The sequence below is a fragment of the Neovison vison genome, chromosome 2, assembly GCF_020171115.1.
Source record: "Neovison vison isolate M4711 chromosome 2, ASM_NN_V1, whole genome shotgun sequence".
Lineage (NCBI taxonomy): Eukaryota > Metazoa > Chordata > Mammalia > Carnivora > Mustelidae > Neogale > Neogale vison.
Genome location: NC_058092.1, coordinates 17,689,683 through 17,830,877, shown reverse-complemented (window position 1 = coordinate 17,830,877; position 141,195 = coordinate 17,689,683). Strand labels below are relative to the sequence as shown.

The following is a 141,195-nucleotide window of genomic DNA, read 5'->3' as shown; positions in this document are numbered from 1 at the left end:
TCACCAGTTCCTCCCTTCCCCCCAACCCCCAGCTGCCCTCCCAGGGGGGACAGTGGGGCCAGATGTGTTCACACCCAAAACACAACAGTTGTTTCTGGAAATAGTCTGGGAGGGTCTTCCAACAGCAGCCATTCTCCACAGGTGTATTCCCTGGGGTCCAGAGACACCTTGGGGGGGTTCACAGGTCAAAATAGTTTTCCTAATAGTAATGAGACATTCTTTGTCTTTTTCATTCTCGTTCTCTGACAAAACTCATGCTCTGGATTTTTCCAGATGGTCCATGACACGTGGTATTGCAACAGGTTGAATGCAGTCGTGGTCACAAGAAGACAGACACTGAAGAGTCAGTAAAAATCTGAAAACAACATCACTCTTCTGGCTATGTTTTTTTTTTTTTTTTCTTATTTGGGAAACATTATTTCTGGTTTTTATTTATTTTTTTCATTTTTGTTTATTTTTTTAAGAGATTTTATTTATTCATTTGAGAGAGAGAGAGAGAGAGAGAGCACAAGTATGGGGAGAGGCAGAGGGAGAGGGAGAAGCAGACTCTCCGCTGAGCTGGGAGCCGATGTGGGGCTCAATTCTAGAACCTGGAGATCATGACCTGAGCTGAAGGCAGAGGCTTAACCCACTGAGCCACCCAGGTGCACCTGACACGGAATATTTTATTGACGTTGACTTTGCCAAAACTTCCTTATATGCTCCCATGCAACCTTTTCTCCATTTCCCCCACACTTGGAGTCAGACTTGCTTTGCCGTCTCCCAGTCTTGCTCGCCTCCCTACCTATTTTCTCTCACTCAGGCAGCATCCCTAGTAAGATGTTTAATTCTGCCCTGCTTCTGCTCCCCAAGGACCCAGACTAACTTGGTGAGAATGTTAGAAATTAAAAAACTACATTTCCCAGACTCCCTTGCACCTAGGGTTCTGGCTTGGAGTTATTCTGCCAATTAGATGCCCTAGTGAGATGTTTGTAGGTGGAGGAGAGGCAGAACCCCCCCCCACCCCCAACCTTTTCCTTTTCAGTTGTTCTGCTGCCCAGCAAAGGCAGGGAAACAGGACATTTTTCTGCAGCAGATTCTGGTGCCCTTTAAACACAGGTGCCAAGAGGAAGTTGCAATGGTGGCTTCTGGATGTGCCTTCCTGAGCTGTGATTAGCAGTTAGGGGTGTGTCTTGAGCCTGACCTCAGAGTTGAAGTACCTCTTCAGTGGCGCCTGGACATGGTTCCCAGAGACCCAGCCTAGAGCTGGTTCTCTTCCAGTGATTCTGTAAGCTTCTAATTCCCCATGTTAAATCTCTCTTGTTTAACGTGCCTTGAACAGCTCATTTCCTGCGCTAACATGGGCATAATTACTATTCCCTTTTTTTTTTTCAAAGATTTTATTTATTTATTTGACAGAGATCACAAGTAGGCAGAGAGGCAGGCAGAGAGAGAGGAAGAGAAGCAGGCTCCCTGCCAAGCAGAGAGCCCGACGCAGGGCTCGATCCCAGGACCCTGGGATCATGACCTGAGCCGAAGGCAGAGGCCTTAACCCACTGAGCCACCCAGGAGCCCCTACTATTCCCTTTTATAGAGGACAACACTGAGCCCAGTGGTTACGAGACCTAGCACAGGGAAAGAGGGGGCAGGGGACAGTCAGCTTCTAGCCGTGCCCTTCATGCTGCCTGCCCCCCCGCCCCCGCTGTCACCAGCACCCCACACCCTGCTCAGTGCTCCTTCCACTGGCAATGTCCGCAATCACTGGAGTGAAAGAAAACATTATTTCCCACTCCATAAATGTATTCTACTTCGTGTTTTCAATGATTTTTTTTCATTCCATTTTTTTTCAGGTGCTTTTTACTTCTAGGAAAAAAATCTTCCAAAAGACAAACCCAATGCAATGTTGTGATGTGCTTAAGAATTGCCTTAAAATATAGGGGGGCGGGGAGGAATGCAAAACTCAGCAAAAAACACGTGTTTTTAAAGCTAGAAAGATATGTGGCCTTTTTCTTATCCTAAAAGCAATATATCTTCATTGTATTAACAAGGAAACACACACACATACAACAAAAAAAGTAAAGACAAATTATTTAAAATTCTACTCTTCAGAGAAAACCACCATTAACATCATGTGGCATGGCCTCTGTACTGAGAGGAAAATTCAGATTTGTTACCATGCCCTGTACATCCTACGTGGCCTGGGCCTGTCACTTCTTGGTACCACTCTCCTCTTTGTCTCCCCTTATCATGCTGCTTCTGCTCCTAGAGATTCCTCATAATAAGCACACAAACCTCAGGGCCTTTGCACTTGCTGTTCACTCAACCTGGAATGCTCTTCCTTGATCACTTGTGCCTGGCAGCCTCATTTCCTTCAACACTGGACTCAGTATTCACCTTCTCATCTCCACTCGCCATCCTATTTAAAATTTTACTTCCCCCTTCCCCTATTCCTTCCCACTTTATTTTTCCTCCTTAGCACTTATCACTGTCTAACATGTCCTCTCCTTTTCTTTCTTGCTCCTTGTTGTCTCTCTCACCAGTGTCACCTACATGAAGGCCAGGATTTCTGTCTGTCCTGATACAGTACCAGTCATACAGATGTGCTCAATAAATATTTATTGAATGAATCAATTCACATCCAGAAAAGTTCATGCTTTCCGCTGTTTTGAAAATTTATCATTTCACAGTTTGGAATAAAAGATCTGACTCTAGGGGCGCCTGGGTGGCTCAGCTGGTTCGTTCTTCCCAGATCCCTCCAACTCAAGACCTGGTCCAGCCCCTAGCCTGGGGGAGCAGTGTTTTATAAGGAATCTGTCATCTGTTTATAAGCAATCTGTCATTATAAGGAAAAATACAAGTGTTTTATAAGGAATCTGTCATCCAAAGCCACAGCCTCCAAAGTGAGCAGCTGAGCGGGGCAGTTCCAAACCTTGTCCTTTGAGATCTGCCTTCTCCTTGGGGGCCTCCCACGGATCCCTGCTGTCCTGGGGAGAGGAGCACAGTGCTCTCTTCGGTAGTCGGCTTCAAGTTTGACCTTGAAGTTTTGACCTTCATTCCCCAGAGCACAGCTGAGACTCTTTAAACAAGACACTACTAAGGCCAGGGAAGATACGAGGGAAAGAAGCACAGATGGTCACACAGCGAAGTTTTCGGTGTCACATGCCACACACCCTCAGCACTCAATCCAGTGAACTCAGCAAAGGCCCAGCTCCCTGTCTACCTCCGTGTGCAAGAGGTGCCCTCTCTACCTGCTTCCCCAAAGAAGGCCCCCCACCTAGAATGCCCAGACTCCTTCACATCCTCATCAAAGGGAACGAGGCCCAGGGGGACACAGTTGCTCCATCCTTTTGTCAGAGGTCTGCCTTCTAGAGCCTGTCTTCCTGATCCAGGACATGCCTGGGAGAATCAGCTCCCTCTAGGCCTAAGACAGGGACAGAAATGGTTCACTGCACCCCTATCCCTTGTGCCCACCATCCAGCACAATGCTCTGCCCTACTAAGCCCAGATATGACCTCAGAATTCTTCTCAACACAGTGCCCCACCAAATTCGCTGGGGTTGTTGGGCTCCATCCAACCTAACTGCCATCCTTGACTTGTGCCCTCGACAAGGCAACCAGCTCAGGTAATAACCCTATCAACCCAGACTGGGGGAAAGTAGGGGCAGTGTTACTTCTTCCTAGGAAATGACTCTTTGAAGAAACCAGGAGCCTATCAAAAATGGAGTCCAAGGTCCCAGATGGGGACCCTTCCTTGCTACCTCCACCTTATAGAGAGGACACTGGGAAGAAACCCTCAAGGAAAGGCAGAAGGGGAAAGAGTCAGGAAGGTCAAGGGTACACTTCAGGGGAATTTATCCCCAACAACAAAGGTCATCCTCAAGGGGCCCTCACTAGAGGCTTCAGAACAGCAAGTTGTGACCTTTATTCCAGAACATAATCCCATTTGAGCCTCACACCAGTCTCTGTGGGGCATCATCTTAGGAGCTCAGAGCTCATGAACTCGGGCACAAATCCCAGCTCAGCACTCCCAAGTTGTGTGACTTTGGACAACTTTCACTGTCTGCCACCCTCAGTTTTTCTAGGCTTCTAACAGAGGTTCTCAGCTGAGAGTGGCTCAGGCCTGGGCATCGGGCATGTCTGGAGACATCTGTGTTCATCACAACTCAGATGTGGGGGTGTTCCCAGCATCCAACCGTTAGGGACCAGGGAGATAGTTCACCTCCTACAGCGCACAAGAGTGATCTGTCCCCAAATGTCAATAGTGGCAAGGCTGAGAAGTGTCCAGAAGGGGATAATAACACCCATCTCATGGGCTGGTTGTGGGGATCAAGAGAGGAAGTGCACAGAAACTCCTGGCTTACACGAAGTCCTCTGAAAGTAACACTGTCAGCTCATAAAACCCGCCATACAGCAGAAGTGGAGCCTGAAGATTCCAATCACACAAAACGCAAGAGTGTGTGTTGCAAAGTTAGAGCAGCCCGCGGGCACCAGGAGCCCATTGCCCATGCTGGTTCACTAGAATTCACATTACCATGGGGTTGTACTGAATTTTATTATCATTCTACTTTATGGATGTGAAGCCCAATTTCCCATTGGAATCATTCCTGCCCGAGCACTTCTCCATCTTTGGGAGCTTCTCCATCTCCAGTCTGGGGTGGCCTTGAAACCACCATGGGATGCCTCTTGGATTTGTTTGTAAACCAAGAGTAACTAGGTTAAAAATGAGGATCAGAGGGTACTTCCGGGAGAAAAGTCATAGGTATTGATGTATGAACTTTATATTGCCTATTCCGTGTGTCCCGAGGCCTTTTTATTTTTACTTACTTCCTGGTTCACAGATAAGACTGCCTGATATGGGGTCTGGAGAGCAGAAGGATTACCGTCACCCGAATAGATTCTGTCTGCCTTGGAATGTATTATATCATTTTTTTTATTGTCCCTAGAAATGACTACCTGAGGTTGGACTTGGAAGAATTTTTTCAGCAAATACATATTAGGCACCTACTGTATGCCAAGCACAGGAAGGATCCCAGCATGGAATCCAGACCTGAGTACACCCCTCCGGGTCACGAAGAGTTATCCAACATTTCATTAATTCATCAAGAAATATTTAATAAGCCCCAGTGCATGCCATGCATTGTTCTAGAAATTTACTAACATTAAATCCTTCTATCTTCAGAATTACCACGCAAGGGAGGTTTAATACTCCTCACTGGACAAATGAGAAAAGTAAGTCCCTTGATCAAGATCACACGTCCAGGAAGGGGTGGAGCAGGACCTGAGTTTGCAGCCTCCACTCCGCCCCCGTGTCCCCACCCAAGGCTTCCGACTCCCCCAAGAAAGTGTGGCCTAGCTTTAAGAAACTTGCATGGAGCGCTTGGCTTTGCTGGGCTCGCGGAGCTCTGAAATGGGTATTTGGTTAAGCCCTTTACAAACGCGCCTTGTTCCACCCTTGAGAGATACCTAAGTGCCAGCCTCCCATGACAGAGGGGAAACCCAGCAGATCTGGGGCCCTGGGGATGCTGGCCTCGTGCCAGCTGTCTCCAGCCCCAGAGCCAAGGGCTGAGGGTTGGCAAAAAAACAGAAGGCAGGGCGAGGAGTCAGCCATCGATCAGGACGGAGGGGAGGTTAGAACACCTCTGCCAGGGGAGAGTTTTGTGTTCTTGCCTTGTTGAGTGGGAAAAGGGTGGACTTTGGAGCCACAGAAGCTACTCTGCCCACCGTGAGCTGAGTAACTTTGGGCAAGCTTTGTAATCACTCTGTTCCTCAGTCTCTTCATCTATAGAATGGGGAGGCTAAGCCCTACCTGTGAGGACAAAATCAGATCACGTCTTACTGTATTTGACCCAATTCGCTGGGACTGTGGCAAGGGCAGCCCCAGGTAAGGCCCCGTCTCCCCTCCAATACTGACAGCAGACCTCGCTCACAGATCCCAGAACCTTTCCACCCATCATAGCTTCAGACTCTTGCCTGGGCAGTTGCCTTCCATAGAGCTGACATGTGTCCTGATAACTGATTACAAAGCTGGTGATTTAAAACAAACATTTCATTGCATCTCATGCTCCTGTGGGCTGGGCATCCGGGCAGGGGTCAGCGGGCCAACGATGTCGCTCTGGATGCCTGTCTCACATTGCTCAGCTTGGCTGGGCTCCTTTGAAGCTTCACCCGCATTCCAGGCAATTCTGTGGGGGTGGCAGTGAGGCTGGGCTCAGCTGGGCGGTGCTCCTCCTCCTCAGGGTCTCAGGGTCTTGGGGCCTCCATGCTGGATTTCTCCAGCCAATGTCGTTAGATCTGCCCCCCACCCCCTGTGGCAGCTCCAGGCTCCCGGTGACAGCACATAGAAGCAACAGGCTCTCAAGGCCCGATCCAGGACCTGAAAGGGCATCGCTTCTGCTAAAGTCTGTTGGTCAGAGCTGTCGTGGGTCCACCCAGGTTCAAGGGGACCTAAGCCCTGCCTCTCCGTAGTGTCACAGAATTTGCTGCCATCTCTAATCAGCTGTAGCAGGGGATGTAACATTTTTCTGCCAAGCTTCTGAAACGATCAGCAAACCACACAGCCCTTCTGAGCCCTCCTTAGGCAACCAAGGTCCCTCTCTGTATTTATGCAGAACCTTCCTTGTGCTAAGCTCTATGCAGAACAGAAATAAGTGGGCTCGGGTCACTGCTCTCTTGAAACTCACTGCGCAGCTGGGAAAATCAGGGCCAAGGGACTCAGCCAGGGAGAGAGATACAGATGCTTTGGACGCCCAGAGGAGGGAAAGAGGGCTTCCATCTGGGGAAAGGAGGGGGGCTGGACGACATTTGAACTGTGTTTTAAAGACGGACGACCCCTTACAGCTGGATTTCCGTATTCACCGAGCATTTACCGGACGCCAGTCTGTGGCCGTGAGGACACGCGGCAGGCAGGACCAGGCCCCTCTCCCAAGAAGCTGACCATTCTGGTTGGGGAAGGCTATGAATAAGGCAAGACTGTAAACAAATAAAGAGCAGAGTTTCGATCATGATAAAGGCCACGGAAGAATAAAGTGGGATAAAGGGGCTGAGAGTAACAGGGGTTGGGGAGGATGTTGTAGGGGGGAGTCGGGCAGGGCCCACCCACCCACGAGGACCCCACGGGAGCAGGAATGTGACTAGAGTGGAGACACCCGCCAGGTGAGCGCTGAGGCTGGAGGCCAGTGGCAAGGTGTTCACAACTTTGAGGAAGAGGCCAGTGCGGATGGGTCCTCTGGGTAAGGTTGGGGAGGGGCAGGGGCAGGGCAGCGACTGTGACCGACTCAAGTTTGACTGAGTCTGTTATAAGGAGGCCCCTCGAGCTGCCGTGTGGACCGCGGATTCTAGACCAGGAGGGGCAGAATGGGGAGACCAGGGAAGGAGGAGGCTGCTATAGTGTCCACAGGGGAATTTGGGGCACAGAGTGGAAGTGGGGAGAAGGACTTCTTTGGGGTGGTTTGGGAGGTACTGAAAGCATTTGCCAACGGGTAGTGTGGGCTGTCAAAATCAAAGATGACTCCAGAGTTTGGGGCCTGCTTGAAGTGGGGGTAAAGACAGGGGTGCTGTCCCCTGAAAAGAGGAGCCTGGGAGGAGGAATGTAGCCCAAGTCAAATGGCATTGCTGTCACCGGAATTTTAGCTTCGATGTTTCAGACACCTATTACTGGGGTAGTTTTATTTTATTTTATTTTTAAGATTTTATTTACTTATTTGACAGACAGAGATCACAAGTAGGCAGAGAGGCAGGCAGAGGGGAGGGGAGAGCAGGCTCCCCACTGAGCAGAGAGCCTGATGCGGGGCTTGATCCCAGGACCCTGAGATCATGACCTGAGCCAAAGGCAGAGGCTTTAACCCACTGAGCCACCCAGGCGCCCCAACTGTGATGGCTTTAAAATGTCGTCTTCAAGACAGGCTTTCTTGTGCCCATCGTGCAGTTGAGCACATCGAGGCCCATGCAGCTCTGGCCCAGCCCCACAGTGAGCAGGAGCAGAGCCAGGCTGGAAAGCCAAGGCCCCAGCCAACCCCAGACTCTTTGCTTATCATATACACCACTGGCTCCCAACTCTGCAACACCCTGGGGGACATTTAGCGACATCTGGAGGCGTTTTTGGCTGTCACAGCTGGGGAGACGCCACTGACTTCTAGTGAGTAGAAGCCAGGGGTGCTGATAAACAGCCTGCAATGTGCAGGACTATCTCTACCACAAATCTCGACGCCCCCTCATTGGGTGTGCTGAGACTCAGAAACTCGGTCAGAGACCATCCGAGAGAGGCGAGGAGCAGTGTGAACGGGGACAGAGGAGAGGGATGTGACTCTGGTATGGGACTAGAGTGAGCAAAGGCCCTGGGGCCAGAAAGCCCAAGAAGGTGGGGAAAGGCCTTGGGGTTGTGCAGGACCTGTGTGGTGAGAGGTGGGTGGTGCCAGGCAGACAGGCCGGGTACAGAAGCCAGAAGCCCTTGCCGCAGGCACCAGCACGGCCTGTGGGTCTGAGCCTGGAAGAGAGGCATGATGGGAAAGCACGCTTTCCCTTCCCATATCCCCTCAGGAAAACAGCTCATAAACATCTTCGTGCCGAGGTCCTCACATGACCGAAGACCACATGGTAAAGCCTTCCCGCACTAGCTGTGTTCCAATGACGGCAGCGTGCTAAGCCACGGCAGTGAGGCTCTCATTCCGTGGGGCCATCCTGGTGGCATTCCCAGAGGCAGCAGGAACCCTGCCAGGCAGAGAATCACAGCCTGGCCCGTGGAGGTGAGGGGCCTGCACTGAATGTGGGGAGCTGGGGGACGGAAGCGCCCTGCCTTCCCCCCATCCGCAGCCACAGAGCATGCAGACCCCTGTGCCAGGTGCCGGTAAGGGCCGCACCGCAGCCCTTCCATGAGCCTGACCAGGTTTCGAGGATGGTTCTGCTACAGAGAAAGCGGAGGCACCCAGGGGTGAAGTGACAAGTCCTGGCGCGGGCACCTGAACGCCTGTGGTGCCCCTCTGGGACCCGTGTTCTTTATCTTGACCAAGCCCAGGAAGACCAACCTACTCAGAATTACTTATTGAGCACTGACTCTGTCCAAACACCCTGCTAACCCTTACACGTATGAGTAACTCATTACTCTTACCATCCTAGGAGACTGAGGCACAGAGAGGGGAAGTAACTTGCCTGAGGTCACACAGCTGCCAAGCTAGGACTTCAATCCTGGTGGTTCCACTCCAGAGCCCACACTCCTTCCCACCATTCCACTGGAAGCCCAGGGCTCGATGGGAGGGAGGAGGATGGCCCAGGCCAGCTGTGCCTGACTGTGCAGCCCTGGGGCCATTTCTGAGGTCTCCCACTCCTGCAATGGGAGATTAACACTCTGGGAACTGCAGACACCAGGGATGGGGTGGGCGGGTGGGGAGGGACCAAGGAAGAAAATACAGGACACATTCTTGGCTTGCGGCCAGGTGAGAAAGTTAAAGGTAAGGCCAAGAAAATCTCCTTTGGGGGCCTGGTGCTCTTTTGCAAGGTGTTGCCTTTCTCCTCGGCTATATTTGCTTTGCCAAACTGGAACGCTTTTCTGAAATACAGCGGCCTGGGAGGCCTGGGGCTGTTTGCTGAGGGAACGAGGGAACGGGGCCAGGGTGGGCGGAGAAAGTGGAGGGCAGGGCTCGGTATCACCCCAGAGGCCCGCCTCTGCAGCCTGCTCCTAGAGGGGAGCCACCGAGGCAGCAAGAAAGAGCGGGACAGAGAGACAGATGGCGGGAAGAGCATGGGAGGCAGGAGGCAGGTGACCTCCTTGGTTGCATTTCTACACTGATGACCCCCATCCCAGCTTTCCTAAATCCACTTGTCCACTCCATTGGGCCATTGGGATGTCTCGTTGACATCTCAAACTTAACATATCCCCATACTTAACTCTGATCATCACCCCTCCCTCATCCCTGCTCACCCCCAGGTTCCCCAGCACATTAAAAGTTGCTCAAATCCAGGGCACCTGAGTGGCTCAGTGGATTAAGTGTCAGACTCTTGATTTTGGCTCAGGTCATGATCTCAGTGTTGTGAGATGGAGCCTGCTTGAGATTCTCTTTCTCCCTCTCCCTCTGCTCCTCCCCCTACCTCGTGTGCACTGGCACTCCCCCTCTCTCCCCAACCAATAAATAAATAACTAAATAAATGTTGCCCAGATCTCAAACCCAGGAGTCATCCTGGCTTCCTCTCTATCCCTCACACCCCATCAGCACCTCCTGTGGGTCTGCTGTCGAGATTTACCCGACCCGATCACTTCTCACCACCCTGCAGCCTGGTCGCCGTGACCAGCCGCTTCCCACCAGCCGCCCTGCCCACCTGCCACAGTCCATCTGCACGTGGTGGACAGAGCGGTATTTTACGAACGTGCATCAGCTTGTAGGACTCTCCCGCTCAGAACTTGCAGCTGGCTTCCCATCACATTAGGACTAAAAGTCATTTTTCTCACCGTGACCTCAAGATCCCCTGTGACTGGTCGCTGCTCCCCTCTCCTTCTGCACTAGTCCCCACCATCCCCCTTGCTCACTGTGCACCAGGCACCTAGGCCTGCTGTCTGGGCCTTCTGTGTTAACTGTCTGCTCTTCCTGGAATGTTCTACCCCTGAGAACGTCCTGTGAGTCCCTCCTTCCCATCATCCAGGTCTCAGTTCAAATGTCATCTCCTCAGAGAGGCCCTCTATGACCACCATGGACAATTACTCTCTCTTCCTTTTCCCTTATTTTTTCTTTGTAATACATACCATATTCAGAAATTGTCAGATTCATTTATCATCTTTCCCCAGTAGAATGTTGGCAACTGGAGATCGGAGACTGAGTCTTCTTCCGCCCGCTGTGTGCCTAGCACTGAGAACAGTGGCCAACACACGGCCGGTGCTCAGGATCCTTTTGTTCCTCAGGGATGAGTCAGCTTTGCAGGGGACTACTCTGGACTCCTGTTCTCTCCTGTGTACCCAAGGACCTAACCCTCCCCTGCAAGGCCCGGTCTACCTTTAAACTTGCCTGTGACACTTATTTCCAGAACCCTAGAAGGTCAGATGGAAGATTTAGCAGTAGATACAAAACAACAAATGATAGAAAAGTAGTTTTCAGCAGATGGTAAAGGAAGGGTTGGGGTCCCAGGAGAAAGAGGTCGGGTGCAAAAAGTGTCAGTGGGAGAGCTGGGTTTGAGTCGTACACCCTGGTTGTTCCCCTCACTCAACAATCTTAGACAAAGCAACTTTCTCCTCAAAGTCTCAGTTTCCTCTACTCTAAAAAGATTACGATACTCCATGCCCTGCTTACTTTGCAAACAAGGGTCAAACAAGGACGTCTTATATGGGTCAATATTTTATGAACAAGTATGTGTTAAATTAAAAAAACTCAACAAAACTCTACTGAGTGACCAGACATTGTGCTGGGGTTTGGGGTGGGAGCATGGGCATGGCCCTTGCCTCCAAGGAGAAGGATAATCACATAAATGTGCACTCACCAGTATCGAGGAGTGTATTGGGAGGGCATCCTCTGAGAGCCTAGTCTGGTGGTGGGTCAGGGTGGGCTTCCCTGAGGAAGTGCCACTTGGGTTGAGAAAGAATAAGCAGGAGTTAAATAGGTGGAGGTGTGGAATGAGGGCTGGAAAGGGCATTCCAGGTAGAGGAAACAGCTCATGCAAAGGTCCTGAGGTGGGAAAGAACGCAGAGAATGCAGGGGACCCAAAGAGAACTGATGTGGCTGCAGAGATTGAGGGGAGCACATGCGCAGAAGGAGCAGGCAAGGTAGGCAGAGGCCAGATCCTGTGGGGCCCTATAGGGCATGGGAAGGATCCTGTCTCTATCCTAAGGGCAGTGTGACCTTAAAGGGATTTTTCAGGGGAGAGGAGGGGATAATGACAGAAGGAGATTTGTATTTTAAAAAAGCACTCTGGCTATTATAAGAAGAAAAATTGGGGTGTAGCAGGGTGAAAGTGGGGAGACAACTGAGAGTCTAGTGCACGCATCCTAGCAAAAGCAGATGGAGCTGAGACAGGAGTAGGAACTCGCATATACTGTGTTCAGAAGTCAGGGCAGACATGGGTCTGGTTGAGGAAGAGACTATTGGTGGAGGGACAGAGAAAGGATCTGGGCAGTGCCAGACAGGGAGGGCAGGGTTGAGAAGCAGGCTGAGGGACCCTGGCAATCACATCCTCCAGCATCTACATCTAACTGAGGTCAAAGAGGGAAAGTGACTTATCCAGGGAGCCTTGCAAGCACAGAGAGGGCTTGGCCACCTGTGTTGCCCCTCATTCACTGCCTAAGCACTCAACCCTCTGCCCCAGCAGCTGGATCACACCTCAAGGCCACCGAGATGGGCAGGTGCAGCTTCTCATCCTAGCCCCACAAAAGAAACCCTGGGGCTCCCCAGGGCTTCCATCCCAGGGTCTGAACGAACCCACCAGAGAACTGAACCAACTCCCTCTTACCATAGTGGTGAATGCGCCTTTTTGTAGGGTGGGCCCAGAAACTGGCCTCCAGGCTGCAAGGGCCCTGGACTGTTGAAAGGCAGGTGTTTACACCCAAGATTCCGTCACCTTCTTTCTCTGGTCAGTAATTAACCAGGCCCCATCTGGGCAAGGACAAGCACGCTGGGCCCATTAGCCAGGGGCATGCTCTGCATACCCCTCCTCTGGGAATCACCCCAACCGACCACTCTGGCCAGTGGGTGGCAACGCTGGGCAGCCCGGCCCCCATTTCCGGGAGACCAGCTCTCAGGCCCTACTGTTCTGGACAGGAGACACAGGCCTCCCTGGACTGACTGGTGGGCAGTGGGCAGCCAGCCCATTCACTGCAGACAAGGCCATTTTTACTGAGAAGGTACTGGTCAAAGCCACCCGTGTGACAGAGGCAGCTCCTGGCTGGTGAGGGCCTCCGCGAAAGTCACCCATGAAGAGCAGTGCCTATTTTTGTCCTCTGGCATTATGTTTCCAATTTACTATTCTGGTCACATCTTTTCCAGAGAACTTCCCACAGCAAGCCCAGCCGTTTACCAACAGTTTTTCTTAACAAAATAATAAAAACAAATAATACTTCTTATAAACAACATAAATAATGTTAGTCTTAATTTAAATTTACTTTAAATTTGATTGTGATTTACTGTTTTACACGGCCTCTGAGTCTTTTAAAGAGCTCTCTTAATTCACCATAATAACTCAGCTCTGGTAGAGATCAAACCAACAGACCAGCAGCTCTTTGAGCGCGCCTGGCCAGCCTGAGACAGATCCAGGTTCTTACCGAGCAATCCGCACGGGATCAGGAAATTGCTGGGTCCTCACTGGGTAACAGCTAAGGAGCTGGATACAGGTAATTACTGAGTTCTGACTGGTTGCTAAGTAGAGCTCTGGGCTTGGCTGACTTTAATTGGATGTCCTGTCCAGGAAGAGGGCGTTGCTAAATTCTGATTGGCTAAATGTACTTCCACCGGGATTTCCCAGTACGAGTCCTGAGCAGGAAGCCAGGTGGCAGAAACGCATCCATCGGCAACGGGAAGCTGCTCCGGGTTATATTTCTCATGATATGTTCCCAGTTTCACTGTTCTAATTAATGTCTGACAATGTCCAGAAAAAAAGCTGGATTTTGTGCACAAAAAGTCCCAAACCTGTATTGTCTTCCTCAAAAGAAGGCTGAAGTAACCCATGGTCTCTTTGATAATAATCAGCAGCACTGCCCTGATTGTTGAGGGCTCCCCTTTGTGGGGGGCTTACCAGAGGCCAGGGCTGCGCCTGACACGTGTTTTCTCATTTGAGCCTCATAACAACCCAGTGAGATGAACTGTATGGTTATCCCCATTTCACAGATAAAGAAACTGAGATTTAGAGAGAGCAAATGGCTTGCCCAAAGACATGCTGCAAGTTAGTGTTTGAGTTGGGATTCACACTCAGAACTTCCTGATTTCAAAGTCGATATTTGGACCTTTACCAGAGGCTGTTCCTCAAGTTTGCAAATAAAACCAAAATGTGATCCTGGGCAGTGGCCAGCACTCTGGTTCCTTCCCGCAGACGGGAAGGGTGTTTACTGTGGTCCAATCAGGGCCTACACTCAGTGTAGGAGAATCCACAAAGTCGTCAAAAATAGCAAGAGGCTCCCAATCTGATAGGTAAGCAGCTGTTGTCCCCAATCCTCCTCCCCGTCCCCCACTCCACAAAGCCTCTAACCACCCCCACTCAACACTGGAGAGATCCTGTCTCCTACCCTCCAGTCTTCCAGGTCGGACTTCCCACAGTTCAGCAAGCAAAGGACTCAAGCCCAGCTCACCAGGGGCTCTCACTACATCTAGATGGACACACGTCCAAGATAGTATGCAGGTCCTGTTCCAAACACCACAATAAAGCCAGTCCAATGAATGTGGGGGTTTCCCAAGTGCACGTAGAAGTTCTGTTTATACTATCCTATAGTCCATTAAGGGTTACAACAGCCTTCTATCTATAACAACAACGTGCATATCTTTAAAAAATATCTTACTGCTAAACACTGTTACCCATCATCTGATCTTCAGCGAGTTATAATGACTAATTGCAGTTCCCCCTAACACACATAATAATAATGAAACCAAGTTTGAAATATTTTTAGAATTACCAAAATGTGACACAGGGGCATGCAGTGAGCAAAAGCTGTCAGGAAAATAGCAATGATAAATAGACTTGCTCGATGAGGGTTGCCCCAAACCTTCAATTTGAAAATAAATAACTAAATGAATAAATAAATAAAATTTTAAAAATGCAAAATCTACAAATTACAATAAAGCAAGGCATGCCTGCATATTGGCCGATGCCTGTGTCATGTGGGTTGATATTTTGAACATCACTCCAGGTAATGTAAGACCCACGGTTTGGGAGATTCTCATGCATTAACATGCCCAATAACCTAGATATCCTTCCTTTCAGAATCATCTCACCGTTTTGAGAATTTGCTGAGATCTAGCATGGAAAGGCTTAGCACATAAAGTTAGCCCTCAGCCTATGGAAGTACGTTGTGTTATAAGTTATTGCTAAGCGGGGTCTGCCCTTTCTAGAATATTCTGTGTCCCAGCATTCCCAAAGGGTACTCAGTAGCAGTCTAGGCCCATGAGATGCTCCACCGTAAAAGAAAGCTGTGAGGTCACGTAAATTTGGGAAACCGTGGGAAACTGGCACCACATAATCCCACAGACCCCAATGTATTTGGCTGCAAGACTCCCTTGTTCCGGTGGGAGGGTCAGGTGGGTGGGCTAACATTAATAGGCATCCACTAGAATTCCCTTTGGGAACATCTACTGTTCCTGGCAAAAAACAAAATAGGAATATCAAGTAATGTGTGTGTGTGTGTGTGTGTGTGTGCGCGCACACACACACACACACAAGCACGCGCGTGTTTCATCTGTAAACTCGTGCTGACACTCATTTCCAAAGAGGCACCTGACATCTGAGCATGAGATGGAAGACAGGCGGGGCCTCCTGCAATGTGGGTACTCGTTTGTTACGTGGAGGCTCACGACTGGACTGTGAGTTTACACCAAGGTGGGTCTCAGTCTCACTGCCTTCCCTCCCAGCAATGCAGGATAGAATCAATCCGGGAAGGCTTCCTGGAGAAAGGGGGTGGTGAGCCAGCTCTTTGGGAGGGGTGGGGCCCAGATGGGCAGGGAGGAGGGTGGAGGTGAAAATGCCACACCCCTGGAACACTTGGCACCCTCTGAACCATGTGGTGCCTTGTCAAAGCCAGCTGTTGGCTCTCTGCCCTGGCATCTAGCCCTTCATCCTTCCCTTCCTCCCCTCCCAGGTCCAGAACCTTCTCCTGAGTCAGCTTTGGGCTTCCTGCTGGGGATCAGATCCTTTCCTGCTCAGGGAAGAGAGGGTTGACATTAAGACTCCAGGGTCCCTACCTCCTTTCTCTGGGGCAAGGACAATGCCCCTTCCAAAATGAACAGAGTGTAAGGCTCTGTGTCTGTCCTTTTCTACCCGGGGAACCATGACCTCAGCCCTGAGGCTTAACTCTCTTACCCCCAACCACTTCCCCAGCAGAGATGCAGGAATCAGCTGCCTGTTGCTAAGGGAGGGAGCCCCCAGGAATGAGCAGCCAACTCAGGCTGGAGGTAGGAGCAGAGATCTGGGGCCCCAATAGGGGCCTGAGCCAGGAGTGGCAAGCGGTGGGAGAGGCCCCGTGAGCACAGGTGCTGGCCAGGCTCCACCCTGGCCCAGGGGAGCGGTCTAGATCCCTCCCTCCCTCTCAGCTGACAGGGCAGGGCCCAGCTAGCGTGCAGGGACCTGGAACCGAAACTCAGCAAAGAGAACCCACCCCAGGGACCCTTGCCCAGGCAGAACCTGAGCAGGCCCCAAACTACCCTGGAGCCTGTCCAGTCCCAGGACCATGCTTCCCAGGGAGGGGGCTAATGAAGAAATCACAGCACAATGGCAGAGGGACAGATGGACGCCGGATGGACAGACATGTTTACTCAGCGCCTGTTACGTTTCAGGCCCCGAGCTTGGTTCTGGGAACACAATGTGGACCCAGACTGGACCTGCCTTCTTACAGGCTGGGTGGGCCTGGCCAAGTCACTCGACCTCTCTGAGCCTTAGCTGCTTTATCTATAACAAGAGAGCTCTTAACACCCCCATGCCCGTGAACTTTTGTGCTGTGACAGCCTGAAGAGTGGCGTTTAGTCAAAGCACGGTGTAGACTGGAGAGTCTTCTGCAGCAGGATGACTGTGCAGGGTCTGTCCTCAGCCCGGCTCTAGAACAGAAATCCCACTTCTCCCTCAGTGACCCCAACAAAACCTGCCCCAGCCCCAGCTCTGGTCCTCAGTTTCCTCCTCTCTGAAATGGGATCACAGCGCCTGGGCTGGCTACTTCCTAGAATCAAAAGGAGAGGCTCTGCAAAAATAATGAATACAGTTATGCTGAAAATAAAAAATAAATTAAAAAAAAAAGGGGGGGGGGGAGAGGCTCCGCATGCGTTACAAAGGACTTCCCTGGGGCAGAGCAGGAAGGGCAGGAGCGATGATTTCCAACCTGCAGGTCATAAGCTAGTATGAGCCTTGAAAGCAATATAGTAGCTACGGCAGGAAATTTTCCAAAATAGACTCGAAGAAATCATATTTGAGAATATGTCATGCTATGTCTTCAGCTCGTGCAACTTTTCTCCCGGGTAAATATTGACATACATGCGTTTCCTGAGTCAGAATGTGAGACAGCACTGGTGAGCTAGAGGACACGGGCTCGGCACTGAGTGAGTCTGGGTTTGCCTGGCGACCCTGCCCCTCACTCATGGAGTGACATCCCGCAAATGACTTGAGCACGCAGTGCCTCAGTTTCCTCACCTGGAAAGAGGGATGCAAACATCCCTGCTTTGTCCAATGAACCGCTTAGAACAGCCTGGCTTGCCGTTCAATGGGCATTAGCGATTCCTGTCCTCTTCAGAAGGGGACCGAGCAAGGTCCTGGAGGCGGTGGCTCTGTCAGTGGGAAAAGGAGTCTGCCGCCCCCAACCCAGTGGAGAAGGTTGTTCTGGCCCAGCCCCCTGACTCCTCAGATGACAAAGCTGATGCCCTGAACCAGGGAGAGGCTGGACCGGAGCCTGGGGACTGCTGCTTCCTGGGCCGGGGCTCCGCTCTTTCTCTCACTGCCCCTTAGGCGAGAGAAGGCCCTTGACCCTTTGGCTTTCCCATCTGTAAAATGGGGACAGCAACCATCTACCTCAGGGGTTGACTGAATGAGAACTTGCACGTGAAGAGCTGAGCGCTGTCCCTGACTTACAGTCTCTATAAACGTTAGCTATTTTTACTCAGAATATATTATTCAATAAGAAACGGGTTTTAGGAATATCTGGGTGGCTCAGTCAGTTAAGCGTCTGCTTTCGGCTCAGGTCATGATCCCAGGGTCCTGGAATCGGGTCCTTATGCAACAAGGTGCCTGCTTCTCCCTCTGCCGGCTCTCCCTGCCGCTCCCCCTGCTTGTGCTCTCTCTCTTGATCTCTCTCCCTCTCTCTCTGACAAAGAAATAAAATCTTTAAAAAAAAAAAAAAAGGTTCTAAATACATTTATACGCACACACATATATTTATATACATTTCTATGTGATGTATACACAGAGTATGAACACAGAGTATGTACACGCAGAGTATGAACTCATCCTATTAAAGAAAAAGAAAAGGTGTGTGTCTGTGGGCACGTTCCCAAGGCATTTCCGGTGGTTGACCATTTCTGAGGGAGGCGGTGTAACAGGGACACATTTGCTTTTTTTGTTATATGTCTAATTTGTTAATGTCTAATTTTTGTTAATTTTTTGTTAATGTCTTTTGTTAATGTCTAATTCCTAATTTCTGTACAGCTCATGTGTTATTTGTGTGTGTGTGTGTGTGTGTGTGTGCAGAAAAAAGAGAGGTTATTTTTATCAACCTGTACAATAACTACCGCCCACCCCAGCGGGCCCATGTGCTGTTCCAGGGCCAGCTGCCGGCTGACCCCACACTGTCTTCCACTGAAAATCACTTCGCGTGTCACTGTGGCTTGGAGCACCCAAGACACAGCCTGATTTTTGTTTTCTTGTTTGTTTACGGCGACAGCTGAAGACCTACTGGTAGTTCTTTCTGGAGCGAATACATGCCGGAGATCGCAGATTTCTCCTGCAGGACGGAGGGAGGGTGGCCAAGGCATGCCACGGTTTGCCAAGTGGGAACTCCCAGCATCTCCCGTGCATAAAACCCGCCCGGGAGTGGAAAGTGGTGAAAGTTGGGGACAGATGGTCTCTCGGCCTCTGATGCAGGACCAAGAAGGGGAGCAAAGTGGCGGGTGGGGGTGGGGGGAGGGTGTCAGTGGAAGGGGGTGCAGCAGGGGTGGGGAAGGAAAGGCGGTCATTCAGAGGCTGTTTTCCAGCAGGCTGGCCCATATCCAGCCTTCACATGGCACCATCTTGTTCTGAGCAGTGTGTTGTGTGTGTGTGTGTGTGTGTGTGTGTGCACGTGCCCACGCTCCTGTGTAGAGCTGTGTGTCCATCTGCGTGTGTGCTCGTGCAGAGAGACATGCCTGGGTGTCCAGGGGGTGCAAGGGAGGCAGGGAAGAGGTGATATTTCACCAAGAAAGGAGGTGGAGGCTGCGGAGGAGTCCGTGTTGGACATTGTGTGTACGGAAAGATGCATCCTTTGTAAAAGACACCTGCTTCAGGCAGGCTGTGGTTTCAAGGGTTACCACAGGCGTCCAGAAAGCCCCTGACCGCACCCCTCCTTCCATTACAGCACCTTAGCTCGGCAATGTTATCACCCATCGGAGCGCTGCCTCACCCTCCAGGGGCCCGGCACAGGGCCTTACTCCATTTTGGGCTGGCCCAGCCCTGGCACGGGGCCTGGCAAGTCACAGGTGCTCAACCCATGCCAAATGAGTGCCTGAGTCTAACAATGAATGCGGTCTGGGTGGCGAGTGACTCACCCACGCCTGAGGCTGGGGACACCCAGGTTCTGGTTTCCCTTTAGTTTGCCCGTGACCTGAGCTGGGGTGTGTTGTGAAGCATGTGCCTTCCTTTGGTTCCGTCTGCACAGCGGGGTTAGCAGACCCCACCTCCACCTCTTTCCTGTTCTGCGGATGAGGAATCGGGACAAGGGCTTTGTAACTTTACAGAGCTGAGGGGAAAGAGTGGCTGCGGGACCCAAATTCCAAACGGGCACAACATGCCAAGTGTCCAAAAGAGACATGCCTGATCACTTTGGGGAAATCCGTAGCAGCTGGTAAGCTGGACAGTGGGAGGCTGGGGGCCTGGAATGCCGGATTCAGTGTTTTCCTTTGAGTTTGTAGGAGGAGGCTAGCTAGCAACAGTGTCTGAGATGGGACCAGGCCCTGTGAAAGAAGCTGAGTTTGGGGTGTCGGCAGCTACCAGAACAATCACTGGAGGTTATTACTCCAGGCAGAATTGCTCCCCACTTCCTGAAGCTCTGTGGGCAACAGAGATGTAAATGTCAACAGTGCCTCCTGCTGGACAGTCCCAGCATCACACTGTCTTAGTCCCAGACCTGAGAAACAGCAAGTTAAGGGAGATACATTCTGGAATGTTCGAGCTGAAATAACACAGTTCAACAGCTATTCGTGCTGCTGCTGCTGCTGCTTTTACTAAGAGCTCACTGTGTCCCAGGAACTGTGCTAAGTCATTTTGCTGGATTATCTCATTTAATGTCCCCAGTGACCCTAAGAGATAGGAACTCTTACTAACCCCAGATGAGGAGATTGAAGCAGGACATACACATTATTTTTTTCTGAGGTCTCAGGTTCGTTTGTAACAAGATTAACTTTCCCGCCCAGGTCCCTCTGACTCAAAAGCCCATGGTTTTAACTGTCTTCTTGGGCTTCCTGTCAAGTCCAAGGATAACAGGGATCTTTCATCTACTGTCACCTCGACTCAGTTGGTGGTGGCTGCTTCGACCTCTGTTGAGGATTCTGAGTGCCCCAATGAATTAATGATGTCTGTCGGGGCGCCACCATGGATGTGGCCGCGGGTTCGTGAGGACTGTCTTTGTCTCTGAACTAGTCCAACCTACTGGCCAGTGTGAGCTTTAGGTTCTCTGAGAAAGAGACCAAAGCCCAATCCTCTGACCTTTGTCTTTACTCGTTCACTCAGTGACTAAAAAACATCTCAGTCTTATCAAGTCCAAATTCAAACCCTTGCTTGGCCCCTTCAGAGCCATCTTGCCACCACCAGCCCCATCCAGGCACATGACATCCCTGGTCTCTGTTTGCTCAGCCAGAAGCCTCGGTATCATCCTTGAGCCTCTTACCCCCCATGCCCCACATCCAATCTTCCAACAAATCTCATTGGTTCTACCCGCAAAATACATCCAGAATCCAAGAACTGTTCATCACCTCCCCAGCGGCCAACACCATTATCTCCCGTGGACTGACATGGCCGCCATCTACCCCGCCATGCTACAGGCATCGTTAACCTGTGAGTTTGATCTCCACACTGCAGGCAGAGTCCTTAGGCCTTCTTGGTTTTCAAAGTACTTTTGCATAAGTTACACACACCTAGGGGCACCTGGGTGGCTCAGTGGGTTAAAGCCTCTGCCTTCGGCTCAGGTCGTGATCCCGGGGTCTTGGGATCGAGCCCCGCATTGGGCTCTCTGCTCAGTGCGGAGCCTGCTTCCCCCCCTCTCTCTGCCTGCTTCTCTGCCTACTTGTGATCTCTGTCTGTCAAATAAATAAAATCTTAAAAAAAAAAAGTTACACACACCTACACGCATAGTAAAAAGGGAGCAAGGAATTGTCACTCCCATTTGACAGATGAGAAACACTGAGGCCCAGAACAGTGATGTACTTGGCCCAAAGATGCACACCAGGGAAGCTGCAATTCAGGGCCCTTATCATGATGTTGGGTGCTCCTTGACCCATCTAACTCCCAGAATCTCCTATGGGCACATATGAGAATTATACACACACACACACACACACACACACACACACGATGAAGAAGGGGAGATGGTCAGGTAAGGAAGAGGTCGAGAAGCCCAGGAGAGATGGTGTTCTCTGCTTTGAAGTAGCTGGGGAAATGTCCATCCAATGCAATGACTCAGTTTTGATCACTTTTCTTTGGTGTGTGGTGCCCCCTGGGGTTCACTCCCTAGGAAATGTAGTTGATTATCTAAGAAAGCTTGTGGGTGGGGGACAGGCTTTGAAGATGATGGAAGTTCCTGGGACTCTCTGACCTCCCTCCCTCCCTCCCTTTGCCTCTTAAAGACAAAAGTGTGCATCCAGATGGGTGAGGGTCATGTTGCTTCTTCCGAAGTTTACCCATCCACACCCCATGGGAACCCCAGTTGGTACAGCTTATCTGAAAGCAGTCGTTAAAAAAAAAAAGTCAAGATTTTAAAACACATGCTCCTTATATACTGCTGAATGAAAAATTAGTAGAAAAGTGCATATAAAATACTATCTAGGTACATATCTATTGAAAAGAGACACACAAATTGTACCAATGAGTCTCTGGAAAGCAGAATTAAGTTTTATTTTTATTTTCTTTATAATCTTTTAAATTTTCTGCACAGCGGGTTTCACTTTTCTAAAGTCAAGTTTTATAAAGAAAAAAATACATATAAACAAAGCCCTTTCCACCTGGTGCCCTGCCCTTGTTAACTGCTGAGAGCTGGTCAGAACGTCCCCTCCTAAACACTACTAGTGGGCCCATGAGTGCATTCCGGCAGGAGGCTTCGAGACCCAGTGCCTTACCCAAGCACGTCTGGGTCCCAGCAGGGGAGAGGGTGGTGGCAGAAGGGACAGAAGAGGTTTCCCGGGAACCAGGAAAACTCAGATCTCAGAGAGAGGGACGCAGAGAAGCCAAGATAACAACCAAGATTCTCAGGCAGAGAGGAAAATGGGCAGCAGAGAGTTCGCATAGATGAGTGCGCCCAGGGCCAGAGAAGTGACTGAACATGCCCAGGATCACACAGCAGATGGTGACAGGGTGTGTCTGGGATTCAGACCACTTTCTCCCAATTCCTGAGCTCTTTCCACATGCCAGCAACCTGGAACTTTCAGGAAACGCCCACAGCAATGCAAATTAGCGCAATAGTAAGAAAACATTGGCAACAAATTTTGAGGAGATGGAAGGTTGATGAGGATGTTGGGAAAAGGATATCCTCATGTAGGCTACCGGTAGGGGTTAGATTGGTTTAGCCTCTGTGCGGAGCAATTCACAGTATCTGTGACATTTTTTTTTTTTTTTAAGATTTTATTTATTTGACAGACAGAGATCACAAGTAGGCAGAGAGGCAGGCGGTGGGGGGTGGGGGGGCAGGGTGCTGGTGGAAACAGGCTCCCTGAGGAGCAGAGAGCCTGATGTGGGGCTCAATCCCAGGATCCTGGGTTAAGCCAGGATCCCAGGCTTAACCCACTGAGCCACTCAGGTGCCCCTACCTGTGACATTTTTAAATGTATCCGTTCATCCAGCAGACCCACACCTCAGTATTGTCTACCCCAGAAAAACACCCACCTAAGTGTACACAGGGGTGATCATTGAGGTGTTTTGTCTTCTTGAAAAATTGAAACCATTCTACATATCGATCAACTGGAGGAGGGGCAAAGAAAATATGACACATCTGACCTGTGGAATAGTTTGAACGGCAGAAAAAAAAAAAATGTCTCCATGTACTATGTATCCAATGTAGGAAGTTCTCCATGGAGTTTTGTGGAGTGAAAAATGCCAGAAGCAAGTTACAGAATGATAGAGTATAAAACTACTTACATAAAACCACACAGACAGATGCATGCACACTATTGTCTGTTTTCCGTGGGTCGGTAGAAAACCACTTGGAAAATCCACCCTCCCCCCCCACCCCCCCACCCCCCAGCCAAACTGATAATGGCAGTGACCTGTGGTTTGGGTGTGATTGACGGTAGATGGGAGACCGTGAATCTGTGCTCTTTAAACGTGTGAAGAGGAAGGCTTATTAATTTATTGCTTGCGTCATCAAAAATTCATTATTAAAAAGAAACAGGTAAGAGAAAGACATAAAGGAGGAAGGCAGAAGCCCCCCAGGAGGCTGTGGCCCCTGAAGGCCCTCAAGAACAGGCGAGAAGAACCCCACCGAGATGGATGAATCGGGCAGGGGCTGAGGCTGGGGCGCTGAGGTGCACAGGCCTGGAGCCGCCCCCGCTTTCCCAGAAGGTGTGGGCTGGCCTGGGGCGCTGGGCCCGGTCCCGGCAGGTGCCCCGCGGTCCCTGCACGCCCGGCGGTCAGCACACCTGGGAACCGCTGTCAAGCGCCCGGGGGCCTTCCCAGGCCTGGAAGGAGCAGACAGAGGCAGGTTTGGAAAGAGAGGGGCTGTTCTTACTGGAAAGGGAGAACGGTTCCCGGCGAGCACCGCCCTGCCCTCCCCAACCCCCCCAGGCGCCCCCGCCCCCGCTCTGGTGGCAGCGCCTCCCCCATGTCCTCCTCCCATCAGGGCCTGAGGGAACTCCAGGGATGGCTGAGGCCGGTGGGGAAGAAGGAGGTGGCTTGCCCCAGGTGAAGGGCTGTGCCAAGGCGGTAATCATAGGCTCTTTCCAGGCTGCCATATGCCCCTGGGTTCAAATCCCAGCCCCACCCTTCTGTCTGTGCCCTTAGCAACCCCCTCTCTTTAATCGAGCTGTCATTCACCTACCACAGAATTCGCCTTTTTGAAGTGCGCAATGTTTAATAGAGTCGGAGTCATGCCGCTATCACCTCCGTCTAATCCCAGAACATTTTCATCACGGGGGAAAAGAAAGGCCATAGAAGCAGTCACTTCCCTAAGTTTCTCCTTTTCCCCCCGCCCCTGGCAACCACGATTCGGCTTTCCTGTCGCTGTAGATTTGCCCATTTTGGACATTTCATATCAATGGAATGATACAATATGTGGCCCCTTGTGTCTGACTTTGGCCACTCAGCATAATGGTTTCAAAGTTTACTCATGAGACAGCCCATGTCAGTCCTTCGTGCCTGCTACGGCTAAATAGTTGTCCGGTGCCGGGACCTACCACACTTCGTTTATCTTCTCATTCGCTGAGGGACAGTGGACAGTGGGCTTACTTCCTCTTTGGGGCTATTATGAATAACGTTGTTATGATCACTCCTGTAGGTTTTCTTTTAAGATTTTATTTATTTATTTGACAGACAGAGACACAGCGAGAGAGGGAACACAAGCAGGGGGAGTGGGAGAGGGAGAAGCAGGCTTCCTGCCGAGCAGGGAGCCGGAGGAAGGTCTCAATCCCAGGACCCTGGGACGTTGATCTGAGCCCAAGGCAGACGGTCAATGACTGAGCCACCCAGGTGACCCTCGTGTCCAGTTTTTAAGCAGACATGTTTTCCATTCTCTTGGGGCTATGCCCAGCAGCAGAATTGCTGAGCCATATGGTAACTCAAGGGTTAACTTTTTGAGACACTGTCAGCCTTTCCTCCTATGACCTTCCCATGGGCCCTATTTCTTATCCTCTCTGAATCTCAGCTTCTCTCCAGCAAAGCTTCACTATTGAGACTTAACCTTGCAGACTGGCTTTAAGAGTTGGATGAGCTAAAGTATCGAAAGCATTTAGCACATAGTAGGTGTTCAGGTAGTGGAATTATTATAACTACAAAAACTATAGGAATCTGAGACTGTTCCTTCTGCTTCCCTTCAAATCTGACCTGGCATCTACTCTTCCTTATCCCATCTATTTTAACTATTTCTTTTTTTATTATTTTTCTTCCCCACCCCCTTTTTTTTTATAAAAGATTTTATTTATTTACCTAGAGAGAGAGAGTAAGCAAGTGGGAGAGAAAAAAAGCACATGAGCCAGGTGAGGGGCAGAGAAGCAGACTCCCCACTGAGCAGGGAGCCCAATGAGGGAGTCAATCCCAGGACTCTGGGATCATGACCTGAGCCAAAGGCAAAGGCTTAAACCCCTGAGCCACCCCAGGCATCCATTTTACCTATTTCTTGAAATTTCCTTGAATTAGCCTTACTGTGAAGCCCGATTTCTGCTCCCTGCTCACTTGGGTGCATATGCACGCACACACACATTCTTTCTCTGTCATACACAGACACACACACACACACACTCACATCCTATTCAATAGTGACCTAAGCTCAAGCTAAGTGGAAAGGTAAAATCTTGCCCTATCCCCACCCCCACCCCACATCCCGGTATGTTAGAGCTGGAATCCATTACTACCGGTAGTTCTCAAAGTGTGGGACCCAGACCAGTAGCCTCTGGGAAGTTGTTAAAATGCAAATCCTCAGATCCCATCCTAGAAACACTGAATCCAGGGACACTGGGGATGAGCCCCAGTGATCTGTGGTGATTCATTCTAATACACACTAAAGTTCCCAAATTGTGAAGGAGGAAATTGGGGCACAGACAAATGAGTTAACTTGCTTGAGGCCATAAAGTGATAAAGAACAGAAACTTTGGAATGATGTGGTCCTGGATGTGAATTCCACCTTCCCCATTTCTCGTTGTGTGACTTTGGACATGCCTCTTAACCTCCTTTACTACAATATCTGTCTCCGTTGGGGCTGCTATAATAGAATGCTATAGACCAGGTGGCTTAAACATTTATTTCTCACAGTTCTGGAAGGTGGGAAGGGTAAGATCAAGGTGTCAGCCAGTTCTGTTCCTGCTGAGAGCACTCTTCCTAGTTTAGAGATGGCAGATGTCTTCTCCTTGTATCCCATGCCAGAGAAAAAAGAATAATCTCTTGTGTCTTTTCTTCCGAAGGCACTAATCCCATTCGTGTGGGCTCCACTTTCACGACCTTATTGCCTCCCAAAGGCTCCATCTCAGAATACTATTGTTTTGGGGGTTAGGGTTTCAACATACGAATCTGGGGGGCTACAGTCTCCTCATCTGTAAAATGGGAACAGTGCACAATTACTCCGAGGGTGGCCGCTACTCTGCGTTAAAGGCAGAGTGAGGGCTGGAGCTCAGGCCTGCTGATTTCCAAGCTGGTCTTTTATCCTCGAGAAACTGGTGATCCCCCCTGCACCACCTGGTAACAAGAATCCAGGAAACGTAACATCTGGAAGGTTGACATGCAGAGGAGGATTTCGTATTATTCTGTGATGCCCCAAAATGAAGAGCTGGGTTATTGGGGGTCGTTATGAAGCTGGCGGGGGTGAGCTCTAAAAGTCTCCTTATATGTAACCCACTGTAGCAGACAGGATTCACACTTCCTCTGCGGCATTTGGCAGGAAGAACTGTCAATCAAGATGCTCTATTCACCTCTCCCGCCCCAGGGGAGGGCATATTATCCAGATTGGTCAACTAGAGCATCCCTTCCTCCCTGACCACGCTGATTGGTTCAGGGAGTGCCATGTAATCCAAGCCAGACCAATCAGACTCTTTTTGTGCTAGAGACGTTCCGTAGCCACGCCCATTCTTGAATTTCCCCGTCTGGTGAGTTTGTAGAATTGGTTTTTTGCTTGGGCGGTTCTGGGGTTTCGGTTCTTGGTACTGGTAGAAGTTTTAAATATGCCATGTAAAAAAGGGCCTCCTGGTGTTGGAGCCTGCCTCGCCCAGCATTTCATTTAAAAAATAATAATAAGAGGGGCGCCTGGGTGGCTCAGTGGGTTAAGCCTCTGCCTTCCGCTAAGGTCATGATCCCAGGGTTCTGGGATCAAGCCCCATATCGGGCTCTCTGCCGGGTGGGGAGCCTGCTTCCTCCTCTCTGCCTGCCTCTCTGCCTACTTGTGATCTCTCTCTCTGTCAAATAAATAAATAAATCTTTTTTAAAAACTAATAAGAAAAACAACACTCAAGGGCGCGTGGGTGGCTCAGTAGGTTAAGCGTCTGCCTTCGGCTCAAGTTTTGATCTTGGGGTCTGGGGATGAAGTTCTACCTGGCTCCCTGCTCCAGGGGTAGCCTGCTTCTCTCTCTGCTTCAGCCGCCCTCTCACTGTCTCTCAAGATAAAATCTTGAAGGAAGGAGGAGAGAGAGAAAGAAAAAGAGGGAGAGAGAGAAAGAAAAAAGGCGGAGGGGGAGGGACAACACTCAGAACAATAGAGGGTGCCAGGCTGGCTCAGGTGGGTTGAGCATGAAACTCTTGATCTCAGTTTGAGCCCCATGTTAGGATGGAAATTACTTTAAAACTAACTAACAAAACTGCCCCGGAGTTTAGAGACATTTAAAATCTTTATTCCCTTGGGGAGGGGTAGAGGGTGGGGGGATACCACAGGGATTCCAGTCCTAACAGAACAAAAAGTTCCAAAATCTATTTTCTCCATTTCTCCCTTTATACATCTCACTTTTGCAGCAGCTGTTCCTTTCTTCTTCAAATGTCTAAGCCCCATTTGGTTCTTAACTTCCATCTGCCTTTCCCAGTGTTTATCGATCCAGTCTTGCTGGTCCCCTTGCTGGACTCCTTGCTTGCCCAGACAGGAGAGGGAGAGGCTGTGAACCATAGTGCAGTGCAGTTTTATACACTTTATTCTCAGAGTCAGTGGAAGAGGCGTGATTATAAAATCTCACCTATGGAGGGAGGCATGACCATGAAGTCATACTTGCAGAAGAGATACTAAGGTCTTTTTAAATATGAGTCAATGTCAAGTTCAGCTTGGTAAACATTTAGTGAGTGGCTACCAAGCGCCAGCTAGGAGACAGGAATGAGGCTGAGTTGTCTAGGGTGTGCAGAATTGTTTGAGCCCCAGATGTTGAAGGTCTTTTGCTCTTATGTATCATGGGCCAGGCTCTGAGGATGAGGATTCAGGAAGAGAGAGAGAGAGATTAAAAGCATGAAAATGATTTCTCTGAAATGGTGGTTAAATACTACAAAGGAGACATATGTAGGGATTGGGAACAAATCAAAGTCAGGAGGTGAGGAAAAGCACCCTGAGAAAGTGACATCGGAGTGGAGACTGGAAGCAGGAATAGGAATTGGCTGGAGGGCTAGAGGGGGGGAAAAACCTGGAAAGGGAAAAGGCTGGGAGGTGAGGGGGGGAGGGAAGGAGAAAGAGAAAGAGAAAGGGTGAGAGGAAGGGAGGGAGAGGGAGGGAGAAGGAAAAAGGAAGGGAGGGAGGGAGGAAGGGAGAGAAACCGGCAGGACTATCTGTGAGGCTGGAGCCTGGAGAACTGGAGGAAAAGCTCAAAGGGGAGGTGGAGGCCATGTTGTAAACTTTGACTTTGTGTAAGAGATCCTGAGCCCCCGGCTGTGGACCAGAAGCCCCAAAAGCCACTTAGGGTTTGGGATGCGCTTTGTTCTAAATGCGGAGAATCTCGGTGATAGTTCTTTCACCTGTGGAAAAGCAGGCTTACATAACCAGCTGGGAGCATTTCTTCACAACTCTGTTCAGTGACCTCGCACTGAAATGGACTGTGGAGGACGTAGTCACCCCTCCACATACGCTACCAAGCAGGGCTTCCTCCCGCCCGCCGAGACCCAGTTGTGAAACATTTCCCAATTTCCACCTTCCCACCGCTGCTTCTACCTGAGAATCTAATCCAAGGAGGGAGCCGACATCCTAGCACTCATGAGAGTTTAATGCTGTGATCTTTGCAAATCAGGAAGTGATCAAGCTTGGGGAATTTTATTTTTGTCTGCCCTTAACCATCTGGAGGAGGAATAGCAGAAGTTCAAACCCCAGGCTTTGAGGACAGCCAGACCGAGGTCCAAATTCCAGCCCCTTCACTAATCAGCTATGTGACCTTGGGTAAGCAGTGGAACCTCCCAGAGTTTCATATGGGATCCTAAACCCACCTAACACCCACCTCGGTGGGGTTGTTGTGAGGACCAAATACTACAATATATGTAAACTGTAGCACTTGCTGTATAACAAGGATTCAAATAAACATTAATGCTATCAGGGGCTGTTTTCGATAAAGAGATCGAAAAAGAGAGTAGAAGTACGCTCATTTTATTCCAGAATGGCCTCATTTTCAGTATTTGAGAGAGTGGAAAGAAACCTCAGCAGGGGGTGCCTGAGTGGCTAAGCCTCTGTCTTCGGCTCAGGTCATGATCTCAGGGTCCTGGGATTAGCCCCCCCTATCACACGCTCTGCTCAGCAGGGAACCTGCCCCCCCCCACTTGTGATCTGTGTCGGTTAAATAAATAAAATCTTAAAAAAAGGAAGAAGCCGAAGCAGCACAGTGAGGACCTGTGTGGAGGCTAGGTTGTGGTCACTGGCTGAGATTTTCTGGCCCACAACCAAGAGGACTTCTCTGAAGGTTTCAAGAGCTGCAATGAGCTTGACCTTTGTGGTCTCCAAATGTCCTTTCATGTTGATATAGCAAGGCATCCAGACACAAGATTTCCTAACCTGATATGGGGGGTGGGGCACAGGGGAGAACAAGCATGTGACAGGTTTTGTCAAAAGAACAGGTGCCAGGTTCAGACAAGCCAAGTGGGTGGAACAAGTGGCAGATGGAGACCTTTCTGGCCCTGTCCCCACTGCCAAGTGGGATTGGGGCCTGAAAGCTGCAGCTCATTGGCAGCTCATTGGTGGAAGACCCAGGCTCTGACTCAAAAGGAGATTCAAAGATACATATGGGTCCTTTCATCTTCCTTGCCTTTGAGGTCCAAATATGGTCCCTGTGAGCCCCTGTGAAGAAGTGCTGACTGCTTTTTAAAAAAGGGGGGAGGGTGCACCTGGGTGGTTCAGTGGGTTAAACCTCTGCCTTTGGCTCAGGTCATGATCTCATGGTCCTGGGATCAAGCCCCACATCGGGCTCTCTGCTCATTGGGGAGCCTGCTTCCTCCCTCTCTCCTCTCTCTCTGCCTGCCTCTCTGCCTACTTGTGATCTCTGTTAAATTAATAAATAAAATCTTTAAAACAAACAAACAAAAAAACTGCCGACTGAGCTGAAGTCATGAGGCCTATCTCAGAACCATCCACAACTTTCTGAATGTTTTCACCCAAGACAAAATCAAGGCAACTTTGAGGTCCACCAAATTCGGTGAAAATGCGTTCTCTCAACCAAGAACTGCTGGGCTACAAGCTGAGAGCCAGCATCCTGTACAGAGATGAGCCCAGGATTCTCTTTGCTCTGTGTCTGCTCCTTGTTCATGGGCATGGTCACAGCTGACCCACGGTCGCCCTGTCGGATACCCACAGATCCCCAGAGATGACAAAACAAGTTACCCAGAGGTGCTTTGGTGGCAGAGTCGGGCCTGGGCCTGAACCCAGAATCCAGCACCTGCGACAGCCCTCTGGGCCTCAGAATGGCCATGTCCTCAGCTGTAAAATGGAGGCCACACTTCCTTGGAGAGTGGTGGCAAGAAAAAAAAAGAACATTTAATAAAGGAGAACAATAATTCCTTTCAGAATCTGACTGGAAAAGCAATACAGATAAATTATTGAAAAACTTAGAAACCAAACATGAGCAGAAAGAAGAAATTTAAATATATATATATATATATGATATATATCTCTTCATCACCCAGAAATTAACAACCACGAACATGCTGGAATAGATCCTTGATCTGTTATCCATGCCTATGGACATACAGATTTTTTTTTTAATATTTTTTTAATTTATTTGGCAGAGAGCACAAGCAAGAAGAGCAACAGGCAGAGGGAGAGGGAGAAGCAGGTCCCCACCAAGCAGGGAGCCCCACTCTGGACTCAATCCCAGGACCCTGGGATTCTGACCTTGAGGGGAAGGCAGCCGCTCAACCCACTGAGCCACCCAGGCGCCCCATGGGACACACAGTTTTGTTAATGGGGCCGTATTTGGCTACTTGCTTTTCTGCTACTGAGTATGTTGGAAACATCCCCGAGTCATTACATATCCCTGGGCAACATTCTTTTAAATGACAGTAGAGGCTCGTTCTTGCTCGGAGGCGATTACTGTTGGGGTGCGGGGTAACACACCAGGGCTCTGGGGTGGGAGGCTCCTGCCTCCCCCCCTCCCCGCCCCGCCACCCCCCAGAACGAGTCCCTTAGCTCTGGAGGCTGCCACTCCCGGTGTGAAGGATACACACGGTAACAGGACCGACCCACCAGATTTTCAGAGGGATTAAAGTAGACAGTGTGTGGGAAGGGCTTGGCTTAGTATCTGGTGCATAGACCTCGCTCCGACACCGCCAGCGGTGTCTGGGGCTGTGTCGTTCAACTAGCTCTGAACGCTTCTCTTAGTCCTCTTTGAAAGCGCGTACTGGAACTCCTAACTGGAACTCCGAACTGCGGTTATTGGTAATAAGCACTTCTCCTTCCCTGCCCTCCCCCCATGTACGGATTTACCGATACCCCCACCCCCACCCCCAGCGCCCGGATCCGGCTGAACAAAGGGCAGTGCGGGCACAGAGGAGCCAGAGCGGTCATGGAGCGGAGGCGGCGCGCGGAGCCGGCCGTCAGCCTCGCTCGCGGCTGCGGGACTACCCCGGGGAAAGCCCCCGTCCGGCCCCGCCCCGGGCCCGCGAATCGGCCTCCCAGTGGCTGCTGGCGGCGGCAACCTGCCGGCCGGTGAGCCCGGAGGCTCCGGGAGGTGGGACGTGGCCGTGCCAGGCGGGCAGCGCTGGAGCCGGCCTGGCGGGGGCCGGGCGGTGGGTCCCCCTGCTGCTGGGCCTGCTGCAGTCCACTCTAGGTAAGCGCGGGCGCCGCGGGGCGGGCGGGGGCCGCGGGGCAGTCCGGGGCGCCCACCCCGGGTGGCGGAGCTCGGGGAGGGAGGGACGGGGCCGCAGCCAGCCGGCAGCCAGCCGCGCTGGTGCGATCGTCCCCGCCCACGCACCTCCCGTGGTCTTCTGGATTGGGACTTGGGACGAAACAGACCCAAGGCTTTGAAATTCCTTTCCCGTAGGAAACTGATCCAGTTTCCTAATGCCAATTCCGCTTTAGGTGCACAGGGAAAGACAGTGGCAGTTGGAAAAGCAGCCGCGCTGTTTTATAAAGTGCTGCTTAAGGTTTCCTAAAGGCACCGTCCCCTGCATTAATATGAGACTGGATCCTCGCTATTAGGGGAAGTCCTGCCCTCCCTCGCAGTCCCCTTCCCTTCTTCGGGCCAGACGGTTTCAGAAGCGCCCAGACTGAGCGGAATCTTTGCGCTGTTGTTATTCTAACAAGCCACCTTCTTTTGTGGGCTCCCACTGGTAAATAAGGAGGCAGGGTACAAAATACCCTAGGCTGGGACCCAACCACCAAGCCCCAACCAGTCAGGAGAAGGTCCAATAGAGCCCCCAGTCTTGGACTTCCTGGTCTCAGGCTAACCGTTTAAGAGCAAGAAGGGCCCTTGGGCATCATCTAATGCTAATATCAAAAGCCAACGTTTCTTGAGCCACTTCTATTCCCCTACTTAAGTGGCACAACCCCACCATCCTATGAGGTAGGAACTGTTCTCTCCCTTTTCAAATGGGGAAACTGAGGCTCAGAGCAATGAGGGGAGTTACCCAAGAAAGAAAGCACAGGAAGAGAAGCCTGAAGCTGAAGCAAACATGGCGGGCTCTGGCCGTGGGGTGGGCAGCAGGAGGAAGACCATCGGTCCACCTGGGTCAGCTCATGGATGCCCCAGCCCCAAGCACGTCCACAGCAGGGGCTGTCATTGTAGCTGGTAAAGGACAGTGCCTCTGTGTGTATGTGGGGGTGGGGAGGAATCGTCTGTCCCCCTGATTCACTGTCAACTTCAATAATTTTCCTATCTGGCTCTAACTACACTTTTACCTGGGAAATATTTAATGTACCTGACACAAACCGCTGTTTGTGATGTTGAGGGTAAAGCACAGTCAGATCCAGGTTCAAATCTTGGCCCCCACACAAACTGGCTGCATAGCCTCGGGCAAATTATTTACCATCTGTCTCTGAGTCTAGTCCCCTGAATGGAAGCAGAGTGACATCCACCCCATAGGGTGGTTTGTCCTAAGGACGGAAGAGGTTTTGTGCAGAAAGTGTCAAACCAGTGCCTCCCACCCTTCTAGGGCTCAGTAGCCCATAACCACTCTGGCTGCTGTTTCTGCTCTGGGCGTGTGCTGCCACAAGATAATTTATAATCCACAGACTTTGGCCTTTGCAGCTCACCTGCTAGAAAGCTGGAAACAGTGACAGCATCTGCACCCCAGTGATCCAGTTCCAAGTGGGGATCACAGGATGAGGTGGAAACTGTATTTAACCGATATTTTAACCCATATTTGGGTTAAAAGGCCAAGGGTAGGGAGCTGAGGCAAGAGCCATCCGTAGACCTGCCCCCTCCCCACCCCCCCACCATGCCATTCTGTAACCAGTATGGATTTCCATCATCAATACACATTTAATTTACACATCTTAAATACACATAAATACACCCTGTGTGACCTGTGTGTATACTTCAGGGAACTGAATTCTCATAGGATCCATGAGCTCCTAAAGGGCAAGAATGGAATTATATTCCTCTTTGAGACTTCTGGCACACAGTGGTCCACAGATGTCATTGGCCAGTAGCGGTTCAGAGATGCTAGAAGGATAAAGTTGAACAAGGCCCCATGAGACCCTCAGGAAGGAAGTATGGACAACAGCTCAGGATTTGGAGTTGACTAGGTCTGGCTTTGGATTCTGATTCTATAACTTAATACCTGACAAGTCTTCTGTTTCCCTCAACTCTACTGTGTTGATCACGGTTAGTGCCTACCTCCTAGGGAATTGGGGAGGATTGAAAGAAAATGGTTAGGACACAACACACATTAACTGCTCCCGTCATCACCATCATCCCCATGACCCTCACTACCACTTCTTAGAGATGTCAGGGAATTGACATTTGAATCAAATCTTTAAAAGATTAGATGGTAAAGAAAAAAAAATGTAAATGGTGAACACCAGGCTGTCAAAGACTCCTGGGTTCAAAGTCACCCAAGAGAATGTAGTTGTTTGAGAATGACGGGAACCAAGATTGGCTTCAGCCTGGTGAGCCTGCTGGGGAGCTATCAGGGAGAGGTCGACAAGATGGCTTGTCAAGTATTTCAGTAAGGAGCATGGACTTTATCCTAAGGACCAAGGAAGGACATGGAACTGGGGAGAGGTGTAATCAGGTGTATATTTCAGGAGGTGAGGGTTAGCAATGGGAAGACATGTCAAGGAGGGGACATAGGGGCCAGGTCACTGGGATGGTGACATCTAAGCCAAGAGGTGAAGGAAGCAAAGGCATGAGCCTGACAGAGATCCAGGGAGGGGGACTAGTCTAGGCAGAGGGAACATCTCATGGAAAGGCCTGGAAGGGGAGCATGCCTAGCATGCTCCAGAAACAGCAGAAAGGCCTGTGTGGCTGGGAGCAGGGAGCACAGGGAGAGCAGTGGGTGGGATTAGGTAGGTCTTGGGGGTGGGGGTAGGGTTATAAAGGCTTTTGATTTAGCCTTGAACAAAGTGAGAGCCGTTAGAGGGTTTAAAGCAGAAGAGCAACATGATCCGACTTTCATATTAGCCCTTGCCGCTCTATGGAGAATGGACAGAAGAGACAATGTTGGGAACAAGGAGACCAGTTGGGAGGCCTTTGGAATGACCCAAATTTCACAAAATTTCACATTCATTCAACAAATACTTTTTGTTCATCTTCTCACGGTCAGGGACCGAGGCAGGCAAGCTCCTGGGACATGTCTAAGAACAGAACTGAGCGTCTGCTCCTGTGACCCTCAGGGCTGTTCCCTCCTGGAGTCCAGCAAATCCGGTAGATGTTCGATGGTTCCTGTTGGAGGTCTTCCACTGAAACCCTCAGGTGCCAGATGGGCCACAGAGGCCTAGGGAGGAGAAGGGGCTGCGGTACAGGCAGTTAGTGGCATGGCTGTGATCGGAATCCTGGCCCTGGGTGCCCAGCCTACTTCATGTCTCCCATGTTTTAGCTACCCCAGATAACGCCTGCTTCTCAAACTCACTGAGCACGTGACTGCCCACCACACTGCTCATCAGCTCCAGATGGCCCGTGTCAAGATGGTCAGGAGCTCTAGGCTTCATAACTTCTTTCTCTCCCACAGGGAAGCCCCTTCTCCCCCCTCCCCAGAACGTGACACTGCTCTCCCGGGACTTCGGTGTGTACCTGACATGGCTCCCAGGGCCTGGCTACTCCCAGAATGTGACCTATTTTGTGGCCTATCAAAGGTAGAGGGGACCCTCCGGTCGTGTTTGGGGAGCCTGAGGAGGTGGGCAGAGGCTGGAGGGGCTTGTCTGGGACACCTGCATTGGGTGTCATCAGCTTCCTGGTTCTCTGTCCCATGGGAGACAGCTTGTGGCAGGTGTTTGGAGAGTGCATTGATAAAGGTCTGGAGGTGGGGGAATGATGCTGATTAGGGGACAGTGCACAGGTGTTGGGTCTATTGGGGCTCTGGAGGATCTTTTTTCACTTTTTTATTTGCTTCAGGGGTGCAGGTCTGTGAATCATCAGGCTTACACAATTCATGGCACTCACCATGAAACATACCCTCCCGAATGTCCATCACCTAGCCAGCCTCTCCTTCCATCCCCCATCCCCCAGCAACCCTCAGTTTGTTTCCTGAGATTAAGAATCTCTTATGATTTGTCTCCCTCCCTGGTCCCATCTTGTTTCATTTTTTCCCTCCCTTCCCCCCATGACTTCCACCCTGCCTCTCAAATTCCTCATATCAGAGAGATCATATGATAATTGTCTTTCTCTGATTGACTTATTTCGCTTGGCATAATATCCTCTGGCTCCATCCACATCGTTACAAATGGCAAGATTTCATTTCTTTTGATGGCTGCATAGTATTCCATTGTATATATATACCATATCTTCTTTATCCACTCATCTGTTGATGGACATCTTGGAACCAAAGTTTCCATAGTTTGTCTATTGTGGACATTGCTGCTATAAACATTGGGGTGCGCATGCCCCTTCGGATCACTACATTTGTATCTTTAAGGTACATACCCAGTAGTGCAATTGCTGGGTCGTAGGGTAGCTCGGGAGGATCTTTGAGAAGAGTTGGAACAGGGCTTGAGTAGAGCTACCGGGACCCAGTGGTGGCATTCTCCAGGGCCTGAATGAGGAGCTTGGAGTTGTTCCAGCTGAAAAGGGAGGGCAGACGTATTTCCTGCAGAGTCTGTGATGGGCATCCCTGAGGATCATGCTTTTCCCTACAGAGCCTTGAGATCCTTCTCAGCCTGGCATTCCAGGCAACCATAACGAATCCAGAGAAATCTGAACGTGGAAGCAGATTTGCTGATCTTTGCACAGAGATAGCAATCACTTGAGGTTCTCTAGTAAGAGAGTAAGATGATGAAAGCAGGTAGTCAGGAGGACTCCTCAAGGCTGGGTGAGGAGGGTGAAGCAGGAAGGGGAGGTGCGTGCCAAGTATGCAGGACCCACCTGTGCCAGGCTGAGTTCTAATGTCTCGCATCAATGTTTCACTTCCTCCTCCCTATATACCCAGGCAGGTCTGCACTTCCCCCATTTTATTTTATTTTTTTCAAGATTTTATTTATTTGTGAGAGAGAGGGTGCAAGTAGGGGGAGGAACAGAGGGAGCACGGAGCCCAACAGGGGGGTTCAACCCAGGATCCTGAGATCAGGGCCCGAGTGGAAATCAAGAGTCGGACACTTAACCGACTGAGCCCTGCACTTCCCCCAGTTTTCGAGACCAGGAACCTGAGCTCAGAGAGGGGCTATCATCTGCCCGAGGGAACCAGGGATGGAGCCAGAAGAAAAACCCCAGCCTGTCTGACCCCAAAGCTTACGTGCTTCCTGTTCTGTCGTAGTCCCTCCTTCTATAGCATCCAGATGTGAGTAAGAGGGTGGGAAGCCTAGCTTGGAAAAGGGCAGATTGCCAGCAAGCTCTCAAAAGAAAGAACTGTACAGGGGTGTATCAGGAGGCAGGAAACACCTAACATGAACTGTGTGCTTGTCGTGTGTCAGGCACTGTGTCCACACATTAACGGAAGTTACTCTCACACAGCCCCGTGAGGAGGGGTGTGGCACCTGCGGTCTGCAGGGCAGAAAACAGGGGCGCCCAGAGCATGGTTTCCTCAGTCACACCTCTGAGAATAGTGGAGCCAGGATGGGCGGATTAGAGGTCAAATTCCATCCTCCAGACCTTTGTGATACTGTCCTTCTCTTTTACACTTTTTGAACACCTGTGAGGATTCTTAAATGATGATATTCTAATTGTACAATTTTTTTTCACTTATTAGCTGGAATTATTTTACAAAAAGATGCTTCCTCTCTTAGAGTATTTGACATTCAGTGTACCTTTCAGATAGGTAAGACAGGACAAATGTTTCATTTTTTTTGTGCAAGCTTCCAAGGTCATGAATTGGTTCTCTGTCATCTCCCAAAGGTGATTGATTTGGTTTCTTATCATTATGAACTCTAGTACTTAAACGTAGCTGATGGTCTCAATCTAATGCAACTTGTCTATGCATTAAAACTTGAATTATCCCATTTGGAGGCAGTGAAAAATCCTTTCAAGTTTGGTCCCAAGTTCTTTTATGTTTATTTTTATTTTTTTAAAGATTTTATTTATTTATTTGACAGAGAAAGAGATTACAAGGAGGCAGAGAGGCAAGCGTGGGGGGGGGTGGAGAAGGCTCCCTGCTGAGCAGAGAGCCCCATGGGGGCTCCATCCCAGGACCCTGAGGTCGTGACCTGAGCTGAAGGCAGAGGCTTAACCCACTGAGCCACCCAGGTACCCTCCAAGTCCTTTTAATTTGATGCTAGTAATTTTGGTTATTTTGTTGCTCTTATACCAAGATCTTCCAGGCTCATTTGCACAATCCCAACCTAAAACCTGAATCAGCCATTTTAGTAGAAAATGGTTTTAAAGAACGATGTATGTGCTAGCTGTGCTGAACTCCACTCAGCTATTGCTTTCAATCTTTTCAGATCTATACAGATCATTCTAATCCCATCTCTGTTTCTGGCTTCTACTGAGATGGCTGATTAAGTTAACCGTGAGTCCCATCCATGATCTCCGTATCCAGTTTCCCAGCCACACCCTCACCCTTGGTTCCTTCGAATCCTAGAAGTTCCTTCTAGAACTTACTTTCTCTTTTTTTTTTTTTCCCATATGCATAGGCTGAGAATTTTCCAGTTCTGGTTCCTTTTGACCTAACAGTGCTTTCTACATACCTCTCTCCTCTCTCCTTTTACCATAAGAAGTAAGGAGAAACCAGGTCACGTCTTCAATACTTTGCCTAGAAATCTCCTCAGCTACATATCCAAATTCATCACTTTTAACTTCTATTTCCCACAAAACACCAAAACGCAATTCAACCAATGTCTTTGCCACTCTGTAACAAGGATCACCTTTCCCCCAGTTTCCAGTAAGATGTTCTTCCTTTGCATCCAAGTTCTTCCTAGAATCGCCTTTGACTCCCTATCCCTACCAACAGTCTCTTCAGGCCACTCTGGAAATTTCTAGCAGGCACCTGGAAATTCTTGCCGCTTCTAGACATTCTCCAGTTGCAGAGCCACTTCCACATTTTTTGCTATTTCTTACATTAGCACCCTATTTATGGTTCCAAAATCTGTCTTAGTCTGCCAGAGCTCCCAAGACAAAATACCATAGCCTGGGGGTTTGAACAACAGACTCGTACTTCTCACACTTCCAGAGGCTGGAAGTCCAAGATCAAGGTGTCCGCAGGTTTGCTTTCTCCTGAGGTCTCTCTCCTTGGCTTGCAGATGGTCGCCTTCTCTCTCTGTCCTCATGTGGCCTTTTCTCTGTGTGAGAGCGTGCCTGGTATCCCTTTCTCTTCCTTTAAGGAAGTTCTTAAAAGAAGAGAAAGTCCTTAAAGTCCTATTGGTTTAGGGCCCCACCCTTATGACCACATTTATTCCTCATTACCTCTTAAAAGGCCCTATCTCCAAGGGCCTATACAGTCATGGTGGGGGGGGCATTTAGGGCCTCAGCATATGATTTGGGGGGAATACAATTAAGTCAGTAATACTAATAAACTGGATTTCATCACATTTAAAACTTTTACTGTTAAAAAAAAAAAAAGCCTGAAGAAAATGAAAAAGCCAGCTACTATTAAAACAAAAAATTCACTATACACACACACACACACACACACACACACTGGAAAAGGACTAGTATCCAAAACAAATAAAGAACTCCTGCGCCTTATTAATAAGAAGACAGATCACCCAAAAAGACTTGAATCGTCATTTCACAAAGGAAGATACTCAAGTGGCCAAAAAGTACATAAGAAGATGGTCAATAGCCTTAGTCATCCGGGAAATGTGAATCAAAGGTACAATGAAACACTACCACACACCAACTAGAAGGCTTAAAATGAAAGGGATTGACAATACTAAGTGTTGGCAAGCATGTGAAGGAAATGGAATTCTTGCGTTGTTGGTGGAAATGTACAGGGGCTTTGGAAATCAGCTTGACAGTTTCTTGTCATGTTTCACCTTCAGTTGCCAAATCTCCCAGATTCTACTCCTAACGCTTTATTTATGAGAAATGAAAAGCTACATCCATACAAAGACCTGTGCATGAGCATTCATACCAGTTTAAGTCATAACAGCCCTGACATGGACTGAGTCATACGCCAGCATATTCATGTGCTGAAGCCCTAACCCCCTGACATGAGTGTATTTGGAGATGAGGCCTTTCACGAGGTAATTAAGATTAAATGCAGTCATAAGGATGGGCCCTAAACCGAGGGAACTATGTGCTAATATTTTTGTTCATATTTTGTTTCACATGTGGCTCAACTAGTTCAGTTCTATTTATGTTCATTAGACCAACTTTGATAATTACACTTTGCTTTTTTGTGTATTTTACATACTTACTGCTTATTTTTCTTTGTTCAGTCATCAATTACTGAGTGAGATGTATTGAAAATCTCTCATGATGATTGTGGATTTTCTTTTTTTTTTAAATATTTTTTATTTATTTATTTTGAGAGAGAGAGAGACAGTGAGAGAGAGCATGAGCGAGGAGAAGGTCAGAGGGAGAAGCTGACTCCCCATGGAGTGGGAGCCCGATGTGGGACTCGACCCCAGGGCGCTAGGACCATGACCTGAGCCGAAGGCAGTTGCTTAACCAACTGAGCCACCCAGGCGCCCGATGATTGTGGATTTTCTGTTTCATCCTACTGTTTTGTCTGTTTTTGCTGTATAGTGTATGTAGCTGTTTAGCAGGTAGATAAGAGAGAATTTTTATATCTTCCTGAGAAATGAAATAATTTCTCATTTTGTGGTGGTTCTTCTCATCTTTCGTATTTCTATGAACTTTGAAGTCTATATTTGGTCTCCTATTACTATAACTACACCAGGGTTGTTTTCATTATTATTGTTAATGTTTACATGCTATAGCTCCACCAAGAAACAAAACAGAGGAATTCTTCCCAAAAAATCTGTTCACTTTGCCATACCCATCTCAGCCTCCTCCATTCATGTATTGCTCGGTGCCCAAACCCAGGAGTGACTGGTGGATTCTCCTCTCCATGTATTCCACATCCATGAGCAGGTCCTACCGACTTTACCTCCAGAACATATCCCCAGTCTAGCCCCTTATCGCCAGCCTCACCTCGGCTCTCCCTTAGACCACTGCAGCAGCCTCCCAGCTGGTTTATCAGAGTGATCTTTTATTTTTTTTTTAAGATTGATTGATTTATTTGACAGAGGGAGAGAGCATGCGTGCACACAAGAGCCAGTGGGGGAGGGGGAAAGGGGGTGGGAGGGGAAGAGACTCTCACGCAGACTCCCCACGCAGCACAGAGCCCCATGTGAGGCTTGATCTCACAACACTGAGATTGTGACCTAAGCCGAAACCAAGAGTCAGATGCTCAACCAACTGAGCCACCCAGGTGCCCCAAGAGTGGTCGTCTCTCTCTCTCAAATAAAAAAAAAAAATAATAATAATAATAATAATAATAACAGAAATTAGATCATCTCAGGTCCCTTATTCAGAACTTCCCAGTGACTCCCTAGCACACTTGGAATAAAATCCAAGCTCCTTACCAGGATGCAGAGGCCCCACCTAATCTACCCATTCGCCCCTCCCCCCACCTCTCCAGCCTGTGCACACATCTCCCTCCCCTGCCCACTGGCCTGCTGCCACGCTGGCCTCCTTGCTTTCTTCCGGACAGGTCAGACTCCTTCCCACTGCAGGCTCTGCTTTTGCCATGCCTTCCTGCGGGCCTACCCTGACTTACTTGCTATCAAGGCCTCAAAACGACCTTCCTGGCCTACCTTTGGAAAGCAGTCCTCCCCCATTCCCCATTCCCGCTGCCCTTACCCGCTCCTGGGTTCACCTCACTGGTGGGATAATTGTCTTTCTCCCCTTCCCACCAGAATGGAAGTTCCCGAGGGCGGGACCTGTCAGGCCTTGTAAGTTCCCCAAGAATAATGGCCAGTATGCAAGTCCCTTCTTCGGACCCCGGTGACGTCTGAAGGTTGGCATCACAGACGTGCGTGTCCCCTCTGACAGCCACACAGCACCCAGCGCGATGCCTGGCACAGAGCAGGTGGCCTGAAAGGCCTGAATGAAGAATGCAGGAACCGGTTGTTCGCACTGACAGTAGCAGCCACCACGTGGCCCTGGGGAGGCAGGAGGATGGGGGGGATGACCCGCTGAGGCCCCAGAGCTAGTGAAGGATGGAGCCAGGATCCCAGCACCCGCTTCTCCCAGAGCCTGAGCCCCTAACTAGACTGTTCTCATTCTGTCCCAGCCCACAGCTGGCTAGTAGGACAGGCAGACAGGTGGACAGTCGGGCAGATGGAGGGACAAGGGAGCACCTGTTCGCTAAGCCTTCTCAACCCAGAGGCTGAGTCCACAGCCCAAACTCCCCTGTCTCCTCCCTCAGTGCTGCGACCCCCAGACGGTGGAGAAAAGTGCAGAAGTGCAAAGGAATCAAAGAGCTGGTGTGTTCTTTGATGTGCCTGGAGAAGCAGGACCTGTACAACAAGTTCAAGGGGCGCGTATGGGCGGCTTCTGCCAGCGCCAGGTCCCCCATGGTGGAGTCCAAGTACCTGGATTACCTTTTTGAAGGTAAGTCTGTGGTTAAGGGACCTGGTGGGAGACTCCCTGTCCAGGAACTTTGGCTAAGTAGCACTGCTGTCCTGGCCACCGTCTCCCACATCCCCAAAGCAAGGGCAGCCACACGTAGCCTGGCTTCGTGGCGGTGGCTTCGGGGACTTCTGCCAGCACCCGCAATTCCATTTACACCTCTTTCTAGCGATGCTCTTTATCTTCTAGCCAGCACAACCTTAGTCATGAACTACGCGAGGCATTTTATATATTTATTCTTATTTTTTATGTTCAAATTCTCTTTAAGAAACAATTTTTGGGGGGCACCTGGGTGGCCCAGCCAGTTAAGCATCTTCGTTTGGCTCAGGTCATGATCTTGGGGTCTTGAAGTCAAGCCCTGCATCGGGCTAGGGAGTCTGCTTCTCTCTCTTTCCCTCTACCCCTCCACACTGCACCCACCGCCACTTGTGCTCTCTGTCTCAAATAAATAAACAAAATCTTTTTTAAAAAAAGAAACAAATTTTAAATTCCAGCTTCAAAAGTAACTTCTGTGCACTGTAGAAGTTGGAGCGGGGGAGAGGAGAGAAAAATAGAGGAAAGCAACCCCCACAGGTACCGTATTCAGAAATCACCAGTGTTAACACTGAGCCAGGAGAGTACTTTTCTCTTCCCAGTGTATTTTATTTCTAATCCTAATGACAAACCTGTGGGGTTCCTTTTCATCAACCCATTTAAAAAAAATAATAAAGTACGATTCACAAAAGCTAAGGAACTTGCCAGGATACACAGCTAATGAGGGTAGAGAAGGAATGAGGGTCTGGATCTTTCTAAAATCTTGGTCAGGGTACTGGACCAGACCAAGAGTGAGGAGGGGTAGGAAGAAGAAGAGAAATATTCAGAGAATAGCCTCACGGAGCTGAGATCTGAAACTTGCTGCCCAGTCTTCTCAAAATATGTGAGAGCAGAATATGGCTTGGAGAGAGAGGAGAAAGGGCTTGAATGAAAGGTGGCAGGGAGGGATAGTAGGAAGGAAGAGCTAACCTGGGTACTGTTAGGGTCTGTGATCAAAGGAACGAGACTGATACAAAGCGAAGGTCAAGCAAAACTTTATTTCGCGCCAAGCATCAGGAATCAAACAACCAGTCAGAGCTACCTCTTACGAAAAGGCGGTGACGATGAACCCAACAAGGTCAGTTCCAAGAAGGCCACTCTGGACGAGGCCGCTCTAGATGACGCTGCTGCTCCGCAGATGAGGCCGCTCCATGATTGGAGCCGTTCCCAAGAAGCCGCCGCTCCCAAGACAAGGCCACTGCTCAATGAAGTTGCTCCCCGGACAAGGCCGCTCCCAAGAAGAGGCTGTTCTGGACAAGACCATTTCCTGGATGAGGCCACTCCCAATGACGAAGAAGCAACAATGACAAGGAGGACAACCCAGATGACACAGACTCTGCTCCCCACGATGCTACTCTGACCAGGCTTCCACCCGGAGGAAGCCACCACTGCGGACAAGGCCACTTGTGGTTCGGGGTGGCGAGGCATTTTGCAGGGAGGCTGCTGGTGTCTAGGGGCCGTTGGCATCTCAGGGCTGCTTACGCCTCCAGACTGCTGGCATCTAGGGGCTGCAGGTGTCAGGACCGACTGCTGGCCTCTAGGGTCTGTAGGCATCAGGACCGCAGGCGTCGAGGGACCGCTGACAACTGGACCCCAGATGACTCAGGACCACAGGCGTCGAGGGACCGCTGGCAACTGGACCGCAGATGTCTCAGGACCGCAGGCGTCGAGGGACCGCTGACAACTGGACCGCAGATGTCTCAGGACCGCAGGCGTCGAGGGACCGCTGACAACTGGACCGCAGACGAATGGACTGCTGGGCCGCCGGAGGCTGGAGGCTGCAGGCGATGGCTCGGGCCGCCGCCGGAGGCTGGAAGCTGCAGGCGGCGGCGCTCGGGGCCGCCGCCGGAGGCTGGAAGCTGCAGGCGGCGGCGCTCGGGGCCGCGCCGGAGGATGGAAGCTGCAGGCGGCGGCGCTCGGGGCCGCCGCCGGAGGCTGCACGCTGCAGGCGGCGGCTCGGCGCCGCCGCTGAGGCTGGAGGCTGCCCGCGGCGGCTCGGGGCCCCCGGAGGCTGGAGGCTGGACCGCCAAACGCGGTTATAGCTCTTACAAGAGCTGTTACAGCTCTTCTATACACCGTTGACTCCCCTGCTCTTCTGCGACTTCCACCGCTCTCCGCTCCACTTCACCGCTCTACGCCGACTTCACCGCCTTCCGCGGACTTCACCGCTCTCCGCCGACTCCATCCCTCCTGTAGCAGCCGCTGCTCTCCTGCAGCAGCCCCCTGCCCTCCTGCAGGAGCCCCCCTTGGCAGCCTGGCAGAGCAACCTTTATGGGGGTGGTTGAGCCCCGCCCGTACACAGGTGGCCAATTGAATTTCAACCTTCCCAGTGGATATACATACGGCCTACTGATTGGATGACTCCACTCAGTCTGCCCCACCCTTACAGGTACGAGAGAAGCTGGCTGGGTACATGGATAAGAAGGGGAGAAGGGAGGGTGTGCAGGAGGTTACAGCAGAGAAGGAAGGAAGAAGGCTGCCTGGAAAGACACAGGCTAACTGGAAAGGAATCACGTGTGGATGGGAAGACAGGGGACAGGAAGGAAAGGCAGATGAATCGCTCTGTGGGTGGATAGAAGGACGGGAAGAGGGAAGAGGTAGAAGGACAGGAGGAAAGGGGAGGCAAAGGAGGAAGGAAGGAAACAAGGACAAGAAGGAACAATGTATGGAAAGTAAAGAAGAATGGGAGGGTAGGGAGGAAGAAGGGCAGGGAAGTGGGGGGCTGGCTAGCCTAAAGGCAGGAAGACAGTCTAAAGGAACAGGAAGAAAGAAGGGAGTATTGGTTGGTAAGAAAGGAAGGACGGGCAGGCTAGAAGAGCGAAGGACGAACCAGTAGTTGGGGGGCAGGGAGAAGCGAGCCGGGTGGAAGGGACGATACAACAAGGAGGTTACTTTTTTATTAGTAGTAATTGTGTGTTTGCCTCCTCCTCCTCCCTGAAGCTCTCCTGACTCTCCCACAGCACGCCCCCAAGCCGGAATGAGCCTTCTTGACTTTCGCCAGCCTCGGCTGGGGCCCTGGTCACTTACTCTCTTGAGTTTTGATAGTTGCATATTTCATTGTCCCCTAATTTCCTCCAGCTCCTGGAGGTCAAGATCCTCATTCCCTCCAGCTTCCTGTTCAGGGCTTAATATGTTATCAGTGTCCCCGGACTCTGACCTACAGAACTGGGAAGTAACACATGTGTGTTGTTTTAAGCCACCCTCTTTGTGGCGATGTGTCAGCAACCGTAGGAAGTGCCAGGGGACAGGATTCTGACAGACCCGTGGTACGTGCAGGCACCCAGGTGCAGGGGGAAGCAGGAGGAAAGGCAGGTGAGCTGTGAGCCTGGCCTGTTCATTTCACAGTTTGCCCTTCCGAATGTTGAGAATAGTGATGTCTCCCTCCCAGGGTCACTGCAAAGCTGAGATAAAATGACTTTAAGGCTCTTGAGGCGTAGTAGGTGCTTAACAAACACCAGAGAGCCACTTTGCCTTTTCGGGAGTGTTCTCTGAGTTGGAGGGTTGGGGTAGAGGGTGGGGGAGGGGAAGGCCTGCCTGGAGGCAGGGGGATGGATGCTGACAGGTCCTGTTCCGTTTCTGCCAGTGGAGCCATCCCCACCCACGCTGGTAGTCACTCGGACAGAGGAGGTCCTGAGCATCAATGCCACTTATGAGCTGCCCCACTGCATGCCCCCACCGGATCTGAAGTATGAGGTGGATTTCTGGAAGGAAGGAATCAAGAACAAGGTAAAAAGCCCCTTTCCTGCCCCCCAGGCTGGACCTCCTTCCCCCACTGCCCCACCAAACCCCAGTGCCTCTCACCCTGCCTGCCTACTTTTTGCACACCTCCTCCAGGAAGCCCTCCCCACATACCTCTCACTTCTGGCAGTCACCCCTGACTCTGTAGTCAGGCTCTGATTGGCCTGTGCACCATCCCCCCACCCCGCTGCCGCCCTTCTCCACCTAAGAAGGCAAATATAAGATGTCCTGCCCGTGCACATTATAGGTAGTAACAGTACACCCGTTTTCTATCCAATATATATTTTTAAGTTATGAAACCCTTTTTGTCCAATGAAAGCTGATTGAAGTATGATAGGCCCTAGGAGGCCTGCTTGCCAAGCCACTGGTTTCATTACCAACAAAAAAATCAGAAAACACAGATACATTCTTGGAAGGAACCTAAAAGTGTCCAGAGACTACCACAAATATACAGCTTCAGACTTGTTTCTCATGTACGCACGTGTGTGTGTGTCTGTACACATTGCTTGATGGCAGGGTTTGGCAAACGTCTTCCGTAAAGGGCCACATAGCAAATATTTTCTTATTTTGAGGGTCACATGGTCTGTCCAGCTAGTGGACTCTGCCTGTAACACAGGAAAGCAGCCACAGACGACAGGTCAATAAATGGGCATAGTTGTGGTCCAGGGAAATGCGATGTGCGGGGGAAAAAAAAGATGGCAGGCCAGATTGGACCCATGGGCTGTAGTTTACTGACCCCTTTTCTTATTCCTTCTTTCTTTCACGGAACCCCCCAACATTCACACTCCCGACCACTTGCTCATATATTCTGGACCCTAGATCTTCCGACACGGTCCCTGTCTCCAGGACCGTTGGGTAAAAATATAGTGGGAGCCACGGGCGTCATGTTAAATGTTCCTCATTAAATTATGTAAAAGAAACAAGTTCATTTAATTTTAATAATATATTTCATCTCATCCAATAAAATGTTATCATTTCAACATGTAAATAATATGAAAGTTCCTGACAGGTTCACATCCCTTTTGCTCAGAGTCTTTGAAAGCCGATGTGGATTTTACACTCAGAACTCATTTCAGTTTGGACCAGGGGCTGCTGGACTGGGCAGGGCAGCCCTGGAGTTTTCTGGGTCCGTAATGACCGAATGACTGAGATGCTCCCTACCCCCCGGATACATTGGGAGGCCCTGAGGGCGGGAAGCCTGAGGAATCTGGCCTCCAAAATGGGGACCTACAGTCCCTGCAGGCAGGGGGGTGCCCACAGTGCCCACAAAGGTGACCCTGAGGGACAGGGCGATTTTGAGTGCTCACCTTCTCTACTTGAAGACTCAGTGGAGAAGATACCAGCTAATGTTGCCTCCTCATGATTAGACTGTAATGCAGGGAAAGAAGAGGCAGGGATCCCAGGTGTATCCTACCCCCCCAACCCTGTCCTGTCCCCACAGCGGGTCTGCCCACAGCCCCTGCTATCTCTCCAAACAGACGCGATTCCCAGTCATCCCCCACGGCCAGCCAGTGCAGATCCCCCTGCAGCCGGCCGCCAGCGGCCACTACTGCCTCAGCGCCAGGACCATCTACACCTTTGGTGATCCTAAATACAGCGAGTTCTCCAAGCCCACCTGCTTCTTCCTGGATGCCCCCGGTGAGTGCCGAGTGATACAGAGGTGAGGACTTCCCCGCCCCCGCTGGGACATATTATCTCCATCCTATGGTGGTTAAGAGCGGTAAGTCCGGAAATAGACTCCCCTCGATTAGAATCCCAGCTCCACTGCACTCACTGTGTGTCTTTGGGTAGCTTACATCACCTCTCTGAATCTTAGTTTCCATAGTCTGTACGACGGGTTTACTCTTATGAGAATTACACGGGATAATGCATGTGAAGCCCGCAGCACACATACAGTTAGAGATAGGAGCCATGGTCATTGTTTCTGCAGTTTTGTTTTTTTTTTTAATGATTTATCTATTTGAGAGAGAGAGAGCGCATGCGTGCGCACACACGTGCACAAACTGGCAGGGGGAGGAAATGGGGAGAGAATCTTTTAAGCAGACTCCCTCCTGAGCACAATCCCATGAGATGATCCTCTGAGATGGTCACTACCTGAGCCAAAACCAAGAGTCATATGCTCAACCGACTGAGCTGCCCAGTTTCTGTAGTTCTTATTTTTCCTCACTTAGGAGCCAGCTGGGCATTCCTGGTGCTGCTACCACTTCTGCTTCCCCTGCTGTTGGTCATTGCCATAGGCTTTGTGATCTGGAAGAGCTTCAGAGAGAACCCCTGGTTTCAGCGGGCAAAGATGCCATGGGCCCTGGTATGGCAAGACTGGGCGTGTGCAACAGAGGGGGAGGGTTGTTGAAGAATAAGGAAATGGGGCGGCACTTAAAGACATGAGTCAGACAGAGTATCAGTTAGTCCAGACTGCAAAAATCTCCTATCTTCACGTCTAAATTTCCACCATTAGTAATTCATTCCTTTGGCAGCAAATTCAAATGGCAAATATACCTGGGAGGGAGACGTGCCTTAAGTCCCCATAGTGAAATCCTCTCTGCTATGGATTTGTCAAGTGCTGAGAGCAGAAACCCCAGTCCTGGGACTCAGGAGGGATGCCCAGAAGTGGGAGGGAGAGAGGGTGGTACCAGAAGAGGAAATATTAAAAGGATCCCAGCACTGAGTTCACAGTTTAACCAAGGGTGCGTCTTGCCCAGGCTGACCCCGGAATCTCCTCACTTGTGTGCCGAGTCACTCCCTTAGAAGATGGGGCAGGGGAAAGCCTGGAGAGGTCAGACGGGTCTGACTTGTTCAAATGAGGGCTTGGTGAGGCTGGCTAGGCTATAGGTGCAGCTCAGTGGGCCCTCGGGTCAGGATGGCTTTGAGGATGGATTTTGGGTGCCTGCTGCCCAGAAGTGTTTTCAAAATCCCTAGCTCTGGGACCTGCAGGGAAATCCCATCTGAACTACAAGCTGTGTGTTAGACATCTCTGTGCTCTGCCACACACCCCCCCACCTGCTCATCACATGGAAAGTCACCACTCAGCTTCCAGCAGCCAGCACCTGCCCTGGGGGGCTTCCTCTGGCCTCTGGTGTCTACTGCGCCCGTGCACGTGGCTGGCTGGGGAACGAGAATCGCTGTCACTCTTCCCACCCTTCACCCGATGGTGCCCTGAGTTACGTGGGCTGCACTGGCTTCCAGCTGCCCCCTAGGGGTAACTTGCCTGACAACAGCCTCTCTTGGTGGCTCTCCCCCAGCCCTAGTGAATTTTCCCTTACTGGTGTTTCCTGGGATTACTTCCCAAAAGAACTACTTACATTAGACTCCTCATCTCAGGGTCTGTTGTCAGGAGAACCCATCCTTCAGGAAAGCCCGATTTTCTGTTCTTTTCTCTCCTCCCCAAATCAGGACTTTTCTGGAAACAGATACCCCGTGGCAACTCTTCATCCCAGTGGTCCTGAGCCCCTGGATACCTTGACCCTCTGTCCCCAAAAGGAACTGACCGGAAGGGTCCGGCCAAGCCCCGGAGTCAGGACTTCAGCCACCATCCAGGCAGGACCAGAGAAGAACAGTGCTGAGGAGGAGGACGATGAGGAGGATGCAGACGACAAGGTCAACTTTCAGCCCTACCTTGAACCACCCTCCTTCCTAGGGCAGGAGCACCAGATCCCGGGAGACTCTAAGGCAGGGGACACCTGGAGCCCTCCTGTCCAGGTTGAAGGCTGGTCTGCTACTGATGCTTCAGACAGAAGCTGGGCCAGCGCGGGGGGCTCCTCCCCCTGGGATGAGTCTGAGTCCTCTTGCTATTTGGCCAAGAAGATGCCAGGCCAAGGGCCAGGTGGGGACAGGTGTCAGGAGCCTCTCCCCCTGCCTGAATTCTCCAAGGACTTGAGTTTCCTGGAAGATCCCCGGAAAGATGACCTCTCCTCCTGGGCCAGCTGGGGATCTTTATTACCAGGGTTGGATCTGCTCCCTGGGGAGCCCCCAGTTTCTCTCCGCACACTGACCTTTTGCTGGGACAGCAACCCTGAAGAGGAAGAGGAGGCGGAGGAGGACGAAGAAGGAAGTGAAGAGGGAGGAGGAAGGGAATCAGAAATTGAGGATGACAGTCCTGGCATCTGGGGGGCTGGGCGCCTACAGAAGACTGAGGTCAGAGGTCGGACCCTGGGACATTACATGGCCAGGTGAGCCATTCCCCAGCTCTGCCCCCCACCCCATCTGGTGCCACTGAGCTTTCCTAGGACCGAGATGCCACTGAGACTTGAGAGTCTGGGAGCATCACCGCTGAGGACATGGAGGGCTCTTGAAGCATTTCGGAAACCCCAGGGTTGTCGTCAATTGCCTTGAGCAGTAAGAAGCCACCACATCGTCCTTGACTCACTAGCTTTGGGCTGAGATGCGGGAGGGGTGGAGACAAGAATGGGCTGAGGTCAGAGGTTGGTTGGGTGTTCGTATCAACCCCACTGCCTTTGGAGTGACAGGCCAGTTAGGAGAATCATCCCTGAATAGCATGAAACTGGTGAAGTCAGGTCACAGTGGACACCAGAGGCAGTCCTGACACCACATGGGGCCATCTGGATCTGGGGGGAGGGAAATGGGAGCACATCTTTGTCACTGTCATGTCTTTCTCTGGCACCCACAGGTCTCAGCCTCCTAGTTCATGAATTGTCTTGGGGGGGCCCCAGTAAGGAAAGATCTAGTAAGCAGGGGATGTTGGAGAGGAAGGGAGAGGGTAGTCATTATTCAAATCCCAGCCTCTGACTCATGGAATTGCGTACCTTTTATGATCAGATGACCTGGATTCAAATCCCAGCTCTGATGTTTACCAGTCATGGGACCTTGGGTAACCCACATTCCTTCACTCTCCTGGGTCTTCTCACCTGTTGCAGAGGGTCCCGAGAGAGACGTGTAGTGTGGTGCCTGGCACATCACTGGTACTCTCTGCATGGTGGCTGGTGGGCTTTTCCATCCTCCCAGGCTCTGAGAAGGCTCCTGGGCACCTCCCACCTGTGACCCCTAAACTCTGAGCAACTAACATTCACCTTTTAGCGGGTCTCACCTCCAATCTACCTCCTGCCTTTTACCCTAACTTCCTTTCTCCTCGTGGTCAGAAACTGCACTCTCAGAAGCCAGAGCCCAGCCAAGAGGGACCCTGACCCCTCTCCCCTTTCCCGGAAAAGAAGGAACCGAATGATCCACCTTCCAGGGTTCTGCTTTGTTGGGGTTGGGGTTGCAACCCGGCAGAGAATTGGACTCCTGGGCTGTGATCCCTGTCTTTGACAGCACTTTACGCAGACTTCTTAATTATAAAGAAGTCCCATTTTCCCTTCTAGTTGTAGAAGTTGCTAGAAGATTCTAGAAGATGCTAGAAGAATCCAGCATCTTCTAGCAGCGGGTATGTTAAAGGTGAGGAATAAGCAGTAAATCATCCCCCAAACTGAAAGGGCACTTCGAGACCAGAAGATGAAGGAGGCCGCTGCATAGAGTTTATGCACAGTTTTATCCAGGGTAACTCACTGACGGGGGGATTGGGTGGAGGGTAATCCGTGCAGAGGCATAGTTACTGTGTGCAAAATCCAGGCTTCAGTCCACAGGTATAATAGAGCCAGGGAACATTCAGAAGGGCATTGTGGTGAGAGCAGAGGGTTTGCACACACAGAGGGCTGGAGCACACCTCCTTGACAGCTAACTTATCATTAGATCCTCTGGCACCACCTGTACGTCAGGAAGGGGAAAATCAATGTTATCTCTAAAAGATTCATGGGAGGACAAAACAAGCCTCCCACCCTCATCCCGGCCCTGGTGGGCATTTCTAAGGTGTGTATATGAATCTCCAAGAGCCCAGAACACATAGCCTCAAGGGAGGTCATGGAGCGAACGTGAACAAGATGGAGGGCCAAAGATGGAGTCGGTATGGTCAGCGCCCCTAGGGGGGACTCTCCTTACCTGGGGGGTGGTGCTGGGTATTCTCAAGCCACTGCCTTGGGTACCCATCCCCACCAGCATATGGGCAAGCAGAGCTGAGTTTGCACCCACAGGGACCACAATTTTTGTCATTTTGTGGCTGGGCTTGGAACTATCATGGTTCTGTGACCTGCGCCCCGCCATTTAACTGCCAGGACTTACATTTCTCCATTTCTGAAGAAGGCGTCTTGTAGCCATTTTCCCCATGGAGCTGTGTTGTTTTGAAGGCAATATGAAGGTTGACCGTTAAATGAAAGATCGAGAAAAGGGCATCTGCTCCAGGGCTTCTCAAGCCATGTTCCCAAACGGTTCTGGGTTTCATGGAGGGAGTCCCAGTCGCAGGGGGAACCATGGGCCATAGGATCCCCCACTTCAAACAGAGCGGCCTCCCTGAGCCCTAGTGTACCCCCATGGCATTCCATGTGAGGGTGTTTAGGGGGTTCCATGGCTTAAGAAGTCAGCAAACCACTTTCTTTTTTTTTTAAGATTTTATGTATTTATTTGAGAGAAAGAGCGCAAGTGAGGTGAGGGGCAGAGGGAGAAGCAGACTCCCCATTGAGCAGGGAGCCCGATGTGGGATTCAATGCCGGGACTCCAGGATCATGACCTGAGCCAAAGGCAGATGCTTTATAGCTGAGCCACCCAGGTCCCCAGCAAACCACTTTTTTAATTGAATACCTGTCTTCTGTTTCAAACAAATGTCTCACTATGCATGTTCATAGGGGTGAGATGTCTGGTCTCTGGCCAACAGGGCCAACCCTTGTGCCCTTGACCATGTCAACAAAGTGCGGGGATCCTCAGCAAGGATTTCCAGGAGCACAAAGCTGGCAAGAGACCTTCACCACACTGGGACTCACACATCCATGCACACACACGCACACAGGCAGACACACACGTGTGTATGTCCGCAGGAGCTGAGGCTTGTCCACGTCCCTAAGCACAGAGAAGAGGAAGGACGTCTGAGACCCAGCTGAGCTGCTGCATGGAAGTAATTTCGAAAAACTAAAAGCGCTCATCACTATTGTCTTAGATCTCTGTGAAGGAACCGCTCTATCTCTTTTCTTAAACCTTGTTATTTTTTTAAGCATTGCTTTCAGAATTTCATTTCTGAGAGAGGCTGAGTTTTTTAGTAATTCTCAATGCGAGCTCTTTTATCATCATTAAGTCATTAACAAAAAAAGCCACGGGAAGCATTAGGAAAGAGCGCGATGTTTAATGTCATAATTTGTCAGGTGCGCTCAGCCCTTAACTCTTTACAGAGCCCTCTCCTGCACCCGGTAGGGGTGCCTAGCGTGAGCTCTGGGGCCAGCTGGAAAAATGGGTGGGGGATACCCTAGGCTAAAGCCACACTGTGATTCTTTAGTGCCCTGAGATTATGCACTGTTTTTAGGTATTTGTATCCACGTCTAATTTTGTTCTGTGTTGATATCGTATTTAAATAATTTCCTAATGGTCTTGGGCATTTACCCTAAACTGTTCTAAATAAAAAGCTCTATTTTTAGAGAAAATGGCAGGATTGCATGGAGAGATGTGTGTGGTCTTATTTCTTGAAAGCTCCTCCCCATTCATCTAGCTCTTAGACCACAAGGGTCTTGCCTTGGGTCCCCAGCCACAGACCCAGAGACAGGGATGTGGACGTATAAAGCAGTGCTGGGATTCCAGAAAGCACCAACAGGGGAGTGGGAAGCCAGGCAGGGAGGGAAGACAGCCTGTCCAGGTACATAATCAAACATATCACTGCTTTAGGCAGCTGGGGCTCAGTCCCCGCCTAAAGCAGGGTTTTAGGGGTTCAGTGTGGGACTCTCCAGATTTGTTCATCCAGGAGCAGGAGCTGGGGTATGTATCCCCCAACCCTGTCAGTCATATGCAGAGGGCCACTCCCCGCTGCAAGTCCTTGATCTGTGCTGTTGGAATCCATTGAGCTGAGTGCGTGAGAAAGATGAGTACCTCGAGGTCCGGGGAAGAACACCCAGGTCACCAGCTACAGTGAGGCCCACGCTGTGCCCACGACTCTGGCATCTCACCCTATTGCAACGATGGTCTGGGGAAGGATACAGAACGTCTTCTGCAGCCAGCCTGGCAAACCTGAACTCATTCCAGTGGATCTCTGCTGAGAAGAAGCTCCTGGATTCCAGCGACTCTCCCAGGACCGCCTGGTAACTGACCAGCATGGTGCCTGCAGATTGCTATCATCTACCATGGCCTGGGCTGGTGCTAGACCCAAGCTGACCCTATCCAACAAGTCTCTCTCCATGGAATTCAGAAGTCTTGGCTGCCTGGATCTAGAACAGATAAGTTCCAGCCTGCTATGGCCCCATTTCCCTCTCTGAGGAGCAGGAGAGCACAGCATGCAGAAGAAACAAGAACGAGGCAGCCCGGGGGCCTGCCGAGATGAGAAGTGATAAACCCTGGATCCTGTCCATTCCTGAGGCCCAGCTGCTACCTGTCCCCAGCTTCCCAGCACCATAGTTTTAAGTCAGCATCCTGGGCTGCCAGTTCCTTATAACCGAATATCCTTGCCAACTCACAAAGGGACCAGACCATGCATGTTACAGCTCGTGATCAGGTTGGAACATCTGACCCTTGAATGGATGTGCAGTACGTCCTTTCCAGAACACAGGACAGAAGTTCCTCTCCAAGTGATCCCCAGTTACCTCCCAGCCTGCCCTCGGATGCCAGGTCGCCTTTGGAGGGACACTTGGACTGTTTGTTGCCCACCTGGCAGCCAGTGGTGGGTTAGCAGGGCTGCTGGATCACATGGGTTCCTGGAGCTGGGAGAGGGGAGGGTTAGGGTAGCAGGTGTCACATCCTAAGAACTCCTTGAGGGAAGGTAGGGTTTTCCTCCTGGCACTAGCACCTGGCAAGGGGTGGGGGCTTGGTGTTGAATAAATTAATGAAGGAATGAACAAGTGAATTGACCTATGAATGGGAGTCAGTAGGGGCTGGCTGTGGCTCAGTTCCATATAAGGTAGCCAGAGCTTTGCATAGTAGATGGCACCATCCCACATCTTAAATTCTTGTCGCAAGTGAATAACCATCCTCCCTCAGCCCAGTTTCTACTCTGATGGGAGGGGAGCTGGGGATCAATGCTGCTTGATGAGTGAAATGGTGAGGAAGGGAGCAGACACGGGAGACAACACAGTACCTTCACCCCCTAATTGTAACTTCTTATTTCCCATCATCTGGGACCTGATCGAATGGCTATTTGCTTGCAGCTTCCTTGGGTTCATTCACTGTGTGCGCCAAGTAGGGTTAACAGGATGAGAGTTGGGGGGGGGGGCTAAAAAAAAAACAAAAACGACTTTCTCTAAATGAGTGAGTCAGATCCTCAAGTCCATTACTCAAGAGATCCTGCTTGGTGCCTGGACCCATTCCAGCCCAGGCAGCCCCACCTCTTGGCATGTGATGATACGGAATGCAGAGGTCTGACAGCTTTTTATAAATTATCAAGAGGTGTTTTTTTTTTTTTTTAACCCCCCTTCATTGCCTCTCTAAGTGGATGAGGAGGACGAGGCAGGGATCTCAAGGTAAGACCATCTCGGGGTACCCTGCCGTGGTGGGAAAAAACACCAGCAGGTGGTGCGAGGCCCCTGTCCAAGGGCTGATGCCTCCAGGGCAAGTCCTATCCATTCCGGCAAAGCAAAGCCGACCCCACAGAAAGCCTCAGCTTCTCTGGGCGCTATGGAGACATCTCAGCAACCAGATTCCAGTAGGGGCTCAGACTCCCCGCACCCCAATTCCTATCTCTGAGCTCCAGGCCCTGTCGTGGAATGCCCCCCCCACCCCGCCTCCAGCCACAATGCCTTATCTGTAGGATCAATGCCCTCGCTTCTCCCATCCCTTGGAATTTGGCCTCAGAAACTACGGAAAACTCAAGACTCCTAAGAGAACATTTATCACTCCACCCAACCCAATGCCCAGACGCCCAGGAGTCCGGGTTGTTGCAAAGGTTTTTAAAGGTCCTCCCTTGGTCTTTAGTTCCTCATTTTGCAACAGGAGACTCCTGTGAGAGCACCTCCTCAGAGACTGTCCAGAGACACAGGCATGTTCAATCCTTCCAACAACACTGAAGAGAAAAGACTTCCGCTTTCCTTTTGCAGATGAGAAACCTGGGGGTCAGAGATTAAGCTACCTGCACACCTCAGGTTCAGTGGCAGAGTGGGGATTCGAACCCGGGTCTATGTGCCCACAGCCCATGTCCTACTCACTTCCTGGCTCCCGGGGCACACAGGAAGCTGGACACCCAACTCTAGCATGAGACACAGATCTCCTTAGTGTTTTGATGAAGAAGCGTGTTCTTCTAAGCATGTAATAAGCTTCAGGAATTCCTCATTCTGAGAGCAAGCTGAAACGGTAAGTAGAGTCAATAAAGGCTGAGATGAATTTGTGTTTGTGTCACTGACAGTGGCCATGAGGGGAACTCTGGGATGTCAGGGGAGGTTTCCAATCCCAAAGTGACCACTCAAACTCCAAGGACCCTTAGAGGATTTCTAGACCCAGCCTCCTTTACAAACAAAGAAACTGAGGCCCAGAGAGGAGACGAAACCCACCAAGGTCACCTGGAGTCAGGTGCAGTCTGGGGAGCAGACTCCCAACCTGGAACACTAAGTCAATGTCCCTGATTGACACAGCTCAGGCTTGGGGCGGGACCCCAGAGTGAATCTGATTCTCCGGCTCTTCTCTAAGAAGAGGACTGGGGTTGCCAGGGCTTAGTCCCTCGCTCTCACCATCTTTGAACCATCAGGGACCCCTTTCAGGGTCTCTCCCTGCAGAGTCAGCATCCAGGGACACTCTCCCCTCCCCCAGCGCACACCCCACTGCCCTCTGGTGTTCTTGCTTCTGCAAAACAGGTTCTGACATCCCTGGGTGTTGAAGGAAGGGACAGAAGCAAGTCACATTCCCGAGTATTTGTCATTTTAGGATGTGCTTTTTCCACAGTTTAGGGGTGTCCCACCACCAGTACTGGCCCGCTCCCCCAAACATAGTCATCCATTCAGCAAGTATGACCAGGCACTTGCTTTCTGCCAGCTCATGGTAGATGCTGAGATATCAAGGAGAGCAAGTTACACCTTTTGTCCCCAAAGTCAGCAATGGGGAACACAAACACAATGTGTGATACACATGAGGATGGTGAGATTCAGGAAGCCAGTGGAGCACAGAGCTGGGGCTCCTAACCCAACCTAGGGAGAGGCTTACACCAGGACGTCTTCCTGGAGGAAGTGAGTTTGAGAAGAGGTCTGAAGAATAAAGAGGAATTAGGTAGGGAAAGGGGGTTGGAAAAGGGGATTCCAGGCAACAGTACAGCTTGGACAAAGGCTCACAGTCAAGATGATGCAAAGTGCATTGGAGAAATTCATCAGAAAGCAAATAAATGCATTCTTCTGGCAATCTGAAACGGAGAGAATGAGCAGGGCGAATCTGCTGCTGTACAAGTCAATTCAGTGTTGGAAAACTGCTCTATATTCAGCCACCTATAGGGTCCCGAGAAATACAAGGGGTGCTTTTTGCACTCAGAATGTTTTCTCCCTCCCTGGGGAGACAAGAACCATTGCATTTTAAAGACCAGAGAATGGAGTCATTATGGAACATCTAGCAGTGGTCACAACCATTCACTGAATAGTCCCAACAACCAAGAGAAGCCCCTCATAGGGTCAACCACACTATCACACTAAGCGCTATGTCTTTAATCAAAAGAATTTACCCCCTATGTGTATCCCACTGCTGTTCTGGTTTTCCTGTTTGGAGGTAGTTACATAAGAGGGGGCTAGACTCTTCATGCAACCGGTTAGGGTTAGGGTTAAGGGTTAGGGTTAGGGTTGAGGGTTAGGGTTAGGGTTAGGGTTGGGTTAGGGTTAGGGTTTCTGGATAAGGTTGGGGTTGGGCTTAAGGGTTAAGGTTAGTGTTGAGGTTAGGGTTAGTGTTAGGAATGCGGATTAGGGTTAGGAGTTTTCAAAGATGGTGCTGATGTCTCAGCTTGCCCTCTCTTTGAGTCTGTCCTTTTTCGTTTTCAAGTGGGTTAGGGTTCAGTTATTGTTAGGGGTCAGAGTTGGGTTTGGGGTTAGTTTTATGGGTTACCGTTTTGGGTTGGGGTTTTGTTTAGGGGTTAGGGTTAGTGTTTGGGTTATAGTTAGGTGTTAGTTTTAGCATTGGAGTTTGTTTTGGGGTTCCCAATAGTGTTGGGGTTTAATGGTTAGGGCTAGTGTTGAGGTTTGCTTTAGTGTTAGAGATGAGGGTTAGGATTAGTGTTAGGGTTAGGTATTTCTGAAGGTGTTTCTGATGTCTCTGCTTGCCCTTGCTTTGAGTCTGTCTTTTTCAGTTTTAAACTGGGTTAGGGTTAGGTTTAGTGTTAGAGGTTAGTGTCAGGTTTGTGGTTAGGTTTATGGGTTAGACTTCAGGATGGGGTTAGGTTTAGGAGTTAGGGTTAGGGTTGGGGTTAGGTTATGTCTTGGGGTTAGCGTTCAAGTTAGGGTTAGGGGTACAGGATAGATTTGAGGTGGGTTTAATGGTTAGGATTAGTGTTAAGGTTAGGGTTAGTGTCAGGAATGAGGGTTAGCGTAAGGTTTACAGTTCGGGTTAGTGTTAGGGTTTGGTTAGGGTTCGTTTTTTTCAATAATGTTTCTGATGTCTCTGCTTGCCATAACTTTGAGTCTGTCATTTTTAGTTTTAAACGGGCTTAGGGTTAGGGTTAGGTTTTTTCAAAGATGTTGCCATCTTTTAGTCTGTCCTTTTTAGTTTTAAACTGGGTTAGAGTTAGGTTTAGGGTTAGTTTTATGGTTATGGTTAGAGTTAGGGTTGGTTTTAGGATTAGGGTTACCATTAGTGGTTGGGCCTTAGGGGTAAGGTTGAGATTTGGGGTTAGGATTTTTCAAAGTTGGTGCTGATGTCTAAGCTTTCTTTTAGTTTGAGTCTTTCCTTTTTGTTTTGAATTTTGGTACACCTGTAGAATAATACTAGATCATCCCAAAGTGCAGGTTGAGAGCACTAGAAGTTCTTTAGGGTCAAGCTCTGCTGAGCTGAAGTGTCAGTAACATCTTCCATGAAGAGATGGTCTCTCCGAGAAAGAGAAAATGAAATTGCAGATGGTTGGATCAGTCTAAACAACGGCACTTTCCTTATGCCTTTTTTTCTCAATAATGGTGCTTTTTTTAATAGATAAAACCATATATTGCCTCGAGGAACTTTAGAACATGCAACTGTGCTATGGAAAGAAAGTAAGAACCACCTACTGTTCTACTAATCCACCTCCCAGAAATAATTGCACTTATATTTTCCTTTTATGATCCTAATATTTAAGACTTTTTTCTCTATGTGTGTATGTGGCTAGTTTTTAAAGACTTTATTATTCATCTATTTATTTATTTATCTACAAGAGAGTACAGGTGGGGTTTGTGTAGGATCACAGGAAAAGGGAGAAGCTGACTTCCCACTGAGCGGCGAGCCCGATGCAGGGCTCAATCCCAGGACCTGGGGATCATGATCCGAACCGAAGGCAGACGCTTAGCAGACTGAGCCCCTCAGGCGCCCCAATGTGTATGTGTGTTTTAAGCATGCTTGTACTGTACATGGTATATGCCATGCTTCCTCTCATTTACAAAATATGGGGAATCTTTGGCCCCCTAACATTTTCTCCAGCGCTATTCAGATGCAACACTGTACTCATCTTGCGTTGGGTGGACAAACCATTATTCATTTAGCTAACCCTCTAGTGTTTGACATAGAGGCTCTTTTTTTTTTTTTTTCCTATTTACTATTAGAAATGATACCTGAATGTTCCCACATTCTTATCGTTTTCTGAAATTACAGGAAATGACTACCACAAGTCCTACCTTCGTTCCCCCAACGCACAGCTCAGATTTGGCTATTTTGTCAAACACCCTTTACCAAAGACTCAAAGCTGATAAAAGAAAACATTTACAACACACAAAAGAAAAATTTAAATGCAGATTGCAGGATATTACAGCCTACCACATCCAAAAGCCGTAGGCCATCATCCCACATGGGGAAACTGCTTTGCTATGAGGCACAAGGAGGAACAGCAAACATCCTCCATCTCCTGCCAGAACAAAGCCAGGCAGCCACAGCTTTTCCTTTGCTAACAAGGAACATTCTGGAATGTATTTTCTGTGCCCTTGCCTGCTCCAGTTATTGTCCTCAGGAAAAATTCCTAACAATAATAACACAGGGACAAAAGTCACATGCATCTTGCCGGTTTTTGAAACACAGCGTCAAGTTTTTGCCCTTTTTTTTTTTTTTTTTTTTTTTTTTGCCTCTGAGCTTCCTGATAAAGCACTGAAGAGTCTTGGGTAGAATCAGTCACCAGACCAGATAAACGAGCTGGCCTGTCACTGTTACTGTCTTCTGCATGTAGGAAGGGGAACTCCCTTGGGTCCTGCCCAGGACTTGGAATTCCGAAGCACACAGACCAGACACCTTTGTACCTCGCTCCCCCTGCTCAGGCCCCACCTCCCCCTCCTTTCCCCGCCCCTGTGGCGTGGCCAGGTGGAGCCCAGTGCTGCCGAGGCGGCAAAGCCTCTCAGCCCTCCATCTGGCCTCAGCCCAGAGCCAAGGCCAAAAGAGGGCTCTGAGCCCGGCCCCATGAGGACGCTACTGACCATCCTGGCCGCGGGATCCCTGGCTGGTGAGTGCCCATTGCCCTGTGGTCAGAACTCCCCCGACACCCAAGACGGTTAACCAGGGTTCCATACACACACACACACACACACACACACACAGCTCCAGACAGCCAGTTTCAGTTTCTCCACCAGCCCTTCCCTGGGGGACAAGCTTCCCCGGAGAACTGGGGAACACCTCAGGGTATTGGGGAGGATGAGAGGGTCCCTCAGATCTGGCTTCTTCCAGAGACTCAACTAACTTGAGGTTGAGGACTTGGGGAGGCAGCCAACTGTCAGAACTGAGGTGCCGGAAGCCCTCACCTCGGTGGATGGAGAATTGGCTTGAGGGAGGCAGACATCCTTGGACCCCTGGAATAATTCTGATAGCTATACCATCCCTTCTTCTGCTTCTGGTCGACACTGGCCCAACAAGGGCAAGGGGGAGAAGGACAGATGGGCAAAACTTGACGGCGCCCTTTTTTCTCTCCACCACCCGTGGGGGCCTCTTCTGACCCCTCATACTAGATTTAAAAGAGCATCAACTGGGGCACCTGGGTGGCTCAGTCGGTTAAGCGTCTGCCTTCAGCTCAGGTCATGATTATAGGGTCCTGGAATTGAGCCCCATGTCTGCTCTCCACTCAGCAGGGAGTCTGCTTCTCCCTTTGCCCCTTCCTCCACTTGTGCTCACTTTTGCTCTCTCAAATACATAAATAAAAATCTTTAAAATAAATAAATAAATAAAAGAGCATTAACTCTAGGAAACAAACTGAGGGGTGCTGGCGGGAAGGTGAGTGGGGGATGGGGTAAGTGTGGGGGATGGGCATAAATGAGGGCACTTGAAGTAATGAGCACTGGGTATTATATGCAGCTGATGAGTCACTAAATTCTGCTGCTGCATTAAAAGATCTTAAAAACATCAGGGCCCTTTTGAAAACAGGACAAAAGCACAGAGTTTTCAAATCCAATAAAATGGCTTTCTTGATTTAACACTGTAGAGAATTTTCAGACAGATACATGAGATCCCAGATTGGCTCTCTGCTCCCCAAGACGTTTAATAAAATCTGGGGAACTTTCTCAGGAAGTGAACGTATTGTCTGAAGAGTGGGGAGAGCTGGCCCTTGCAAGGTCCCTTCTAGCTCAAGGGTAGGATGAAGACCATAGGGGCCAGAGCTTCCCAGCCCTCTCTGCTGCTTGTCCTTTTTGTCAGCTGGTGGGATCTCAGTGTTCCCCGCTGCTGTCTGGGTCCTTCAAGTCTGTTCCACTCCGGCATCCAGTGCATTGGCATTCCCAACGCACTGGGCCCTTGATGAGTGAGGAAGACTCGCTGTATTCCCCCAAAGACTCCATTCTGGTTGGAAATCTTAGAGGCTCTGGATCCTTGTGGATGGGGACCAAGGGGAAGCAACCTTAGGAGTTGTTACAAAACGAGAAGGTTCTCCTCAGATCTCCACTGCCCTGGCATTCTCAGGCTGATTAGAAAATATTTTGGATTATTTTTGTTTGTTTTTCCTTATTTTCCTAACTTGTTGGCATAAAATTGTTTATCCAAATGAATGTGGAAACTTTCTTTCATAGAAGCTACCAGTCTGTCAGTTTCTAGACAACACATGTGTCCCTAAGGATTTCACAATGTAGACTTTCACCCAGGAAGTACAGAAACAACGCAGGCTGAGGAATACATGATAGCTTGGGGCAGGGGGAGAATGGGCAGGGCAGGAGAGGGAGAAATCTCTCTCTCTTTTTTTTTTAAAGAATTTATTTGTTTCTTAGAGAGAGAACGCTTAAGCTCATGGGGCAGGGGGACAGAGGGAGAAAGAGAATCCGAATCGGATTCTGCACCGAGCGCAGAACCCGACGCAGGGCTTGATCCCATGACACTGAGATCATGAACTGAGTCGAAATCAAGAGCCAGATGCTTAACCAACTGAGCCACCCACGCGCCCCAAGGGAGAGATCTTGTTAGCCCTCAATGCCCCCCTAAAGAAGAGTCTAGCCAAGGTTCACCTACTCCATTTCTGGAAGCCAACTTCAGTCCCCTCTTAGAAAATGATGCCAACCTCTTCCAGCCTGGGCCCCTTACCTCCTGAGCATGTTCCAGCCCCACCCACCAGGCTCCCCCACCACAACTAGCCCTCCAGGATACTGACCCCAACCAGCAACCTTCCCAGTGCTGCCCCTACCCCACCACTTAGCGGTAGTTAAGCCCAGCCCCAGATAGACCCTAGCCTTCTCTCAAATCCCACCCTCCCTCTCTCCTGCCCTAATTTTATCACCCCCACTGGAAGCCACCATTCAGTTCTGACCTCAGGTGGACTCTCTCCCTCATCTTAAGACAGAGCCCTGAATCCAGAGCAGACCCCAATTCTGCCCAGACTCCAAACCAAACAAGAAGTCAGCCACACTTCAGGGCTCAGTAGCATAGCCATCACTTTGGCTAGAGGCAGTAAGACATGTCCTCCCCCTGTCCCTATGCCCTGTTCTGGGAGTTCCAGGAAACCTGAAACACAAATGTTTCTATAGCTGTTGGGGCTGACCAGCTTAGACTCAAAGCGGAATGTGGCCTTAGATTTAACCATCCTTTTCTTGGGGTTGCGTTACTGTCCAATGAACGTCTAGTGAGGACAGTACTGCTAACGCCTGAACAACACACCCGCATCAACTAGATTTAACCAGTGGATACACAGCAGGGTTGGGCTGTCCAAACACTCTTCACCCATCCCCAGGGGCCTCCTAAGCCCATGGACCCCTCTTGCGAGATATTGTATGTAGGCTTGGAGTGGGAAGTAAATAATGAACCGCTCCCTTACACCTTGGCCCTGTTGGTGGTCATGATTATGTCCGAGGTGGAGCGAGGCAAACACACATCAAAGACACATATGCACTCAAGGCCCCAAGGCCTTGACGCAACTGGGGACCCAACCAGGTCCGCACCTGCTTATTTCCCACCCCAGCCACCCAGGCCCTTCTGAGCATGCTCAGAGCCAACTGCCGGCTCTGGCCGCCATTTTCCTGCAACCCCTCTTCCTTTCCACAGACCACGCTGGGAAGGCTGAGAGAATAGTTTCATAAGTGAAGTCTCTCATTTATAGTTCAAGATCGCTACATGGGCAGTGGCCCCTCCCTTCTGGCTCCGTCAGCCTCCCTCCCGCTGTGCTCTGTCTTCCTCCCTGGGCAGGATGGGCAGGGACTGGTTCAGCCCACAGAGAGGCAGGAGCTCACAAACGTCCTCTCCAGCCTTGCTTGGAATTACTGACTCGGAGAAAGTCATTCTTTGGTGTTTCATTGAAGGGTCAATGTGTAGTTGAGCGTCTTTCCAGTATCCCGTGGGTGAGGGCGCCCGCCTCAGGTGTGCTCAGAAGGGAAGGACAGACAACCCCAGGTGTGGTCAGGGGCGTGGAGTAGACGCAGCGCTCACGCGAGACCGGCGGGAACACAGGGGGACACAGGGGCTGCAGCCGCTCTGGAAGAGTGTGAAGCTCTGGGCAGTTCTTCACAGAGTCAGACAGAAGTACCGTCTGAAAGGGAGTTCCACTCTGAGCTCTACACCTGGCAGAACCGAAAACATAGGGCTACTTAAAAACTTGCACATGAACGTTTACGGCAGCATTGTTCCTAATAGCCGAAAAAGTAGAAACAGCCCCAGTGTCCCTCAGCTGATGAACGGATAAACAAATTGCGGAATAGCCACACAGCGGGGTACTATTCAGTCATGAAAAGGAAGTAAGGGCTGACGCATGCTACATGAAGAAATCTCGAAAACAAAAAAGGAGCCAGACAGAAAAGACACTTTTCATATAAATAGTCTAAAAAGTGCAGAATAAAAAGATCCGTAGACCCAGAAAGCAGCCTAATGGTTGTTTTCAGGCTGGGGGGGAGGGAAAGAAGAGAGACGGACTCCTAATGGACACAAGGGTCCTTTTTAGGGTGATGACAATGGTCTGGAATTAGATAGTGGTAATGGTTTCATGGCTTCGTGAATATTCAGAAATATACGTGCATTTCAGAAACCCCTGAAATGCAAGCTTTAAAATGGTGAGTTTTATGGGCTGTGAATTATAGCTCAATAAAAATGTTAAAAAGAAGCGAAGGAGGACAGAGATGGTCAGCCCCAGAGTCCCTGGTGGGTGCTGGTCCTGCCCTCCTCGTCGGAGGACTTGCTGACGGGCTGGGGACAGGATTGTCGTGCCCATCTGCTCACCCTGCTCCCACTTCCCACAGCTCACACTGCTGAGAACACCTCAGATCTTCTTCAGCACGTAAAATTCCAGTCCAGCAACTTCGAAAACATCCTGACGTGGGACAGCGGTCTGGAGAGCGCCCCAGACTTGGTCTACAGCGTGGAGTATAAAACGTAGGCTTCCCTCTCCGCACAACCTCTTCGGATTCTGCTCTGAAGCCAATCAGTCCAAGAAAATCCCCCTCTGCCCTATGTTTCCCTTCTCCCCACCCCCGCCACCCCCGGAATGATGGGACACAGCCCGAACCAGACCCTGCCAGACAGAGCTTTGCTCCTTTGTGGTTTCTTTTGCAAAGGAAGGATAAAATAATGGTTAAAAGGACAGGTTCTGGAGTCAGACTGCCCAGGCTTACCTGCCAGCTCTGGCCTTTATAACCTGGGGCAATGCGGTAATCTCGCCAAGCCTCAGTTTCCCCGCCTGTAAAGTAAGCCTAGCAAGAGGATTTCCATCATAGGATCGTCAGGTAGATTAAACAAGATAGGCATGAGGGCTTGTGCCTGGCAGGTAATGAAATTGTTTTGTTGTTATCCGGGAGACTAGGTCAACAAAGAGTCGTGTCCACCCCCTCAAACCCATGCCCCTCCTCCTTCTCGTCTCCCTTCCTACACAGAGGAGGAGGTTGGCATGGGCTTAGGGGTCTGCAAACCTGGGTTCCATCGCTGATCCTGCCATTTTGTCCTGTGGCAAGTCACTTCCCAGCCCCAGTTCCCTCATCCATAAAACAGGGATAAAAGTGCCTGCCTCAAAGGCTTATGGTAATGATGAGCCCAAAATGTGAATTCAGACTGGCTGGGTTCAAATCCACACCAGTCCCAATTTTACCTCTTTAAACCTCAACGTCCTTATTCGAAAAGGAGGGAGAACCATGTCTGAACCTCACGGGATCATTGTGAGGACTAACAGATCAGTCACAGAAGGGGCCTGGGACACAGAATGTGCTAAGTAAATATTAGATATCATTATCATTATTAATAAACCGCAGGCCTGGTGCCAGGTCCAATCATTCAAGGTGTGCTCCGGCCCCTCCCGTGCCTACAGGTATGGGGAGAGAAAGTGGCTGGTGAAGGAGGGCTGCCAGCGGATCACCCGGAAATTCTGCAACCTGACTATGGAGACGGGCAACTTCATGGAACCCTACTACGCCCGGGTAACTGCCACCAGCGCGGGAGGCCGGTCAGTCACCAAGATGACCGACCGGTTCACCTCGCTGCAACAGAGTGAGTTGGCATCCCTCACTGCAGGGGAGGGGCGGGGGGAGGCCCCAAAGGGCAGGAGACAGTTTGAGATGTGGCTTTTAGGGAAGGTTGTCCCAACTAGAGAGCATCTGTGCACAGTCAGCCGTCTTTCTCCAGCTCCATCCTGGCCTCCCAAGGTCAGATCACCTTCCTCTGGCCTCTCGACTCTAGCCAAGGGCTCCTAACTCAGTGCCCTACTCTGGCCCTGACTCTTCTAATCCTTAATCTTGGTCCGGGCTTCCACATCACCTCCTAAGTAGGCATCCCCACTCTCAGCCCCAACGACCTCAGTTCACTATGTCACCCCCTGCTACTCTCTGTCATGGTCAGCTGTATGTTGTCTTCAGAGCTCCCATCCCCATCTGCAGAGATGGCATCTGCCTGCCTGTATCCCACCTGCCTCTGAAGCAGTGGAATCCCACGTTCTCGGTCCTTCACGTAGGGTCTGGCATGGAGCAGGGCCCACAACATAACTGATGAATGAATGAATATGAGTCACCAAACTCCCCACGCAAATTGAGAAAGGAAGTGGTGTTCACTAAGGAACTTCACAGCCAGGTGGCTTTCCAAGAAAAGAAAAAAGAAAATTAAACAAGTTATTTTTTTTTCTTAGCTTATTCAATTAATACATATTTGTCGTAGAAAATCTGGAAAATATAGAAATGCACAAAGAAAAAAGAAAGAAGCCCAAAATAACGTGAACACATCACCATAGCTGCTAACAACAGTCTCTACTCTTTGGTGACCTGGTTGGTTGGGGGGTTTTCATACAATGCCCCTCAGGAACATTCGCCCATGTCGTTAAGCACTTTTCCGCAACCTGATGTTTCACGGCTGCAAAATGATCTGTTCTGTGGAGGTTATCTTAATTTATGTCCCCAATTCCCTTTTTGAGGACTTTAACTCAGTTTTTCAATTTTGTAAGCAAAACTGAAGTGAACATCCTTCTAGCTCCAATATCCTCCATCTTGGAGATCAACACGCCCTTGAGGGAATTTTATAAATTCACTTCAAGGGGAATACGGCTCATGAATCCCCAAAATCAAGTCAAATTTTTGTATAGGTACATTTTGGGGGAAAGAAGATCCATATCATTCATCAAATTCCTAAGAGGGTCTATAAACCAGTAAAGGTTATTTGGTTATTTGGAAGATCACATCTTGAGAGAGATTGAAGTCTCAGACCTGGCCTTTGAGACCAAATCAATAATGTGGGGTCCCCGAACATTACTTAGTTTATGCTGCTGAACCATCAGTCCCCAAAGCTATCATTGCCAATAGACCAAGGGAAAGGGTGCTCTGGGCTGACTCAAGGTAGGGATTGTGGAGGCAGGGACAGGGGCATGGCTAATCTAGGAGGCCAGTGCCTCTCTCCCTGGGTTCTTCCCTTCTGGGTACCCCTTTGCCAGCCTAAACCCAAACACCTGTTGCTAGAAGCACTTTTCTCGCCTATTTGTCTAGCTGCTATTTTCAGAAGCATAGCTGGGGTTGGGGTGGGCAGAGAGGGGAGGCAGTCAGTCATGTCCCCTGGTCCAGGGCAACCTCAGAAACTCCTGGCTAATTCCAGCCTTTTCTTTTTGTTTTTCTCTCTCCCTTTTCCAGCTACCATCAAGCCACCCGATGTGACCTGTATCCCCAAGGTGAGATCCATCCAGATGATCATCCATCCCACCTCCACACCTATCCGAGCAGGGGATGGCCACCAGCTCACCCTGGAGGACATCTTCCCTGACCTGTTCTACCGTTTAGAGCTCCAGGTCAACCACACCTACCAAATGGTAAATATATATGTGTCTCTGGTCCATCCCTCCCTGGGAACTCATTTCTCCGTCAATCAGATATGCATGGCTTCAAGTAGAAAGGAGATGTTTTATATAAATTAACATTTTCCAAAACACAGCCCTCCCTCTTGTAGATCTCACAGGTAAGATCCTGCTAAAGTCTCTGACAAGTCCTGCAAAGCCAAGACTCCGGTGTCGTTTCATTGAATACAACTTCTCTCAAATTTCTTGACCAGAGAAACTCCTTTTATTTTGCATAATTTTTTAACTTTTTTTTTCTAATGCCTTATAATATTCTGGAGAGCAACCTCTACTCACATCTTCAGATGTCCACTTTGGAAAATGCTGAAATCTATTTCTACTGTTGCAGTTCTTTTTGCTGGTTCTCCTCCATTAGCAGGAACTAGATACAGGCAGGGTCTTAAGATTACCAACAATGAAAATTGGAAGGCAGGGGCATAAATGATCAAATAATAGATGAGGTATTTCTTTTGTATCCAGAACACATGTATTTTCTCCTTAGCATGTGCCAGGGTCCATAATTCCATTGAATGAATATCCCCAAGAGATTTATAATCTAGTAGATTATAATCTAGTAGATGGGAAAGGAGTTAAATAAGACTTTAAATAGCTATAGATAGAGGAAAATAAAGATTTGTGTGCAGTGGAGCAGGGGCAGGGAGGTGGGAGGGGAGATGGCAGCCCAAAGGTTCTGGAAAAACTTCCAGAAAAACTTTCTGGTGCCAATACCAACTTTTGAGGCAGTCAGTAATACACGCTTACTCTATCATTTATCCCTCACCACAACCCTGTGAGGTAGGGGCTACCTTCTCCGTCTTCTGAATGAGACAGCAGAGGCTCAGAGAGGTTAAGGCACTTGCTCAAGATTGGTCAGCAAATGATAGCTTAGTCAAAATTCAGATCCAGCATGGTCCACAGCCCACATTTTTCCCTCCCTGCCCTAGACTGCCCCACCAGGATAGGAGAGAAAGAAGCAGGAAAACTTAAAAGCTTCCTGGAAAGCACAAAACTGCCCTGCCTGGCTGGAGCATGGAGACATGCAGACCAGTTTCTCAAAACCTGGCCCCAAATGGCATCAGAATCTCCAGCAATATTTATTTAAAATGCAGGGGCCTGGGCCTTCCTCTAGTCTACTCAATGCAATTCTGCAACAGGACCTCTAGGGTCTGAGTTTTTAGCTGGCAGCTGGAGTGCTTCTTACCTACCCTGACGCTGGAGACCTGGTGTAGGGGAGGCAAGGGAGGTAAGCCTGGGAGGACAGGCTGGGAGGTAGAGGTCTGGGGTGGTGGACAGAGGAAGTTCTATCTGTGACAGTAGTCAGGGGAGCAACTAGAGATTACTGAGCAGGACAAGACCTTATCACACTACCTATTAGTAAATATTTGGGCTGCAGTGAATATCTTACTGACAACTTAATTCAGTTTGTGGTCAGAGAACACACTCGGCTTGTTTGCGGCTCTTCTTTATGGTGCAGCATCTGGCCCATTTGGTGAGCGTTTCACGTGCACCTGGAAAGAATGTGTGTCTTGCAATTGTCTGGCGGAGCGCTCTGTAAATATCCGTTCCATAAAGGTGGCTAATCATGTGACTCGGGTCTTCTGTGTCTTTCCTGATTTGGAGAAGACCTATCATTCTTTTCATTGCTGAGAGTTAAAAATCTCCAGCTAGCGGGGCTGCCTGGGTGGCTCAGTGGGTTAAGCCTCTGCCTTCAGCTCAGGTCATGATCTCAGGGTCATGGGATAGAGTCCCGCATCGGGCTCTCTGGTAGGCAGGGAGCCTGCTTCCTCCTCTCTCTCTCGTTCTCTCTCTCTGCTTGCCTCTCTGCCTACTTGTGATCTCTCTCTGTCAAATAAATAAAATCTTAAAAAAGAAAACTCCAGCTGGCACTGCAGATTGGTCTCTTTTCCCCCTAATTCTGTGCAGACTTGCTTCATGCCTTTTGAAACACTGTTCTTGAACACATGCACGTTTCTGATTGTTACAGCCTCCTGAAAAATCGACCCTTTTATCGTAACGAAATGTCCGCTTGTTATATGAATACCTGTGATTCATAGAGTCACTCTAGCCTCTCACATTCTCAATCTGACTGGTGCGTCTTTTTTTTTTTTTTAAAGATTCTATTTATTTATTTATTTATTTATTTGAGAGAGAGAGCGCACAAGCAGTGGGGGAGGGCAGAAGAAGAGGGAGAAGCAGGCTTCCTGCAGAGCAGGGAGCCCGGTGTGGGGCTCGATCCCAGGACCCTGAGATCATGACCTGAGCCAAAGGCAAATGCTTAACCCACTGAGCCACCCAGGTGCCCCTGCCGGCCATATCTTTTTTCCTCCCTGTATTGTCGCTCTAACTGTGTCTTATATTTAAAGTGTATCTCTTGAAGACAGCATTCTGACATCTCTGCCCTTTTTTATTTTGAAATATAACTCACATCCCACAAAATTCTCCATGGTGTGACCATCACCGCTAACTCTTTTTATGCTATTAAACTGTTTTCAAGTGCTCTGACTCCTCTCTCAACTCCAATCTGTTATTAAGACCATTCAAATAGGATTTTTATTTAGATATTATATTTTTCAGTTCTAACGTTCCCAATTTTCATGGTTTCTACCTTCTAGTGAGATTTCCAAGTCATTTTCCTTCCTAAGCACAAATTCCTTCACTTCCTTGAGCATATTTATACTATTTATACTATTACTAGTATACTATACTATACTATATATACTATGTACTATACTATATATATACTATATACTATATTTATACTATATATACTATATACTATATCTATACTATTACAAGTATACTATACTATATATACTATATACTATACTAATTATACCATATATTATATATACTATATACTATATATAAACTACTACTAGTATATTATACTATACTATATATATAGTATATACTATGTATGCTATATTTATGCTACTACTAGTATACTATACTAGTATATATTTATACTAGCTGCTAGGATATCATTGTCTGGGAGTGCCTGGGTGGCTCAGTCAGTTAAGCAGTTAAGCATCTGCTTTTGTCTCAGGTCATGATCTATGGTCCTGGGATCAAGCGCCCTCATCAGGCTCCCTGCTCCCTCTCCCTTTGCCATTCCTTCTGCCCATGCCCCTGCTTGCACTTTCTCAATCTTGTTTTCTCTCAAATAAATAAATAAAACCTTAAAAACAGAGAGAGAAAAAATTATTGTGTGCTAATTCCAATACTTTGGTCATCTTGGAGTAGGTCACCATTAATTGTCTTCTCTCCTGAGTGTGGATTATGTTTTCTCTTACTTTGCATGTCTAACAATTTTGGAATGTAGCCTGGGTATTGTGAATGGTATAGTTGAGGGACTCTGGATTCTGTTCTATTCCTCTGAAGATTATTGATTTGTTTTGTTTTATTTTGTTTTAGCAGGTAATTTGGCTGAACTTCAAACTCCAAAATCTCGGTCCCATTCTTTCACTTTTACCTGGGCTTCTTGGAGTTTACCCTACTTGTTTTAGGGGCCAGGCCAGGCTGGGATCTGGGCCAATTTTATACTTAGAACTTGGGCCTCCCTCTCTATGGATCTCTCCTATCTACGGTCTCTCGCCTCACTTTTTAGCTGTTAGAATTGCCCAGAACTCTGTCTTCTTACTTTTCAAACCAGTAAGATTATAAGGTTTCTATTTAGGTTTAAACCTTCCCACAAGGTGAAGGCCTGCTTTCAAGCTAAAAGATGTGAAATTCACCCAATGACTTTCCCTACCTCCTTTCTCCAATATCTGCCTGCTTTTGCTTATTCTCCAGGGCTGACAGGTGGTTTTTATTGTGGCCAGAGTTTATAGTTGTTGCTTTAGGGAGGGTTGATCCAAAGAAGCTATAAATTACTGGGAGCAGAAAAAAGAGAGATCAAATGTGAAAATGAAAGAGAGATCAGGGTAGAAAGTTAGGGCCCACTGTAATAGTAGGGGCTGGAAATCACTGGGCCTGAAGCAGGCCAGAGGCAGTACAACATCTGGGAAAGGAGGAATTTGGGGCCATAGCAACTCTGCTGGATTGTGTCACATGATCTTTAATGTGTGCCCTTTCAACCATATCAGTGACACAAAACAATAAGTCATGAAATCTATTTCTGTACTTCACCCACTTACATCACCCTCGAAAAATAAAAATAAAAATAACCCTAAACCCTGGCTTCCATGTGCCCAGAAAGGTAAGATGTACCTAAAATGCAAAAAAACAAAGAAGAAAATTCTTAGTTTTTGAACGTCCAAGAGCACAACTCCTGGCCCTTTAAAGGAAGGTTTATGGGTCACTTAAGGCCAATTAGATAGAAGAGATGTGAAGGGGGCTTTGCCAGAAATGGCTTCAAGTTCTGGGCCTTGAATACTGGAACAAGATAGATGCTATGAATAGAGCTAGGGAATCACACACAGGTGCAGGTTTGAGGTTTGGGAGGGGGCGGGACCCAGACTTCTAGAAGACATCAGCACGTTTGGACATGCTGAGTTAGACATGCCTGCAGGGTGCCATCCAGCAGTGAGCTCGAAGTGCATGTCCAACCTGACAGCTCTTGCTAAGTTTGGGAGTTTTCTACACATTGGTGATCTCAGGAGCCATGCAGCCAGATAAGATCACTCAGTGAAAGAGTAAGTGGAGAGAGAAAAAACTGGATGAAGAGTAAATTGTGCAGAACAACAGAATTGAGGCACTGAGATCTAAGAGAGAAGTAGGATGAGTACCAGCATGATGGAACAAGGCAGCCAAGGGAGAAGTTCAAGGTCAAGAGGTTAGAGACACACCAGAAGGTGAGAATTAAAAAAAAAAAAAAAAATACAGCACCAGCAGGAGGAGCAACTGCAAAGGAGCAAAGGAGCAAGGGCTCTTCAACGGGCAAGATGCAGCAGGAACAATGGGTGGTCGGCATTTGTGGAGCCTATAGGCCAGGTGGGCCATAGAGAGAGAGAAGTGGACAGGGAGACAGGGACCGGGGTTTTATCTCATGATATGGGCCAAATCATCAAAAGACTTAAATAGGGGAGCATTGGAATTAGCATTGAAGTGATAATATTCTTTTAGAAATATCACTTTGGCACTTGGATGCATATGGAGGTGGACGGGGGCAAAACCAGAGACCGGTGACCAGTGAGGAAGCCACTGCTGGAGTCCAGACTCAAGATGGTGAGGCCCAGTTAAGGCAGAAGTGATGAGGAAGGCAAGAGAGGGATGGATAGTCAGGGTTTTTTGATGTTTGATAAAGAAGGAAGAGGAGGAGAAGAGCTAGAAGAAGGAGGGATAATGATGTTGGCGGTGATGGTGGTAGTTATGGTGATGGTGGTAGTTATGGTGATGGTGGTAGTTATGGTGATGATGGTGATGGTAATGGCACAGAAGGTAGGGAAATAGAAACAGAGCATTATGGACTGACCCACCAGTTTTTGGTTTGGGTAGCTGGTGGCACCATTGTATTGAGCACAGTGACCCAGGCAGACGTGTGTGCAGGCTGACTTGGGCTCCAAGTGGAGACTGATGACTAGGAGGAGTCACTCTGGGTTCTCTGTCTAATTCAGCACCTTGGAGGGAAGCAGAGAGACTACGAGTTCACTGGCCTGACCCCTGACACAGAGTTCCTTGGGACCACCATGATTTTTGTTCCAAACTGGTCCAAAGAGAGCGCCCCCTACGTGTGCCGAGTGAAGACCTTGCCAGGTAAGTTCAGCGGAAACCAGAGGGAGGCGGGACTCCTGAATTCAATGTCTGCCCTATGCTCTCTTTCCCTGTAACCCAGATGAGGTTTGGCAGTGTTCACACAACTGCAGGATTATTACTGTGTTACCAAATTCAGTCTTCGTTAATCCGTCATTGAGTTAGCTGATGGGTTATCATTAAACACGTTTAATCCCCGCCCTCCAGCCCACTGGGTTTCCTGTCCCTGGCCAGCTTTCTGTGTACCCTGGCAGAACAAATTTGCTTAATATTAACCCAGGTGAGATATCCTAGGAAATAATCTGCAGAAGGGAAAGCAGAGAAAAGTTCCCTCAGTATCTTCCAAAGTCAAAGAGTAGTAATAGTGAGGAGAACTAGCATTTTTTTTCTTTTTTTTTTTTTTTTAAGATCTTATTCATTTATTTGAGACAGAGAGAGGGAGAAAGCACAGAAGGAGAAGGAGAAGCAGATTCCCCACCTAGCAGAGAGCCCAATGTGGAGCTCGATTCCAGGACCCCAAGATCACGACCTGAGCCTAAGGCAGGCACTTAACCGACTGAGCCCCCCAGGCACCCCGAGAACTAACATTTCTGCAAGGCTAACGAGGAACCAGGAACCTGGTTAACAAGGTTAACAAGGCTAACCAGGGACCAGGAACCACTAAGTGCAATCCTTATGAACCAGTAACAAGACGGCTGTGATTATTGCTTTGTTTTACTGAGGGAGCCGAGGTTCAGAGTGGTTAAGTAACTTGCCCAAGGACATGCAGGTGGCGAAGGATAGAACTAGGCTGAATCAGGAGCACCACGGCACTACCGTCGAAATCGTTTTGAGCCATCGGCTCAGGGAGATGGTGCCCCATGCTCCTTTCCTCTAGCACACTGAAACTCGACTCTCACCGTTAAGCAGCATATGATATTTTTATTAGCGTTCATGTTCACAGAGATAGAAATGTTGTAATGCTCAGAGCTACAGGTTTAGAGATGAAAGTGATAGTAGTGGGTCGGGTGGATTTGGAAAAAAGAGTCTCCTCCTTAGTCATCAGCTTCAGAGTAATGAGGTCAGTAGGCGATTTCAGTTCTGATGAACAGAGACGGGGTGCCTGCTAGAGGCAGAGTCCTAGGGTCAAGTGCTGCTTGGTAGAATCGTCATCGCATAGGTTCTGGTCCCTGGTATTGTTCAGAAACTCAACGCAACAGTCGCTCCAAGAGCTCACAAGAGACTGACTTCTGCAGCCGAGTCCAGTACATGAATTTTCAGGGGAAGAGGTGCCGGGTAGAGCAGCCAGCACTGGCCACTTGCACGAGGCATGCTCTTCCTGGGGAAAGCGCCACCGGAGACCAGAATAGAAATTGGCAAGAGCAGAACTGGAAAAGGAAACTGACTTTGCAGGCACCACGCTGGGAGCCTGTATATGATTTGTGAACCTCTCCCCTGGAGGAACCAGAAAAATCTTGCCCATTCCTGACCCCGCCTGTCCCCCAACCCTGCTTTCTGACAACATGAAGACCACTCCATGCTTATCCTTTTGTTCTTACGTGATCTAGCTCTTGATGTGATACTTTTTTTTTCCCCTAAGACCATAGCTGCTTTCATATAAATCACATTTCTTATTGGCTAGTTCTTGCTGACATAGAGAAGACACATCATCCTTAAAAATAAACTATGTGAATAACAGTTCCTACCATTTATTAAGTACCCACTCCATTGCCAGACACTGTGTTAAATGTTCCACATATATTGTCCCATTGAATTTTTATCAGAACCCTGCAGGTTGGGTAGCTTCTTCCCCAAGAGGAGGAAGTCTGGCTCAGAGAGGCTGAAAGGCTCACCAGTAACCACACAGCTGGTCAGTGAAGCCAGTTAGTCCATCTGATCTTGAATCCGCACCTTGCGATTTTGTTCACAGCTAGACCTCTCTACCGCACATTTATTCCTCTTATTTCCACTTCAGAATGATATATCCTGCCCTGGACTCCATAGCCTGTGGTCTGTTCTTATGCCCGGAGTCCAGAATTCCCACTTTCCCTCTTGGGATGTCTGTCTACTCCTAGACATGTCACGGAGTAACATCCCAGTATCTTGAAACTGGAAAGGACTCTCACCCCGTATCCAGTTCTTACAGATTAGGCAACGAAGGCATCCTTGTGCAGTGCCTGTGAGGAGAGCTTTGTAGGTGTATACGACAAGCCTGGTTCCCACGGGTAGCTGTGTGACCTTGGTCAAGTCACTCAGCCTCTGACTCTCAGCTTCATCATCCCTAAGAAGAGAGCATCTCTGGCCCTCTCTGTTTGGTGGGATATCATAGGTAAAGCACACCACACAGTGCAAACAGTTGAGAGCTCCATAACTACTGGCTACTCTTTTTAATACAGAATCGACCAGAGAGGGTCGTGCAGCAGAGAGAAGGCTTCTCAGCCTACGGTGGCTGAACCAGATCTCTAACACCACACACTCCAGAGCTGTTTCCTTTACTTCTTCCTGCCTTCCCATGGCTGAAATGGCACATGGGAGGAGTCCGAGTCCCCGTCCTACCCCGCCAGAGCAGCACTGGTTTTCCCATACCATTAGGCATGTCACGTAGAGACTTTCTGGCTGTGTCTTCTCCCTGGAGTAGCAATGGGAGTGTTATGTGACAGGGGACAGGACGTCACTGAAGTGAGAAGTTGACCCAGGGAGGCCCAAGCCTCATGGGCTGGGAAGGAGCGGGAAGTGGAAGCTCCAGCAATTCCCAGGGTTCACAGCGATTGCCAAGGTCACTGGCAGCTCGTGACCAACACCCCACGCCGAAGTCACCAGAAGGAATGAAAGGAGGGTGGCCTGGAGAGTCCAAACCCCTGGAGAACACAAGTCACTAGTTTTAACAAAAACCCAACTATAGCTTCCTCACCCCACGCCCCCGACCCGTCCCACGGGGGCAGGAAGCGTGTCACACCAAGAACCGGCTGTGGCCATCCCGAAGATGCGGGACCACAGGGAGAAGGCTCCACACTGAAGCCCTCAGTCGTCCTTCTGCTTCCCCTTAAGAAAGGGTGGTGCTTCCCCAGGCTCCCTCCAGAGCAAGGTCTTCCCTAACACCTGCCCCCCACCCTGTACCTCTGCAGCGGGGTGAGGAGGGCAGGCCCCTCCCATTGCCACGGCCTCCTTCCAGGGGGTTCTGCCTCTGCCCAGAGCCCCCTGCAGGGAGGCCACGCTGACCTCAGACCCAGGCAAAAGAGGACTATTTAGAAAGCTCCACTCTGGCCTTCCTCTGGTCATGGCCTTCCCCACAAGATGAAGAGGAGTCTGAAGGTCAAAATGCACAGGTCCCACTAGAGCCTGTGACCTCCCTTCTAGGCCACACTCTGGGTTCCTGGAACCCTGAGATCCCCTGAACAAATGCCCTGAGCCTCTGTCCAGTCTAACGGATCTGTTCCTTGCATCCCTCCTCCAGGGAGGAGATCCTCTGTGGATATGCAGAACCTCAGCCCAAAGGGCGGCCAACAGGCAGCTCCGTATTGAGGGGAATGGATGAACTTGGCCGTGTGGGCAGAGGAGTCCACATCCACGTGCATGAGACCTCTGGCAGGGAGGGATGGGGCTGAGGTGGGCCAGGGGGCCATGGCAGGCTCTCCCTGTTCGCAATTCAGCACAGGACCCCAAGGAGTCCAAGAATTCAAAACTCAAACCTGGCTTTCCAGGTTGTGATCAAAAGTGTATTTGTCAGGGCAGGAGAATACACATATGTTCCTGAGTATAGAATACAATTTATAAATTCTGCGTATTTAGACATCTAGTACGCGGCCCTCTCCTCGTGCTCCTGACCTAGCCCCGCACACCCTTGGGGCAGGAGAGGCCTTCCCAAGCCTGGCCAGAGAGGGCAGGGTGGAAAAGCACCCAGCCCCCAGCATTCACACAGGACCGGGCCCAGACCAGTCCCTGGCCTCAGTCTCCCTGCTCTGGCCCCTGTGCTCTCCCAGATCGGACGTGGACGTACTCCCTCTCGGGCACCATCCTCTTCTCCATGGGCTTCGTCGTCGCGGGGCTCTGTTACCTGACCTACAGATACGTCTCCAAGCCGCCTCCGCCTCCCAACTCCCTGGTGAGCACCTGGGGCAAAAGAGGTCCCGGGGTGGGAAGGGGGGCAGATCCCCAAACCAGCAGACGACACAGGCCCAGGGACCCCTGGCTCTCCCTCAAGGGCAGGAATAAGCACACAGGGCAGAAAATTAGGCCTCATTTCTCCTCTCCAACCTAAAGTTGGTGAAGACATGGCCCAGCAGGGTGTATTGGAGAAGAGTGGGTGATCAGAACTAGCGGGCTTGGAGTAGAAACCCACTTGTCTTGAAAGCACCCCGCGTCAGGCAGGGAACGTGGGACCTGGGAGAGCTTCTACCTCTGTGAGGGACTGAGGGGACCCTGTGTGGACTAAGCTCCATATGAAGCACCCAAGTCCCACTGGCAGCCCCAGTATGGCGGCACACGCTGGCTCTCTGCTGAAGTAGCAGGTCAGCTGCCGCAGAGGCCCGGTCTGACAGGTCTGGGGCTCCAGGAGCTGGTTCTTGGTTATCATGTGAGGGACAGGGGAGCCTGAGGGCATTTCGCTCAATGTCAAAGCCCACATGAGCTATCTCCTGTAGAACTCTTCCGGCCTCCCCTTGTCTGCTGTCCTTTCACAACTGGGCCCTTCCATCAAGCTTTTAGGGACCCGTGAGTGAGGAGCTGTGTGGGCCACCACCTTGAGAGTATACCCCAAGGCAACCTCCAATCTGAGTCTCCTACTTCCTAGATCATTAGAAGGGATGGCCTCCTCCTTCAGGGAGGCCCAGAACTTAGAGGAGTCTCTGGAAAACCAACCGGATGTGCAGCATGTGCATTTTGAAAAGTCCCCCCAGGGGACTACCCCATCCCCCCCTTGCCTCCCCATGGAGGACCCAACCACCCGTGGTCCCTCAGGGATCTTAGAACACAGCCTAATGGGTGGACTGTTGTTGTCCCCACACAGAACGTCCAGCGAGTACTAACCTTCCAGCCTCTGCGGTTCATCCAGGAACACGTGCTGATCCCCGTCTTTGACCTGAGCAGCCCCAGCAGTCTGGCCCAGCCCGTCCAGTACTCCCAAGTCAAGGTCTCTGGGCCCAGGGAGCCCCCAGGAGCCCCACCACGGCACAGTGTGTCTGAGATCGCCTATCTTGGGCAGCCAGACGTCTCCATTCTCCGGGCCTCTGGAGTGCCACCTCAGCAGACGCTCTCCTCACTGTCCTACGCACCCCAGGCGGCCCCTGAAGTCAAGCCCCCGTCCTATGCGCCCCAAGTAATCCCCGAAGCTAAAACTCCATGCTACGCTGCACAGGCCATGGCTGAGGTTCAGCCTCCCTCCTACACCCCTCAGACCGCTCCAGACCGCTGGCCTTCCTATGGGACCTGCGGGGAAGGCTCTGGCAGAGACTCCCCACCCATGACACCCTCTAGTCCCCAACACCGCAGGACTAAAGGTCAGCTCCAGAAAAAGGCACCAGCTGGAACCCATATCCCAGATGACCTTTCTCTGCAAGGGGTGACCTCCTTGGATATAAAGGACCCCCAAGAAGCAAATTTCTTCCACCAGCCTCTGGGAGCTCACACGGACAGAGAACCTGACCCCAGGATACTACATAGAGGGGAACCGGGGACACCATCATACCTAAAGGGCCAGCTCCCCCTTCTCGCCTCTGTCCAGATCGAGGGCCACCCGGTCTCCCTCCCTTTGCACACTCCTTCCCTCCCATGTTCCCCCACAGACCAGGAACCAAGTCCCTGGAGCCTGTTGGAGTCCCTCGTGTGTCCCAAGGACGAGGGTCCTGAGTCTGGGATGGAGGCCCAGAGGCCAGCCTCTCAGGCCTTAGACCTGGAGCCACCCACAGAACTGGACTCTCTCTTTAGAGACCTGGCCCTGACCGTGCAGTGGGAGGCCTGATCAGAGAGCAGGGCAGGTCGGGGCTTCCTCCTTGTCCCCACCCAAGCTCACATCGTCAGCCATCACACCCACCCCCAACCTTGCCATGTGCTCTGCAGCCTTCCCTCAGGGGAATTCTCTTGAAAGAACCAGAGGAAAGAGGGACTCGGGGCCCCTGCCACGGCTGAGCGAGGTGTCCGAGCAAAGCGGCATGATAAGGACTCCGGCCAGAGGATTCTGAGTGTGCAGCACATGCAGATGGGCTCCGCGGGGCAGGAGGGGACCATCAGAGTGCTGAGTGTTAATGCACGGAGACCTCACGGAGATACAGCGCCGCCGGCTCCTAAGAGGCTGGACACGAAGTTCTCCACCCCACTCCCAGCCAGTTTCATAAGCTAGTTCGACAGAAAGTGAGATCTCTACCTCCTCCTGAGAAACGGAGCCCGGAAAGGACACCCCACAGCAGGCTGGGCCAAACCAGAACTTGGCCCATGATAGCATGATGGCAAGACTCCAGGGAGGGGTGCAGCCTGGGGCTCAGTCCCCACCAAGCTGCTGTTGAAAATCCGCTGTCTCAACCTGGCTCCTCTGCCAGAGGCTCTACCCCAGGGGAAAATCAGGTCTGCCCGTGAGGGAGAACACACGGGCCTTTCCAGCCTGCAGAAGCTGTAGACCCTCTCCGGAGAGCAGGACTGGTAAGGAATGGGGCTGGGGGGGCACACGGCCCCCAAGAAAAAGTACGCACTTCAAGACTTTGAAAACTCAGCCTTGGGTTCAGCTCATCTGGGTTCAAATTTCCACCTTACCACTTAGCAGCTGTATGACTTCAAGCAAATGAATCACTGCTCAAAACCTCAGTTTCTTCAACTGTAAAATGGGGATCGTAAGACCGACTCCACGGGGTTGTGGTGAGGATGACGTTAACAATGTCTATAAAGTACTTCATGGGGCCTGGCCTATGGGCAGTGCCCAATCAATGTAGCTACGTTCCCTTGTGATTTTTTGTAATCGGGCCGCACAGTGAGTGAGCCACTCCCCCAGCTCAGGGTGGCTTCACATGGGGCATTTTCTCGTGGGCTCAAATTATCCTGATTTTCTCAGGATTGCTTGAGGCCAGGCCAGAGGGGCTAGACTACCTGGGGGAGGTGGAAGGACGGCAGGGCCTTCTGGAAACAGGGTTCAAAGACAAATGGAGCCTTCTCTCTGAGGTTGCAGGGGGAAGTTGTTTGGGAGTGCGGTGGCATTCCCTGAAGATCTCCTTCCCCACACTTCAGCAGAGGCAGTGAGGTGCTTGGTGCTCAGTGCTCGGTGCTCGGTGCTCAGTACTTGGTGCTCGGTGCTCGGTACTCGGTGCTCGCTCACTTGCCTTTCTGCCCCTGTGGCCGCTCTCCCATAAGGAAATGGCCTCTTGCTTGTGCTTACAGCATGCTGACATGTCCTTTGTGTCATTCACCTCCCAGATGACCCTAGGATGAGATAACCAAGGTCCAGAGAGAAGGGACCCAGCTAGGGGCCTCCCACTGAAGCCGGGACACCGACACCGCTGGAGCTCAAACCCAGTGTTTCCGTCCTCCTCACGAGAAGGAGCTTCCCACACTAGTGTGGATTCTCGGAGATGAGATGGAGGGGGCGCAAGGAAGGCGGCCCCCAATGGGGTCCTTAAGGGGTCAGGACCTGTTGACACCCTGTTGTCCCGAAACCTCTTCTGAACATTTCTGAGAAACAAGATCAACGTTTGTTGCCTCAGCACGACCTTCCCGAGTATACAATGTCCTCCGTTCTCTGCACCCAGATGTGTCTCCCTCCTCTTCCTCACCCCCCACCCCACACACAACACAGCAGCAGCTGGTGGTGCTCTTATCTGCTTGTTATTAATTTTTAACATCTCTTCAGGGTCACGGGTGTAGATCCAATATCTCCATAACAGAGGGATGGGCCACCCTCCTGACCACCTCGGCTGCTCTCTCAGCAGCCGCTAAGGTGGCCCCATGATTATTCCCCTCCCCCGCACTACAAACAAGTCTACTTGGCCAAAGGTTGACTGTCTTCAGTAATGAGAAACAACTTAACAGCCGGACTGTTCTCACCAGGTAAGTGGGACAGGGAGTCACAGAGATCTATTTTTAAGGCCATAAAAGGGCTGAGAAGCTCTCTAAGCTCCTCGGGGTGACAGATGTCCTAACTACTCCATGACTTTCTGAGGGTGGAGCCTGAATGCCTAAGGGGAGAGAGGAATGGCTCTGAGCCCTGTGAGCCTCCCAAGCAGGCAGCCCAGGCCCCACGAAGGGGCAGGCCCAGGTCTCTGGGCTCCCAAGCACGCAGCCCAGGCTGGCAGATAGGGCTGGAAACAGCTAGAAGGCAAAGGGCCTGAAGCCCCTCTGGGCAGAGGCATTGGCATCCCCGAGTGTCCTAGGCCCTGACCCCATTACCAGGAATCTGCATAGCCTTGCCACACCTAGCCCTGCTGAGGGAGTCTTCACAGGAGTAAACAGATGTGGCGGCCACTAGCAGGACTGCGAGCCAGGAGGAGGAACTCAGGGAGCCTGGGTGGCTCAGTGGGTTAAGCCTCTGCCTTCGGCTCAAGTCATGATCCCAGGGTCCTGGGATCTAGCCCCACATCGGGCTCTCTGCTCAGCTGGAAGCCTGCTTCCCCCCTTACTCTCTGCCTACTTGTGATCTCTGTCTGTCAAATAGATAAATAAAATCTTTAAAAAAAGAAGAAGGAAGAACTTAGCCGTGTCACTTAGGGGTTCACTCATCCTCCCGGTAAACTGCCATGGAACTTTGCGTTATTGATATTTTGTGAGGGAAAATGTGGCTTAGAAAAGTTACTCGCCCACATTGGTGTCCTAAACTTGCCGCATCGTGAGAATCCCCTGGGAACGTATGAAAAATGCAGCTTCCCCAGCCCCACCCAGACCCGCTAAATCAATGGCTCCTGGGGAATCCGTATTTCTAATAAACACCTTTGGTGATGCCTCTCAGGCAAATGGAGGGAACAAGGTCCTCATACCAACAGTTTCCCTGTGGATTGCTTCAAATCACCTCCCAGAAGTCGCCCTTATTCCAGCCCCTGGATGGGGGTGCGGGGCAAGGTTACTCGGGGGGTATTTCCACCTGTGAAGTCTGCAGACCTCTGCCCTCCCACGCACCTTGGCCTGGGGCACATACAGGGGATGCCCGAGTTCCAACTCAGACGATAGGGCCCATGAGACTAGAGCTCCTCCCGGGTCCCAGAGCCTGGGTCTCTCTGTGCCCCTCCCAGGTCCGAGCATCAGCCTGAACAAGGAGGCTATGACCATGCGTCACCACCAAGTCTGGTCCCCTGTGGCTGTCCCCAGCCTACGTTCCAGAAAGTGAGACAGAATCAATCAGCAGAGGCAGGAATGTCCTCACTTGCTGTGGCTGGTGGGTCACAGCCCTGAGACCCTGGCCCCCATGCTCAGCCCCTAGGCTGCTCAAGGCCACTTTCCTTTCCCACGCTCAGGAGGAAGTGGCAGAGGGATGATACATTTTGACCTGTAAGTCTGAGAAGAACCATAAGCAGAATTAACTGAGTGGGGAGAGGGACAGAAAGAGGGAGGGGAGAGAAGCAGGGGGAAAGGAAGGCTGGTATCTGAAATAGTGGCTTGGAAGGTCACGGTGTTGGGTACGTGAATTTGAACAGCTGTCCTTAATGCTCATACTTCCAGGGAAGGTAATAAAAGGGAGAAGAAGAGAAGGAAAGGGGAGAAAGAAGGAGTTAGTGAGGGGTACTACCACAAGGAGACAGCCACTGTACCCGGCAATTTATACATCTTAACCTCATTTGAATCTCACTACCATTCTGCAAGATAGGTATTCATTCGTTCATTCATTCATTCTTCAGCAAGCATATATGAAGGGGTTAGTTGGAGGGCAGGCGCTGTTCTCAGGGCTAGGGATGGAGTGGACGAGACAGGCAGGCAAGCTTCCCGTTGTTTTAGAACTTACCTCTAACTCACCAACAAAGAAACTAAGTTGGCCCAGAGAGGAGGTCAGGGTCCCTCCATTAGGGAGCACAGGGGCCAGAGGCTGGGATTTCAACCGAGGTCTGTAGAATTCCAAGTCTCACCTCTGCTCGACCCTGTGACCTGAGGGGTCGGCTGTGTGCTCCTTAAGACACATCCGGACCTCCCCCAAGCGCTGCCCCAGTGAGGAAGAAGGGCATCACTGGGCTGAATGGGAATCCCACACCCAGAAGGAGGGTAGGCTCTCAGCATTTCTAGAGCTACGGAATCATCAGTGGCGTTCTCATCTAGCCAGTGTCTCCAGGGAGCCAGGCAATCACGTGCCCTAATCCAATCTTCTCAATCTCCCTGGAAGACCAGCATCGTGGAGCCCACTGTATAGGTAACCGGGGCAGAAAGGTAGAAGTGACTCACCCAAGGTCCTACGGCTAGTAGCAGTGGCCCCTCCCCCAGGCTGCCTTGCGGGGAAGGCAGTCACAGAACCAGTTGAAACGTCCGTCTCCTGCTGCTTTGGAAGCCCACACCGCCCTGCTGTATGGACAGATTCACACTCACACCTCACGGAGAGTGTATACACCTGGGTCTTGGAAAGTCCTTTTGAGGTCGGCTCCATACAAGGAGGAAGACAGACCTCAACTGTTCTCCCCAGAAGAGGCCTTTAACACTGCCGCCAGGGAGGAAGGGAGAGAAGCAGGAGAGCTTAGAAAGAGGGTTTCAAATAGGGCAGGAGATTAAGATTTTAGCTGAAGAGCTCCCTTGCATTCTCTCGCTTTCTCCCTCTCCCTCTCCCTCCTCCCACCACCCCCAACCCCCAGTTCTGGAGAGCAGTCCCTGAGACACTAGAAAGAGCGATGGTGTTTCCGGCGGTGCCAGGATGAGGCCAGGGAGGGGAGCTGTGCTCTCTGGACCAGAGCTGACACCCCCTTCCTCAAATCAGGTCAATCCCCAAGACCTGGCTCAGGGGTACTTTCCTGATCACCCCCCACCTCCATTCCTGCCTGTCTCCCCACCTAAATGAAAGCTTCCTCCACACCATGGGTGTTGCTCTCCTCTGCCTGCAAAGGGAACGAAGGTGGGGGAAAGAACTGAGGCTCAGGAGGGGCTGTGGCAAAGTCTGGGAAGACAAAGTGGCCGCTTGGGAACCCCGAGAAATGCCGCCCGTGAAGGAAGAAGCCCCTGCCGGGGCCACACCCCACGCGACACAGGACCTGGTGAGAGAAGCAAGCTGCTTCCATTTTGACCAGTGATACGGTACCAGCACTGAGCACTGGTTTTAGGTCACATTCTTTCCACTGTCTTGACGAAGAGTTCCACTGCTCACGGGGGGGTCAGATTAGAGACGCTGGGTGTCTGCCCCAAGGCGCCAGTCAGAACCCCAGCAGTGGGGAAGACCACCCCGTAGCTGCTTCCCTCCAACCAGGCCTGAGCTCTTACCCTCCCTCTACTTCAGCTGGGGCTGGAGGTGGTAGGGTGGGCTCTAGAATTGGGCAGAAGGAATCCCGCTGAGGGAAGGAGCCCTGTGCGGAGGCTGGGGTGGGGGTGGGGAGGGCTCCACCTGTTGCTGCCGCCTGAGCGGGGCTGGCCTGGAGGGACAGCCCCTCCTCTCTGCCCCCCCCTCCCCATAGTTCCCATCCATTGTCATCAACTGTCTCAGCGCTGCTATATTTAAGGCCCACGCAGGCTCCAGGATCACATTCTTCTCCCCGTCCCTGCTGAGCCCAGGGCAAGAAGAAACCAAGGTCCAGCTCATCCTCTGGAATCGTCTCCCCAGAGACGCCTGAGCGGGCGCAGCTGCCTCTGTGAGTCCCCTCCAGGGATCGGGGTGGGCAGGGACACCTTCAGAAACTGAGCCCCTCAGTTTTCCATTGGGAAGTAGGGTGTGTGTGTGTGTGTGTGTGTTGGGAAAGGAGCCTGAGGGATCTGGGAAGAAAAAGTACACGCGTGCTTAGGTAGCACCCTCGAGTGACAATTGGAGGGGACTGTGGCGACCTGCGTCCCCTCACTGTTCTGTGTGGCCCTCCGTCGTCTGTGCTGAGCCCTCTGTGATGTGACAGCTGCTGGAGACACGATCGGGAATGCCCGCAGAGTGGACGGGCCCACGGTGAGCTGGCAGGCCCGGCAGAGCTAATGGACTCCTGGCCTCTGGAGGCCTGCTTGGCCCACCAGGCAGGCGGGGAAAGGGAGGAAGCCCTCCAGGCCTGACTCTCAGGGCCAGGAGGGCACGCGTCCAGCCCAGGCTCACTGGCAGGAAACCGAGGCCCAGAGAGGGAAGGGGTGGCCTCGGCCACTCCACGGCAGGGTCAGAATTCTGGACTCAGAAGCTGGCAGAGCACGGCCGGCCCCTGGGACCCAGCTTTCTGCCCTCGGGCTCTGCCAGCCACTCAGCCTCTGTGCCCTGCCCTTTCCCTCCTGAGGAAGGGGCTCATCCTCCTTGCCCCTGGTCTCTGGGGGTGCCCGTGAGAGGGCCTGGGGGGAAAGCAGACGGCGGCTAGGGAGAAAAGGGGAGGCCATGCTGCGGGACCCATGACCCAGGCCTTGTACCCCTGGGAGAGGGCAGGGGGCTGCTTCCCTGCGGTCCACACCCCACCGACCCCTCCCCGCCAGGAACACTTGCTGCTTCACTCCCACTGCTGTTTGATCCCAAGCAGTCAGTGCTTTAAAAATAATTGATGGCTCATCTGCTGAAGCTGGGGTGGGGGGGGGTCTGGCTGCGGGAGGCCCAGGAGGTCAGGGATGGGTGCCAGTCACCGCCCCACCCCGCCACGGTGCTAATCAGGAACAGAGCATCCGGGGAAGGGAGCCAGCAGCTGATGCCAGGGAACGTTCCTCAGTTGCTGGAGCCAGGGCCACGGTGTCCCAGGAAAGGTGGGGGGAGGGGGCTCCCCATCGAGGCCACTTCCCCAGGGCTGTGAGGAAGGAGGCACAGAATGAGCCTGAATGAGTCATTCTCTGGGAGCGAGCAGAGCTTGTTCCTCGGGGTGGGGGGGCCACATGGGAAGCCCAAGGGGTGACAGTCCTCTTACATTCGTCTCAGGTCATCGGCAGGAGACCACGGAGGCTTGGGGCAGGCTTTGGTTCTGGCTAACACTGCAGTAATCCAGATACTAAAAGGGAGCACACTTTTGGGAACTAGAAAGGGTAAATGCCCATGGAGATTGTCTCCCCTGACACCCCACAACAGGCCCACAGGGCCGTGGTGCTCTAATGAGGCCAGCAGGCCCATCTCCCATGCTATGGACTTAGAGAAGCAGTACACACACACACACATTCCACCACTGCCAGGAGGACCTTCAGGGAGACTGGGGCCAAGGACAACATCAGGTCTAACTAAGCCCATCAAGGACCCTCCCGGGTCAGAGGCCTGCCCCCCCGAACTCCCACCTGAAGGAGATATGGAAGCCACTCCAGGGACTATGGTCCAAATCCTAGAGCCTCAGCATCAGAGGGACCCTCAGAGACCAGCTGTGACACCACGGCCCAGACTGGGGCAAGAGCTTTGTGCAAGAACCCAAAACAGCTCGTTCCTGGGCCTCCCACTCTCCCTACCTGCCTCTCCACACTCATGGAGTCACTCCCGGATCCCTGAGGCTCCCTCCACACTCATTGAACCCAGCCCTGACTGGGTACCACCTATGGCCCAGACCTGAGCCTCAGGAGTACAAAGGGGGAGCCCTCCCTCATGATGCCCTTATGAGAAGAACGGCCCTGTGGCCTACTGTGTGCCCAGCCACAGTCAAGGCCTGGTCTCGAGTAGACATGTGTCATAGATGTCAAGAGAGCTCAGAGTCCGGTGCCACTCATAGTCCCAACCTCAACCAGCTGGTTGAACTTGGACAAGCACGTTTCCTCCTCATCAGTAAGACAGGAAGATAATGGGGCCAGCACACTGAAAACACTCACTGTTGTTACTTTTAACTCACTTATAGTCTTGTTGGAGAGTGACGATGTACAAATACGAAGTAATTTCATAAGGGGAGGTGTTTTCTGAATCAGAGCTAGACTGCGGAGTGCAGACAGAAAAAGCATAAAAAGGATTAAAGGAGAGAAAAATTCTAGGTGGCGGGTAGTTTTTCGGCAGGGTTACTCCGAAAAAGCATGCTAATATCTAATGCTTCCGTGGCACTTGCTATGCTCCTAGCACTCTTCCAACGTTGACCACCACCCCGGAAATTCAGTAGACCCATTTCACAGATGAGGAAACTAAGTCACAGAGTCTTGCCCAAGGGCACACACCCATAGCTGGAATGAGAAGCGGGACCACGCCCAGAGTCCCCACCCCTGACCCTTGCACCAACGGAAGTATGCTTTCTTGGCTTGGGCTGTCAAGCCTGAGTGGGGCTCAGCAAGCCAGAAGTGAGGAAAGGCTCCCCCCAGAGCAGCAACCAGAGCAGGCAAAGGCTCCGAGGTAGGGCTGGGTGGGCGTGTGCAGGAAGAGTGAGGCCATCCGCTCATCTTGAGTCCCAGAGCAGCCCTCGGACACCACAGTGTTGGATCACTCATCAGTGGAGGCCCAGAAAAGGGAAGACTTTGCCCAGGTCACAGGCAGGAAAGGGCAGAGCTATTGCTCATGCAGCTGCAGAGGGCAAGGACTGATGCCCTAGCCAGGCTCAGAGTGCGAAGCCTGTCTCTGTCCTGTTGGCCAGGTCCCTGCCCCCTCCCTGGTCTCCCTGCTGTCTGCCCCCTGGAGAGAGAACTCCCACCCCACAAACTTCCCAGGGATGCCCGGGACCACATGGGGAAGGGATGGGCAGGTGCCTGGTAGAATGACCGTGCACCCCACCTGGCAGGTTGTTGCTCTCGCAGCCATGACTCTGCCCCACAGCCCTGGAAATGTGGGGGAGCCCCGGCCCCCCCAGGCCGTGGAGGTCCACCGGCTGGAACACCGCCAGGAGGAGGAGCACAAGGAGGAGCGGCAGCACAGCCTGCACATGGGTTCCTCAGTGCGGAGGAGGACCTTCCGCAGCAGGTGGGATCATCAGGGACCCCACCCAGGCCACTGCCCCACCCCGAAGGGTCCCCAGTCTGAGTGGGGAGGCGTAGCCTGCTTTCCAGATAAGCCAGTCTGAGGTAAGAAGTTCAACACTGTCATCTGGAGACCCTTCTTTCTGGAGAATCCAGCCTGAGGTGGGAAGCACAGCCTTGCTTTGTGGAGGTCCCAGCCTGAGGGGGGAAGCACAGCCCTGCTTTGTGGAGGTCCCAGTCTGAGGGGGAAGGCAAAGCTGTGCTCCCTAGTGTCCTGAGACAGGTTAGGTAGATGCTGCCTTAAGCTCAGGGACACTGGGACCACATCTCCAGGAAATCCTGCACCAGCCCCTAACTCCCTTTTCCCCGGTCAGTGAGGAAGAGTATCAGTTCAGCGCTGCAGACTACGCCCTCGCAGCCGCCCTGGCTCTGACGGCCTCCTCAGACACCTCTCGGTAAGTCAGTGACCTTTTCAGACAGCTCTGGGCTGAGAAAGGGCCAGTCCCCCACATTGGACTTACAGACTCTGCCCAGAGTCACATCTAGCACAGGGGCCTAGAACACTCTCTGGGTAGGTCCCCAGGCAGTAGTGAGACCCACCCCCGTGGGAGAGGGTGGGGGCCGCACTTGACCACGGGGCTTTGCCAGAGGGCATGGGAGGCTGAGACCTGGGTTAGACTAAGGCCCAGTTCCTGGTCCTAGCAGCTTGAAGCAAGTCCCTGCCCTATAAAATCGGGGGACTACTCCTGTCCACTTGGTCGTCGTGAAGACAAGAGGAAGAAAGACTTGTGAAAGGGCCTTGGGACTATAGCCATAGTACTTATTATGCACCTACTGAAAGCAGGGCAGTCAGGTATTTTGGAAGCAAGAGAGGATTAAAAGCTGCTCTTGTCCTCAACAACCTTCAAGTGCAGCTGGCAAGGCTGGCGTGGGGAGGCCGGGCGGCCCTGGCCAGGGTGCCCCCACGAACCCTGGGCCCTCGGCCGCTGCCGGCCTCTGCTGCGCAGGGAGTCCCAGCTGAGGCGCCAGACCTCCGCCGTGGAGCTGGAGGAGCGGGGGCAGAAGCGAGTGGGCTTCGGCAACGACTGGGAGAGGACGGAGATCGCCTTCCTGCAGACCCAGTGGCTGCTGCGCCAGAGACGCGACCGGAAGGCGCTGAGGCAGCGGGTGAGGGGGTCTGGGGACCTGCGACCCATCACGGGCCACCCACCTCACCTGCCCTCCTCCCAAGGGGCGGCTGGACATCCCGGAAAGAGTCCAGGCCCTGGTCTGGAACTGGGTCTGAAGGCTGGAGTCCCCGTCCTCCTGCTGTGTGACCTGGGGCAAGCAGCTGACCCTTCCTGAGCCTCCGTTTTCTCACCTGTAAAACAGATGTGTGTGGTGTATACACTCTCAGGGATGAGGTGGGGATTTTAAACCAGAGTGGGCTTGTAAACTGACCTTCCCAGAAGAACCTCTGGAAATACTATTCCTGACAAACATCAGGGATCTGAAGCTACCCTCGGTGCCCCCTCCCGGGGCAGGAGAGCATAGCTAACACTCTCATGGGCTTTCTCATTGCCCGTGATTTTTCACATACTAACTCTCTTAATCCTCACTACAACCCCACAGGAAGGTGAGGGAATATTATTATCACCCCTATTTTACCAGATAAGGAAACTGAGGACTTGCCTATGGTCTCACAGGCGGGAAGGGGCAGAATCTGGCCTTGACCCCCCAAGCCAGCTGTTCCAAAGCCCATGCCCTGCCCTCTGTGCCACCTCGCCGCTCCGCTGACCCTCCCAGAGCCTGCGTGTGCGGGGGATCGGTGACAGCAAAGATGGGGAGATGTGATCCCCTGGCTCATGGGAGTCACAGATCCCCTCCCGCCTCCAGACAGAGGAGAAGGTCCGGGAGGCCAAGGAGCTGAGGGAGCTGTGTTCCGGCCGGGGGCCCTGGTTCTGGATCCCTCTGCGCTCCCACGCCGTCTGGGAGCACGCTACGGTCCTGCTGACCTGTACTGTCCAGGCTTCGCCTCCACCCCAGGTCACCTGGTAAGCCACCGCGGCAGGAGAGAAGGGGGTCCTCACATGCCCCCAGGCTCTGAGCTTGCAGAGTTAACTGAGTGTGTGTACTTTACATCCCAGCACCTCCTTCCAGGAGCCCACTTCCTCCCCTCTGAATGAAGTTCTTGCTGCCTTAGGAAAGCTGCAACCCCACAAACCCTGAGCTCGGCCCGTCCCCCCCCTTCCCCCGAGAGAGCAGCAGCTGCTCCAAGGCTCAGGATGGGTTATTCTTAGCCTCCTCCTGGCCAGCCTGGGGCAGGAAGACGGGGCCACTGGGGAGCCAGCCCTTGGAAAAATATGACTCAGGTGGCAGAAGGCAGCTGCTCTGAGCTGGGCGTCTCCGGGCTTGGAAGATGATGGCGGGAAGCAGGCAGGGGACAGAGGAGCAGAACGGGAGGCAGGGAGGGCAGCCCCCCCCCCCCCCCCCGCCCCACAGCGAGGAACTCAGACCTGGAGTGAGAGCCCTGTGTCCAGACCTTGCTCTCTCTACAAACGCAGGGTGTGGCTCCAGCCACATCTCAACCTCTCCGGTCCTGTTCCTTTCTCCTGTTCTGTAAAATGGGTTGAAGGCCTCCTGCCCAGCCTGCGTGTGGTGAGGATTTAATGCCACACTTACGGGGAAGCCTCAGAGCTTGAGAGGGGCTGGGAAAGTAGAAGACGCCATTCCTGGGAGTGTAACCACAGCAGAATCTGACCGAGGGGACGGGAGGGGAAGGGAGGTGGCAAGTGGCTCCCACTGTTTAGGGGGCTCCCTCTGGGTCTTAGACCCAAGGGCAGGTATGCTGGGGGATAAGGAGAGGATTTCAACAAATAGCTACCAGCAGAGGGATCGGCCCCAGACCCAGACTCAGGCACTGAGGCATAGAAATGAACCAGACACAACCTCCCCTCAAAGAATGCTCAGCCCCAAAGAGAAATGTCATTGTACAGAGAAGTACATTCATGGGTGCAGTTGGGAATACAAGAGTAAAGATGAAGACAGCGAGGTGGCTGCCTCTCTCTCGAGGATCCAGGAAGGCTTCTCAGGGGAGGTGACACATAAACCAGATCTTGAGAGTGAATAAGGCCATGGTCTAGTAGGAGAGAGAGGATAAGCACATAAACAATAGAGATCATGAAGGAAAAAAGCAACATTGTATCCTTGAACCCACTTTTACTGACCCACCACTTTCTTCTCCTTTGAGCTCTGGGGCCACCCCTGGGTCAGAGAGGTAGTGTGACTTGTGTAAGATCACACAGCCAGTTTGAGTCCGAATTCAAACTTGGGTCTCTTGCCTCCCAACCATCGGTGTTGCTACCGGCCTAGAGAGTTCGAAAGTGAAAATTGGGCTTGTTGTTCTTCCTTGAGGCACATGTAATGCTTCAGAAGTCAGAGACAGAGAAAGCACTTAGGCCGGGAGCAATCAGGAGAGGCATCGAGGAAGCGGGCTTCGGGGCTGGTCCTTGCCAGATGACACGCACTCACAAAAGGGTGCGGGGAGCTGGAATTCGTGCTGGGCACTGGATTTCTATGGGGACCAAGGCAGTCCCTGGCTGCAAGAGGCTGGCCAGGTAGGAGAACTGCTCCTGCCAGCTGGCCTGGGTTGAGGAGGGGGTCAGTGCCTCAGCTGTCCTGCCCGGTGGCCCCGCCCCGCCCTGTGCTGTTCTGGCACTGAGGCCCACATCTAAGGCATTCCGGAGGAGCCTCTCAGAGAAGAGACTCCCGTCCACCCTGCCAGCAGTGTTGCCACAACAGGGAGCTGAGTGTGGTAAGTGGTAGAAGCAAGGCCAGGCACCCCTCCAGCAGAAGCAACACAGGTGGTCCCCAGTGCTCCTGGTTTTGGGGATCTGGTTTTCCGCCGTCGGCCGGTCGGTTTGGGCAGGGCCATATACTGTCCTGGCATTGGCCCCCAGGCTCTGACCAGCTCCTGGCAGACATCCTTCCTTCCCCCACCGCCACCCCGGTCAAAAGGAAGATCCCGGCACACCCAGGCTCATCAGGCGAGTACATTCATTCAGCAATTATTGAGCACTTCCTGAATGCAGGGACAACAGCAGGACAAGTCAGGCAAGGCCCAGTCTGGCCACATTAAGGTGGGAGAGGTAGGCCCTGGCCACGATTCTAGATGATACCGGAATCGGTCTCCCAGGCCCAGCAGCCTTCAAAAGTAAAACCCAAGACGGAAATCTGTGAAGAAAAAAACATTGAGATAAATAATAAAAACCTCATTGTGTTATGGGGGCCTCTCTGAGCCAGGTTGTGGGCCCGACGCCTCGCCTCGGTCATCTGGGCACTGTTTTATGACTGGCTGTCCCGTAGGGTCAGCTGCACAGCCTGTGTCTTCGCGGGGCTGCCTTCAGGTGGGAGACGGGGCCCCAGCGAGAGGCAAGATGAACACCGAGGTCTCTGGCTGTCCAGGCCTTGCCCAGAGCTGCAGCTGCTGATTTTTCCTTTGAAAGTTGGAAGCTGGCCAGGCCGAGGTGTCTGGAATGTTCCTGATAAGTGGGGGTAGGGGGAACTGACTTTGGCCCCCAGGCCTAGGAGAGGTAGAAAGATCGGTTGTCAAGATAAGGCACTGCCCTCCCCAAAGAAGACTTAGCTGGGCCTCTTTCAGAAGAGGGTGCAGCCTGGAAGGGGATGGGGATGGGGGGGTGGGTGTGGCACTGTTTGGTTGCCATGGACACAAACAGGGGGTGGGGGCGGGGAAGCCGAGTCCCAGGAAGGTGATGCACTGAGCCCAGGGCGCCCTCTCTTGGCTGTGGCCTCCCTTCGACCTCAAACACCACTGGGACTGACTGTCCGCAACAGCCTCATAGACACAGAGGCCCAGAGAGGGGGACTGACTTGGGCAAGGTCACCCAGCCAGCTGGGTCAAGAACCCAGGCCTCCCAGGCTTCACAGACTTTCACTCACCAGCCGTGACTCCTTAGGCCTCCAAACCCCAACAAGGGGCTGTGGACAGAGCCCCGTCCCCAGAAATTCTGACTCCAGAATGATCTGGGACTCGGGCTGGGCACGGAGATTTTCTTAATGGCTTTAATAAGACGGGAGTTTATTTTTCTTTTGTCTGCGCGCCTGAGTTGGACAGGTTGGGGCAGCTGTGTGACTCTGCTCACAGACTCTGCTCCCCTCACTGCTGGAGGGCACAGCCCTGGGTTTCCTTGTGCAAGATGGCCACCGTCTGGGCCACATTCTTGCCGTCACATGGAGGGAACTACGACATAGAAGGGGGCAAAGAATCATCAGTAGCGGCCACATGGCATTTGTGCTTACTTTGTGTTGACAAGTCTTAGTCACATGGCCACACCTAGTAGAAAGAGGGCAGGAGGGCGCCAGGGAGGCTCAGTGTGTTAAGCCTCTGCCTTCGGCTCAGGTCGTGATCTAGGGGTCCTGGGATCGAGTCCCACATCGGGCTCCCTGCTCAGTGAGGAGCCTGCTTCCCCCACTCTCTTGCTGCCTGCCTCTCTGCCTACTTGTGATCTCTCTCTGTCAAATAAATTTTAAAAATCTTTAAAAAAAGAAAAAGAGGGCAGGAAGTTGGTGTCACACTGGGCAGCTCAGTGATGAATCCTGTTCCTTTAGAGTCAGAGGGAGGGGCCCCTGGATGGCTCAGGCAGTTTTGCCTCCTGGACTCCTGATCTTAGCTCAGGTCTTGATCTCAGTGTAGTGAGTTCAAGCCCTGTGTTGGGCTCCACACCCAGCATGGAGCCAACTTGAGAAAAGAAAGAAAGAAAGAAAGAAAGAAAGAAAGAAAGAAAGAAAGAAAGAAAGAAAGAAAAGAGAAAAGAAAGAGGGAATGGTCACTGGAGACCAATGAACAGCTTCTTATACAAATTTCCAAAAGCTTCTGTGCAGAACCCCGGCAAGCTGTCTCAAAGCACCCTAATGAGTGCCAAGATAAAGAACCGTCCTCCTGAGAGGCTGACAAGGAAGGAAGAATGGGGCACCTTCTGTGGCAACCCCCTCAGAGGGCAGCTGCCACTAATTATGGGCTCCGTCTTCTCTGTCCCCTGACCCTTCCCAGAAGGTAAATGAACCCCAGAGTGTGGACAGTGCTCGGGGCACTAGAGAAAACTTTACGTATCTTGCTGCATTTGATTTTCCCTGCAACCTTATGAAGTTAGTGCTCTTATTACTCCCATCTCACAGATGAGGACAGCTGAGGTTCAGAGCAGAGAAGGTGCTGTCTCGCGTCCCATAGACAAGGAAATAGCACAAAGCTGAGGTTGGAATCCAGGCCTGAGAGCCTCTGGGTCCTGCCCCCTCAGAGCCACACTGCCTGCCATAGACCTTTGTGTTCCCACAGGTACAAAAATGACATGAGAATCGATCCCCGCCTCTTCCCCGCTGGGAAGTACCGAATCACCAACAACTATGGCCTTCTGACACTGGAGATTAGAAGGTGAGACCCCTAGAGAGACCCATGACCTCCAAGCCCCAACCCCCCACCCACCCGAAGCCAGAGCAAGACTTCAAATCCTTATTAACTGAGTCAGCCTCGTGTTCAGAAGAATCTGGGGTGCTCATTAAAACACTGGTTCATGACATGGGGCCTCCTCTTGCCTCCAGAGAGTCAGATTAAGTGGGTCTTATTCTGGAATGGGGCCTGGAAATCAGTATTTAACAGATATTCTTCTGTCATTCCAATGCCCTGGAATACACGAGAAGAAATTCGGAGCCAGAGGCCAGCTGGATGGACTGAATGCTGAGCTGGGAATGCTGCAGGTGCTCCCTGCCGGGGAGAGAAACACACACACACACACACACACATACACACACACACACACAGGCAAGGTTGCAAGGAGAGGCGGTTGGAGGGGAGACAGCTAGATGGGCCTGTCAGGAGATAGTGACTCTTAAGCATGGTTTTGAAGGGAGAAGGAGTGGGGCTTCTGGGTGGCTCTGGCAGTTGAGCTCGATATTGGCTCAGGTCTTAATCTCAGGGTCTTGAGTTCAAGCCCCACAATGGGTGCAGAACCTACTTAAAAAAAAAAAAAAAAAATGAAGGCAGCAGCAGCACACATGGAGTGTGGGCCCCAGGGGCTGTGAGCGCAGTGCCCCCCAGAGCACACATTAGGGCTCCCATGAGCCACCATGTGCTGACTTCCTGCCGGTGCCAAGCCCTGTATGAGGGGACACACACACACACACACAATTAATGCTGCTCATCACCATTCCCGCAGGGAAGCCTTGTCCGTGGTGCAGTAAAGGACACCCAGGCTCCAAAAGATGTAGGGTCCTGCATGGCTTGTATAGGGCAGGACCTGAGTTTGAGGCCGTTCCCTCCAGCTGGGTTCCTTCCAATACACCAATCCCTTCCTCTCAACCAACTTGGGCTGCAGAGCCACAAATCTGGACAGGACATCGATCCTACCCTCCAGAAGCAAAGTGGGGAGACATGGACATAAGTATCTGACCACAGGAGACCACAAAGGGTGGGGGCCGTGGGCTGGGCAATCAGGGAAGGCATGCAGGGTCAAGGTTGCCTGGAGAGGCAGGTGGGCCCAGTCCTTGAAGCAAGACAGATTCCTACCCCCAAGCAGTCAGGGTAAGAGCAGGGATACCAAGGAGCCTCTCTGCTTGCTGATGGAGCCAGATGGCCACAACCCAATGACTCTCTTTGTCCCAGTGTAGTCCTGGAATGGACCCAGCACAAGCTCTGGGAATGAGATGGGGTTGGCCTGACTAGTGATGAGACCAAGGACTGAGACTGAGAACACCTGGGCATCTGGCCCAGTTCTGGCACAGACTGGCAGGGGTGCCCTGCTCCTGCTCCAAGTCCGTGCCCCACTCCTGCTCCTGGATTCTGATTTGGAGGTGTTGACAGGGCAGGAGGCTATGCCTAGGAGTGAACTTGTCACCTTGAAGCTGGGTTGAATTCTGGGTGCTGTGTGACTCTGGGCAAGTCACTTGACCTGTCTGATCCTACCAACTCAGGAATGACGATCATATTTTCACAGTTCTTTCACCTGAGTTGGGTTAGGCTGGTGTTGTGTCCCTAGTTCTTCAGAGAAGGACATTGAGGCCCAGCAAAGGGCAGTGGCCAGTCCAAAGGCACACAGCATTTCAGAGCTGGGGCCTGAACCAGAGCCTAAAGTCCCCACCCCCACCCCCGCCAAGCCTTCATGTGAATGCCTGCCTCTCCCTCCCACACGTGGGGAGTTTCCCATGGAGCCCAGCAGTCTCAGGGGGCCCTTCCTCTCTCCTTTTCAGATGCACCGTGGAGGACGCAGCCACATACACGGTGAAGGTGAAGAATGCCTATGGCCAGGCCTCCTCCTTTGCCAAAGTCCTTGTCCGAAGTAAGCACTCCCATTCCCACCAGTCAGGCTAGCCCGCAGCACCCCCAGGGTGAGCAGAGGAGGACGTGAATCTGCGCTTAGACTTGAGAACGGCCCCTTGATGCAGGGGTATTAGACCTGGGAGGCCCCTTGATGCAGGGGTATCGGGCCTGGGACCGGGTGACCAAGACAGCCATAGAGACTCACTTCCCTGGAGCCTACGGAACAAGGGAGAGTCCCTCAGATTGCACAAACTATACAACTATCTCCAAAAGCCGTGTTCATTTCATTGGGCTGGGCTGGGGGTTAGGACCCAGCTTATGGCCCCCAGGAGGGTGGCCTGGTCCTGCCAGCCCTCCTGAGGGGGTCCTTAGGGGGAAAGGCTGAGCCTTCCCAACTCTCCCCTGGACCTGACTTCCCCAGTTGGGTTCTGGTGCATATTTCCCAGTGGAGCAGTTCCCGACTGGTGGGGTTCTCCCAGGGGCATCTGAGATGACGGCACAAGGCGGGGGAGACACTCGGGAGTCAGCCAGACCCATGTCCGCATTCTGGCTCTGCCGCGGACCGGCTGTGTGAGCCTGGGGACCTCGCTTCACTTCTCTGAGCTTCCTTGTCTGTAAAGGGGGTCTCCCCCCATCGCGCTCAGGTGCTCAGGTGAATTAAAAGAGATGGTAGAGGTAAAGCGTGGCCTGTAGTGGGTTTGGGGAAGCCGTAATTCTCTCTTCCCCGCGCCATGAGGAGGGCGGAGCATAGCCAGCAGGCCATGCCTCTGGGCCCAGGAAACTGTTGCCTTGTCCTCAGGGCCCCTGAGAGAGAGGTTGCATACACACACACACACGTGCGCACACGCACACACTTACACACACTCCCTGGGCAGCAGACAGGCTGGCGTCCAGCCCCCTCCCTGCCTCTCATCAGACCTGGTCCTTCACAGTCCGCTCCCTCCCATCTGCCCTGTTCCCCAAATAGCTCTTGGAAGGCAGCTGTCCCTTCCACCAGTCCGGCTATCTCTGGAATTTGGGCTGCCCTTATAGGCTATGCTTAGATTCAAGACCAAGGTCAAGCATCAGGGCCCTGCCTCCCTCTGTCCACCCATCCTTCCCATCCCTTCTTCCAGACCCCTGTCCCTCTCTCCATCAAGGCCAGCAACTCTGGGATCCACCCTCAGATTCCAGCCAGCCTCCTACTAAGGGGATCCACTCACAGCCATTACCATCCCTCCCCTGCTCTCATCTCCATAGCAACTGATAAAAGGCCCCGGGTTGGGAAGCAGGAGGTCTGGGTTCTAATCCTGAGTCTTTCACTGACTTTGTGTGACTCTGGGCAGCCTCCCAGCCCCCTCCAGGCATCACTCAGGAAGGGCCTTACCAGGGACCAGTCCCATCATGGCTTCAGGCTGCTGGGGTACTAGCTGGGGGATTATGCCTCAGTTTCTTCATCTGTACAAGAGGATGAAATGGCACTAACAGACAAGGCACTGTGAGGATAATATGTGAATTAATATGTCCCATGTGAACAAGAGCTATTATTAGGCTCTGTGGTCTTTGTCAACATCACTCTGGATATCACCCGTAAGCCCCCAGATGGCCCTAGTCTTAGCGCTGCCCTTCGCCTGCTCTCTGTCCCCACCAGAATCCCATGCTGACCAGAGTTGGCCTCTATGCAGACTGCATGATCCTGACAGTGGGTCTGGGCAGAGGATGGAAATCACCATTTATTGAGCACTAACTGTGTGCCCGGTTCTGGCTGAAGGCTTCATTCATGTGAACTCACTTATTCAGAACCCCACCATCAGGAGCGAGGAGCCACTGCCCCCAAGTTACCGAGAAAGGAGAGGCCCAGAGGGGTAAAGGAACTTCCAGCGGCCAGAGGGAGACTCACCAATAGACCAAGATGGAAACCCACAGCCAAACCCTTGCCTCTAATCGAATAGGGATATGAGGTCTGAACCTTCTCAAACTCCATTTGCTTTGGATTTTCAGCTTACGTGGGGAAGGATGCTGGCTTCGATTCGGAGATCTTTAAAAGTAAGGAGGCTCAGGGAGCCACGGCCTTCGGGGAAGAGGGTGTCTGGGCTCCTTGTCATACCTTCTTCCATAGCCCCCTTCAGAATATTAACCAACCATTGTCCACAGAGACATGTCATTGCCTATGAGCTGTTCACACTTGCAGACTGGCTTCTGGGGGTCCCCGGGCACCCCAGAGTGGCCCCCAACTGCCGAGCTATCCAGGGGCCAAAACTGAGTGAGAAAGGCAAAGCCAAACAGACAAAAGGGCATGGCCTTTGGATAGCGGCTCTTCTGGCTCATCTGATCCCACCTAGATAAATCTTGGCCCCACCTCCACCCACTCCCAGGACCGGGCCCCTCCTTCCTGGCTAAGAGCACCCCAGAAACTATGCATCCTGACTCAGAGGAGTAGAAATGTCCCAGGCTAGGCTAGGTGGCTTCTGAAGACTGCTGCCCTAACGTCTGTTCCCACCCCAGGACTGATGTTGGTCCCCAACGTGGAATTCACGTCAGTGCTGAAGCCAGTCTTCGCGCGAGAGAAGGAGCCCTTCTCCCTGTCCTGCTTATTCTCGGAAGATGTGTTGGATGCTGAGCAGAACATCCAGTGGCGCCAAGATGGTGAGCCCCGCCCACCACTCCCTCCTGGTCCTCAGCCTTCAGGGGCAGAGATGGAAGCCAGAGAGGGACCACGCTGCTCTTCATCTGGGAGGCAAGGGGAGGCCAAGGGGCAGTCACAGCCACTGCCCACTGATAGCCAGGGAGGAGAAGGATGTCTGACCCTCCTTCCCCACCTGTGACCAGGCTTGCTGCCAAAGGACAAGGAGCACAGTGGCCGACAAACACCCCTAGGGAGACCGCACCTGCTGGGGGCTGGGAGCAGGGGGTGGGAGGCGGGGGAGGCAGAAGAGTGGGGAAGCCACAGCAAGCCCTGAGAGACATTTGTGATAAGGCTGAGATGTCTTCCCAAATGTGTAGACCTTCCAGAATGGAGGTCCTGACAGGAGAGGGGAACACAGAGCAGGACGGCCCCACAGTGTGGCCTCGGTGTGGCCTCAGGACAGGACCCACTTCCTGAGCCCCGGAGGCCCCTTCACCGAGTCCCTGTCCCTCTCACTGAGGTTACACTGCTGAGTCCCCACTCTCCTCCCCACACCCCTCGACAGGCCCTCTACCTTCCACACGGATGCCCCAACTCCCTCAGTGAACCCCCAACCCCTTTCCCGAGCCTCCATGCCTTCAGCAAGCCCCCACTCCCTTCACTGAGCTCACATCCCCACCCACTGAGCCCCCAACACCCACAGTGACCCCCCAGCCCCCATGCAGAGACACTGACCCTCACAAAAGGGCCCGTCTCTCATTTCCACTTTCTCACAGCACCTCCAACTCCTCCCTGGGCCTTTGACCACTTCTCTAAATGCTCACTCCCATGTTGAGCCACCGTCCCCCTCCCTGGACGTGGCCCCACTCCCCAAACCTTCAGCAGAGGAGAGTTTGGAGCCACGTTGGCAGAGCCCTGGAGATCACCACCCCCTCCCCAACTCCCCGGCTAAGCCTCAGGCTATAGCCCCACCACCCACACCACCCACACCAGCCACACCAGCCACACCAGCCACACCAGCCACACTGCTGCCTCAACCCAGACCATCTAAGGGTACCCAGGGGAAGCCAGGGCCCATATTGGACCCCTCCTCTCCTCAGGGAGACTACTGAGACCCTCAGGACGCCGGCAGATCCTCTATGAAGACCGCCAGGCATCCCTGAAGGTGTCCTGTGCCTATAAGGAGGATGAGGGGCTCTACACAGTCCAGGTGCCTTCCCCCTTGGGGCTCCAGGAGCAGAGCGCTTACGTGTTTGTGAGAGGTGAGTGGGGGCTTGGAGGGTAAAAGGTGTAGCTGGAGCCCAGGAACCAGATGGGCTGTGGCACCTTCGGCAAGTTTCCCTGCCCTCTTGGGGCCTCAGTTTCCCTGTTATAAATAGGGGTGTTGAGTGAGAGTCTCTAAGAATCCCTTTGGCATCCTATGACCCTCCAAAAAGATATAGCTTGAGTCTCAGACCTAATGGGAGCTGTGGAGGGAGCACTGAGCATGGGCTGGGATGATTCCAGTACCTGGTAAGTTCTGCCTCTTGGTCTTTAAACTGATTCAGGTTCAAATCCTGACTTTGCCACTTCATTAACTGGTGACCTTGAGCAAGTCATGTTTCCTCTGAGACTCTGTTTTCCCAACTACAAAATGGAGGGATGCTACAGGGCTCAGTTTCATTACACTGATCATTCAGGGGCATAGAGTTCAATGGGCCCCTAATGACTGGTACTTCCACAGCCTCCCAGATGCTGTTGTTAAAAAGGAGGGCTCCTGCTTCCCCCCCCCCCCGCCTGCCTCTCTGCCTATTTGTGATCTGTCTGTCAAATAAACAAATAAAATCTTAAAAAAAAAAAAAAAGGAAGCTATTGTTCAGGTCCTTGAGGACCGTAAGATCACAAGTGAGCCCTGGAGGGTTCCCCCGAAGTGGTTGCTGGGAGGGAGTGGGAGGGTCCGTGGCCAAAGAGACACCAAGTGAGGAACCTTCCTCTTCCCCTCCTCCCACCCCCTACTCTGGGTCTCAGATGCGGCAGCCGAGAAGCCAGGGGCCCCGGGTTCCCCTCTGAATGTCCGATGCCTGAATGTGAACAGAGACTGCCTCATTCTGACTTGGACCCCACCCAGCGACACCCGGGGCCACCCCATCACCAGCTACTCCATCGAGCTGTGAGTCAGCCTCTTGAGGGGCAGAGTCCCCCGGGGGAGACCTCGTGAGAATAAGAGCGGGGGCCACAGGATAGAGGGAGCCCCATGCCTAGCCTCAGAACCGGGCGGGAAGGAGATCAGGTCATATGATATAGGGGCAAGAGAAAGGTATCTGTACCTCCAAATCTGTCACCTCCGATACCTGGAATTCCACCACTGGAGTCAGCCGTGTGGACCCTGGGAGGGGCAAACATGAAGTGCTTGGAAGTGAGCCTGAGTAGGTATGTTGGCTCCCTTCCTCCCTGAGTGATAGACAGAGACAGGACAGCACTGACCCGGAGGGGAGGGGAGGGCCCGGAACATCCCAACCCCTGCACAAGCTGCCAGGTCCTGGCCCTAGTCTGAGGTGACAGATGGCCCTGCCCCGAGGGGGCTCATAGCAGGTACTGAAGCTGCGTGCCTAACCTCATTGAGTCCTTGCGATCCTGTCTAGGGAGGGCAGCAGGGGACTCTGTGGTGCCCCATTCTACAGATGAGGAAACTGAGGCACATGCGGTGATGATTTTGCCCAAAGTCACATTGCTTTTCAGTGGTAGGGCCAGGATTCCGACCCCACGAGCCCACTGTCCCATCCACTGGCAGTGCGTGCCGGCATACCAAGTGAGGACAGTGGTACCCGGATGGCACAGAGAGCCCAAAGTCGGAGGGTCCATCTGGACCGCACGCCTAGTTAGGGAGTGTGTGACCCTTGGGTAAAATCTGAGTTCTATCATTCACGAGGTTTTGAGAGGAGAGTCGGACTCGAACTGGTAGCCTGGGGTGAAGGAATGGCCTTGGTAGGGGCTCAGACCCGGCAGGTGTGAGTAGGAGGCAGGGCCTGAAGCCGGGGCCTCTCTCCCGCAGGTGCCAGGGCGAGTCTGGGCAGTGGATTCCCTGGCACGCGGCCCCCGGCGGGACCTGTCGGTGCCCCATCCAAGGCCTTCTGGAAGGCCAGAGCTATCGGTTCCGGGTGCGAGCCGTCAGCAGAGCAGGCAGCAGCCTCCCCTCCAAGGCATCAGAACTGGTTGTCATGCGCGACCATGATGAAGACCGGAGAAAGAAAGGTGGGTGCAGAGGCCCTGAGGAACATTCTAGAGCATCCATCAGGGCACTCTGAGGACCACCGCATGCAGGACACAGGTAGCACAGACCCCATACCAAGCCTTATTCCAAGGGGTGGGGGGAGACAAGGCACAGCCCTCGGGAACTTCTAGTCTGATGAGGGAGACACAGTCTCCGGAACCCCTAGGCTGTGGGAGGAAGCACAGTGCTGTCCTTAGGAACCCCTAGCCTGAGGGGGAAGGGACAACTAGTCTAACGGAAGAAACACGAATCTGTCCACAGGAGATGCTAATCTGAGGGGGGAACCACAGCACCTTCTTCAGATACCCTGAAGGAGAAAAACAGCCCTGCCTCAGGAGCCCTGAGCTAGGAGAGATATGGGGGGAGGGGGTGCGGGCACCACCCTTTCAGCCTTGAGGGGTCACCCTGACTTGGGTTTGCCTCCCAGCTCCGCCTTACCCTAGCTATCCGACCCCAGGCCCATCACTTCTCCTCTGTGCCCATTTGTTGCTAGGAGACAGGGCATCTCTCAGGGTCTAGAACGGCAGTGTTCCACTTTGGACCCTGGAGAATTGCGGGCTCAGAGAGCACCTGCCTGAGGTCACACAATGAGGGGCCTAAAGGCCAGGACTGGGAAGAGGGTGAGGAATCAGCACCCCGAGTGGACAGGTCCTGCCCTGACCCTCCCTGACCTGGCCCCACCCCCACACACCCTGCACCCCCTGCTTCTCCCCCAACGTGCTCTGTTCTCCACCTTAGAGATCTCCTTTGGCCTGGGAAACAAGATCACAATCAACACAGATGATTTTGAAGGTACGTGTGAACCTCCTGACACTCTGCCTCAAGCTGTGAGTCAGCCTCCTTTATGTTTCTGGAAACTTGGGGAAACAAAGTGGCCGAGAGGCGGAAGGTGTCTGTGTGCGGGCTATGGGGAGGCGAGGGCGGGTGAGGTCCATCTGGAGGAGGCCAGGGTCCTCAGGTGACCTTGGCCCGTCTTGCCATGTCCCTTGTGGAGTGGGTGGCATGTTGGGGAAAGTCCTGGGGAGGACATCGGGAGATGAGGCTTGTGGCCTTGGCTCTGCCTGGCCCTGCTGGATGACAAGGAGCAAGTTCCCGCCCCTCTCTGGGCCCAGTTCCTCTTCTATGAAATGAGGGGTCTCTGAGGGCCCACCCCATCTCCTCCTCGATGACTCTGATTCCAGACTTTGTGACCATCCCCTCGCCCCCCACCAATGTCCACGCCAGTGAGATCCGTGAGGCCTACGTGGTTCTGAGCTGGGAGGAGCCAAGGCCTCGGGGCAGAGCTCCCCTGACATACACTCTGGAGAAGGTACAGAGACCCCACGGGCCCCAGCCCCAGGCTGGGCTGAAAAGCAGACACGCTGGCTCATGGGAGGCATCGGGGGCATGGGCAGGGGGACAGCTGGAGAGAAGGCAGACGGTGTCCGTGGGTGGCTTTCAGAGACTAGAGGAGAATCTGTACCTGGAAGGGCTGAGAATAGCCCTCCATGGGGGCAGACCTTCCAAAGGGACCTGAGCCCCGTGTGGCCAGTGACTGGCAGCAGCTCCTGGGGCTGTTCGTGGAAATGCCCAGAATTAAGACATACAGATGATGGTGACAACAGTACAATCCACCATTTCCTGGATACCTCCCCGCCCCCGGGTCTGGCTGGCATGGGGCCACACATCGGGTCCAGCAGGAATTCCTGGCCATGGCCATGTTGGGAGGGTACCCATGAGCCAGGGTCACAGTGGGCAGCCCTCCCATAGCAGGGGGTTGGGGGCGGGCCGCCTGGAGGCAGTTCCCACCCAGATGGGGCAGGGGCAGGTGTCTGGGGCTGTGGGCCGCTTGTGCATGCAGGGCGGATCTCACGGCGGAGCTGAGGCAGCTGGCAGGGTGAAAAATAGCGTGGTGTTAAGATCAACTCAAATCCTGGCTTCTGCTGTGCAAGCCAGGTTCCTGAGCTCCCTGAGCCTCAGTTTCCTCCGGTGGCAAATGGAGAATGAAATAAGACGCCGCACGCAGCCAGGCCTGCAGCTCCGGGCCTGAAAACATGCCCCGAGGACACATTGTTGGCCCTAACCCCCCAGAGGAAGAGACGAGGTTTGCTTCTCATTACTCACTGTGCCCAGCACAGGACCTGGCACACAGCAGGTGGACAGTACAGGGTTAGTGAAAGTCCCAGGGAGGAGTCTCCACCTCCGGTTGTTCATACGGGCCTCTCTTGGCACACTCAGGGCGGGGGAGGGGGAAGGGAAGGGAGGGAGTTCAAATCTTGTCTCTGTGTGACCTTGGGCCAGTTATGGAGTCTCCCTGTGCCTCAGTTTCCTCTTCTATAAAAGAGAGATAATGACCATACACACCTCATAGAGCCAATACAAGGACCGAGTAAGGCACCTATGGACTTAGAATAGAGAACACACATAGAGGCACACAGGAGGTGCTCAGCAATGTTTACTGGTTTTATTGTGGGGTTTTGTGGGGGGCGGGGGGCAAGCTGAGTTCTGGACGCCTGGCAGGTGGGTGGGCCTTGGGAGGGGAAAGCATGGCAGGTAGGGAGGTAGGGTGCACGGCGGGGTCAGTGAGTTCCCCCAGTGCTTCTGGATCTTTCCTGGCACCTGCACTGCCCTCAGCTCATCACCGTCTATCTGCCCAGAGATGCAGGATTTGTGTCTATCTTTTGGGTCCCTTATGCTGGGGAGAGTGAACAGGTTTGGGGACACCCACAGCTGGGCTTAAATACCGAATATACCAGTTATTAGATGCATGACTTTCAGCCAAGGGACTTAAACTCCCTGAGCACAAATTTTCTCACTGGTGGGGAAATTAACAACCCCCTTCAAGGTTATCATGAGAATTCATTCCTTTTCTCATTTATGGGTCTCCCCAAACATAGACTGAGCACCTCCCATGTGCCAGGGCTCTTCCCGGGCCTGGGGACGTGGCAGTGGATAAAACAGGCAAACCTCTGCCTCATGGAGCTGAGCTTCGAGTCAGGGGTGTGGGGACTGACAGTAAAGGAGATATATCAGGAAAATCCTTAGCACGTTAGCTAGTGGTAGGCATAAAGGCAAAAGACTAAAAGCGGGGAAGGGGTCTGAAGTGTTGAGGGAAGGGGTGGCTGACATTTTAGATTAAAGGCTGGGAGTTCTCCCAGAGAAGGTGAGTTTTGAATAAAAACCTAAAGGAAAGGAGGAGCCCACCAGAGATTTCTGCAGGGAAGAACATCCCCGGCAAAGGGGTAAGCAAGTGCAAAGGCCCAGAGGCAGGAGTTGGGCCTGGCGCCATCAGGAATAGCAGGGAGGCATGGGGCAAAGGGGGAGTGAATGTGACAAGACAGGTAGGAGGGGTCAGGCCACAGAGAAGCTTTGGCTCTAAGGGAGATGGTGGTTGTGGGAAGCAAGGACAGTGATCTGACTTGTGTTGTGAAGGGATCCTTCCGACCATCATTTGGAGAAAAGAGTGATGTAGCTCCGGTAAAAGATGATGGTGGCTTGGATCAAAGTTGTAGCAAGGGCATCAGGGTAGTAAGCCAGGATGGGATTCTGGATGAATTCTGAAGATGGGGTCAAATGGATTTGTTGATGGAGCCTATTTGGGGTGGGAGGGACAAAGGGAAGGAGTCCAGGATGCCTTCAAGGATTTTTTTGGCCCGAGCCACTGGAAGGATAGGTCCCGTTAACCAAATGTAGGTGATTCTGGGAGAAGATCCAGAGTGGCGTTCCAGACACAGCGGATACGAGATGCTCGGTAGGCATCAGGCAGAGATGTGGAGGAGGCAGAAGGGTCCAGAGCTCAGTGTTCAGAGGCAGCCAGGGCCGGGGGTCAGAAGTGAATGAGAGCCCCCAGCTCAGAGCCCCGGCCCAGGCAGCTGCTTCACCAATGCGCCTTTCTCTCCTTTGTCACAGTCGGTCATAGGTAGTGGCACCTGGGAGGCCATCCATACAGACACTCCTGTGAAATCCCCAAGTTTCGCCCTTTTGGATCTGGAGAAAGGGAAGTCGTATGTCTTCAAAGTGCGAGCCATAAACCAGTATGGCATGAGCGATCCCTCGGAGCCCAGCGAGCCCATCGCCTTGAGGGGGAAGCCAGGTACTGATGTGATGCCGGAAATGGGGGCTAGGCCAGGCCAGGCCAGGCTGTCAGCCTCCGGGGCCGGGGCCCCATCGCCCGCAGGGACAAAGCCATGCTCATTTCCCTGTCCCTGACCCCTTCTTCCCATCTTGAAACGGCAAAGCAACATGATCTCAGGCCTGTCAAGTTTCAGAACACCAGGAATCGCATCTCTCTGGGTAGGGAGCTCGTGAGAGTTCGGGGATTTTTTTTCCAGCTCAACAATTCATATGTTGCAGAATCCAGCTGGTCCAGTGCAAGGGCCAAGTGTGAGCAGGGGTGTCCCTCAGGTCTAATGCTGTCCCACCCAAGCTCTAGCTCCCCAGGCAGGACGCCTCTCAGTAGCCACACTGTGTGGACCTGGGCGAGTCATTGCCTACCCGCAAACCTTGCTGTCCTCAGCTGTCAAATGTGCTGTTCCCAAGGCCTGGTTATGGCTCCCACCTCCATCCCTGAGTCTCCCAGGTGCAGCTCCGTCCTGGTCCCCACTCCGGGGCCCCTCGCTCTCCTGAGGCCTCCGGATTCTGGGGCTCTTTGAGTTTTGATAAGATCAGATCAGAAGGTTCCCTGCAGCTGTCAAGACTGAGACTGGCCCTTTAAGGAGCCCAGCTGCAGCACTACCAAGCCCAGGGGAGCCTGGTGGGCTGCGGGGTCCATCTGGGGGAGAGAGCAAAGTCCTAGATTTGCTCTGTTCCAGTAATATAGGAAATATATGCGTGTGCGCACGTATATACATATGTATTATATGTGTATTTGTGTGTGTGTATATATATATACATACACACAGTCATAGCAAATGTGAACAGGTTGGTGAGCAAGTGATGTTTTCCTTTGATTCTGGCCCAGTTAACATTTAGCCACAATTCAGGGTCTGACCTATGAGCGGTTTATGACTGAATGTGTGATCACAGTCTCTGAAGCACAAAGAACTTTTAGGGCAAAGTTCTAGTACCCCGTCAGTAAAAGAAAGAAGAGAAGAAGGGGGGGATGGGAGGGAAGGGAAGAAAAAAGAAAAAGCGTTTACTTGTATGAGAAAAGTAAGATTATTATACAAAAATGGGAAAACACCAAAAAAAGCAAAAAAGAGTGGCCGGGGAGGAGAAAGGGACAGAGACCGAAGATGAATGAATGGAGGCTTTCCTGAGGAAGCGGAGATATTTGGAGGTGAGAGGGGAGAGGACTTGTGACTAATAGGGCCCGGGAAGGGCACCCCCACATCGAGGCTCCTGGGTCATGCCTGCCCCCACCCGTCCCCGCCCCCTGGATTGCAGGGGTTGGGGGGGGTTCTCCCAGCCTTTCCCCACTCCCCTCTCCTCCGCAGTTTGTTAAGCCAGCATCCTCACACAGCCCACGTTTCTGTTTTTTAGCTACTCTCCCTCCTCCAGCTCAAGTTCAAGCGTTCCGAGACACGCAGACATCTGTATCCCTGACCTGGGAGCCCTTGAAAGACGCCCCAGAGCTCCTGGGTTATTACATCTACTCCCGGGAGGCGGGATCATCTGAGTGGCAAACTGTGAACAACAAGCCCATCCAGGGACGCAAGTGAGTTTGCCCCACCCCTCCCTCAAGGACTGCCCACACCTGCCGTTTGTAGTGTGCTGCTGGGCACTGTTCTTTCTTCTTAGACGGAGGCATAGAGCACTTAAGTAACTTGCCCAGACTCCCTTAGCTAGTCATGGAGACACTGGGACTTGGCCAGGACGACCTTGTCTTTGGCACACACCGGCTGAGGGCATCCTGTCTCTAGAGGAGATGGACTGAGTCTCGTCCGTCCTGGAGCTTAGAGACAGAGAGAGGCAGAGGATGCAGCCACAGGCTCTGCCTGCACCCCTCCCTTGCCTGGGGCTCTTGCACTGACACTTGCCTTCCCAAGCCTGGGGGAGGCACAGAGCCCCCGCTTTCAGCTGGGTAGGACCACACTCTCCTCCCCGCTGAAGCTCCCCCCTCACAAGCCCCTGGTCCTTGCAGGCAGTGAACCTCGAGGCTTCTGGGCTCACGTTTTGAGGCTCTGTGGGGTCAAGGGCGTGGGTGGCGAGGGCTCTCCCCACCTTTCCATCAGCCGGCTGGCTGAGCCCTGAGCACAGTCACCTGGGTCCCCCTTGGTCAGGAGCCCCTTGACCATCTGACCCAGAAAAAGGGACAGGACCCTGAACCCCACAAGTCGTTGGTGTCTCATGGTCAACTGTGAGGGGTCACTCACAACTTGTTATTGCTAAACATCCCAAGTGGGAGAATCATCAAAGTTTTTACAGATTCAGACAGATTTGACCAGGTTGTCAATAGAACATCTCCCCCCGGCTTGCATTTGGTGTGCTTCCATGAGGGAGTCACTGGAAGGGAGTGGCATGTCTGGGACACTTATCACACACGGTGTGGGGGAGGGGGCGCGGGGGCCTCTGGAATGTCTAGAGAACTCGTGTGTGCATGCCATCAGCGACATGTGTCATGGCTGGAAAGAGGCAACCACCACCTTCGGGGAGTGCTGTCTGTGTGAAGGCATCAAGGGAGCCCCGTGGGGCTGTGGGGGTCCGGCTCCCTGCCCTATGGCCGGCCCCACAGCACCGGGCTCTCACTGGAGGTGCTCGGATAGCATCCGAACGTCTGAATGGATGAGTAACAGACGGGCAGCTCCGCGCTCTGATTCAGGAGGCCTGGGCTGTCCCGACTCTGTTCCTAACGGGCTGTGTACTCTCTGCTCGCCTCTTTCCTTCTGGGGGAGGCCCTCGCCACCTGTAAAATGAAGAAATGGGACAGTTTGATCCCTCGAGATTCCCCCCCAACATTCCAACATTCATCTTCATCCTCATCTCCAAAACAGGGGTGTTGTGAAGAGGGCCCGAGTTTCCGTAGATGACAGGGGGCGCCGTGGCTAGATGTGTGCTCGTGGCTGCCGTCACGACTGTCATCGTCACCTTCTGAGGTCCACGGGGGCCAGTCTCTAGGGAGTCACCCCTGGCCTCACCCGTTCAGGTCCTCCCTGAGCCTTGTCCCCTTGGTGCTCCGTCCGTCTTACTGAGGCATGTTCCCCATTGGAGTGCGTGTCCCCGAGCAGGGAACTGGTTTCTCTGTCAGCCATCAGCGCTTGATTTCGGTCCTCGGGTCTCGTCAGGGATGCCTGGCTGGGAGAAGCTCCCTGTAGGGCCAGATGTGCTGCAGGACGCTATTGGTAAAGGAAAAGAGAGAAAGGGGTCTGCCATTTGGGTTTCATCAAGAAGGGACAGGATGAGGACATTTTTCTCTAAACCAGAACGTATCTGGATGTAGGTCTCTGGTTGACAGTTCTCCTTGGGGGCTTTGGAAAGGACGCCAGGCTATAGAATCCAGCACTCGGAATAAGGGACACTGTTGTGTTTCAGGGACGAAGCCCGAAGTCCTGGAGATGGGCCAGGTGGCACAGATCTGGGGTTGGCTCCCTGGGCCATGACTGTGTGAGTTCAAGGTGGAGAGCATGACTCACAGATATTACGAAATAATGACCACCAGAAGCTTAGTCAACATCCGTCATCTTATATAGATACAATAAAAAGAAAAGAAAGAAAGAGGAGCATATGGGTGGCTCAGTTGGTTAAGTGTCTGCCTTCCGCTCAGGTTGTGATCCCAGGGTCCTGGGATCAATTCCTGCCTCAGGCTCCATGCTCAGTGGGGAGTTTGCTTCTCCCTCTGCCCCTCACCCCACTTGTATTTTTTCTCTTGTTCACTCTCTCTCAAATTAGATTTTTATAGATTTTATTTATTTTTTTAAAAGATTTTATTTATTTATTTGACAGACAGAAATCAAAAGTAGGCAGAGAAGCAGGCAGAGAGAGAAGAGGAAGCAGGCTCCCTGCTGAGCAGAGAGCCCAATGCCGGGCTCGATCCCAGAACCCTGGGATCATGACCTGAGCCGAAGGCAGAGGCTTTAACCCACTGAGCCACCCAAGGGTCCCTCTTTCAAATTAATAAATAAAATCTTTTTTCTTTTTTTTAAGAAAGAGATTATTTCTCCTTGTAATGAGGACTTTTAGGATCTACTCTCTAACAGCTTTCTCGTATATCACACAGTGGGGTTAACTATGGTCGCTGTGGTGTGTATTACACCCCGAGTACTGATTTTTCTTAGAGCTGGAAGTTTGTACCTTTTGATCACCTTCCTCCAGCCTTTCAAAGCTTAAGAACATCACCCTCTAGGGTGCAGGCATCACTGTGGGGCAAGGGCCAATATCTTTAGGTAAGAGCTAGTCTCAAGAACCCTCAAATCCCACTGCTGGGGGCCACTTATCCCACAAGTTGTTCTAGAAAGTTCAGGGATGTCTGGCCTTCCCTGAAAGCTTGCCCACGTCTCTTCCAGGTTTACAGTTCCCGGGCTAAGGACAGGGAAGGAGTACGAGTTTTGCATCAGATCAGTCAGCGAGGCTGGGGTAGGCGAGAGCTCACCCACCACTGAACCCATCAGGGTCAAGCAGGCTCTGGGTAAGTCCGAAGGGCAGGTGCAGCCTGCAAGTCTCTTGGGGGCAGCCCTGGGCTGGGCAGAGAGCAGGGGCTTATAGATCACATCTTGGAGGGTGTAATCCCAGAGGCCAAGGGACCGTATGTCTTCTGAGGGGATCTAGAGCAGATCCTGACCTCCCCCTTTCCTTTGGGAGGAAAGGACAATGGCCTGAGATCATAGGACAATATCTGACCAGCTCTGGACCCAGGTGTCCTGTAGGGAGCAGAGTCAAGGTTACCAGCAAATGCCCCTGGCTAAGCCAGTACCCCCCTGAGCAAAGTGGGCTCCCTGGGGACCCCCTGCTCCATCCGACCACCCCCAGGAAGCAGCAGTCCTCACCTACTTCCTCCCCACAGCCACACCATCTGCCCCATACGATTTCGTGCTCCTGAATTGTGGGAAAAATGATATGGTCATTGGGTGGAAGCCCCCCAAACGTTGTGGAGGTGGCAAGATCCTGGGCTACTTCCTGGACCAGCATGACTCAGAGGAGCTAGACTGGCACCCAGTCAACCAGCAGCCCATCCCCACCCGGGTCTGCAAGGTAAGCCCGGAATGGGGCCACTGGCCTGGGCAGGTGGAGACCAGAGGTCACTATTGGAGGTCCTAAAGCCAAGAGAGGCCTCAGGTTCCCTGAGCCTGATAATCTGGCTAATTCTCAAGTACAAAGTCACATAACTGATCTCGTTTAAGGCCCCCTAGACTTCCTGCTCTGATGTCTCCCCTGCCACCGTACCTCTTTCCCCTTTGGTCCCAGCCCTGGTTTTCACCGTCTGTCTCTGTTCTTCAAGGTCAGTAACCTTCGTGAAGGCCACTTCTATGAGTTCCGTGCCCGGGCAGCAAACTGGGCAGGGGTTGGCGAGCTGTCAGCACCCAGTAGCCTGTTTGAGTGCAAAGAGTGGACGATGCCCCAACCAGGTGAGAGGTCCAAAGATGCCGAAGTCCAGCACCTGGCCCTGCCCCACCCCCCACCCCAAGTCCAACCAGTGAGATGAGCACCATTGAGCTTTCTCTTGGTCCCAGACCTCAGACCACTGGCCCTTTCCACCAAGAGACCCCGTAACCTCTGACACAGACAGTCTTAACCCTGCCTTAGAGGACCTGTGACCTTGGCCATCTACTGGCTCTGTATCCTCAGCAATAATTATCCCCTAGCTCAACATGCCATCAGAGCTCTGGCTCTGGCCACAGACCAATGTCAAACCCCAAGGGCACACCACTAGGGCGACCCTCACCCTGCACACCACTCCCACAACCCTGTTAGCTTTTCACCAAATGAGCCCTCACCTCCTCCCTAGGAAGGAAGGATCACAACCTTCCATCATTCTGTTCAGCTCGGTGCTGGTTTTTGCAAGTGAAGGGCAGATCATTAGTATGTGGGATGCTTGAGACAATAATTATGAACAATTGATACTTGTCGGGTACCAACAGATTCCACAAGTTTTGTCATCAATGCTCATAACAGCACTGGATTTTAAGAACTATTATTATCCCTACTTTGCAGATGAGGAGACAGGAACATAGGGGCCAAATAACTTGCCCAGAGTCCCCATAGCCTGAGAAGGTGGAGCTGGGGCACGAACCCCGGTGAGGTCACACCTTTGCCCTACACTGATCACTGAGAAAGCAAAGGTGTTAGAAGGGTTACGGCCCCCTGGGATAGGGAAGGGGAAGATCATGGATACTTTCGGAAAAAGTGAGGCTGAGCCTGTTTTGAAGAGTTAACCCTGTCTCAGACCCAGATCAAGACCAAGCTTTGTCATGAAACCAAGACCTGCCAGGTCCCTGCCGTGCCCAGAGCAGGCACTTCCCGGCCCGGCTGTAACTGACAGACTGACAAGGGTTGGAGACTGACCACCCAGCTCGCTGCCCACCTCTCTGGCTGGCCCACTCCTCCTCTGCCCCATCTCCCACAGGCCCCCCGTATGATGTGCAGGCGTTCGAGGTGCGGGCCACCTCCCTGATGCTAAAGTGGGAGCCCCCACTGTACACCGGGGCTGGGCCCGTCACGGGCTACAGCATCAGTGTCCAAGAGGAAGGCTCTGAAGAATGGAAGCCAGTCACCCCAGACCTCATCTCTGGCACCCACCTGAGGGTGAGTCCCTGCCCCTTCACCCCCTAAACTCCCCCCTGAGCCTTCCCTGCCACTGGACATGGCAGGATTACAGAACATCAGAGCCAGCATGACCCTCAGAGATCACTGCCCTCACTTAATGTCAGCAGAGGACCAGAGAGGGGAAGGGCCCCACCCAGGGTCACACAGTAAGTTGACAGTCGGGCTGGCTGGATGGCTGCTTGTCTTAACCTGCTCCAGACTGGGCAGACTCCTCCCTAAACCCCCATCAGCTGGGTAGGTCAGCATTGGACATGCATCTCCCTTGAGCAAGGAATTCTGCTTCTGGGATTGGACTGTAGGGAAAGAATTAAGCAAATGGGCAAAGCTCTAAGGGCAAAGATGCTCACTGCAGTATTATTTATCAAGGCAAAAGTTGGAAACAATTTAAATGTCCATCTGTAGGGGCTTTGCTTAAATAAATCAGTGTATCCTTCAGACAGAATCCTGTGTTCAGTAATATCAAGACTATGGTATTTTAAGGACAATGGGTTGGTCCTGCAGGTATGTTTTGACATGAAAATATATCCATCATAGGTGGCTAAGAAAAAAATCAGACTACAAGTAGGCTACTCATGTTAGAAAACATACTACATCTATATTTCATACATTAACAAACATCTACGCAGATAGCTATTTCTTAATTTACATGAGAAACTCTCAACTCTTGGGATAAATAAGAAATTTAGCAGAGTCATCCGTGTTATTCACCTGGGATGGTCGTTTTAACTTCTACTAACTCACAGAAATGGTCCATGCCAGAAAACAAAATAAGTGTCGATCACAGTGTTCCTAGCGGACACAAATCACTACTTTAGACCATCAGTGAGAATCCCGACTTCCGGGTTTGGGGCAGTGCGGGGAAGGGGGGGCGCCCAGCCCACACACACCCCCACCCCCTCACCCCCTCCGCCAGATCCCAGCTCTGCAGCCAGCCTGACTCACGGCCCCCCTGTGTTTGAGGAACAGGGGGGACAGTTCTGTGATGTGGATTGGATTTTGTTTTCTGGAGCTCTAGGGGAAATGTCTTCTCCAGCGAGCGGGAGGGTGAGGGGTTTTCAAGACCACACTAACAAACAGTGTGCACTCCACGTTTCTCACGGCTTATGCGCATTTCAAAGTCTAAACGGATCTTTACAAAATTGTTATTTCTGGCCATCTCTAGGGAAGGGGACTGCCAGGGAGGCGATAACCCTTCCTTTTATATTCTTTATTGCTTTAATATTTTCCCAACAATTGTGTGTGTCTTTTATACTGGGGGGGGGGACTTTCATTTCAAAAAAATAACAGTAAACCCACCTAAAACAGAAGCAGGGAAAACAAGCCTTAGCCAGGGGGATGCTCTGAGACTCTGTGGTTTCTGCCCCATGGGGCCAGGCTCCCTGTGGTTAAATCAGCCCGCCCAGGGGCAGCTGACCCGAGAGAGCCCCTGTGAGATGATCGGTCCCTCTGCCGCCCACATAGGTTAGCCCAGGCCAGGGCTGGGTGAGCCTTGGTTACTTGGCCCATTTCTGCAGTGCGGGTCGTTGCCTGGCATTCACTCGGTCATTTAGTAAATGCTTCTTGACACCAACTTAGCGCCTGGCCTGGAACCAGGTCTTAGACAGAAAGAGTTAAATAAGTCTTGGTCTTTAGGGTAACAGGCAAGTACCAGCCTGTGCACTGTACCACTGAGGGGGTCCAAAGGGATTCTGGGAGTCCATGAATGAAGATAAGAGGCCCTTCCTGGAATCCTTGGATCTGCCTGAGCTGAGCAGGCAAAGACAAGTTGGCGTTGGCTAGACCGAGAAAGAAGGGAGGGCATTCCAGGAAGAGGGCTCAGCAAGGGCCAAGGCAGGGAGCTATGAAAGGGGAAACATCAGATGAACACGGGCACCTGGAGGGAGCCATGGAGTAAAGGGGACCCCCAGAGAGGAAGAACGAGGCTAATGCCTGATTAGGAAGACTTTAGGGACTAAACTGCAAAATCTGAACTTTACGCTGAAGGCCACTGAGAAGTTTCAACACAGACCGGCATCTTAGAAAAATTGCCAGAAGGAAAAGTTGACTGGGAAGAAGGGCCTAGAGTCAGGGACAGCATTTAGGAAACTGCTGGACTAATCAGGTGAGGAGAAATGAAGCCTCGATCAGGGCCATGGCTGGGACACGGAGAGAAGTCACGTTCAAGACATGTTAGGAAAATAAAATGTGAACTCACTGATTAGATGTATAGGGCTCCAGAAAAAGATGCCAGAGATGGTCCCCCGGCTTCTCTCTGGGGTGATGGATGGAGGAGAGTTGGGGCGCAGGAAGGGAGAGAGTCGTCTTGTGGAGAGGCAGGTGATGAGTTGAGCGGGCAGAATTCCAGGGCCCACGGGGGTGGGAGGTAATCCCCATGCAGGGACCCACTACAGACTGGGACCTGGGACCAGGGAGTGCACCCCAGGGCAGCCTGCACCCTGCTTAGTCCCAGGAGGGAAGGGCTTCCTCCAGCCCACGGCCAAGGCTGAAGAAAGGTCTGGTCTTCTTTGTCCTCTGTGCTCACGCTTGCCCACCCCTCTACCTCCCCCAGATCTCTGACTTGCAGCCAGGGAAGAGTTACATGTTCCAAGTTCAGGCCATGAATTCGGCAGGTCCGGGACAACCATCCATGCCCACCGACCCCATACGCCTGGAAGACAAGCCAGGTAGGAACGGGCAGAGGTGCTAGCCCCACAGGGCCGGGTTGTGCCACCTAGGACAGGTGGAGGTCAGAGGAGGGTCGGGAGGAGCACAAGGATCTATAGCAGGAGGGGACCCCGTCCCGCTGCCACATGTCACCCAGCTCTGACTTTCCTTCTTGCCTCTTTCTGCCCCATGCCCCACTCCCATTTCTTTCTCTGGGATCCCAAGATATGAGCACTTCTTTCTCCTTTCTTTCATACGCTGTATTCATAAATTCACACAGCTCTTCCTCAATGTTTAAAATAATACCCAGCTGCATTCCAGATGTCTCATGAGCTTTGTCTCTCTTGCAGTCACAACTCCTGAGGTCCTCTCCTACCACACACCAGGTGCTAAGGCAGATCCTCACAAGGCCCTAGCCCTCCCCACAAGCCCCTGCGTGGGATCATCGCCCCGACCTTAGAATTGATTTTTTTGTAGCTCTGAATTTGAGTGATCTAGTCACAAGGCTGGTCCATGACAGAATCACTCAACTCTGCAAACTATAAAGCACGTTCTCTTTCCATTCTTTTACTTATTCACTCATTCAACAAATCTTGGGCGACATCCACATTGTACTGGGGACACAGCAGTGACGAGAAAGCAAGGCGCCTGCTCAAGCTTGGGGGAGGGGCAGGATGGACAGGAAGCAGAGAAATAATGACGTGAAGGTGATGGTCTAAGAGACTAGTAAGTGCTATAAAGGAAATGAACAGGGTGGTATGGCGGGGTGGGGCTTACTTTAGCCAGAGCAGTCAGGGAGGGCATCCCTGAGGAGGTGTGACGTTTGAGTTGAGAAGAAGCTGATCACAAGGCCTTGGAGACCATGGCAAGGGGACAGGAATTAGTATTTTATTTAAGTGCCATGGGCAGCCATGGAAGGTGTATAACCTGGTTTGTCACTTCTAAGTATCTCCTGGCCCCCGCCCTTGAATCCTGCCCTCAGACGCCCCAGAGATCAAGGTTGGTGTGGATGAAGAAGGCCTTATCTACTTGGCTTTCGAAGCTCCCGAGGCCCCTGACTCAGCAGAGTTTCAGTGGTCCAAGGACTACAAGGGCCCGCCAGACCCCCAGAGGGTCAAGATCGAGGAGAAGGCTAACAAGTAAGTGAGGGGAGAGGGGGTGGTCTAACTGGTCCGCAGGTGAGTCTGCAGAAGCTCATGGGTGAGACCACCTGGCAGGACTCACAGATAACACACCTGCCAGGGGCTGCCCGGTCCCTCACCAAGGATGCCACGTACCACCTGAAGGAGCAAGGAGGGGACAGTGAATTTAAGGGCAGAAAGGACAACATTCACTAGCGATTTTCCTTCTGCAAGGAACGCTGTGTGCCTTTGCACCTGTGTTTCTAGGGAAACTCAAAGCCCTTGGTTTCTAGCCTGGGCACTTGCAAATGGTGACTTGCTCCTGAAAGTTGTCTAGGCCCAGCACTCTCATCTGTAGAAGAAGGGGCCTGGGACCAGATCTCAGCTGCCCCATGTCTCACTCCCCCAACCTCAGCAGCTCTGGCTTCAGCCCTGTCCAGACGATGACTGGAGTCCTGGGGGTTTAGGGGGAGAGACTGGGCAGTGCAGCCAGTAAAAAGAGAGCCTGGCCCACAGGGCCACTGAAGGAGCCAAGCCAGAGCTGCGCTGGGTAGATGCGCTGGGGATGCAAGGAGGCAACCATCCCTGCTGCCTAGCATGGCTGGATCTGTGGCTGGGGTGCAGGGCCCCCGGCTGCCAGGCCTCCAGTGCACAAGGCGCCTCACTGAGGCTCTACTCTCCTGTCTGCCAGATCCAAGGTCATCCTGAAAGACCCTGGCCTTGAGGACTTGGGCACCTACTCCGTCATGGTCACCGATGCTGATGAAGACATCTCAGCCAGCCACACACTGACAGAGGAAGGTAATGCCTCTGTACTACTACCCCTCCCCAGAGAGGCTTTGATTGAGAGTCCCAGACGCAAATGGCCCCAGAGCCTGAAGAGAAGCAACAAAAATTAATAAAGCAGTGATTTCTAGAGAAGTAGGCCCTCACCCACCTGTTCAGCCAGCCAGGCAGTTAACCAGGATTCACTGAGCACTACCCTAAGCCAGATACTGTCCTAGGCACTGGGCAGTACACCGTGGGGGGGTGGGCAGAGGGGGAGAGGGGCAACAGTCAAGAGTCCCCGCTTGGTGGAGTTCACGCCCTTCAGGTCTTTCCTTCCTTTTTCTACTTCCAATAAAAGCAAGGGTACCAGGATCCTTTCCCCTTCTTTTGGAGCCTGAGAAGTACAACAGTGCAGTGTCAGGATAATTTGCAGATAATAGCTGGTCTGAGCAGCGAGGGTGACAACAGGGAGCGGTGTGGACTGTGGCAAACCGGAGAGTAGATGCTGCGACCCAAGGGTCATCCACGTTTAATGATTTAAGCAGAACCGGAACCAGTGCTGAGCACTGACGAGATTCACACTCTGCTGTCTCTAGAGTCACTGAGGGACTGCCCAGGGCCTTCCCTGCTGATTGCTTAGGGGACCCTCTGACTTTGTGAAGCAGCAGAAGCCAGATAGGCTCAGGGTCCAATTCCAGTTTCATCGTTCTCTGGCTTTCTTATCCTGAGCAAGTCACATCACATCTCTGGACATCAGTTTGCTCATCTGTAAGGCGAGATCATAACCCCCGGGGTTTTGTTACTTAAACACAATGTTCTAGGCACACCAAAGCTGTCCACACACAGGATACGTTTTGGGTTTTGTTTTATTTTGTTTTCACTTGCCACGAGTCCAGACTCATACTAAGGACTCTGGGGTTTATAAGGGAAAATGAAGTATGTGCTCTACCCTTGCCAATTCTTCTATCAACACATATATTTTTAAAGATTTTATGTATTTACTTGACAGAGAGAGAGACACAGCGAGAGAAGGAACACAAGCAGGGGGAGCGGGAGAGGGAGGAGGAGGCTGCCTGCCAAGCAAGGAGCCCGATACTGGGGCTCAATCCCAGTACTGTGGGATCATGACCCGAGCCCAAGGCAAACGCTTAATGGCTGAGCCCCCATCAACACATATTTATTGAGCACCTACTATGTGCCATGTGCAGACACTCCCGGAGGTCCAGAGCTCAGCTTAGCAGAAGAGACAAATCTACAAACCTAACCCACAGAGGCAGTAAGCGAAGAGACAGCACGCCACCAAGCTGCTCTAGAGACTTGTAGACTGAAGTGCTCAGGGCGGGGGCCAGACCCTCCAAGATGGGACAGCAGAGTACAGTGGGTGAGCGCTGGGGCTCAGGAACCAGTGAGCCTGGAGCGGGGGTGGTGGTAGACAATAACACTCACCCCACAGCGTTGTGTGAGGACAAGTGAGGTAATGTGGTGCCTGGCCCTGCTGGGCACCCACTTCCCGGAGGAGGTGGCCCTTGATCTCAGGGTGTTCTACAGCAACATCCCCGATCCCCATCAGTGCCCGAGGGCCAAGACCCACAGCGCTCACCATCACCCCCTGTGTAGCAAGTGACTCCCGGTTGAGGCGGGGGCGGTAGGGAGTCTCTTGGGATGACCCACATGGACCCCACTGCCCAGGCATTTCATTCTCTGTGTTTTTGGTTTGTTTTTTTTCCCGCTTGTTCCTTCCTGTCCCAGAGTTGGGCAAGCTGAAGAAGTTGAGCCATGAGATCAGAAACCCAAGTAAGCTGGGCCCACTGGGGTCTCCGGACCAGAGCTGAATGGGGCCGAGAGCCAGAACTAGCTGAGGGGCAGAGGATGGGAGAGTCATGGGGTTGGAGGGTCAGGGGCCCGGGGAGTCAGCCAACCGTGAGAGAGAAAGGGGTGGGCAGCAGAGCGTGGACTGGGTTTCGTCTCTTTATAATCATTATCACTGGCCCCTTAGTAGATTTTGGATTATTTAAACCTCTACTTCCCCGTCTTCTTGTGCAAAATAGCTTTTGATCTTCTTGCTTTACTTCTCTTAAATTCAAACCAGGTCATTATAAATCAGTGCAACATGAGTGAGCCGCATGGCCTTCAGATGCCTCAGGCACTTTGCCCTTTAAATGCCCAGGGTGTGCTCAAGGTGGGGCTGGTTGGGAGTGCGGAGGGGAGACCGGTGCCCCACCCACCCCCTCCGTGTCCTCTGCCTCCCAGCGATCAAGCTCATCTCGGGCTGGAACGTCGACATCCTTGAACAAGGAGAGGTGCGGCTGTGGCTGGAAGTAGAAAAATTATCTCCGGCCGCTGAGCTGCATCTCATCTTCAATGAGAAGGAGATCTTCAGCTCGCCGGTAACTGGGGGTTCAGACTGCTTCTGGGAGGTTCCGCTGCGCGGGACTTGGCCTCTAGGGGCGGTGGTTCGCCACAGCCCAGCACCGCCCCCTAGTGGACATTTCAGAAACAGCCACATGCTTTGGGGGTCCTAGGGATGGCGTGAGGGTGGGGACACCTGGTTTTTGGTGTTGGGGGAGGCTCCTGGCTAGATGCCCGCCAATGCAAGGGACTCTCCCACAGATAAAGAATCCCCATGCCCCCCGACACACAACTTTTGAATGTCCTACCAGGCATTCTTAAGATTAAAAACCTACATTCATGCTCATAATTATCCAAGCCTAGACCCTAACCTGATAATATAAATACAAAGAACTTCTGCTTTTAGTTTGCGGGTTTTTAAAAGATTTTATTTTTATTTACTTGAGAGAGAGAGAGAGAGAGAGAGCACAATCTGTGGGAAGGGGCAGAGGGAGAGAGAGAAGAAGACTCCCCGCTGAGCAGGGAGCCCGAGGCGGGGCTCGATTCCAGGACCCTGAGATCATGACCTGAGTGGAAGGTAGTCACTCAACTGACTGAGCCACCCTGGTGCTCCTGCACAGTTTTAATATACACCGAACAGAGACTTTTCCCTATAAGCCACGTTACTTATGCTTTTTCATTCATTTTCCTCTACTTCTCGTACAAATCACTTTGACCTTCTTGCTTTACTTAACTTCCCCACATTCAAACCAGTTCATTATAAAGCAGTGCACATGAGTAAGATTATGTCTGAGCAGCTACTATTGAAATACATTTTATTTGGCTTTTATTTCTTCTTCATTTGACAGTTGTGGTATTACGTTGCTTTCCTGGGGTGGGGGGGAGTGGAAATCATGTGTGTAGGTTGTATTAGACTGAGCCATGAACTGCCCATACTCAATCATGTTTTTACAAACATGGCGATTTCGATTTCGGGAGAGAGTCAATCATGACATCTGGTTACTTGCACATTCCATCTCTGGGTGGCAAAGTTACCATCAGAGGATATGCGTTACAGAGAGGGGCACTGGTTCCGAAAGAGAAAAGGGAGCTCAGGACTCCTACCCACCTCCTGTGGGCTGTGTGCCCTTCACCTCTTTGTGCCTCAGTTTCTGTATCTGTACAATGATAGTGGGTTGTGGGTTGTCCCAGAATCAGAAGAAGCAAATGAGAAAACTGATTCAAAAGTTCTGCGTAAAGATTAATCATGACCTTGGCACATGGTAGAGGATGTGTGACCAAGTCTGCGGTCTGCCATGCACAGCATTGGGACTATTGGTTGTCCCTACAGAAGAATAAAATAAACCTAGCTGCCTCCCTCAAATCATACACACAAATAAATCCAGAGGGAATACAATCCTAAATGTGGAAAATAAAATTTTTTAAAACTGTTAGAACACAACAAAATGTGAGTGTTAATTCTGGGGAGCAAGTTCACAGGCACTTTTCATATTATCCTTCATTCGTTTACTGGGATTTGTAGAAAGAAGTAGAGAATGTGGCACTGTGGGGGGCAGGGGTTTATTATTCATTGCAATTAACTCAAGCACCCAAGACTCTTTCCTGTGCCTGCTAGGCCCCACAGTTGTTCCCAGGACCCTGCCCCGGCCTCAGAAGGCTTGTCGCTCCGCACATACCACCCCCCAAGTCCAAGTACACTCTGATTTGTGCCCCACAGCACAAATCCCCTGGGACAGGAAAAGGGCAAAAAAGATTCTCCGGGTTTATTCTCCCCAGAACCGCAAAATCAATTTTGTCCGAGAGAAGGGCCTGGTGGAAGTGATCATCCAGAACCTGTCGGAGGATGACAAAGGGTCGTACACCGCCCAGCTCCAGGATGGAAAAGCCAAAAACCAGATCACCCTGGCGCTGGTGGATGACGGTCAGTCACGCCCACTGCCCAACCCCCACACGCCAGACCTCAGCCCTCCGCTCTCTGGCCTGGGGCCTTCTGTCCCTCCCGCTGCCCCTCTCCGGATCTGCGCGCCTCCCACTCAGGCTAGTTCGCCTCTGTGTTCACAGATTTTGACAAACTTCTGAGGAAAGCAGAGGCTCAGAGAAGAGACTGGAAGAGAAAACAGGGTAAGAATTGCTGGCGGGGGAGTTCAAAAGAGGCCAGTGTTCCGTGCTGGGGACCTGCTGGGTGCGGGACAGGTGGGCTAATCCATCCCTCAGCTCCGCCGGGTCCCAGAGGGAGCCACTGCAATGCAATCCACTTCTGTCCCCGTGCAAGAACAAAACAGAGAGCGACACCCCCGAGAGTCGATCCAACCCTGAGAGTAACACCTCCTTAAATGTCGCGACCTACGTACCCCCCTTGCGTCGCCGCAGTCCTGCCACGGTGGGGGCCGAGTCTGAGGGGCCTGTAATCACTAGCTGCCCCACCCCACCGCCGGCTGCCCCCCACCTGGCCACCAGGTGGCGCCCTGACGGTGGGCATGTTTGTTCTGCGCTCCCAGGTCCGCATTTCGTGGAGCCCTTGCAGTGGAAGGTCACCGAGGACTGCCAAGTGCTGCTGACCTGCAAGGCAAATCCCCGCCCCCGCCCCCGCCTCCAGCCCCGCCCCCAGGGCGGAGCGCGTGTGGCTTGTCCTGGTGGCTGTCCTTGCCCACTTTCCAGAGTTCCTGTGCTTGGCTGACCCGGAGGAGAAGTAGCCCCAGGGAGATCACATTTAACTGGGAAACAAAATTTACGCCCCCCAGCCCCATAAGAGCCCACGGAGGCGAATTAGTGTGGTTTGGATCAGCCTCCAGCCAGATCTCCCGGCTGCTCGGGCAAGGGGTTCTGTGGGGCGTGAGATCGTCTGTGAGATGGGCATGGATCCGAAAACAAGTAGAGAAAGAGCTCAAGACCACACCCAAGCGGGAAGAGTCTAGAACACGGTTTTAACGCGACAAAGCTGGGGCTCCTTCTCAGCCCTCTGCAGCCTCTACAGACGGCTGGGGAAGGGCAGGAAGGGCAGGGAAGAGTGCGCTCCGGGAATCCCCAAGCACTCCCCAAGGCTCTGGGCATACAAAGATGAAGAAGTGGGGTCTCCTTGGGCCTCTGGGAGCCCAGGGGTCTGAGGCAGGATCCTTAGAAAACAGCATGTCTCCTGCTGTGATGCAGGCACGTGCAAGAAATCAGTTAATCATGATTGAGGCACTCTGGGGTGCTTCAAGGAAGGCCTCTTGGAGGAGGTGACATCTTCCTTGCTTCCTTAAGATGCATAGGGACTTACAAGGACAAATGGAGTAGGAAAGTGAGCAGAAGGTAGAGGGAACACCATTAGTGAAAATCCAGAATGCAGAACCAGCAGAGGAGATACGGCGTGAGGAAGGGCTAGCAGAGATCTAGGAAGGAATCAGCTAAGAGTGAGTATAGGGGTAGGAGAGAGTCAGGTTTGTGGGAGGAAAAAAAGAGCTGGTGCATTTTTACTTGAAAACGTGAGGGAGTCTCTCTTCATTGATCGCCCTCTTCGTGGATCACCCCTCAGGCGACCAACACCAAGAAGGAAACCCGCTTCCAGTGGTTCTTCCAGAAGAGAGAGACACCGGATGGTCAGTACGACCCAGAGACTGGAGTGGGAACTCTGTGCATAGAGGAGGTAAAAAAAAAAGTACAGCTCCACTTCAGGGCTCATACCCGCCCTGGCAGCACCCAGAGCAGCAGGCAGAGTCAGGAGCAGGGCCAGGGGGAGGCAAGTGGGGCGCTCACCTGAAGCACAAAATGTAAGGGGGACACTGAAAACTCAGTAATCAAGTTAATATTTCAGGCAGTATTTTTTTTAATCAAAATTAATGCAAAAAAAAAAAAAAAGCCCATGGTGGAGGAAATAGCAAAATTTCAAATAAAGTCAGAAACAGTAATACTGATTTTTCCTTTCATTTGGATTCCATTTCTGGGCCTGCCACTGTGTGGCCTGGGGCTGGTCACTGTCGTTCTGTGACGCTGGTTTTCATCTATAACATGAATTGGGTCAGAAGGGATGCTGTCTCTCAAAGATTCAGTTCTACCTCAGTCAACAGTTTGGGATTCGGGACAGGAAGGCTCTCTTTGTGGGGCAGGGCTGGGCAGAGCAAAGCAGGGCTGGAGGCCCGTTCTCCAGCCCACGATCTCCTCCTGGCCTCCAGAGGAGGGTGGCCTGGTTACAGTAGAAGCACAAGGCTTCTTCTCAAACATTCAATGCTTTTCTGCCCTGCTGCTGGTTTCTGTGGCCTCACGGGGTGTCCAGGAGGACTGGAGCACATGCAGGTTTGCTGACTAGGAAGGAAATAATGATTTCAGGGTCTTTCCCCCCAAATCCCAGCCAGGACTTGGCCTTTGTCACCACAGTGCATGCTCCTTGAACAGAGATTATCAACAAGTAGGTGCTTCCTAGCTACTGAGGCTTGTTCTCACAGTCTGTCCAGCTGGCACAGAACTTTCTGGCTTCCCAAGGGTTACCTCCCTTGATCCCCACAGCGACTACAGTGCATAGCCGAGCAAGGATGATACCCCCATTCTACAGATGAGTAAATGGAGGCCCCGAGGGTTTACACACCAAGACACAAGGCTAAAGAGCAGGCTCAGAAGTCACTCCAGTCATTCTCCCCCCAGGTTCTGCTGGGACTTTGGAACCTTCCCTGGGGAAAGGGTGGGGAGACAGAAGGCTAGTGGGGCTCAGCCCTTCTGTCCCCAGGTTAAGAGCTATCTCTGCCTTGGATTCTGCCTCAAAACATACTATGTAGAGACGGTCAAGGTGGGATGGCCCCCTGAAGGGGCAGGGAAGCAGAGAACACTTCCCAAGGCCTGAAGGAGAGGCTTCAAAGTCCAACCCAAGTTCTTGCTGGGCCGAGGCGTAGTTCAGACTTCATTTGGGGATGGCAAGCATGGGCCAGAAAGAAGCCCCTTGTCCTGGGCCAAAGATAACATACTTCCTATTGGACAAGGGCAGAGGGGTTCCCGGGTCCCTCCATCCAGGGACCCCCCAGGGAGGAGTCCAGCTCAGGCGACTGCAAGGAGAGCTCATCATATGCTCTGGTTGGCGCAGCTGCCTGTGACTCCAAATGTGGGGTGTCTGCTTCTGCCCTCAGTTCCCCCTCATCCCCACCCTGAGGCCCAGAGACGACCCAAACCTGGATTCAAAGAGCTCTGGAGCTAGAAGGAGCCTCAGCAATCACGCATTCCAAATGGATAAACTGAGGCCCAGGGAGGAGAAAGGGGGGAATTTTGCCTGAGATCATACAGAGTTAGGAGCAGGCCCAGAGTCCAGGTTGGTTGGTACTCCTTCCAGAACCCATGCTGACACCATGAAATCTCTCATCTTTCTTTCCAGCTGTCCAAAGAGGACAAGGGAATTTACAGAGCAACGGTCTCTGATGACCGAGGGGAGGATGACACGATTCTGGACCTCACAGGGGAAGGTAGGAGTTGGGGAGGTTAGACATGGGCCACGGGGATCCAGGGAATCACACGGACTCAGAAGATTTGGGGTCAAATTTATGGGATCCCCATATCACTTGAAGGCAACAGAGAGCCTAAGTGACCTGCCCAAGTCTGCACAGCTGGTCAGTGGCAGGGGCCTGGTCTGTGACACTGACCAGGGTCTGTGACCCTCGTTCTCTGTAGTATACCACAGTGAGCCAAAGCCAGAGTTTGCTCCCCCGCCCCACACTGGGCCCCAGACTCCTCATCAGGCTGGTTGGCCCAGCCTCAAGAAAATGGTCAGGCTGGCCCATTTGTCCTCCCTCCATGGTGCCCCCTGCCCCATCAATCAGTGAGTGCCCCAGACCCCCTCCATCCCTAAGCCATGGGAGTCATCCTGCTGTGCCCCCTGTGTGCTGAGCTCTTCATGGTTCCGCCAGCTTTTCCTAGGGACATACCCACCCCAGGCACATCCCTGGGAGGTCCCTACATCAGCTGACCATTCTCTCCATCTTCCTCCAGCCCTGGATGCCATCTTCACTGAGCTGGGCAGGATTGGTGGTAAGCAAGCCCCACTCCCTGCTTCGCTAGCCCTGTCCTGAGGCAGACAGCTTCCAGGGCCCCTCCAGCCAGCCTGGGCTACCAGGCCTGGGTTTTGTTTCCAACCTCAAAGAATCCCTGCCTCCTCGCAATGCCACATCCCCCCCCCGACCACACCCCCAGAGCAGGGCTGAGCTGGCTGGCCCCAGAATGCTCTGCCCAAAGGACCTTGGCCTTCTCCTTTGCCTCCCTAGCCCTCTCTGCGACCCCACTGAAGATCCAAGGGACCGAGGAGGGGATCCGGATCTTCAGTAAGGTCAAGTACTTTGACATCGAGTATATGAAAACCACCTGGTTCCACAAGTAAGTTGGCCTTTCCCTGCAGTCCAGGGGGGTAGAGGGTGGGGAAGGACGGGGGGCATCTGCCCCAGAGCCCAGTCCCAAGGGGTTGGCAGACACAGGGTCTCCCACCAGTCATGCTGTCTGCAGAGGGAGTCGGGGATAGGGAACAGCAATTAAAGGTAGAGAAGGGAGGTTCCCCAGCAAAGGTCAGAACCCTGGTGGTAAAACCATTTTTCCTGAACATCCGTGGCCACAGAAGGATCGTTGTCTAAAAGCAGCATCTGGGAACTGGGGGAGGAAAGGAAGACCAGATGGTCAGGGGAGTCACGGTGCCCCTATGGGTCTTTGCAGCCCCAGGCAACTCAGGCAGCCAGGCTGAGGGGAGAGGTGCAGGTAGAAGGACCTGTGGGGCTGACGACTGACTGAGTGCCAGGGCTTGAAGGCAGGATGGATAAGTAATCCATGGAGAGTCAGCCAGGAGCTAAGTGAGCACAGACAGCTTGAGAGCATCTTTTCCCAGGGCTGCTTGTCATTTGCATGCCTCAGCCTCGCAGAGCAGACATCACTGCACCTGCCCTATGGAGAAGGCTAGACTGACTTGGTCAAGTTTGTCAAATGAGGGAGAGCCAAAGCCAAGGGCTCCTTTCCCAACTAGAGTTACTGAGCCTAGTGACCAAGACCAGAGGCGTCACCTCTGTGACCCAACACTGAAGATGTGGTCCAAGTGTCTCTAGGAATAATGCTTCAGTAAAGACAGAAGGGAGTTTCTATGGTTTTTAAGGACTGGGGAAGGATGATTGTTCAAAGAAATGCTGGAAGGGTTTAAGCTGATGAGAAGGAAGAGGTGGGGAAGTGACCCCCGAGGGTGGGGGAGGTGGTAAGCACTGACCCAGGAGCCTGAAGGACGTGTCACAGGTGGACTCAGCATGGGAACTTACCTGATGTGCCACAGATTTGCTGAACAAACAAATGAATGAACCAATGAATGAATGAATGATGGAAGGATGGATGGATGGATGGTTGACCAGCTCACAGATCTGGAAACAAAACCCCAGGAGAGGAGTTTGGGGCAGGGAGTGCCTATAGTCCCACAGCCAGCCAGCACGATGAGCTGAGCCAAATCACACATTTCTTTGTCCTCATACCCAGAGAAAAGCGCCTGGAGAGCGGTGATCGGATAAGGGCTGGAACCACCCTGGATGAGATCTGGCTCCACATCCTGGACCCGAAAGACTCAGACAAAGGCAAATATACCCTGGAGATAGCCGCAGGGAAGGACACCCGGGAGCTCTCAGCGGATCTCTCGGGACAAGGTGAGCCAGCCATCTGTCTGTCTGCAGAGAAACCCATTTAGAGAATCCTAGTCTTTGCAGGGAAGGGGACTCCTGTCTCTCCATCCAGTCCGGGCACTGCCCTGAGAGAACACAGGACGGGGAGGGCAGTGGAGGAACAGTCAGCACGAAGCCCTGTTCCTGCAGGTCACAGGGACTGAGGGGTTGACACTCCCCTCCCCTCCCCCTCTTTCCTTCTGGCAGCTTTTGATGATGCATTGGCGGAGCACCAGAGACTGAAGTAAGTGCCTTTTGCATCTCTTGGGTGAATCATAGGCCCCTGGGGGTATGGCATGAGGTGGGTACAGGACCCCTCCTGGGAGCCTGGGCCAGCTCCACCTTTCCCTCGTCACCCCCTCACCCCTGCCCAGGGCGGGCCTTTCACAAATGGAACTCAAACCTTTTACCCATTTCTGTTTTTCAGAGCCTTGGCCATCATTGAGAAGAGTAAGTCCCCTCATATTTCTGGTGTTTCCGTGTCTGGGTTTGGGGCACCGTCCCATGAGTTTACCTCCCAGCAGGCGTCCCCGTAGGGTCTGTGCAGCCATGGGCAGCAGCAGCCCATAAGCAGATGATGGATGGATAAGGGTCCAAGGATCAGGGAGATGGTGGGTGTGGACCAAGCAGGCTCATGGACAAGGTCAAGGGCAGCAGCAGGGGCCTGAAAGGCCCGCACAGACAGAAATGAGGCTAGGTGGGCTCTCTGGATGAGGCCTGGGGAAGGGACAGCCTCCGAGCTGAAGCTGGTTCTGGCCAGTGCGGACACTGAGGCCTCACCTGGTCTGGGACAGAGGCCCAACCCCAGAGGGACGTGGCGTGGCCGCCGAGCAACAGGAACGCCCCCGCCATATCCACCTACTTGAGCTTCGTCACGTGTCCCCAGCCAGTTCCTCCTTCCCCACTCTAGAGGGCAGGGGCCCCTCCCTGTCCCCTCCAGGTACCAGTCATTACCAGGATCACTTCAAGTCCATACCGCAAGCACAGTATGTCCCCCGTCCTCTGTTGGGAAAGGCAAGGAAACACGTAATGCAAATTTTAAAGATTTCCACCCAAAATGATGAAAAGGGAGAAAAGAAAACGTGGCTTCAAAATAAACCCCAGCTCTGTGGAACCTGATTCTGGGAAGCAGCTGGCAGGAAACCATTCATCACTGGAGTCTCTCTTTTCCCTTCCAGATCGTGCCAAAGTGGTGAGGGGCCTGCCAGATGTAGCCACCATCATGGAAGACAAGGTAGTGAGCGACCCTAGCCCGTGGCCGGCCGGCCCACCCTGTGCTCCCACTGTTCTGTACCCATCAGAGATCATGGTACAAAGTAGCACCATGGATTCAAGGGCGGAAAGAGCTGGCTCTCCGGAGCCGGCCGAGTGACCACACCTTGTTGGTCACGAGGAAACACTGAGTCTGGTGTCAGGCCCGTGGGGGTGTTCGCCCCACCTCTCCAGGTGGCCCTGGGCATCACAGACTTCTGTCTGTGAACTTCCATTTCCATTCCCATAGGAGTTCTACTACATGATCCCTAAAAGCCCCTCTTGACCTGAAAGTATGCAAGCCTTGTGTTCTAGAAAATGATCGATCATGTCTCTGTGGTGCTTACTTTGTACCAGACACTGCTCCCTGTGTGTGTACATGCTGTAGTCTGTTTAATCATCAAGGCGGCCACAGGAAATAGAATATTAGTACTACCATTAGTCACTCTTTATAGTGGAACAAACTGAGACCCAGAGAGGTCAAGAGACTTTCCTAGGGTCACACAGCTTGAAGGGACAAAGCCGAGAGTCAGTTTGCCGGTGCCCAGCTCCAGAGCCTGTTTGACCCTTACACTGTAGTGCTCTGTGTTCGACCTTGTTTGAGAATTTTCAAACCCCGTTCATAAATCTTCTTATTAAAGCAATATAGTGTTATTTGCATGGTAAAATCATAACGGCATATATGCGACAAAAAGCAATAAAGCAAAATTCAGACCCGTGTGGGACAGATGATTGCTAGGATAATGATGGAAATTCTAACTAGTAAGCATTCCTGTAGAAATCTTGAGGATGGAGGATGTGGGATTAAAATAAAACATCTCTCCCTTTAATGTTATCCTTTTATGGGTTATAATAGAACTCACATAATAAATTTATCACCAGGAACAACTTGTACTGGGAGCTGTCTGGGGGAGTGAAGGTGAATGCCAAGTATGATTATAAGGAGGTGATGGAGCATTCCCTTCCTGTCTTTTCTAACAGACCCTGTGCCTGACCTGTGTCATCTCGGGAGACCCCACCCCTGAAATCTCTTGGCTGAAGAATGACCAGCCTGTCACCTTCCTTGACCGCTACCGCATGGAAGTGAGGGGTTCGGAGGTCACCATCACCATCGAAAGGGTCAGCAGTGAGGACAGTGGGCGCTACGGTGTCTTCGTCAAGAATAAGTATGGTTCTGAGACGGGGCAGGTCACCATCAGCGTGTTCAAGCACGGGGAGGAGGCCAAGGTGCTGGAGAAGAGAGTGCAGGCTGAGGTTCCACCTGTGGTCTAGTCTGCGTGGACCAGAGGGGTCAACCAGTAGGTCACAGCCTGGCACAGGCCACGGGGGCAGGCAGTGGGGAAGGGGAGGGTGGAACCCAGGACAGGGGGCTGGGGGGGTGAGAGTGGAGTGAGCATGCCAAAGCGCAGAATTAAAGACATTACCAGGGTTCTGGGCAGGGGGTGTCTCGGGGTTGTGGGGTGGGCAAGACTCTCCATCCAAACTTTACATGAGCCTTGGCCTTTCTCATCTGCTAAATGGGAATTCCTACCCCAAGGGGTTGTTTCTGAAACACCCTGTATCAACCATATCCAGGGGTGCTCAACAGGAGGCACTTTGTCTTCCGGGGGGACATTTAGCCATGTCCTTGTCACAACCGGAGGTGTCTGCTGGCATTGGGTAGGTAGAGGCCAAGGAAGCTACTAAGCCATAGCTCCCCACCACATAGGATTATCGGACCCCAAAGGGCAGGGGCACTGAGGGTGAGGAGCCCTGCTGTAAACCACTGGATGGTCATATCCTCCTTTAGGAGTCTGTATTTTCAATTCGCTTCAGTTCAGCAAACATTGATCTGAGCCCCAGTGTCAGGCTGGGGAGATCCATGGAAGCAGAAAGAAAGATGATATGCAGGCCCAACCCTCGAGGCTTCAGCCCAGCAGGAGAGACAGACCTGGGTACAAAAGACTCCAGGACAAGGCAGATAAGGACGACAAAATGGATCCAAAGAAAGTGCCACTAGTGGTCAGAGGAGAGAGAAAGATGCTCGTCCCCATGGAGGAAGGAGGGCTTTAAAACACCTTCACGGACCTAGCAGAACTGTGTTGGACCCTGATAAACGAGTTCAGTTTGGCAGTGGTGTTGGAGGAGGACATTTCAGGAGGTGGGGAGATGCTACCTGGCTGGCCTTGTGTGCCAGGCTGGAGAGGTGGACGACCTCAGGACCTCTCCCAGCTCGGGGAGCAGATACTGGTGTGACAGATATGGTTGGCCTTGCCCAGCGGACCTCAATCCAGACCTGGGCATTTCGCAGCCCTCCCACTTCCTTCTTTTTCAAAATAAGATTTGGAGGGATGGGGCGCCTGGGTGGCTCAGTGGGTTAAGCCTCTGCCTTCACCTCAGGTCATGATCTCAGAGTCCTGGGATCAAGCCCCACATCGGGCTCTCTGCTCGGTGGGAGCCTGTTTCCCCCTCCTTCCCTCTGCCTTCCCTCTGCCTACTTGTGATCTCTATCAAATAAATAAAATCTTTAAAAAAATAATAATAAGATTTGGAGGGAGTGGGGTTTATAAAATGATAAATGTTTGTTGTAATGTTTTGGAAAACCCTGAACATTATAAAGGATAAAATAAAAATCATCGATACTCCCACCACCAGAAGATAACCCCCGCCTCTGATTTCTAAAATGGCTTCTGACCTTGAGGATGAAATGAATGCCTCCTCCATCCGCCCACTACACATGAGGGCAGCGTGGCAGGTTAACTTACATGCCCCGTGGCTCCCATTCCAGGCTGCCTGGGGGAGCCAGACCTGCTGTTCAGAGAAGGGTGTGGGGGAAACATGACTGTCCCTGGCTGGGAACAAGCATGGGAATTGTGCAGATCTGGAAAACACACACGCCTAAGGTTGAAGCCACACCTCGCTGTATGCTCTTGGGCAATTCTTTTCCTTTCTCTGCGGCTCACTCCCATCTATAAAACAAGAAGGCTGAAAGATGATTTCTGAAGGCTAGAAAGCTGACCTAAGAGTTTTATTACCTCCCTGAACCTCACTCTCTTTTGCTTTGCTCATCTCCTAACTGGTGAAAAAGAAGGCTGTATCCGAGCCCCTGCTCCCACTCTTGTACTTGGCATCTCAGAGAAGATGTGGCTTCTTTCATGAGTCACTGCAAAATGGCACACATTTCCAAGAGATCAGGAAGCACAGTAACTGTGATCTTCCTGCTAATTCCCACGAGGCTCATGTGCTCATGTACGTACTTCCATCGTAACACAAAGCAGTTTCACATCTCCTCCACGAGATCGTCTCCACCCAGGGAGCAGGTAGGCAGAAGTCATGATGGTCACATGCATACAACACTTCAAAGGTTAGGCAGCATTCTCCTCTGATCAAATGCAACAGCATCACTGAGTTGTTGAGTGCCCAAATGGTAAGTGGCAGAGTCAGGATAAGAACAAGAATCCCTGGGTCCTGGTTCAGAGGATGTTTTGCTCTACCACGCCACCCCCAAGCAATGTCCAAACCACTGGCCTTCACCCTCGCCGCCTTCTCCCCTTCCCAGCCTGTTCCCAATGGACTCCTGCCCCCCCATCCCCCGGCCTAGGCTATTCTCAGCTCCTGCTTGCTGGACCCCGATGCTTCCTCCTTAGCTGCAATTCCCACTCGCTCCTTGTGTTCTTCTTATAATGGTTCATCCTGGGAAACATTTCAGCTGGTCTAGCCTAATCCCCGGTACCTTGCGTGGGACTCAGAGAGGCAGAACCTTGCATCTCTTATCGGGTGGAGCCCATCAGTGAACACAGGAGCCTAGCATTCCCCAGGATCCCTCTGTGGATCTCCCAACATGCTGGACTTCCAGGGAGCCAGGCAGGGTTAGGGGAACAATGGCAGTGCATTCCCCCCTTTATCAGACCCCCAGGCCACTCCTCTCCTACAGGTACCTGTTCTGTCACTTTCCGCGTACCAGCCTGGGGAGAATCCTTGACCTAAAGCCTTAAGACCTAAGAATAAACACACAGCACAGGGAGCAAGAATCCTAATGGGAAATGACCAGCCAGTGTAATAATTAACCTCTACCCACTCGGCCTTAGCCACCACACTAGTCAGATGTTTTCAATACCTTAAAATTTCCAAATCACTTCCAGCAACTTGGGTGACGTTTTCATGCCAAAAATACTTTCAGAAGTAACACTCCCCAGATGTCTCTAGCTAGAGGAAGCCAGATATTTTTTACTTTCAACATTTGAAAAAAAAAAAAAAAAAAAGTATAAATCTTGAGGCCAGAGGAGTTTCAGCAAAGAAGGGCCCTGGGCTGGGAGCAAAACAAGTTGCAGAGCCTGGAAGGAACGTGCCCTCCGCTCCTGGGCCTCTTTCAGGTCATGGAGCCGGCCCACGCACACGTCACTGCTTCCTATGTGAGCAGATCTAAAGAAAGAAACACGAGGCCATTCAAAAGCCTTTTTATTCCAATTACAGAAATGTTCATGATGAAATCAGTCTCTGGGCTTGCTTTAAAATACTCCAGTTTATTGGGTTTCTTTGGTTTGGGGGATTTCTTTTCTTTCTTTTTTTTTTTTTTTTTTAAGTAGAATGAGGGAGATAAATGAAAAAGTTAGAAAAATCTTGATGACTCATCAAGCTTGATGGGTACAGGCAGTTCTACTACCATTCATCTGGAGACATAGTAAGCTTTTTTTATCCAGATATTAGTCAAGGATATTAAACACAGGCGAGAGAGCTGAGTTCTTTTCTTGCAGGCAATCTAGAACAGTCTGTTATTTTTCGATCGCACTGATTAAAATTAGTGCTAACACAGATACACTACAAGAAATCATTATCAAGTAATAGCTGTAGTTTAAAAAAATTGCATACCCATCTGTATGATGTTTCGCAAAATATATTTTCCTGTCTGTAGCTTGGATAGTCATTTATTTAGTGGTATTCTTTGAGGAGCATAGTTTTTAGAAATTTTTATGAAATCCATTACATCCAAAAAAAATTGTACATCCAAATGATTCATCTACTCTGCATTCATTCAACACAATCTTTACTGAGCTTGCTGCATGGGAGGAATATACAAAATTAAAGTTGGTGCTACCAGCACAGACTTGGCTTTGCTTTATTCTGTGTGTGACTTAATTATGCAACCTTCCTGTATCTCTTCTGGAAAAGGTGGCTGTTGTGAGAATTGGGTAAAGGGAGGTTGTCCAAGGAACTAGCACAGTGCCTAAGTGGGGGCAGGGACGGGGGGAAGACAGATGAGTCAGTCTGGCTCCCACAGAGTTCAGCACTTGTTTCTGCACATTTGTGACTGATGACAATACAGATGCTTCCAGAGACGGAAGCCCCCAACTTCACAAGGAATTTCTAAAAGAATATCTGTTGTATCTGTGCTCGCAAGAATGGAAATATCTTTTTTCAATTATAGAAATTATAAAGGTGGGTTGCAGATATATTGGACAACACAGAAAAGAACCAAGAAGAAAAGCAAAAATGGGGTGCCTGGGTGGCTCAGTGGGTTAAGCCACTGCCTTCGGCTCAGGTCATGATCTCAGGGTCCTGGGATCGAGTCCCGCATCGGGCTCTCTGCTCAGCAGGGAGCCTGCTTCCTCCTCTCTCTCTCTCTGCCTACTTGTGATCTCTCTCTGTCAAATAAATAAATAAAATCTTTTAAAAAAAAAAAAGAAAAGAAAAGAAAAGCAAAAATGTTCATAAGCCCACCACACAGAAATAAGCAGAGTAGAAGACATTGTTTATTAACTAACATAACAGATACTCCTACTCCTTCCCTGCTGCAGCCTCTACTCTGGAAACTGGGAGGCTAAATATTCCCTTTTCCAGGCTCCCCTGTAGATGGAGACAGCCACAGGACCCAATTCTGGTCAGAGACTTAAGCAGAAATCTGCTGGGGCACCTCAGTAGGCTCTAGAGGTACCTAGAGCACAGTGCTACTCCTCTTCTTCCTTCCTATCTCGGATGTGGACATGATGCCTGGAGCTGAGGCAATCATCTTGTGACCATAAAGAAAACAGCATTGCGAGATGCCATACCTAATATCACCAAGCTGCCGATGGCACTCCCTCAAACCTCTAGACAACTTATCAGAGAAAACTAAACCCCTCTGTATTTAAAGCACTATAAGTCAGATTTTCAGTTCCTTAGAGCTGAAAGCATTCCCAATTCACACACCACCTGTTAACATTTTTTGGTTTATTTCCTGCTGATCTTAACAGAGTTGGGAACTCTTATAATTTTACCTTCTGGACTTTTCATATGCCATCAAATCATAAGAATTTGTTCACATTCCCGAGAAGCATTCTAAAACCCCATATTTGTGTTTGTCTATCATGTGATTATGTATCATTTCCATATTCCTTAAAACTGTTTCCAATTTTTCCTTATTATAAATAAAACTCAGATGGACATCCTTGATATAGATCTTTGCCTACATCTCTGAAAAAAATTCAGATAGATTCAAGAAGAGGAATTGCTTGGCCAAAGAGCATGAATTATTAGATCAAAAACAGACTAGCTACACAGCAGGAATGGAAACCAGCAAACAGTGATGGTCCCTTGGGCCTTCCCCTCAGGGGCACAGGTGAGAAGTTAGTTGATTGGCCAACACATATTTTTATTGAGTAGCTATTTCACTCCAGGAAATATGCTAGGTGCTGGCAATATGGAGATGAACAAACCAGACAGGGACCCTGCCCATGTGTGAAATGCCATTTAACAGATGGCTACCCAGAGAGATGGCAGCTGATTTTTTTTTTAAGATTTATTTATGGGGCGCCTGGGTGGCTCAGTGGGTTAAGCCGCTGCCTTCGGCTCGGGTCATGATCTCAAGAGTCCTGGGATCGAGCCCCGCATCGGGCTCTCTGCTCAGCAGGGAGCCTGTTTCCTCCTCTCTCTCTGCCTGCCTCTCTGCCTGCTTAAGATCTCTCTCTGTCAAATAAATAAATAAAATCTTTTAAAAAAAAAAGATTTATTTATGTATTATCTGAGAGACAGAGAAAAAGCAAGCACAAGTGGGAGGGGCAGGGAGAGGAGTGAGAATCTCAAGCAGACTCCACACTGAGCACAGAGCCCAACAGGTGGCTTGATCTCACAACCCTGAAAACACTGCCTGAGCCGAAACTAAGAGTCAGATGCTTAACCAACTGTGTCACCCAGGATCTTACTTTTTTGAACTGCTGCCAACTGAGGAAAGCATAGGTACACCATAATTTGTATAAAAAGCAAAAACCAGGGCACCTGGGTGTCTCAGAGGGTGAAGCCTCTGCCTTCGGCTCAAGTCATGGTCCCAGGGTCCTGGGATCAAGCCTCACATCAGGCTTTCTGCTCAGCAGGGAGCCTGCTTCCCCCGCCCCCTCTGCCTACTTCTCTGCCTGCTTGTGATCTCTCTCTCTGTGTCAAATAAATAAGTGAAATCTTTGAAAAAAAAAAAAAAAGCAAAAGCCAACTGAGAAAATTATTTGTAATGGATATGAAAAACATAACACTAATATACTTAATATATAATTACAATCCAGTCATAGCATCAAACATGATGTTGCAGAGGGGAAAAAAAAAACACTTACGGGCATGGAAAGATGTTCAGGATAGGTTTTAACATCAAAAAGCAGATTTCAAATAGTATACAGAGTGTGAATGTACTTGATTAAAATAAAGATGACATATATTTTTAGAAGACTAGAAGAATAAACATCAAAGTGTCAACAGTGAGTTATCTAGGTGATAGGATTACAATAGATGTTTGTTCTCTTACTGTATTTTCAAAATCTCTACAATAAACTTGCATTATATTTTAAACAGAAACGAGAAGTAAGACTTTTGAATGTTTTAAAAACTACCACAGACATCTGCCCCATCTCGGCCAAGCTAGCCTCTCCTTATTCTCTGTGTTCCTTGATCCAGGACCATTTATTTTGCTCATTTACTTTCATTACTTTGGGAATTTACATCTGGTTCATTCTTAAAGTTATATTTCTTTATTAAGATTTCCATCTTTTCCTTCACTATGAACATATTTTCCTTTATAGCAAAGAACATAGCTAAAATAGTTCCTTTAAAATCATTATCTGTTCATTTCAGGGCCAATCTTTTTTTTTTTTTTTTTTTTTAAGATTTTATTTATTTATTTGACAGAGAGAGATTACAAGTAGCCAGAGAGGCAGGCAGAGAGAGAGAGAGGAGGAAGCAGGCTCCCTGCAGAGCAGAGAGCCCGATGCGGGACTCGATCCCAGGACCCTGAGATCATGACCTGAGCCGAAGGCAGCGGCTTAACCCACTGAGCCACCCAGGCGCCCCAGGGCCAATCTTTGTTGATTATCTTTTCTCTTGAAAATGGATCACATTTTCTTCTTTGCATGTCAAATAATTTTGGATTGCACTGTGAATGTTATGTAATGGATGCTCTGGATTCTGTTATATTCCTCTAAGGAGTGCTGATTTTTGTGATTGTTGTTTTGCCAGGTATTTAAGTTGGTTGGATTCAAAGCACATTGTCTTTGGAAAAGCAGATCAAATATGAGTTTACTTCTTGTGTCCTTACCTGATCTGCTTGTAGTCATTCCTCTACATATGCAATTTACTGGTCAGCCTGAGATTTGGAAAAAGAGTTTATAAAGAACTCGTGACTCCTCTTCTCCCTACCTCTTACCTTTCCAGGATTTCTCCCTCACTTTCCAGTGGCTGTGGTTGCCCTCAACTTTGCCCTCTGGGTTTCAGGCCTGAAATACTATAGATTTTCTATTGAGATATTAAAAGACACCCTCAAATTGTACTGACTACAGTGTGCTGAAGGCCATAAAATATTAGAAACTCATTTTGCACCATTCTTTACTTCCCAGTGTTAACTTCTTTCCAGGATCTGCTGCTTTTGTTTATCCTCCAGTCCTTCAGGTAAAATTTGGGGGTGGGGGGTGGGGGGTATAGAGCACAGGTTAACAGCTACAGTTTGCAGGAGGATCAGTCTAGTTAAAGTCTATGTGGACATACCATCAGTGCAACTCCTCATTGTGATTTAGTGTCCTTGCTTCAATCTTCAATAGCACCTTCCAGGTGAGGAGGCCACATGGGCAAGGGGTCATGCCTCTCAGAGCAGCCATTCCTTCTGGGATTTCTGGCATTTGCTTTTAGATCTATAACACAGTTATTGGAGACGGTTGAGCACCCTTTGCCTTGGCATTGCAGAGACAGCCTAGCAGGTCTGACCCTTAAGTGGCTGCCCACAACCATACAGTCAGAACTCAACATACATTCTTTTGAATCATTTCAGCAAGTGGTAGCAAATCACTGAGCTTTGAGGATGGGTTTATTTTCAAAAACTGCTTAAAATCTCTTGGAGAAAATAGCATTGGCCTTAGACCCAGGCAAGAGGGTCTTCTTCCACCGGGCCCCATGCTTTTATGGGGTACTCTCTGACCCTCTGCTGGCCACACCCCTCTTGATGGGTCAAGGAGTCCATGAAGACAAGGGAACAAGGCCACACAGAGCCTATGACATCCCCCCTTTATTAACTATGCACCCAGTATCCAGAAACCAGAATCCCCTGACCAAAAGTCTCCAAACTCACTTCCAGGATCTACATGGACCTCTCCCACAGGTGCAGAAAGCAGAATAATGAGAGTCCCAAAGATGTCTATTTAAAATCAACTATAATAGTTGAACAAGGAAGGCCTGGTCTGAATGCAAAGAAACCAATCTAAATTAGAACAAGGAAGCAATACACGGAATGAGTAGGGATGAGAATGGATTGGGGATATGGTGACAATGGTACACGTCCCTTGGGTAGAGCACAGCGGTTAGGCAAGTAAAGCCAGGCCGTCTGCATTAAATCCCAGCTCCCTCACTTAACCTCCTGCGGTTCAATTTCCTCCTCTGTAAAAGAGGGAAACTCTTGTGCCTTCCTCTTTGGGTACCTGCGAGGATTAATTATGTGTAGAGCACTTAGTAATGTACCCAGCATGTGGCAATTGCTCAGAAAAGATCAGCAATTTTTTTTACTAGCCACTCTCAACAAGAAAACAGGGGCTCAGAAATGCCAGGGGGAAGGGTCGTATGGGATAGACATAATCCAAAAATAAAACATGTCATGATTTTAAACCATTACTGGTGGGTATGAAAGAAGAATCCATTTGAAATTGACTCTGAGGACACTCTCCTCTAGGGGCATTGAGTGAGCAGAGAAGGAAATGCCGTATCAGCATATTACTTGGATCTACTTACATGATGCTCATATGTAAATTCTGTTTACTGGAAGCCAAAGGTAACAGCAGAAAGCTAAGGGAAAAGGAAAGAGGTTTAGGCAGCTTGAATCCACATAACATCAAAGCGAGAAGAGAGGAAAGGAGGTTCTATAACACCCTATGAGAAAGCAACAGCAATGTCTAAAATTAATGCATTAAGAAATAACCACACAAAACCTATCTTTAGAGCTGTATGGGAAGCCACTAGAAGAACTAAAAACAGAAGTATTTAAAGTGCTGCCTCCAGACTGCCTTCTGAAGGGAGAGCAACTAACTGCATTCAGTTTAATGAGTATGTCTCTAATACTCAATTTCTGGGTACACGATACTCAGTCCTCTAATCTCTAAAGCAGCCTGAAGGTCAGGTGACCTGGGTTCAACTCTCAGCCCATTCATTTTTGCCTAATCTCCGAACCTTTCCAGAACTCCATATTTTCAGGTAGTGATGCAAACATGCCTCCATTCCTGGGTAACTGATGCTCTCCGTTTATCAGAAGATGGCTAGCAGCTGGGCTCTGAGGCCACCCAGCTCCCAGCAGAGCTTTCCCCATCTAACTCTGAATCCTAAATTTAAGGGAATATGTTCACATAGCAGATTACAAGAGCACACAGCTTGCCAGTCCAAGAGCTCAGCTCTCCCCAACAGTCAGAAACCCACAGGCTGTGAGCTGGGGTCGGGCCCAGTAGGCAAACAGATTGGGGAGCTCAGAGAGATTTGCACCTCCCGACTTTGCCCAGATAAGCTGGCTTTCCCAGCTCAACATCCTGGCTCATCTTTAGTTGCTCCCCACTTGCTTTTGTACTGATATCGTAGGATACTAAAGATGCTTGATAAAGTTGTTTCATTATCCATCCAGTGCTCAGCATAGGACAACATTCTGAAATCATTTGTGTTCTAGAGAACATGAAAATAACACTCTGAGGGCCGCATGTTCTACTAGCAAATCCTGTTCCCGCAGAGATGTGGATCTACCTGTATGTGCCTACACACATGTATATTTCATGTAAGCTGCTCAACAGATCTCTACAATTGCCCTTTGATGTGTGTAAACCGATTAGGGAAACAGAGATCAAGGAGGGTCGGTGATTTGCCAGAGTCTACACAGTTACCAACTGGGTGACTCAAGATCCAAACCTCAGGCGGCCAGCTTTCAGACTCTTTGTCAGTGTACTGTGCTGTCTACACAACACCTTTCACATTCTTCACTATTTTCCCTGAAAATCTGATACATGGATCATTAAATTCAAATAGATAGCTGGGTCTGGTCAATACAGCAGCCAGCAACACGCGGCTATGGCTCACGGGATGTGTGTCCAGTCCAAAAGAAAGATGTGCTGAAGGAGAAAGCATACACCCACCTCTCGGACTTAGCACAATGCAAAGATTCTAAAATAGCTCATTTAATCATTTTACATTGATTCTGTGAGGAAATGATAAGATTTCAAATACATTGGGATAAATAAAATGTTAATAAAATCAACTTCATCTGTTTCTTTGCATTTTTTTTAATGTGGCTACAATAAATTTTTTAATTTTTCATATGACTCAGGTTACAGAACCTGGACAAAGCCACGCTAGACTGTTCAATTCACAGAGACACCTGTGGTTTAACAGAAGAAGAAAAAAAAAAAACTGCAGTAGAGAGGTTGGGGGACAGAGATCTTTGACAGCATCTAGCTGTGTGGTCTTTAGCAAACCACTTATGCACTCTGAGCCTCAGGCTTCCCCCCTCTTGAAATGAGGGACTAGTCCGTATTTCAATGAGCCCTTCCACCTTGACAGTCTAAGTGTGTATCAGCAACCTCCTTATCTCTCAGCACTTACTTACATCTTTTTTTTTTAAGATTTTACTTATTTATTTGACAGACAGAGATCACAAGTAGGCAG

General features: G+C 51.4%; 3 protein-coding genes and 1 non-coding gene across 4 annotated transcripts; all 4 read left to right on the top strand.

The window, feature by feature from the left end:
* Window positions 1–23,885: 23,885 nt before the first annotated feature.
* On the top strand, window positions 23,886–52,563 carry IFNLR1 (interferon lambda receptor 1). The gene is made up of 8 exons (XM_044236750.1): window positions 23,886–23,948; window positions 31,489–31,545; window positions 35,306–35,403; window positions 42,075–42,259; window positions 45,933–46,075; window positions 47,566–47,725; window positions 48,259–48,392; window positions 49,478–52,563. Exons 1-8 carry the CDS (start codon window positions 23,886–23,888, stop codon window positions 50,255–50,257), a joined length of 1,620 nt encoding a protein of 539 aa, XP_044092685.1. The 3' UTR covers window positions 50,258–52,563.
* Window positions 52,564–60,560: 7,997 nt separating this feature from the next.
* IL22RA1 (interleukin 22 receptor subunit alpha 1) lies at window positions 60,561–80,498 on the top strand. The gene is made up of 7 exons (XM_044237439.1): window positions 60,561–60,671; window positions 64,864–64,996; window positions 65,922–66,100; window positions 67,720–67,895; window positions 73,475–73,613; window positions 77,570–77,691; window positions 78,595–80,498. The coding sequence occupies exons 1-7, from the start codon at window positions 60,629–60,631 to the stop codon at window positions 79,543–79,545; spliced, it is 1,743 nt and encodes a 580-aa protein (XP_044093374.1). The 5' UTR covers window positions 60,561–60,628; the 3' UTR covers window positions 79,546–80,498.
* Window positions 63,217–63,325, top strand: LOC122901650. The gene has a single exon (XR_006383639.1). It is a non-coding gene; the product is annotated as a U4atac minor spliceosomal RNA (small nuclear RNA).
* Window positions 80,499–88,318: 7,820 nt separating the features above from the next.
* MYOM3 (myomesin 3) lies at window positions 88,319–131,418 on the top strand. Its single transcript, XM_044237438.1, has 36 exons — window positions 88,319–88,479; window positions 88,850–88,930; window positions 89,483–89,642; window positions 90,351–90,508; window positions 94,807–94,902; window positions 96,714–96,802; window positions 98,764–98,808; window positions 99,268–99,408; window positions 100,489–100,650; window positions 101,396–101,537; window positions 102,420–102,619; window positions 103,377–103,430; window positions 103,820–103,947; window positions 106,527–106,710; window positions 108,099–108,273; window positions 111,059–111,180; window positions 111,556–111,743; window positions 111,991–112,117; window positions 113,116–113,294; window positions 115,864–115,978; window positions 116,941–117,097; window positions 117,771–117,880; window positions 119,597–119,641; window positions 120,098–120,234; window positions 121,973–122,117; window positions 122,258–122,317; window positions 122,695–122,762; window positions 123,711–123,821; window positions 125,532–125,619; window positions 126,143–126,181; window positions 126,415–126,523; window positions 127,652–127,815; window positions 128,038–128,074; window positions 128,258–128,280; window positions 129,009–129,064; window positions 130,063–131,418. The coding sequence occupies exons 1-36, from the start codon at window positions 88,319–88,321 to the stop codon at window positions 130,351–130,353; spliced, it is 4,347 nt and encodes a 1,448-aa protein (XP_044093373.1). The 3' UTR covers window positions 130,354–131,418.
* The last annotated feature ends 9,777 nt before the right edge of the window (window positions 131,419–141,195 follow it).

Coding starts and splice junctions, on each gene's coding strand:
- IFNLR1 (XM_044236750.1), top strand. CDS start 23,886: ATGGCTGAGGCCGGTGGGGAAGAAGGAGGTGGCTTGCCCCAGGTGAAG. Junction 23,949..31,488: donor TGAAGGGCTGTGCCAAGGCG/GTAATCATAGGC, acceptor CGCTTCTCTTAG/TCCTCTTTGAAAGCGCGTAC. Junction 31,546..35,305: donor ACTCCGAACTGCGGTTATTG/GTAATAAGCACT, acceptor CCCCCTCCCCAG/AACGTGACACTGCTCTCCCG.
- IL22RA1 (XM_044237439.1), top strand. CDS start 60,629: ATGAGGACGCTACTGACCATCCTGGCCGCGGGATCCCTGGCTG. Junction 73,614..77,569: donor CCGAGTGAAGACCTTGCCAG/GTAAGTTCAGCG, acceptor GTGCTCTCCCAG/ATCGGACGTGGACGTACTCC. Junction 77,692..78,594: donor CTCCGCCTCCCAACTCCCTG/GTGAGCACCTGG, acceptor GTCCCCACACAG/AACGTCCAGCGAGTACTAAC.
- MYOM3 (XM_044237438.1), top strand. CDS start 88,319: ATGACTCTGCCCCACAGCCCTGGAAATGTGGGGGAGCCCCGGCCCCCC. Junction 88,480..88,849: donor AGGAGGACCTTCCGCAGCAG/GTGGGATCATCA, acceptor TTCCCCGGTCAG/TGAGGAAGAGTATCAGTTCA. Junction 111,181..111,555: donor CAGGGTCAAGCAGGCTCTGG/GTAAGTCCGAAG, acceptor TCCTCCCCACAG/CCACACCATCTGCCCCATAC.